Genomic DNA, 140,634 nt, shown 5'->3' with positions numbered 1-140,634 from the left:
GCCTGTACACTGAAGCCCACTGCCAATGGGCTTGCTTTTCTCAGTTTAATTTTTGCTGACCCCTTTGAAGTACCCCAAAGATCTCAAGGGACTTGTGGACTATAAGTTGACTACCTTGAATTTTGTGATTGTAACTGTTTGTTATTGGATATAATACTTTTTTATTCCATTTGCGTATGTTTCCTTGACTTTTAATTACTGTGCTGGAAGCTGTGGTGTGTTTTTTCTCGGTATGGTCCATTGTTGGCCTCTCAGGTTTTCACACGTATTTGATCAGCTCCAATCAAACAACAAACGAAGATGTAAGTTCATAGTATATTTATACATACATGTTTCTGAATAGGAGGAGGAGATGATTAATTCTAATTATATGCAGCTTTTCTCTGTTATTCTTGGAGGAGTCATACCTGCCTGCATAATTTTGTGAATGCCTCAGCAGGAAAGAAGGAAATAACCTGGTCATCCTTGATTCAAAATATCAAAAGACTTCTCTATTTGTTGTGGTTTGAAGATCTGCTGGTTACATAGTGTGTCCATTATCATTGACAGCCACAGGACCTGTATCTTGAAATAGGAAAATAAAGAAGAGAGGAAACAAAGAAACAAGTATACTTTATACAGCAGGAAATTACTAAATATTTTTCAGTATCTCTTTTTCACTCAGAGTCCTAAATATTCTTTGACTGAAAAATTGCTTACTATAAAAATTGCAAAGCATATTGAATTCCCAGAACAAAAATTTCATCCTTTTTTATTTTTTCCTTTGAAATTTCTTTGCCAGCTTGAGATTTAAAACCTCTAGGAAGGAATATATCATTAATTTAAAGGTCAACTTTCTCACTTCTACTGGTGCCCTGTTTTGCACACAGGTTTCCATTGTTTTGGTGTGAAATTATGTTTAACTGTGTGTGGAAGCTTCATGTGTCCTCCCCCAACTAAAAGCAGAAATACAAAATGAATGAAAGGAGAAAGTAAATATAGCTAGGTAGCTAATTATATAGAAAGCTCATTGGAATTTAGCAATTAATCTAAGAAATTACTGCAAGTTTAAAATTATTTTATTGTCATTTTCTGCTGTGCCTTTTTTTCATAGGTATCTAGCAAATGTAAAAGTAGCATCTTTGGGACTGTCAAACACGTTTTGTTATTGTTTAAGATCATCGTTAAAATTATAAATTTTACAATAAATACCAATCAACCAGAAAAAAACTTACCAAGCAGGCTCAGAAAGAGCTGTGCCTCAGCATCAAGTATCCAAGCAAGTAGCCTGACTTTGAATCTACCTCATTAGTAAGAAAGATGGGATACTCCGGTATTCCTTAATTATTAATTTTAGGCCAACATTGCCTCTCTAGATGGACCCAGCATGTTTCCACTCTCCCCCTTTCCATCAAATAAAGGTCTCGTCTGGATTGTTGAAAGTCAGATAGCAGGGAACTGCAGCAGCGTAACACGTCTGAATTTCAATTAAACTGTTTGGTAATTTCATTTAAAGCATACATTTACAACCCCCCGTGGCAGGGGGTTTGGAACTCGATGATCTTTAAGGTCCCTTCCAACTCTAATCATTCTATGATTCCATGATTTCCAGTTGAATACGGTAAGACATGTTACTCAGGCTCTCAAGTATCTCACAAGCAGAAAAGCAAGACTGGCTAAAACAAAATGTAATATGGGCTAAAAGGTAGTAATAACTGCTCTTGCTTCATAAGATTTTAGAGCTATTTGTGGGCATGAGGGAAGGTAACGTTGGGTGGTATGGCACAGTTTGAGAACTTACCCAAGAGCATGGAGAAGTGCTGTTCTGTTATTACCTTTATTGGTATGTTGCAATTGAACCTCCTCTGTAGAACATACCATACTATTTGCCAAATTATGCTTAGACTGTTATGTTTAGATGCTGAAATTCCTATTGTGCTTGTAAGGTTTTAGTGTTCAGCCTTTCATAACAGCCCAAAGCTCTAAACTGTTTGGAAAGTTGGGATCATAGGTTTTCTTTAGTCTGTCTCTGATGTAGCATGTTGCTTCTTTGGTAACCCTTGATTTGTCTCAGCCATTTTCTGTATTGTATTATATGTGATGCATTTTGTTCATCTCTTCAGATTAAAGGATCATGGTCAAATAAAAGAGGTAAAGAGAACTATAATCCATACAGTTATGGCAACATCTTTACTAATTGCTGTGCTGCACTCTGTGGGCCCCTCTCTCCAAGGTAAGAGTATCAAAAATATTGTTAGTATACATCAAGCCATGTGACTATTGATGAAAAAATTTTCTTTCTGATTGCTTGAGTTTACTAAACAGAAGTAAAGCTTTGTTTTACTGCCCATTACAAGCTTTAATTAAGTTTTTCTTCAGCAATAAAGAGATAAGTTGGTAAATTGTGGTTAAACTAAGTTAGTGATTGGATCCTGTAAAATATATTTAACGTTGACATCTGAAATGAAAATAGACTTTTTTATCTGTTGTTTGAAATTTTGCCACTGCAGTTAATATCTTCTAGCAATAAAAAATTCCTAGTAGTTAGCTGTTGTGTTAACTTTTACATATCTAACAGGTGTGATAAGAGCTTAGGAACCTTAATTCTACAACTAGTTTGATAATGGTTCATTTTTGTCTTTTCACTCTGAACTGTTTAATTTAAATGGACAGTATTTTTTCCTTATTTATACTGTTAACATATATACATTAAACTGAATTTGGAGGTCTTACACCAAAGCAATTCCAGAGAAAGCTTAATGGATTAATTTTTGATGCATACATTTTCACTTTTGAAATCCAAAATATTTGTATATTCAAGGTTGCAATGGCTTTTCAGCTTGAACAAAATGTAAGACAGAGCTGAGACTAGAGAAATAAAACTGGCGGCAGGAAAGACATAATTCTCTTCTTCCAGTGCTCCGTGGTTAGATAGTTCACGTACTATATCTACAATAGAGACCCTGTTCCTTTCTACAAAGTGACTGACTTCTTGCAGATTATTTTTGTGGTGTACCCATTGGTTGAAGCTGTTTTGCTTTATCTGGAATTATGTAGTTATGAATCAGAGCTGTTGAGACGAAAGAAAGTATAGTCCAGTGGGTAAGGTGTTTCATTGGAAGTGGGGTTTCTGCCTTTGCTGTTATGAATGTCCGAGGTGGTTCTATGAGCAGGCAAAGGTCAACAGGAGAGACTGACATATTTTCCTAAGGAGGAGACAACTGAGTTAAGATTTCCACATACTGGGTTAACACTGTAATCCCTGTGGTGAGAAAGAGTAACCCTGTTTCTGCTCCCTGCCTATCTGGATGGTGCCTGAAACCAACCCTTTAATTCTGCCATTTTGCTTTTCACGAAAATATGTGATATAAAAACTCAGTGCTATGCTTCAAATTCTTTTGTTTGACTCCAAATGGAAATCTTTATTAGAACTACATAATGTTTCTCAGTATTTGTAATAGCAGGTTAGGCTGATAAAAGTAGCAGCACACAATAGACCAGAATAACACTGGCTCCTGTGTTTTAACAGAGTTTGCTCATTTTTTTTCCTAAACTCCATATAACAACATAACTTATTTAGATGCCAAAGTATATGTAGAGTTTCTGCAGGGAGATATTTTGTGACCAATGGTAAAAATGTACTGATTGTAAAATGTAAACTATAACCTTACTTTTTTTTTAAACTTTTAATCCTTAATTAATCTTTTTCCTTAAATTCTGGTAAAGTCGTTTAGCAGCAATGACAGCGTAAAATTCAAAATGTTCAAGTGCCTCTGAGAGTGGAATGTAGATTAAGAGAAGATCTGTAAACAATCCAAATTTTTCTCCCTTCTGTTAAAGATGATGATTCTCATTTTTAAACCTATGCTACCAAATTCAGAATGTATTTTACATGACCTCAACGGTAACTTTCAAATCTTAATTTGATCCATAGCAGTCAGCATAGGTCTAACTAGCATTCTGATATAATAAATCGTACATGTATTTTAAAGCATCTGATTTTTGAAGGAGTGCTCTCCACATGGCAGTTTGTAATCTCAGGTGGATTTCTAAGTGTTTTGAAGGTACATAAAAACCTGCTCTGCAGAACTTCATGGGGGGAGCGTAAATTGGTCTCTGAGTGGTGGAAACCTCATTGACTTTTGAGAGGGGAAACGCCTTCATTTTTCCCAGCATCGTGTTCTTATATTTAAAAATTGAATCTTCACCCTTAGCAAAGTTAGAGGTCCCAGAAATCAGCAAATAAAACCAGTTCTGTGCTGACTTTATCTTCTCAGGTGTTTTAAGGCATTCCTGTCATTTTGTGTTAGTAACAGGAACTATGAACCCTCCAGATAAAATTTTATATCCTGTGGTAGAATTTGTAATTTTCCAGATGGGAAATAACATTACTCAGGTACACAGGAAAAAACATTTTTGGCCTATGCTTAAAAATATGTGGAACTATCGTTAAAAGCTACATATAATTTAAAAAAAACCAAACCCTTTGAATGAATTGAAGCATAAACAGTAGAAAAGCTTTTATTGGTTTGTTTTGGGGTTTTTTTTGTACGGAAGTGATATGAGCTCATACACATGTAGAATATAATATTTCAGTCTATACATTCAGCTTTTTATGAGAATTAATTACCAGAACCTAAGTGTGGTTTATAGTTCTCAAATTGAGAGTAAAATTGTATGTGGAATTCTGGCAAAATCTTTTCTTAGGTCAGATGTTTCCATTCTATTTATTATTTTTATAATCTTATGTAGATTTTTGCTTATTTTTATTAATTTCTCCATGAAACGTTGTCTTGAAATTTCTTATTTCCATCTATGAGTGCATCACTTTGGTAAGAATAGTGGAGCACTATGAGCAGTGTTAGGTAGCTGTCATGAAAAACCTGGCAGGTAAGTTGTCTAAATAAGACTTCCTCTTTCTTTCTAAGTTTTGTGATTAAGTAGCTTTAATTTTGAGGTGTGGAAACTGATAAGAAAAGAACCTTCAAAATAGGCACTGATTCAAAATGCACTAGTGAGTTTTGTAATTTGTTTTCACACCCGTCGTTTAAAATTCTTGGTTTTGTCATGTCCACTGGTCAGCTTCGAAATCTTTTGTCTATGATAAAAATAGAGAAAAGTAGCAGTACATATGACTGTGTGGCGGGTAGTACTACAAGGAAACAATTACCTTGCTGATGAGTACAAACGAAGTCTTGTACTTCAGTTGAATAAAAGGGGATATTTGAAGGAATTGGTGAGGTATTAAGGTCTGTTATATGATAGGAATTTTTTCTCTTTTTATTGAGAGGAGGTAGTTATTGATCAGAAATATCTCTAACTCTCTTTATTTTGATTATTCCCTAGCTTAATTGACAGAAGAGGATTTATACAACCAGATACACCACAATTAGCAGGACCATCAAATGGCATTACTATGTACGGGGCCACACAATCTCAGAGCAACATGGTAGGAATCATCCCATAGTGTTGTTCATCAAGATTCCTGTGAATGTTTTCCTTCTCCACTTTCATGTGAACTAATCAAGTAATAACTAACTGGATACAGCTGACACTCTGGGTGGAATGACTTGTTTATTAACAGTAAAGAAAAAAAAACCAAGGCTCTTTTTAATGTATGTTTCACGCAGTGTCATAGTTATTGCTCATGGATTCTAAAAAGAGAGAGGCTTTTCTACACTGTTGGTTTATTGAATATACTGGCATTTTGACTTGTACTGTTGACACCTGCTGTGTTTTGAACTGGAATATTCAAGTATCATGGACTTGCTCTGGTTCATCATTTTCCAGCTAATTGTTATTTTGTATGGCACTTTCTTCATACTCTGTTTCCTTCTTTGCTTGTACACTGCGGTTTTGCATAGACTAATGTGTTTTCAAAAGCAAAGATGAACAAAGAGGAGTTTTCTAGGGGAGAAGTGTGTTGAAGGAAGAGCAGGAGGACGCTGAACTTCCAATGATCAAAAAATGGCATCTGGATTGTTACAACAAAAGCTTTTAAACCTCCTTGAAACTGTGCCAATAGTTTTTACTTTGTTTTTTGCTGGTAGCATTGGCTATCATAACAGAAGATAGGATTTCCAGTGCCAAGAAGAAAAGAATAACTGGAAAGGGATCCTTTTCCAAAGGCAAGCATCTTACATATGTGCCTATTTCTGAATTGTTGTCCACATATCTTCATATTATGTGGGTTCTAAGACTTTGTCAAAGAAGCCATGAGTTATGGACGCCCTTCCTTTGCCAAAAAAGAGGCGACCACAAGGCCTTCTGACATAACTCAGCCTTTCTTTTGAACAAAAGAAGAAAAGAGACAGAAAAAATCTGTCTCTTCCCAGACAGATTAGTTTTAGTGTCACTGATAAACTTGTATAAAAATTTTGCTGTAGTTCCTAAGCTGTTGTTGCTTACTATTTTGAGAATTAAATAGAAGATTTGTTAGTCTCCTTCATGAAAAAATGTATTAGAGACACAGTATTAACTCTGAGTCTTCTGTGAGGTAGTTGTGCAGAACAAGGTAATGCTCTATGCAAATTTTACAAAAAAAAAAAAAATAATGTAACTCTGAAAAGACAAAGAAAAAAAAAAAAAACAAACCTTAGAAATAGCCTGAGGTCTTTCAGGGATTAACCAAACTTTCTGACTCTGTCAAGGCTTCTTATTTGCAAGGATCATTAACCCACAATAAGTCCCTGACAATAAATTATCTTAACATTATAAAAATTATACTTGCATTGTAAGTAGATACTGTCACTATTGCTAGATATTAATGAGAAAATCTTGTGTCAGTTTGATAGAAAATTGACTAAGTTTGTCTCTAGAAATGGAGAGATCTGCTATGGTATTACTTTTAAGTCAAACAGGTAGCTGCTATGATTTTAAAGTGTAATATCTGTAATTATGCAAGTTCTTCAAGGATTTGAACTTCTTACATCCTAGAACATCACACTACTTGATCTGGGAAAGGCTTGAGTTCTTTAACAGTTATCAGTGTCACTTGGAAATGTGCAGTTTTCATTCCTGAAAATGATCTCTCAGAAAAAGCTTGAAAAATGTAATACATCATGTTTGATATGGAGGAATATCTTTAAGACTGTGATGCTGTTTTTCTCAGGGTATTATTCTTGGTCTCTATCCAAGACCAATTGGCTTCTAGTGGCAGCTGGCTATATCAGCATTAAATTTTCTCCCTTAAGTTTTGTTGCAAACTGTTAAAGACCTGCTTTGTTTCCCAGTCTCTCTAGCACTATTTTCCCTATTTAAAAGTCTTGCATTCTTTCCTGAGTTGTTTGAAACATAAGAAATTTTAAATTCATTTCCTACTGGCAAAATGCAGTGGGACATAACTTTGCCTCTGATTTGTTCTTGTTTCACATTTCCCTCTTTCTGTATTCTAAGGTTAACATTTTTCTTCTCCTCAATAGAGTCTGTGCCTACCTTCAGGTTCCCGTCTCTCCTGTCTCATAAAGCAGCAAACAACAAAACTGATTTCCCTGTTTCACAGTTAAGATTTCAATCTCATCCACATAACAGACTTCCTTTTTTCTACCAAAATTAATTCACCTTACTGCTAGCTTAGTTGTTTTCAGCCATTCTCTTCAGTTTTCGGATTTCCTGTTCTGATTTAAATTTAGACAGAAATCAAGTAAAACTTCATCATTCTATTTAAACATTTTCCCCATGAAGTGACCCCTAGTACTTTTCCAGGCTGTTTCTTTCAACTTTTTCCCCAGTACACGATCTTAGATTCTGAAGAAGTAGTTTAGGAACGGGAGCACTGGGAACACCAGCCATTCGCTTGCTCTCCCCTGAAAAGGGCTGTGGAAGCTTCTTGAGTGAGAGGCAGTGGAGTACACTTTATGGCAGGAGTAAAACAAAGTCTGCAGCATCCCGCTATTTGATTTTTGGTTGGTTTGTTTGTTGTTTTTTTAGTGGAGGAATCTCTGCAAGATTCTCTAGAATCCCCCTTGCTAGAAATTCAGATGCAAACATCAACATTTCCTTTCCTTTTGGCTCAAAGGCTCTGGGTTCCTTTTTACCTCGTATCTTCGCTGACAAAGGTTAGGCAAAAGATGGAATGTGATTCAGTCATCCTTTCTGGAAGGTTGCATAGCTCTCGGGGAAAAAGGCAGAGGCATAAAATGAAAAATGCTTTCTTGGAGCTGAGGCAGGTGGACCACAAACGACTGGCAAGTTTGAAGGGGATGTATCTGGCACTGCAGCACGTATTATTGTGGTTTCAGATGAGGACAGGCAAAAAGAAATTCCTTGACTTAAGACCACGTGTAGATCACAGTCGTAGTTCATAAATACCTTTTAAATGGCAGACGTTTAGCCATTTAGATGTCATCAGAGATAATAACACTATTTTAGCAAGTTTAACACCTCTGAGTATGGGAAATAACTTATATAGAAATCTGAAGTGTGTTCCAGTACACCTCTATGGTGTGACTCCTTGGATTTTATTCCAGAATGCATGACATCCTCTTATCTCTAAAATGAATCTTAATGTCTTGATATTATATTACTTAATCCATGTTGCGTGCTAAAATGTCTCTCCTGCGCATTGATATTAATTGGATTTTAATGAGCATCTTCTCACACACTTGTCTTCTCTTATTCCCTCCCTCTTTCCTTTCCTTCTCTTTCATTCCTCAAACCTTTGACTCAGTGACTTGTGTCTTTCTAAAATAGAATTCCTGTGCCTCACCCAACTAGCCTTTCGTCATTCTTTAAATCTCTCTGGGTTGCTTAGTATTATATTTTGCTTTAATTTATTTTAATATATCCCTTAGCATAGCATCCTTTTTGCATTTAAGCTCAAAATAAATATCAGGTTAAGTTTAAACTTGCCAGACACTTGTTTTCAGTGCAATACATTATCTCTTATTCAGGATACCATTTCTGGGGCACTATTTTTGTAATTTAACAGCTTTTGTGGTAATTTTGCCTTTGAGACTCTGAATATTTCATATAGGAGCTACCCTACTCGTGCTAGTGACTCAGTTTGTCACAATCTCAGACAGTCAGGGTTGTTGCTATAAGCAGTGCTTCATAGATCCATACTATGATTTTAATTTTTTCCTAGATATTTATAAGAGAGCTTTTTCTCCTGTTCTCTCCTTAGTAACACCTTATATTACTAAAAGGTGAAGTTGTATTTACTTTTTTGAAGGCTGGAAGCACGTATGTGTTTTTTTTTTTCCTGGTACGTTCCCAGGGCTTTTAATCTCTTTTCCAATATAATTTGAAATTAATCTGGTAAATTCATTAGCTGTCTTCTTAATACCCTTACAAGTATGGTCACTTGGAGCTCATGATCTGTAGATCTGATATTTCCAAAGTATTTCCTTATTTCATGTTATTGCTGATTATTTTTACAAGCTCTTCATTAGTTTGATTGCCCAAGTATTTCTCTTCTCATTCTTAAGAATTTTTTTTGCATGAAACACAGTATCTGACCCATTATAAAATCATAATTTTCTCTGTATTTTATTCTTTCTTTCTTTCTCTTTTAAGGTTTACTGTCTTTTTATTCTGAAAAAAAGTTCTTATTTCACCATAAACCCATCAGCTATCATTACCTGGATCTGCACTTCTGTATTACTTAGCTTTTTTTAAAAAAGCCTGAGTTGATTTTTGGGTTTTGTTACAGGGTATTTTATTCTTTAGTAATCTATTACGGAGAAACACAGAAACTATCTCACTCCATGCACTTTTTTTAGAGGAATTAGTTTGGTTTATTTTTACTATGATGTCTCTAGAAATTTTCTGATGCCTTATAAAGTGATAGATTTTACTTCTATCTGCCTCTGTGTCAGGACAGGTTCATTTCTTTGTTTTTAAGAAATTCACTTGTACTCCAAGGCATCTCATCTTCAGTGCTTAGGTAATTCTTTGTGTGCCAAATGTCCCTATTTCCAGTTCTCCCTTTCCTTTCCTGGATGCAAATTCTTTAGTTAGAGTGTTTGTTTTCTTATACATACTACTGAAAATTGTAGGAACCCTAACAGTGCACGCGCAACATTCGTTACCAGTGAGATGTGCAGGAAAGTCCTCTCCCAAGTGCTCACATCAGTATTTCTAGCACTGATCTGGAAACAGGAATCCAGCTGATCCAGGAAACGTTGACTCTCCTCATCCTAGCATGTTTTTTCCTTTGCTTTTCATATTCTCATTATTAGGAGTAAGTATTTCTATCACGACAGTAAATGGATCAACAAGGATAGGAGCGCCACTTCACTGGGAGTTTTACAAGTGTGTTTCCTTGTATATTTTCTGTAGTACTTCAAATATAAATTTATCATTACCTGAAACAGAACTTAGGGCTCTTATCAAGTCAACATTACTACAGTCAAGGTTGATAGAGGTTTTTCATGAATGCATTTTACTTCACAGTTAAAATGGGTTAAGGGCACATGCAGTAAATAAACTCCAGCATTTTCCTTTGGTTTGAGGTATGTTTTAGAAGCAATCCTTTCAATTGTGCGTATTTACTGCATTTTTTTTTTCACATTGCAGAGCAGTATCAGAGCACATGAACTAGATTTCTTTCAGAAGACGTGCTCCCAGCGTGTACCCAACATGCTTTTACCATTCACAGACATTCAGTCCATAAGAACAAACAGTAGCTAGTCTGAAGTAAAATCCCTGGAAGAGGAATTCTAAATTTTTTAGAGGCTTCAGAAGCGTTTCTCTTCATAGATCTACTCCTGGTGCACTGTACTACTTGCTGGTGGAGCCATTGTCTTGGTGGGGTTTGTGGCTCAGTTGTTGCACGGTATCTGCAATGCCGTGATTTTGAGTGTGAAATCCCACAGCTGTTGGGAATAGTTACACAGCTCCACCCCTCCACTCTTTACCCGTCTATTGCATCCATCTAGTCTGGTATTTCACCATCCTTTCTGTTACTTCATAGCACTGTCATTCAGTGCTGTCGGTCTCCTCCAAACTTTTTAGTGTTTGTACTGTATTCAGAGATGCTGAGATAATTCAAGCTTCTTTTCTCCATCTTCTGAGAACTGTAACAATTCTTTAATATTACCAGTGTTTAGAAAATTTTTAACACAGTTAATTTAAAATTTAAAGTAAATAATCTCTGGCTTTGGCATTAGAAATGTGAACAATATATTGCCATGTACATCATCTATGTTAACATGTATATTCTGTGTAGCTTAGAAAAAAAAATCAGATTTTCATCAGGAAAAATAATGAAAAATATTGTTTCCTTAGTTGTTTGTATTTATAATTTGTGAAATAAACACAGAATTTTAGGTATTGTCTAATTTGCTTGAATTTGTGCCTTTTGATATGAAAATAAATACAGAGATGGCTAAAAAATTCTATGCACATATATAACTGAACTTCTGTACTTGTAGAACTTCTTAAACTTGTCTTACCTTCAGAATCTGCTGTTCCTCTGAAACAGTGGAAACTGTAAGTGGAAAATAAAATCAGTAGATCTGAAGAAAGAAGGTAGTGGTAGAATAATTCCTACAGTAGATTTTTAGCTATTTAGATTCTAGTGCTTGGCTTCCTTTTTGTTACAATCATAGGGTTTTTTATTTCATTTGAAATGCTGGCGTTGAATAATTCATGTGATTAACAGCTGTTAAGATTTTGGCCCTAAATTTAATTTAGTTAAGAGTGAAATACGGAATCGAGGAAAATCCTCCATATAGAGCCCTATAAACAGATCTCATTTCCTTGTTTAGTTTTGTGTTGGCTGTTTAGACTCAAGAATAGTCTACCTGTATAGTATGTGTTGTTTTTGCCAGATGTTTTGAGAGCTCCATTGAACACATCTACCTTTTCTGGTATTAACCCTATTCTAGTCACTTTTGAAAGCTGTTTACAGCCTGAATTTTCCTAAGATATTTCATGTTGATCACTGTTTAACAGAACAAAAAAGAAGAAAACTTGAAAAGCATCTGAGTAAGAGGAGAGGCTTTAGGGAAGTGACAAGTGCATGGAAAATGAAGAAGAGATACACAGCACCTGAAAAAGTTTTATAACACTCTGTTTAATGGAGCTTTATGAGGCTACTTTATCTTTTTGATATTGATTCATTGAAATGCACTAGAGTTCGGTAAGAAGAAAATGAGTTCAGACTATACAATGAGTTCAAGTAAATTACCTTCAGCTAATTTAAAACGGTGTGCTTGTAGTGCCTCGAACACATTAATGATTTCCTTTTGAAGATCAGTGCTGAAGCTTCACTAAAGCAATAAGTCAGCTGCTAACATTATTTGTTTTCAATGTACCCCAGTGGTTATAGGCATTCCTTTGTTATTTAACATGCTCTTTGGCTGTTGCTTTTCAGAGAAGATGGATTTTATTCGTCTTTTGAAGTTTGAAAATTCAGTTAACAGATTTTTAAGGTCTGCATAGTAAGGTTGGTTGAAGGGCTATAGTTTAATTGAAATAAGCAGGCGTGAATAACAGTATATTTAATCAAGAATGAGTTATTCACACTGAATTACTAATTGAAAGCTTGACTTGAAAAGATACTGACAGTTTTCTTCTTAGTAAGGTATTTATGCAAGGTTTTGGCTTTAAGCCTGTGAGTAATCCCTCCGAAATGATACGGGACCACTTCAATTGTTTGGCTGGGGCTGCTCATCATTTTGTGAGGGAAAAAATGGTTGCAATGTGTATAAACTCAGTTTATGTAACAGGGAATAATCTTTCTGAGAAGCCATAAGTGTTGGAAAATACATAACTGAGTAAGGATCCGACTTCTGCCTGTCAAAAAGTAGTTGGTCTGAGAGTCGTAAACCACTTAGGTAATATTTCAAACATGTCTATCTACTGTGACCAAGTGGTCTGCTTGCCCACTTTCTGAGTGTAATGCGTGTGCATCCATCATTCAGTGCTGGAACTGGAGAACCTGAAAATATGAGAGGAAGCATTCATAGTGAAGGTTTTCATCATACAGTAAAGGAAGCAAAAGTATTTCCATGAGTTTGCGTAGACTATATCACAGTGGCTCATTAAACTCGAATGGGCATTTTAGGGAATTGCTGTAATGTTACTAGCAGTGGTTATGACCAGGAATATCTTGAATAGATGTTGGATTTGTAATGTCTTTCAGTAATTTGATATAGATCGAAGAAATCAGTCATGAAGTCAGTACTGTTTTAACAGAACTCCTGAAATAACAGCAGTGAATAGGCCTGTCTTACCTCTGGATATATTTTTCTATTCTGCTTGCTTGCTTCCAAATTTTCTTTGCTGCATTGGATTTGTTTTCATTGACTGTAGTGTTTCTCTTGCACAGCAGAACAGTAGTATGGCAAATGAATCTAACTGGATTTTAAAAATCTGCAGATGTTATAACTGATCAGGCTATGAATTAAATATGTATTGTCCTTGGAAGCTCTCAAAAATCATGTCAGTTTGCGTTAAAGAAACTTAACTTGGCAGTAGGTGTACTGCCTGCCCACTTAGCGAGCTGGACATTATTGAGACATCTACCTGTCTTGTCATCTCAAGGAATGAATGATAATTTTGTATAAGCAGTTTTCAGGAATGAGGTAGAGCCAAAAGTGTTCCTGGTAATACTCACTGAGCTTAATTGGATTTATATAATGCTGAATTTGGCTTATTATTGTGAAAGTGCTTGCTAAAAAACTTGTGGGTTTGTACCTTGATTCTCCACATTGTCAAAATTAAATTAATTAATGAACAGCCTAAAAAATCATGAAAGTCAATATCAAATTAATGCATCTGCAGTACTGCCTAATTTCTACACTTCTCTACAGTATTGAGTACAGTCTAATATATTCTCTAGAGTGTATATATATATATATAATGTATTAAATTGGGAGGGAGGGAAGTCTTTGCTCATAGAGGCTGTATTGCCAGCTATATATTTATGAAACCACCTGCATCAAAGGAATTCTTGTTCTTGGAAAACTTCTGTAGCAGCTTAATTCTTCCATGTGGTGACCAATTAGAATAAGACACTTGCCTGGTGTTTTTGATCTTGGAAAGATCCTTGGATTGTGCCTTTGGGCCTCTCTCTGAACTGCTAGCCACTCTAGGGTAGAATGAGTGGTGTGGCAGTGATTCACCTCACGGGGAATCGGGAAGGTTTTGAGGTGCCCGCTGCAGTTAGTTACACATGGACTGTGCAGCTAGGCTTTCCGAATGGTTTTGGACAAGAATAAAGCATTTGAATTACAGTACTCACAAAATACTATTTTAGAGGTTTCCAAAGCCTTTAAGTGAACACTGTAAATGTCTATCTTAATTTACTTTGATAGTAAACCAAAGCAATGGCTCAGTTATGCATGCTTTTTTCTACCTTATTTTTTTTTTCTGGGCAGCATGCAGTGGGATTTTTGGGTGGCTAACCATGGAATGATACTAATGGCTTTCTTTTTTTTCTCTTCACATCCCATTCTTTTCCATACCTTTTTGTCCGTATTCTCCCCTTTTTTTTTTCCTCTGTTTTGTTTGCCTTATATGATTTTGACACCCTTCCATTCTGCAGTGTGACCAAGATCAGTGCATTCAGAGCACTAAATTCGTTTTGCAGGCTGCTGCCACCCCCCTACTACAGAGTGAGCCAAGCATAACTAGTGAAGAGCTACCTTTACCAGGAAAGACTACTATCAGTGGGCCTTGTGCAACTCTAACGCTAGGGCAACCAACACCACCATCTTCTATGCCAAATCTCACATCAGATACAGGTTTGACAGACATGATACCATTAAAAGAGGAACACGAAGGCCATCAGTTTCTCACTCCTGAAGAAGCTCCGTCACCCCCTGGGATGCTGCCAAGTGGAAGTCCTATTACACACAGCCATACAATGCACGTCCTGAGTCTAGCCAGCCAGGATTCATTGCATGAAGACTCAGTACGTGGTCTTGTGAAGCTTAGCTCAGTTTGAACAGCTTTTTTTTTTGAACGCTGCACCGTTTCTTGGTGTCTATTCAAATCTCTTCTTAACAGGAATGACGCTGCAGTACCACTGTAAGACTTCGTTAACATGCCTATAATGGAAACTTTGTCGCGTAATGGAGTCTACTAAAAAGACAAGTTATTTTTTCCATGGAGCCATGGCATTTTTTTGACCAGGTTGTTAATGGTTGTGCTTTGATGGTGACTGCGTTTTATTTTTAAGCAAAACCAGAAATGGTCAGTAACCTTGTTTCCTGAAGCTTGGGTACAGCAAGTTGGAAGTCAGCCTGTAACAAACACCATGTACAGTACAAAAGAGAGAGATTCTCGGATGTAAGTGTCATGCTCTGTGTTCTATGCTCTTGTAATACACACTTGTTAAGGCTTACCACACTTGTGGCCAGAATGATCTGCACTTACATGTTATGCTACTAATATTTGAGATAGAAAACTACCATTCCATTTGTTAATACAAAAAAAAAAAAAAAAAAAAGACTGCAGATATGGATTTGCATGCCACGCTACAGTATGTGTTACAGTGGTGTTGGTATTAAGAGAAAGTGCTGCTTTTTTATTTGTGACTTTCAAAGTGCTGTTTCATTTAAAGACAGTGCAACAGACAAATTAATGGACTATATTATTTTTTCAATTTATTAAAGTTTATTTTAAATTAATCAGTGGTGCCTAGAAGATGGAGAGTTACTGATTTGATCATGTTGCATATCATTTAACCTTCTGTTTAAGTGTTTAGAGTGAGGTATTGTGTTGTGCCATACCACGAGATTCTTCCACTCCCTAATGTGATACAATTACCTGTGGACCTCCAATAAAATGACATCCTCTATTTCTTGGACACGTGTACAGTTATCCTTGCACAGCTTTCCAGGGGAAAGAGGGGGAAATCATGACTTGTTGACATAGTTTGTAAAGATTTGACCGGAATATGTTTACGTAATTAAAGCAGAGCTATGGAGGAAGAGCTGGTTACAATTAGGATTGCTTCCGCATCATTTGTGGTTTTGTTTCAGATGTGTATTTGTTCCCATAAGAAGTATTTATTTGGAAACAGTAGAGTTCACCTCTGCTTGGACTGTAATTCTGTGTTCCTTATCATATGGATTAAGGGTGAGGGGCTTAAGATTCAAGGCAGACGCAGGCATCTTGGTGAAGTAATCTGAAATGGTTAGCAGTAGACTGTAGCTGCCCCCAGCCATCATCCTTCATTTGTATTTGTCCTTTAATATTTTAAATGGAAATCTTGATTTCATGTAATTCCTCTGGGCTTTTTTTTTTTTAAGTAAAGCACAATTAAAAGGTTAAAGAGAGATAATTATTTTTCATGATAGCTGAAGAGAACCTTAAGATGATGAAGTTTAATAGCTTTAATACTGTATTTACTATGCTTTTCAGGATGTGGAACCTGAATTCTTCTTTTCTCAGGACAAACTAAGTGCAGAATGTGCTTTATCTGGTGCTTCTATGGCATGAAAGAGTTCACCAGTTAAGAAATTTAACAGTTCTGTATTGTTCACCATGGTTGTTCACCGACACCAAGCTAAAAATCTTTTTGGTTTTACTTTCGTTGTTGAAATTGAGGACAATCAGTCACCCATGCTATTGAAGCCTCAGACAAGATACTGCTAAACCCCTACTCCTCTAACATTTCATAAGCAATCCATTTCTATAATTGATGATGTTGGCTTTGACCTAATTCTGTGTGTAGAACATAGCAACACTTTCTGTCTGTAAGTGCCGTAATGGATCCACCAAAGAACCTCTGGCAGACAAGTCTGTCCCAGTTACTGGAGCCACCCTCCCAGCATTTTCCTGAAGCTGGGACAGTCTCGAGTTCTTTCCACCAGCCGAACCATAGTGACTGACATGTCCCAGTTGGCTGGTCTCCCAATAAGCCGCAAGTATCGGCACTTGTTTCTGTGTCTGCTTTTGAAGAAGAGTTGGTGATGCTCGTTTTCTTGATTTCATCTTTCCCTGATGTGGCTTCTCGTGTATGAATCCATGAATGTCTGTGTTAAAGCAGGTAATGGATTGAGAGGTGGAGATACTGGTCTCATAGACCTGGGTAAAGAAATCCCAGCTTTGAGTTTGTAGACCAGTACTTGACAGAATCGTTATCTCCTAAGTGTTTGTGGATAGTTAACTATGAATGTGTTACTCAGTACATAGAAGGACATGGTATCAGAGCTTTTTACTTGTAGCAGCAATGATGAGAATCACTATTTTAAGGAAATTGTTATTTTAAGTCTCCCTGAAATACCGGAGGGATTTTATGCTTCCGAGAATACCAACTTTGTGACAACGTTTGTATGTCATTGCCACTGGGGAGTAGTGCAGAAAGCTGCACTTCAGCTCTGCACACAATAAAATTAGTGTCAGTTTTGACATGAAACGAAGGGAGAAGGACAGGATTAGAGTCTTTATGCTGTTTTCCTTGTGCTCGTGCTTTTCACCATCATTTTTTGAACCTTCTGTTTTGCTTATAAGTGAGGTGTAAGAGTTACCTAACAATTTGGAAACACATGTGCTAGTTATGGACTTGTTCGGTTGACTTTTTTTTTTTCTTTCAGTTTTTAAGATGACAGCCTGTCCTGTTTTTTTTTTAATGTGCTGCCTATGTTTTTAAGTTTGGCACTTGAGAATAAATTACATACTTTGAATTTGTGTACCTATATATTTTTATCATGCTTATTTTAAGTCTATTTTCCTCCCCATCTCGGTTATAAATTTTAAGTGGTGACATCTCTAACCTCCTTGACACGACTGCCCTGTGAGGACATCTGCTGGAAGACTTCGGAACTAAGTCTATTAACCCATGTAGTGTGGTAATTGCAGTCTTTGATTGGCAGCAGGCACTGATTTAGCACCAGGTTGATCGAAGAGATGCCTCTGAAAGGGTTTACGGTCTGTTCCCCTCACCTTCATCACCGCTGACTTCAACCGTGGGTGCTCCCTTCGTTGGCACTGGAATACAGCTGGAATGAGTCAGCAAAGTAACTATTCATCACCTGCTCAACAGATTTGATTTGTTTCTTTATTTTACTTTGGTTTTTTGAACTATGATTACAGACCATGCACACTAGGGATTCAAATTTATAATCCCAGTCTCAATACCGCACAGGGTTTTTCCTATTTTTTTCTTTGACAATTCAAACACTAATATTAAATAGTTCTTTCCGTGTTCATCTGATTTATAAATGTACAATTGAAGTGAAACGATATTTTCAGAAATGCAAATATTTTTTTCTTAAAAATCTAAAATCTTTGTATAAAAACTGGTTAGATTATCTGATAAATATATTTATCCTGCTTTGTTTTTTTTAAAATAACATTTTTCCCTTCTAGGTGTTTATATAACATTCTATGCAGAGTGAAATACAGTGCTACATAAAATGTTTTTAAAGGCTCTTTGTTCTTGTGTTTTCTCAAAGATTTCTATTTTTAAAGGGGGTTTTATGTTCATGTCGGTTAACAGTAATGTAATAAATGTCAAAATATTTTTGTACTTTTGTATAACACTGCATCCTTTATCAACTTTTCGTCTGTTCATGTTAATTGATGATGCAGGTAGATGTATTTCTGCATAAAGTGGTTAATGCATTCATTAAAAATAATCTTATAGATAGAAGATTAGCTGTTTTGCAGTTGATCCTGGTGAATGATCCTAGAAGCAGCAACCTGATCTCATAAACCCAAAAACCTGTGGCTTAGCAGCGTGTGTTGCAAAGGAGATGACTAACTTGTGCTATTGCAGAGATTTTTGTGTCTGTTTAGATTTAAACAGTGAGTATAATAGTTCACGGTAAGTAAATGATTGCCTAATGTTCAAAGTACTAAACAAAGGAGAATCTCTGCAGGACTAACAAAATTGAGCTTCTCTTTGCCTTCTAGTTCCCAAATTTAATGCAGCTTGAAGAACAACTCAGAAATGTTAGAGGGATTTCCTCCTTACTTTAGTTCTCTTCTGGTTTAAATTATACATGGGAACTGTCATCATGTATTTGTTGATTTTATTTTTTGGGGTTTTTTCTGCTTTCCCCTTCTTATCAGCAGTGGTCCCCTGAAGATGAGTGTGGTGTGTTAGTCCTCAGACCAGCCTGACTGTTTCAACAATCAGTTGCTGCCTGAGTAATTTTGTTTTAAGGGCTGAAGTGAAAGGAGGTAGCATACTCCAACACGCTTCCAAATATTCTTAGGCCAAAAATATGAGTGAAATATGTTTTAGACATAGTTGCATATGGATTTAGTTCATTTAAACAAGAACTGGCCTAGTTTTCAGGATGCAGATTAATGTAGGTTAATTTGAGTTGATGCAGCAATTCAGTTCCGTCACCAGAAGACAACTGTCTGTTAACATTCAACTATAGAGTCTGAAAGTTCACCAGAAACAAGGCAGGGCGGGAGGGAGAACAGCTTTTGGATGTTATGAAGAGATAAAATAGGAGTTTGTTTCTACAGTAGGTCAGAGAGGACAAGAATAAGAAGATGAAAAGGAGAAGTTTGAGTGAAAGCGGAACAGAGAAGATTAGCAGGTGACACGGAGGGAAAGGAATTACCTATAAGCTGTGGAAGGAGGAGGGGGGTATAAACAAAAAAGCCACATTGGGGGAGGGGGAAGGAAGAGGATAGCTGTCAATCAAAATTTTTTTAAAAATCAATTGTTCACTGGTATTCAAATATTTTTGTGAGAATTTCTTAAAAATCATTCTGGAAAAAAAATTCAGAGAAGTAATGTCAGACTTTTTAGAGAACTGTAGGAAGATAACAAGAAAAATGTGAGGAACTGATGTGCCCTCAAGCTCCTCTCCCCTAATATCTTTTCCTACTTCTGTTTTGAAAATACAGCTGTAATTAGAAAAACAGGTGAAATCTTGGTCCCTTTGATGTTGATGGAAAGCTTAAGACACTGACCTTGTCTAAAAATGGTAATTGCTTTAGCATTTTGCATTTCCATACTGATAATTGTTTTAGCATTCTATATGTCCATACCAGAAGTGCCATTGCACTGGGAGAATGGATGGTGTAGTATGGTTCTGTGTTTCTTGGGGATGCCTTCATTAAATTTGCTCAGCTTTAAGTAAAAGTGTTTTCCTAAGCAGTGGTCTCGCCAGTTGGACATGAAACCTGGAATTCAGTCAGAGTTTCTGTGACTAGAGTGCAAATAGGGATTAAGACTACAGGCTGGATCAACTTTGTGGTTCTCAAACCAAAAAGATCTGTCCCACAGATAGATTTACTTTGCAGTATATACTGAAGTCGGTTCCACTGGCAACAAAACATTGCTGCTAGTATTACCTTGATGCATTTTATGCCCTTCCCAACTTCAGTTACATTGACTCTTCTGAAAACTTGGAAAAACCAAAGTTTAACCCCATTATAATTTAAGTTTTCCTAAACTTCAAGCTAATAACAGCTGCTGGAACTTACCTGTGTGCATTTAGGTGTAGTTACACAAAGGACATGAAAGGACCACCTGAAAGCAACTTGGCTGAGTGATCTGTGATGTGAGGAGAACTCCTGGAGCCTTTGTTGAGCTCCTCTCAAAAGCACCATATACGATTGAGAAAGGGATGTGACTTTAGCAGGCTCAAAAGCACCTGACTTTGGTGTTACGCTCTGTAGTCTGTCCATAGCAATCTGCAGGGACCTGACCCCTCTGGGGAATGCCAGTGGTGAGGTGGAAGATGAGGTGGACCATTTAGGTGTCGCACTTGTTAGGGAATGAACTTCAAAGAATGGTGGAAAGTTTGCTCAAGGTGGTGACACTGCAGTTAAAGCAGCGTGTGTGTGAAGGGTACAAGTGATTCCTGGTGTGTGTGTGTTCGCTAAGCAGGAGGGGTTTGGTAGCAAAGGTGTTAAAAGTCCTGTGACCTGTTTCCCGAGTCTCCTAAAGTGTCAGGAAAGAGAGGGCTAGTGCACAGTGGGTTCACACGGTTTGTTACCAGGAAAGTTCATTTCTCTGTTTAAAAAAAAATAAAATAAAAAAAAAAAAGCTACTTATAGGTGAGAGTATTAACTTAGTTCAGTGTAAGCATGTGTAGTTATTGCATGGGTTTTGGTTAAATTGGTTGTTGGTTTTCTAATTTGTCTGCCCTGCTACGTGCCTTGTCGTAGCGCAGCAGCTGATTGTGGTTATTGGCTGAAGTAAGAAGGGAGGAGTTCCTGGCAGAAGCCACAGCTAGACGAGCTTTCTTTTCTTTTCTTTTCTTTTTTTTAACAAAGTGTTGAGTTTCCTTGTAGGTAGGTCACAGAAAATTAAAAGGATGCTCAGTAGTGCTGAATAACCAGCTAAGTTTCCTGCATGCAGAAAATACCTAATACTTTTGTGTACTTGGTTTTCTTTCTTAATGGAAAGGAAAAACAAGGTTCTGAAGTTTCCACAGAATCTGAAAATTTCCAACTGGAAAACCTTTTGGAACACAAATGGTGTTTAAATAAATAGTAGTTTTATGTATTTAGTATTTAACTTACTGCCTATATGACCTTTCGTCTCTATTGAAATATAAAAAGAACATAGAATCATAGAATGGTTGGAGTTGGAAGGGACCTTAAAGATCATCTAGTTACTACTGTTGTTTTTATATTCACAGTGTCTGTCTTCTATTATAGTTATGTTTGAAGAGGAAAACAGGGTGAAATGCTGTATTCCATAATTACATGAGTAGCAGCTGTTCCTAATATTCCTGTCTTACTCCTGGATATTTTTTCTCTCATATCAAAGGTTAAAATCCTCCTCCTAAATCAATATTCTGTAACGCATTCTACCTTTTTTTTCCTAATTATTTAATAATCAAACTTCTGATAGGGTAAGTCAGGCATACTAAAAAGAATTTACACAAATCAGAAAAAAGAAAACGAAACAAAACCAAACCCACACTATTTTTTAGTACTTGTGTCACAAGGCTTTACTTCACAATAGTAAGTGAATTAGCACAGTTGATATGAGATGACTTGCTCTAGATTCTAGATTCTAACATCAAAGAGAGGCAGAGAATCACAGAAATCTACTTGGTTGGAAGGGACCTTTGAGATCATCAAGTCCAACCAACAAAATAAAACCAAAACAAAACACAAAAAAAAAAAAAACCCCAAACCAAAAAAACCCCAAACACCACACACCACCAAAACCAAACCAAACACCCACAACCACACACCACACCCACCTACAAACAGACACAAACCAACAATCCCAGGCACTAGAGCATGCCCTGAAGTACGATGTCTACACGTTCCTTAAATACCTCCAGGGATGGCGACTCCACCACCTCCCTGGACAGGCTGTTCCAGTGCCTGACCACCCTCTCAGTAAAGTAATTCTTCCTAATATCTAACCTAAACCTCCCCTGCCCCAACTTCAGACCATTTCCTCTGGTCCTGTCATTGTTCCCTTGGGGGAAGAGGCCAACACCCACCTCTCTACACCCTCCTTTCAGGGAGTTGTAGAGGGCAATGAGGTCTCCCCTCAGCCTCCTCTTCTCCAAACTAAATATGCCCAGTTCCCTCAGCCTCTCCTCATATGACTTGTTCTCTAGACCCCTCACCAGCTTGGTGGCTCTCCTCTGGACACGCTCCAGCAGCTCAATGTCCTTCCTGTAGTGAGGGGCCCAGAACTGAACACAGCACTCGAGGTGAGGCCTCACCAGGGCCCAGTACAGAGGCACCATCACTTCCCTACTCCTGCTGGCCACGCTATTCCTGATACAGGCCAGGATGCCGGTGGCCTTCTTGGCCACCTGGGCACACTGCTGGCTCATGTTAGGCCAGCTGTCCACCAACACCCCCAGGTCCTTTTCTGCTGGGCAGCTTTCCAGCCACTCTGCCCCAAGCCTGTAGCGTTGCCTGGGGTTGTTGTGACCAAAATGCAGGACCCAGCACTTGGCCTTATTAAACCTCATCCCATTGGCCTTGGCCCCTTGATCCAACCTGTCCAGATCCCTCTGTAGAGCCTGCCGACCCTCAAGCAGATCAACCCACCTAGTTTGGTGTCATCTGCAAACTTACTGAGGGTGCACTCAATCCCCTTATCTAGATCATCAATAAAGATATTGAACAAGACTGGCCCCAAAACTGAGCCCTGAGGGACACCACTGGTGACCGGCCGCCAACTGGATTTCACCCCAGAAAATCCCCGTCTTCCATTTTAGGGTCTCTTTTCCCTTCCATCGTCCTGCTTCCCCACCTCCTCAGGAAGTCCTGGGGAGATGAGCTCAGGATCTGCCAGTCTGGCAGACAGATGCATCTGACTGTCTTCACCCCCTTAATCACACCACCACATCGACAACCTGTTGTCTAGAAATCTTAGGGCCTGATTTCTTATATCATTAGTTGGTGAGCCTTAACGTGACTTATTATAAAGAGATGCTTTCTACTGAGAAGGCTTTAATTTATGCAAATCTAAACTATGTATTATTTTAACTATTTATGTTTCTGAATTATGGCAAATTTTGTTCCTCTCCTATCTGCTCAATAGTCGGTTGCTCTGATCTTACGTTCCCAACATAATAATTAGTGATCCTGATGCCTGAGGAACGGATTCATGTTTTGAGACTGATGGTTGCTTTTCTTCTTCCTACATGTTTCCACTGGCTGTAATGACAATAGCATCTTACAGAATTTTACTAACACATATTTCAAGGGTAATTAAGGAGCACAGTGATGATTAGAATACATATATAAAATGTCTTAAAGGTACAAGTTTCTCTGACAGTAAGGAGAACATCAGATTACATTAGAGAAAATAGAAACATGGTGTAGTGCGTTGGATTTTATCTAGTCTCATATAAGCAGTATCACATTCATACAAACTGATACTTGCCTGTGGTCATTAGTGTTAGCAGGAATGTAAAGCAACGTAAGTTTAACGAGGTGGCCTCAAAGTCTTTAACTTAGTGTCTTTCCACTGAGATACACAGCAACAAGGTGTTAATAGCACCAGTACAGTGACAGATGCGTTGTATGTATGTTATCAGGAAAATAAGAGTGGGGATGCTGCATGGAGCCCAGTATATGATTTGTGATGACTGTGCAAACTAAGCACATGTATGGGCCTAAAAATTACTATTTGTTAGTACTTCGTCTTATTCTACATATTGGCTGTTGACCCAGCATACTATTCATATTATCAGTGCTTGAACATCTGCATTACAAACATTTATATAAACATTTAGGAAGAAATTCTTTCCTGTGAGGGTGGTGAGACACTGGAACTGATTGCCCAGAGAAGTTGTGGATGCCCCATCCCTGGAGGTGTTCAAGGCCAGGCTGGATGGGGCTTTGAGCAACCTGATCTAGTGGAGGTGTCCCTGCCCATGGCAGGGGGGTTGGAACTCGACGATCTTTAAGGTCCCTTCCAACTCTAACCATTCTATGATTTATTTGTCCTGAGAATTCTGTACCAAGCACAGTGCAAGTAATCAGTCTCAAAACACACAGAAATTTCTCTCTTGCTTTTTCTGAAGTTGGCTTTTGCTTATTTCCCATAGAAAAGAAAATAAATAAATTTAAAAAAAAAAATAAAGAAAAGAGAAAAAAGAAAGGGCTTCTCTTTGATACCAAAAGCTATTTTCTCCCTTTCCCCACCCGGAGACCCAACCATACCTGAGACTAATGACTCTTTGTTTCCCTGCTCTGTGGTTTGGTAGCCCGCAGGACTCGCGAGCCCGCTCCCACAGTAACCCACAGGTTCTCCGTTCCCAGCCACGGTCTGGCAGGCTGCTCCTCCGCACCGTTCCTGGTGATGGCAACTGGGTCTGACCATTGCCCTCAAGTGGACTGGTAAGTATGAGCTAGATACTGGTTCTCACTCGCTTACCTGTTTCCTTCTACAGAATCTATATGGTTTAAAGGCTAGTAGCACTCAAAAAAAAGAGAAAGAGCTTTACAAATCATTCTCTGTGGTTATAATTATGCAGTTTTATATGTTTGAGTACCAACATGCAGTGTAAAATGATTAGTTATTAAGATAAATTTTACAACTTGCAAGTATTTTAGAAATATAACCATATGCGTGTCTGTGTGCGAAACCAGAATTTTGGATATTTTTTTGTCTTTAGAGTGCTGCTAAGTTTAGATAATACATAGAATTTCCAACAGAAAAATACAGCTCAAAGGACAAAATCTCTGCCCCGCTGCAGACAGCTCCGCTTAATCAAAGGACTTGTATTTATTTTTTTTTTACCTTTTCAAGGGCACATAAATGACAAATACTATGTTGGTGTAGTATTATTCTTGACATGTGTAGACTTTTGTAATTCAATGAGCCATATTTTCTGCTCATGGAACAGGGTACTATTCTTGAGTGTGGGAAGTCTGTTTGATTTTGTTTCTTTTTAAAGACAGTTTTTCAGCACTCTGTGTCTATTATATCAGATAATGTATAACCCAACTCAACAATAAAACAAATATCCAGGTTTGATGTCTCGCCAAGGTGCTCTGCTGACTTCACAGAGCCAAGTGCTGACCCGGGACAGTATCACGGAGTACATATGAACAGTTTTTTCTCTGTTCTCACAGATTTAGGCAGTGGTTTGCTTCATTATGTTCAATGGTAAATCTTTTTCTAAAGTTCTGCCCCAAACAAGGAGCAGAAAATGTTTCCAGGTTTCTTTTCTATCACTTAAGTTGCATAAATACTTACGTCTACAATTTCTCCTGCAGTTTCTTCTTCTAGGTGGCAGTGACTGGTTCTGGATGTTGCGCTGACCTGCTTTGTTTTTCTGATTTTGTTGTGAGGAGGATGTTCCACTAGGAAGTTTCTTCTAAAGGAACATTTAGCAGTGTTCCTCTTGATTTCTAATTGCACCTCTCTGGATGGGGGATCAACTATAAATAGTGTTTCAGATGTTCAGTTCTTAAGTTGGAAGATAATGAGGTCTGTAGCCTTTCATTGGGCCTCAAATGTCATGTCTGAGACAGGACTTCAGATGCTTTTTTTTCCCGCTTGTATAGGTTTTTATTAGTTTCTTTAGTGAGCACAGGAATTTACAGGTATAGCAAAGATATAGCATATTTATGATCAAATGAGCAGATAAATTTTAACCTTTTCTGGTGATGCATGAACTGAAAAAAAAGTTTTCCCCACAGTTGCACAGGTTTCAAAGAACAGGGGAATAACAAGATTGCATTGGTTTTGTCAACGAAATATGTTTCAAAAAACAAACAAACAAAAAAAGCCACATTCAGTTCACATTGGAAAAGACCTGCTCAACATTTCTGGGCTTTTTAAGTAGTCCTTTTTTCTGGCCACACTCTCACCTTTGTTACTTGCACTTAACCTCACTTGCCAGCACTGTTCTGGTCAGTGTTTGTAATCGCTTCCTAAATTGGAAAGACACCAATTTTGAGTCCGAGCTAGGTGATGGAAGAATATATATTGGCACCTCCTCTTCACTTGAAGGCCTTTGGCTGACAGTTTCCTGCCCAAGACTCACATTTTCTGTGATTCTCTTGCCACAGCAGCATGACCATCTCCTGCAGCCTTGTGATGCCCCTCCCCATATTGCTGCTGGGGGTTATTGTAGTCTGGCTGCCAGACTCTGCCTTGGTCCTTGCTGAGCTTGGCAGGGATCCTGTTGGTCCTCCAGCCTCCCTCGGGCTCTCAGAAGGGCAGCCCTGCCCTCAGCACATTGACTGAACCCCCACCTCCACCCCACCATACAACGGTCTGTTGTCATCGTTCTCTGGTAGCTTCAAGGTCATTAGGAGGATGCACACACACAAGCTCAGGATGATTGCCTAAGTTTATTTTTCTGTAGGAAACCCTTCTAAACAGTCCATACAATTTCGCTTTATGCTTTGATTTTGCTTACGTGCAAGTCCATAATAGCGTGGACTTTCAGCCACATACATCTAGTGCTAATACCTGACTTTGTTTTCCTGTTCAAAGAAAATATGCCTTAGAATAGAGCTTCTTTCAATGTACTTCTGCAGCTCCCCAGTGTTTCTGAGTTTTATTTAAAGTAATTCCTTCAGCTCATTTGAAAGTCTGCTGAAAGCTTCAGGATAGCAGATTACTTTGTGTAAGTGGCTTGGTGGACGACTCAACCTATAAATGATTTAGTACCTGTCTTTCCAGAAGGGATGAAGCTAGGTTATGTCTTCTATAATTCAGAAAATATTTAACACTTGAGTGAACAGGCATATACAAAAAGAAACATGATTCACCCAGTATTAGAGCAGATCTGTTGCTTGTAAATTTATTTTTTCTTACATCATTGTTCAACGTTCATCATTCCATGTTCGATAATGTCAGGGATGGAGGATTATGCACCCAGGTCTAGAAGTCAGTGGGAACAGTAACAACCCTGTGTAATTGTACTGTTACATTGGAGCATTTAAAACTTAGTGGATTATAAAAATCAATGTTGTTTGTTGTTTTTTCTTTCAGAATAACTTTATTTTAGTGTAGTTGGGTTCAGTGCTACAGAAAATTTCGCGGTTCCTTTCCTGTGAAAATATGTATCTGCAGCAGATATCAGTGCTGTAAACAAATGTGCTGTTTGTCAGACCATCTTAAGATGTATACTCTTCTATTTGTTTCAGTAAATGTTTATTTACTGAAGTATAATTCATAGCCACTGTCATCTTCCAGAGGAAAGTTTCCAGGCAATAATTGTGCTCACTTGCAACAATATGGGAAGCTTCTACTGCAGCTTTTGGTTAAACTGATGAAAAAACACCGTGAAGTGGATCCACAACACTGTGTATAATGGTAGTCTCTGTCTTTATGTTGTGAAGACCTTGCTCTTGAAATGGGAGTTTTGCTGGGAACTACTATATTTATCAATCAAAGAAAAAGAATTTTTTTTTCAGGATCTGCAATAGACAGTCATGTAGAAGATAATTCTACATAATGAAGAGTTTTTACAGCAGGAGGACATTGCAAAAGGACTATAATTCCTCTCAGAGCAGAATTCTTTTGGAAAATAGTGTCCTGTATTGGCAAGCGTTACATTTATAAAAACATGTTTTGACTAAATTGCAATAATTGAAGAATTCACGTTCTGGAGGGGAAAAAAACCACACTGAAAAAAACCCCACAAAATTAGCAAAATGGTTTTGATATAGCAAAATATAGATATTTTGCTATAGAGGATAAGATATATCCTCTTTAGTGAAGAGGATAGAGTTTTATAATCATTCCTGTCAGGGAAAGAAAAGGACCTCGCTTCCAAGAGATAAAATTTTGTCTGTAGTCAAGGTCTTCTGAAAGTCTTTCCCTTCTCACCTGTAACCCTGCGAAATTGGCTAAGCAATTGGCAGTTTTACCCATCGTATGTAGCAGTTTTTGGAAGCATGGTGTTGTACAAAACCTTGTCATCAGGGGTTTGATCAACTAAGATTTAGATAAGGTTAACAATTAGAAAAAAAATCCTTTTTCGTATGACCTCTGTATTGCTGGATGTGCCAAGCTTTGAGTCACTACTGCCTCAGGTTAATGTTTTACAAGAACACTTAAGTAAATAGGTTTACATCGATGCCAGGTTCAGTTCTTAAAACATAGAATCAGTACTCTGCAGTGATGAGAGTTAAATGTATGTGTGAGCTAGTAAACAGATTACATTTTGCTGTCCTCTCGTTTGCTGTTGTAACGTTGCCCTCAGTAAATTCTGGGATTTGGAGTTTTTATTTGTCTTTTATAATTTCCAAGAAAGTGAGAAACTTTTGTGTCTTTTGGAAAATGAGCCAGGTTTTTCTGCTTGAAGCCTCCCAGTCTCAAAACTGGGGCCATTTGTTCTAATTTAGCACGTCCTAGGCTCTGGAAAGGGAGAGTTTAGCTCTACAAAGAAGTGAAATATATTTTTTTAAGGGTGTTTTTTTTTGTTCCCCACCCCTGTTTTCACTGTGAGGAAACTAAATTAGAGGTGAGTGGCCCAGTAAAGTCATTAAACTGGTATTAGTACTGCAGTAAATTACACTTCACAGAAAGCAAAAGAAAAAATAGATGTTGAAAGCGTTAAAACCCAATTCAATTCAGGAAATAGTCACTACAGAGAATTGCTGGAAGGGACCCTGAAAGCATCTTACCCATCCTTGCGTCCCGACACATACAAATACCCATCTCTGTAGCACCTGAACAATTTTTGCTAATATTGCGTGTAACAAGGGAGACTTCACAACCTCTCCAGGCTCCTTCTGTTCCTTCAGTAGCCTCACCATTAGACACATTTTCTTAGCATTTAAATTAAACAACCCACAAGGTAACTCACTCCCATTACCCCTGTCGTTGTCGTCTGGGGCATGTTGGGCAGACGGCGCTTTTCTCAGCACTGACCAGCTGCATTCTCCTCCTTGGGCTAACACGGGGCTGGTTCTCTCTGGTGGGGCTCCAGCTCTCTGGCCACACTCATTCCTCTTCTCCTGGCTCTTGATGGCCGGGCCGGCAGCATCCTGTGAGGTGCACGGCCTGTGGGAAGCCAAATGTGAGACTCTGAGCCCTAAATCCTTCACTGAAGAACTGCTACCCAGCCAACTCTACTTGTGTGAGCCATGTTCTTCACTGTTTCCTTCGGATGCTTGGGATTGTTCTGTGAAAAAGCAATAATTGTATGTAATTGCTTAGGAAGGCTTGCCAGGCTTTGTTAATTCTGCCTGGGAAGGTCTTAAATGGACCATCTTACAGAAGATTCAGCATGTCTTACTGAATTTGATTTCCAACACTTCTAAAATGCAATAGAAGTGAAGAAAAGCTGAACAAGCAGTTAGATCCCACTGTATTACCTGACAGCATAGGGAAGATGGTGGAAATTTTAAATACCTTAGTTTCAATGGATGCATTGTGACAGTCTGTTTATACCAGCTTGTCCAAAATTCATAAGACAACTGGCATGATTCTTTGGAAAGAAGTCTTGTTTTCATCACGCAGTTGTGATAAAGTTTCAGTACAACAGAGATCCACGTTCCTTGCTATGGAAAGTGTGGAGAACTTCATTTTCCAGACACCCATGAGAGTGTTGGCGATGATCATGTAAGTCTCACATTAGGCAACACTGCAGAGTGACAGAAGAGGCATTGCTTTGGTACGTCTCCGTCGGATACTCCCCGCTGAAGTGCTCTCAGAAAGGCTGCAAAGCTGGATGGTGTATGTGGTCCTGGTCATTCTTGTGCTCTGGTAAAGGGATGCTTCTGTGAGGTATTTTTGTGGTGGTCTGACCACCCACTGAGTGGCTCATTCTGTGTGTACCAAAAATGGCACATCTTCGTCTCATTTGGAAATGGAGGTCTGTTGTCAGACTGATGGGGGAGGAAAAGGAAAGGAAGGGAGAAAAGGAGGAACATGTCTTATATTTCTATGGGAATGAATTAATACCTGTTTTAAGTCTAAATAAGGAGGTTATTTGTACGCAGTTCTGTGCTTTAGGACGTTTTGTGCTGAAATCGTTTGGATATATGGAGTTTGCTTCACTTCTACGTGTGAGTTCTGCTTGCTCAGCACAGAGAGTAAACGGAGTTTACCCTGCAGCAGCTGCCTCCTGATAGCTCCAGGGAAGGGACCTTAAAAGCAGCACTTCCCATGCTATCATAGAATGGTTAGAGTTGGAAGGGACCTTAAAGATCATCTAGTTCCAACCCATCATCTAGTTTCACCCCAGATAAAACCACAGCAATAGCAAATACCTAACCAAATGCAACATAATATGGAATTTCAAGCCACCTACCAGTTACAAAGCATTTGTGGATTTAAAGTGTTCAGTTAGTCACTCGGGCATCCTTCACAGTAGTGGGTAGCTCCAGTGCTCCCCAGTAACACTCCAGCAAGTGCTGGTGTGCAGTATCCCAGGGCTCAGCTCTCCCAGCAGCGGTCATTCTCCCTCTGAGCACAAAACAAACCATCCAGGTCAGGGCTCCTTAGCTCCCTCCCATCCTGGAAATGCAGCCCATTTCTATGAGAGATTTATTACTCCATTTATTTATTTATCAAAGAACTTGAATTAAGCGGCGTTACTCATGTTTTCTGACCAGAAGAGAACTTATCTCTGGCAGGTATTATGTCCCTTATAGTGTGGTTCATACAGTGCTATAAGGGTGTTTAAAGGATTTCAAAGAGAGCTCTTGGGAGCAGATGAAAGGTGTGTAGGCAAGAAACTTTGGGTACATGTACCTCCTGTCCTAAACAGGCAACTGCATCTCCAACAGTTCAGTCTTTTCCATGGTAATTTCAATTATTACTCACAAATGGCTTGATGGGGTAAAAGCAGATAGTTGCAGAGGAAGAGATGAGTGTGAAAGACAAAAAGAGCCTGGAGTGCAAGTCGGGCTCTGGTTCAGCTCAGCGCTTGGCAGAAAAGTGCTTCTGATAAGATTGGTGTCTCAGCGAGCAGAGGTAAAAGTCCTCAGAAATCCTGTAAAAATGTCATTGACCTGGAAAGACCAGAGCTTTGAACCGGCCACTTGACTGAAGCTACGGATTACAGAGGGAATAAATTTAAAAAAAAAAAAAAAAAAAGTAGGAAACACAAAAGAAAAATTATAATAGACATTGCTATGGAAATTTAATGCTTCACAGACACTGAAACCTTATGATCTTTTAGGTTGTGTTTCTTGTTGTAATTGGAAAGAGGTGAAAGCCCTATTCTGACTACAAGACAGTAGTACTGAGGGGGTTTTGTAAGAACCATTTAAGGCACATCTGCACAGTAATCATAGGCTAATTAATCTTGGTGTTCAGTCAGTAGAGCCAGTCATCTGGAGTAAGTGTGCCGTGTAAGATCTACCCTTAGCGACTAAGTGGTAGGACGCAGTCAGGAAGCTGGATCCCTGACTTGCTGTGTGATCTCAAGCAAGTTGTTTATTGTCATCATGTTTACTGTACCAAATGTTCTGCAAACTGGTTAGCTTCATTTTGGAAACTAATGTTGTGTTACAATACAAAGATGCGGTTCCCAGGCAGAACAGCAATTTTGCTTAATCTTCTGTTTCCTCATATGTAAAATGTGGCTTTTTTGCTCCCTCCCTTCCCCCCAGAGAAGAGTTGTGTTTAGTTAAACTTACTGCAATGAAAACACATGCCAGTGATTCTGAATTTGAGAATTCTGGGGGTTCAGGTTTATCATGTTCTGCAGTCCCCAGGTGCTCCAGATTGATGGAGTAATATATGCTGTACCGTGATGTGGTTTAAGCATACACTGCATTATAGAATTGACATGGATCAAGTATTTTTCATGCAGATATCTACCATATATATTTAGTGTACGCATATGTACACACATACCTACGCCTACACACATTGTAATAACTATATTTGTGTGTAGATAAACACGTGTTCTGACGTTAATAGTCATGGCAGGTTACAGGCAACAAAGAGAGGAAAATTGCTGCCCTGACTATCTGAATTATCATCAGGCATTAAACTGCCTCCATTCGGGGATGCTTTCTTTATTCTTCCGCCATCCCGTAAGGAGAGGAAATGTGACAATGTTGCACTTAAATTGATATTTACTTTATTAATGCAAAGTGGCATTTTATTTCTTAAGTGGAATGCATTTCCTATGGTTCACTGCTGAAAGAGAGTTTGTGGTAACTTGGGCCGTATGTTAGATGCTATGCAGGGATCTAATGATAGCTAAAATATCAAGAGAATAAGGTCTAATGGTCTCCAAATTCTATTTCTCAGACTACCTGCAACTTTTGAACTTCATGTTGCTAGTCCATAAAAAAACCCAAGCTGTTCTTGTTTGCTGCTGCTGTTGCTGCTGCACTGGACTTAAAAGCAGCCCAAATTTTAATTTATTATTTATTACCTTGGTAAGAAACGAATGGCTGTCATTGTCACAAAGATGGTGTCAGTCACTAGCAGAAGGGAGAGTAGTCATTTTCATGGTCTAGAAACAGAACTGAGAACCTCTGGCTCTGCCAGACATTTCCAGGCAATGTTTCTCCAGAGTCTTTGGTGTAGGCAGCTGCCAAGCCACATGATTTTTATACTGAGCTGAAGCCTACTCCTGCTCTTCCAGAATCTGTGGGGAGGGACAGATTGCAGTCCAGGTTCAGATGATCTTGGTGCAGCTCTGTTGACTTCATTGTAAATCTGTCTTTCAGATTGCTGAGAGTTGCACAGGGGTTCAAACATACCAAGACGCTGAAATGCTAAATCATGTCTCTTCTCCCCTAGCTGCCTCTCCAAGGCATCAGGGAAGTACTTTTCTGAGGCATGATGCTGCTGCCTTCCAGATCCTAAAACATTTTTATGCTTCTAGCACAGTGCAAAAGAGATGGATCCTATAATATGACCATAGGCTAGATGGTACAGCTCTGGGGGAGATCGTACAAAAGAGACTTCAATCTCTGTGCTGCCCCTACCAGCGAGAGCTGCGTGCTCTGCTGCTCTGTGAGTAACAGGTTGGTGCTCTATAAAGTGCTGCAGCCCAGGCTTAGCTGATAATATCTTCAGGAATCCAGTGTAGAAGAGAAGACCTGGCAGAGTGCAAGGATCCAGGCTTCCTCATCCACGAGGAATGCGGTGCAGATGCTTACACAGTCATGGTGCCGCTGGGGATTTACTCTCCAGTGTGGAGACCTTGCAATGTTGTTAGCCTTAGAGCCTTTCAGTGCTGCCAGTAGTTCAAAGCACTGGCTATGTGAGCCAGAATCCAGGCCAGTCCCTTTTAAAACACATAGAGTTGGAAAAGAGGAGATATTCTGACTTTTCATATTTGGGCTGTGGCCTGACTCAGTGTATCTCATTGTTGGCATAGATCAGCTACATTCACTAATGTCTGGCAAACTTGTGTGCTGAGAGAGTTGAGAAGCAGTGATAAAATGGGATGCCCTAACAATAGTACTGTCCTTAGTGGATGTGAAATAGGAAAGGGAAGACAAATGTCCTTCCAACTTCCTTCCCTTGGAGTCTAGGTCTAACCATCCCAACACGGACAGCGAGTTTTCTAATCACTCTTCCCACAACTTCATGGTTATCCAGAACTGAACATGTACCAGTGTTGTAGCTATCCTTGTTATCAGCCTTCTACATCCTCGTTATTATCTCCTAAGAGTGTGCAAACCAGTGTTTTCTGTGATCTGCATTTCTGCATGGTACATACATCTATATCCTTAACAGGGTCTTAGTTCTGCACTGCACGTCATCTATTGTCCTTTCAACCCACATTTCAAGATGATTCAGGTATCTTCATGTTGGCTAAAATTACTAACCTGTGAAGCGAAGATATATGTTATTTTCAGCCCATCATTAAATGACATGAAAACTGAATGCTGATTTTCCAGGATGTAGCTTTTTTAATTTTTTTTTTCTCTTTTTGATTGATTGCGTTATTTTGATAAGAAAATAGATTGCAGAGAAAGGAGGGGTTGTGACTTCAGTCAACCGATGGTAGTGATTATATGCCACAGGGGAATGAGGACCAGCTGTAGCTGCTTGGCTTCCAACTGCTCTCCTAATGTCCAAATGAGCAAGAAAAGATGCCAATGGGTCAGTGAATTTCATTCCATTCTGAAAGATTTCCTCTATACAAATTAGCTTACTAAAATAAATATTAATAATTTTTTTCCTACTGAAAAGGCAAGAAAACAGGAAAGAACTTTTCTAAATTAAGTTCATCACAGCAAACTTCAGGAAAAATTAGATTTTATCTCTTTCAGTAGCACTAGTGTAAAAGGAAAAAGCTGTTATGTAGAAAAGTTTTGATGAATAGCATGGTTTTCTTCCCTAAAAATCAAGTAGTAGATCAAATCTGTTCAAAAGAAAGTTAATTTAAATATTTGTTTCTTTTGATTTAATTCGCTGAGAGCAGGAGGTGTGGCAGCTGTAGTGTCTTAATAAATCATTTAGACTAACTCAATCAAGGCTGGTTTCACATTAAAAGCTTCCTGGAACCGGTTAATTTCTTTATTTACTTATTTATCAGGATACTTTTAATCAGCTTGAGATGTCTTTGTACAATGAACAAAATAGGAAGTCAGTGCAATTTTCAGAAGTAGAACTATGTTACAAATTTAAACTTTGTCTCTTCTTTAGTCTTAATTACAAATACAACATAGAACTGGAGCAATTATCGGGTCATTGATCTGTTTAGTCCAGTCGCATTTGTTTGCAATGGCCAGAAGGAAGATGCATGATATCCTGCCATGAGCAGTGAGGAAATAATCTCTTCCAGGAAGTGCAGGCCTGAGATATGAAGCGTGATGATTTTTAGCCATTTCATAACATCCAGGATGATGGTGTTCAGTTTTTGGTGTTTTGTTGTTTGTTTGTTGATTTTTTAAAAAAAAAACACAAAGTCTTTTTGTGTTTCCCTAGAAATTTCCAGTGCTTCCTACTAAGATCTTAGCATTTGTGATACACGTGGTAGTGGGTTTCCCTAATTATTCAATACATGTTGCTGCCTCAGAAATATTTTTTAAAGTTTTTTTAGTTCCTCAATTTTATCTCCATATTAATTTTTTTTTCTTCCCCCCCTGCCTCCTGAGGCAAAGCAAATAGGTGCATTACTTGTCCAAGGTTTGTTCATGGTACTAGTTCAACACTGAATTTATGCTTACTGTAATTTCCTTACTTATAGAGACACACGTGGGGCCAGTTCTTGAGAGCAGCAGTCCTTGCAGATCATATACAGGTTCCTCGGCTCTTCCCCTTCCAGAAGCAAAGCTCAGGACCCCCTGGGTTCTCTCCAGAAACAGCTTTCTCCAGGACTTGTAACCAGTTAGGTGACTTAGAGAAACAAGTTTCCGGCATCAATCTTCGTTTTGGAGATTTGCCCCCAGGTAAACCCCATCAAAATTCCTTTTAGGCTACCTGGGCTTCAGAGGTGAACCAGGGGTACAAAACCTTTTGTGTGGCTGCCTGGCAGTACAAGTAACGGTGGAACTTTAACAGTCAAAGCGTGTGGTTAAACGTACATAACTTTCTTCAGCAGAGTCTGAGAGAACATACAACATACCTTAAGCTCTCCACAGAATGTCTCTCACCATAACGTGGACGGATGACTTCTTACGTGACGCTTTCACAGTGTCTGCAGAGGAAGCTGCAGTGTTAACTGGGATCTACAAATGCTGCGTGTGTCATTTTGGCTACTGGCCCCCTAATATTTGTGCGGTGGTGGCAGAAGCCGGTATCTGTCACCCAAGCCCTGTGCTCAGCCTCTGATGTGTCATTTACTCTTAGGGTCCTCTTCTGTAAACCCACAGGGGTTCCAGCTGATGCAGTTGTATTCCAGGGAGCTTTAATTATGCCCATGCTTTTCCTTCTCCCCTTGTCCTTTCTTTTAGTGAAATAAGACCTTCTGATCAGAAGCACAGGAAAGGTTGGCCACCGAGATTGGTCACAGCAGGCTCTGGGTGAAATGCTCAGGCTTCCCTCCCAGGGCAGCGAGAGACCAGGACGAGAGGTGTTTGGCTGCCTTGCAGTTGCTTGTGTTGTTGATCTCTCAGAGCAGTTCTGAGAAGGCAGAGATAGGTTGTCTGAAGTCAGCATTTTCAGAGCTGTCGTGCGTGGTGCTTGTCACCTTTTTTTTGGTATAGCATTTTTTAACGAAAAGAGGTGCGTTCTGCTGCCTGCTGCACAGATTTCCAGCTGGAATAACTCCATCACTAGTCCAGTGCACCAGGTAGCTTTGTTTGAACAAGTAATTTTCTTGGTGAATATAAGCAGAAATGAGTGCTCCCAATGCAGAAGTTATTGGTTGTGTACTGCACTAATGGCGCCGCACAACCTTTTTTGCCCTAGTTAGGTAATTTGAGGCCAAATCAAGCATCTGTACAGGAGATGTTCCCTAAACAAAGTACCCAAAGAACCCCTGTGCTCTGAAACAACTTTTACCAAGATCAGCTTGTGACTTTTTCTTTATCACTTTGCCACGCTCAGTAAGGTGTGCCTGAGGTGTCATTCATCTTTTAGTAATTGTCCCAAACTCCTGATAGGTTCTTATAAAAGACAGTATAGAAAACCATGCTTGCTTATCTAGTGGTGAACGTCTTTTGGATTTCATCTTATCTAGGTGACAAGCTGCAGATGCTAAAAAGGGTTTGATCATGCTATATATTCTGTCTTCCCGAGGTGCAGTTGGTGTATGTTGTCTCTCTTCAGGGTGTTTTTGCAACAGAGAACCTTAGATTAACGAGATGGGGTCATAGTATATCCCATTTTTACTTTACCTTTGAGCCTGGAGTTTCAGTTTTCTCCCTGCCACACTTTTTGCTGTCCTCTCCTGCTTCATCCTGACCATGTGCAATTACTGCCTTCCCAAATGTTAAACTCTATTAAGTAACTACTGCTTCAGAGCCAACCTGAGCTCTAACAGATTGGAAACCCACTGTGAAGCAGAATGTCCTTCCGCATGAGGCTGGACAACATTCATATTCCAGATTGCAGGGTTTTTTCACATAATTATCCATGTGTTTGAGACAAGTATATGAATTTATAGGGCAGTATATAGTATGATTTGTCATGTAAAATTCATAGGATTTAATGCACATAGCCCATTACTGCAGACATAGTATTAATTAAATCCCTTCAGTGCAGTATAGCCTCCGTGAAGAACAGCTTGCCCAAACCCTTACTTCTGAACCAGGCAGTGAGTTATCTCTCCATGTGACATATTAGTCATTGAGATATCTTTTAATCAGGTTTTTAATCAGCATGCTTTGGCTTTTCTTCTCTAAAATGTGAGACTTGAAATGTTACCTAAGACTAGATCATTCCTTCTGCAAAAAGAGGCCTGCGGGAAGTTGAGGGACAAAACCTCAACCAGCAGACTGTACCACAGTCCCTCACTGGGGCACAAACTGACTTACAAGAGTAACCTCCCCAGGCAAAACCTGGGACTTTACAAGACCTAGTAGAGGACTCTATGCTCCTGTGTAGGAGCTTTCTCCCATTTCTGGAGCTGCTAGCTGCCTTGGGATATTTAGCCATCAGGGTAGGGATGTTACTTTTGTCTGAGGTGCTGGTAGAGTACCTGTCACTGTCATGTCTGAACTGTTTGCCATTTGTTCTTGCAACTGGCCCAGGATATGCACTGGCAGACTGGTTGGTAACACACTTCACCTTACCCGTGCTCAGTCTGTCTGTGGCCCCATGCTAAGTATGGTTGGGCTCTTCCATCACGTCCCTTCTAGTCTTGAAGATGGACTTCTGCCTTTGCTTCTCTGCCAGCGTAGTAAAGACCAGCTCTGCAAAGATGGTAGGCACCTTCTACCTGCTTTGGTGATTCTGGGAGGAGTGCAGGCACAGGTATAAGTGGTTGGTGCTTGAATTCCTTTGTGCACTTCCTGTGAGGCATCTAACTAAGGCCATGATGGAGCAGGGAGTTGAAATATGCCTTCCAAGGCCAACTGGTTTGACTAATTTACTGGATTGAGTTTCTTCTTCTCACCTCTGTTTGACTTCTTTTGGGAATGAAAAAAGAAGTCAAGTCTTCTGTTCCTGGCCCACCCTAACTGTACTTCCTCCCCAGAGCACAGCCCCTTGTCTCATGGATGGGAGCATACCATTGTACCTGCCTACAGACGATGCCCTGCGAGGGTGGGATGTGGGGGGGGCACACATGCCCATGTTCTGATTTCCACCCTTGCTGTGTCCCTGCAAGAGCGATAGGAACCATAAAGCAGCCGGCCTGCTGGTGCCCTGGCAGGTATTCAAGCGGCCAGAACTGCATAGCTCCCTCTTCTACCTTCATCCCAGCTGAACTGATGTAGAAAGACACCCCTCAGTTAAAAAGCATTTCAGCTTCTTCACTAGTGCTTTGAAATATTTTCCCATCTCTTCTGTTAATATTGGCAAGTGCCTCTGTTGGCAGGTTCTTGTGTTGGCAGTTATCATGCTTTTGTCAAAAGCCATTGGGTTGCTGTTCTAAGCTTCAGCTTCTGCAGCCAAATGATAAATGACAACCTCAAGCCTTGTTTTTTATGGCTGAGGAAGAAATGCCACCATATCAGAATTAAAAAATCTAGAAACTAAAAAAAAGGAAAAAAAAAGAACTGAATCTTAACTGTTGTTAATAATAAAACCATGATGTTGTACTGCTGGTAAGATAACATGTGGGAGATGTAGCAGTGAAGAACCCTTAGCAAAGGTCACAGACAACAAATTTTACTGTGAAATTTTGCTAGGAGGAGATTCTCCAGGCTACAATGCACTGACCCAAATTTTCATTCTTTATTGGTTTGGCCATTTGGGCTGCACCACTTCTCGTCTCTCGTGCAGTAGGTTTGTTGGTGTGATGGTGTGATGATGTGATCTACAAGGTCCCTCGTTGTTAGCAAGGACATTCCGGTATTTTCTGAGGCAGAGCAGTTCCCTTCCTTCAAATGCCTCTCAGTGCCCAAAGCTTGGCCTATTGGTCCTACCTGCAGCCTTTTCTGTGACTTCTCTTTCCAAGGGGAAGGTGGAAACCAACCACCCACTCCGAACTGGAGGGCTCACACTGCTGATAAGCAGAGTTAAGCCATGATTTCCTTTGTTGCAATGGGGAGAGAGATAATAGTTTGCTGTCTACATTATACCAGCTACCCGGAGCTGCTCTAACGGAGCTCGGGAAAATCATTTTCAGAAGTTAAAGATTAGTGGTATACTACAGGTCACAGTCCAACTCCGTCCCTTGCACTTTGCTCTGTCTCCATTGAGGACCTTGGGAGAGAGCTGCCTCTGCTCTCCAGAGCAGCCCCCCAGGTTTTTTCCTGGGTAGAGCAGTCTTGCACAGTCACATCCAGCTTTTTTATCCTTTTCCAGTGAGGGAACTGAAAACAGAGAGGTTAAATGACTAAGTAAGGCCAAACAATGAGTCAATACCAGCAGTCAAACTGAAACTCAGGAGTCCTTGGCTTCTGCTCCTGTGTTTTCTCTCCTGCTGGAGGAGACGGGAAGCTGAGAGGCGGGCGCCTGCGAGAGAGCCAGTCTGCAGAGGGCCGAATAAATGCTCGCTTGTGTGCGAGCGAACACAACCTCGTCTGTCTGCGCCTGGTGCTGTGAGGAGTTCAGTGTGCGGTCCTGCCATTAATTGCAGAGCCAGATCCTCTCCTGCACTGCGGCTGCTTTGTGCTGCACGGGGGAGTGTGACCTCAGGGCTGGCGGGGCTGGGCAGGAGAGGACCAAGGACCACCTTGGGCTTACAGTGCCGTGCTGTGACAGCCTTCCCGGGACCAACCGAGGGCTCATACCTGGGGGAGAGAAAGGGAGGATTTGTGTGCACCCGCAGAAGGCTGGCAAGGGAGCACGCTGTGGCATTCCTCCAACCTCCATAATTTGGAGAGGTCTGAGGACGGGGGAACTCAGGAGACACTGATACCCACTTTGCTTCCGAGTTCTGAGCGCTCTCCTTGGCTGCTCCTTGTGACGGGACACGGAGAGGAAAATGTTATGGTGTTAACTCGATAGATGAAAATAGCTCTTCTGAAAGCATTGCATACTTTTGATTAATATTATTAGTGTTAGGAATCCAGATGGTTTGATGCCAGATTTCAGGCCAGATTGGAGCTTGTACAGCTGAAATCCATCCTCTCAGTGAGGGAGTTGCTCATGGAAAGAGCAATAGACCTTAAAATGAGGTGAATGGCAATATTGGAAATAATTTTATTACAGTGTCATTTGATGTGCAGATAAACTTAAAAAAACCTGATTGTTTTATATTTTTAATGTATGACATTTAAATCTAGTGAACTTTTCAGAGGATAGAATGACGCTTGAATTAAATAAAGCCAGGTTGCTTGTATTCTTGGCCCTGATGATAAGAGGTGACTGAAAGGTTACTTTGCTCTCCTGCCTTTTTCTTCCAAGATACTTTTGACTGTTTCCTGGCTTTGTTTAGCAGAAGCATCCAGTTCTGTCACTGAGCTGACAGTCACGGAGGGTGTCGTGCTATATTTACACTTTACGCAGCCTCTGTCTAAACAGACCCAACGTCAGTAAAAGACGACCCTGGAACAAATGGTCTGAAGTCCCAGAAAGCTGGTCTTTCCCAAAAGTGACTAATGACGTGAGGCAAATGGAAAAAGTTGATCTGAAACAAGTCAGATCCAGCTGCGTGCATCTGATTAAAAGCATCAATTGCTGGACATCTAGAAACATTTTGATTAAGCAAACCCAAATTTTTTTTAGGATGTGTTTAAATATGTCAGTATCTATTATCTGATATACTGATACCTGATACTTTCAGTACCTATTTAAATGGAATCCAGTGTTCAGACAATATATGCTGTAACTTCTATCCAAAATTACTTTTGTTTCCTTGCATCCAAGATGGAAATTCCTGTCCATCCATCTCAAGATCAAATGCAGCTGGTTTTCCCGTAACTCAGCGGCTTCTTTCCAGTTGGCCTTCTCTGCAACTGATCTTTTTCAGACATTGTATAGGTGTCTCTGTAGTGTTTTCACTATAGTCTGCACTCTGCATAATCACAGGAAAATGGCTCTCCAAAACTTTTTAAGTGCATAACAGTATAAAATCTGAGGAAATCTGAGAATGCAGCTAGAAGAGAAAAAGCCAAGACGAGGAATATTATGTCTTTTCAAACACAGAATGTGGTCGCTGGTGTACCTTAATTCAAAGAAATTCATGTCAGCATCAGTATGGGCATACAATTTTGGAAAGAGCTGAAAATTCTTCCAGTATATAGGGTACTATCTTCTTAGGATACCATTATTCTGGTATCTTAAGTATTTTTGTGCCTTCTGTCAAACAAAAACCATGTTCAGTTCTTCAGCTGAAAAGGAAATCTAATTCTTAAGGTATATGTCTCAATTACTTAACATATCAATAATCATAATCATCTGCTTCTAAAAATGAATTTAGTAATTACAGCCAAACTGGCAGGTACAGTGAGTGGTGACAGTTATGGCAAGAATTATTTCAGAAAAGGTATGGCACTTCTTCACAAATAACACAAAGTAAAATATTAATAGCCCAGTTTGAGGGTGCTTGGCTGCTTAAACTACTCTGATCTACTGAGATTTGGGCAGGTGGCCTGACAGGGGATTCTGCATAGCGTGCAAGGGGGCTGATACTCCTTCTAGTTGTGATGCATTGTGGCAAGATAAAAATTTGGATTTAGGAACTAGTTTTCAGCAAATTCAGTCTCCAGTGAGCAGCGGAGTACAGCAAATCAAAGCTGTATGAAATGTTGCATGTTAATGCCCATGTGTGGTTTTTAATCATAGAATCATCTGGGTTGGAAGGGACCTCCAAAGGTCATCTAGTCCGACCCCCCCGCAGTCAGCAGGGACACCCCCAACTAGACCAGGTTGCCCAGGGCCTCATCGAGCTTCACCTTGAACGTCTCCAGTGAAGGGGCCTCAACCACCTCCCTGGGCAACCTGTTCCAGTGTTCCACCACCCTCATGGTAAAGAACTTATTCCTAATGTCTAATCTAAATCTGCTTTTTTCCAGTTTAAAGCCATTACCCCTTGTTCTGTCATTGCCGGCCTTTGTAAACAGACTGTCTCCAGCCTTCCTGTAGGCCCCCCTCAGGTACTGGAAGGCCGCTATGAGGTCTCCCCGGAGCCTCCTCTTCTCCAGGCTGAATTAATAATAATTTATGTTAGACAGAAGCACTAGCAAAGAGGATTGCTCTTTCAAAGATCTCCTAAAAAACAAGAGGAGCTACTTCAGTACAATAGCCCTTACTTCTGCCCAATTCATTTTTGGGGAAAGGGTGAGATGGTCCATGGCACACAGTGCAGGGGAACGTCCTCAGCTGTTTCAGAGGATGGCAAAAAAAAAAAAAAAAAAAAGGGTTGCCTGAGACTGAATCCATCTGTCTCCACAGTATGTTTGTATGTTTTGCCATCTCTGTAACAATGCGGTGATAACAGTTAGTTCCTGATCCCTCTGGCGTATCACCCTAAGGCACACAAGGACATTAACCTAAGTTTAGCATGATATTGTTCAAAAAATAACCCCATCCCTCCATTCTTTCTTTTTCCCCAAGTAAGTGATACTGTTCTGGTGAATGGAGAAGGTCGGAAAGGGAAACGCCTTTTTTTGTAGAATAGAGGCCTCTTAATTGCAGGATACCATCCATCTTCTCAGGATGTGTCTGACACTGAATTTCCTTCACTGGCTTGTGAAAAAAAAAATAAAAATCATCAAACATCCTGAATTTTGCTCCTATTTGGATCTAATTACGTAATTTGCTAGTCAGGGTGATTCTGAGATACTTAAATATGCAAAGGCAATTGTGACGCTCTTCTGAAGGTCTTTTTGAAAATTAGTTTGTAATTATGCATAAAACCAGCCTGAAACAGATGCATACAGATACAACGGTGAAGGTTGATTGAAGGTATGTAGGTCATTAGGGTGAAATTTCAGACTTGTTAGAGATTGTAAGGTTGTGGTGTTTATGTTCTCACTGCCTCTACGGGGTACAACCTTCCTAGTTGCTGTAGGATTTAGGGGGAAAAAAAAAGATGTTGACTCTTGCCCAAAAAGCTGTGTTGAATCTATTCCTCCTGAGGTAAATCTAATTATAACCTAAATGATATAAATTCCTAGTGTGTATAATAATTGCTGCTTCCTCCAAAGTATTTGTGACAGGCATCACAGCAGCTATCAAGGGCTACCTTCTGCAAGGTTTCTGTGCACCGAGTGCGAAATCCTTTTGAAAACTTTTTCATTTAATGTCTACGTATAAGATGAACTTATTTGAAAATGTAACTTTGAGTGTATTTGGAGATTTTATACTACATTGGAAAAAGTAGTCAGATATTCCACATGGGCAATTTAAATGGAGTCAGTTCTGTTTTTACTCGTTTATTGGGTTGTTTTCTTCAGCAGGGATGGGAGTACAAGGATCTTAGAGCAAAACTAGGGGATAGCTGATGTTGTTTTGCAGATGAAGATCAGTGCTAGAAACCATAGGGACACCAGACCTCTACATTTGCATTGCTCCAGTATAGATCGCCTCTCAGAGACGTGATCTTTCACTGTGCTTTTCAGGCTTTTCCTGACTTTCTAATCAGACCGTCCTCATTTGTGGCTATCACATCTGAATATTGCGAACAGGCGCTATTGGCTGACAGTGGTGGAGGAGTTTGGCAGAAGTGTGTGATTAACTCCATGAAGAAATTTGGCCAACAAGCCATTAAAACACACACACACACACACACGTGTGATGCACCCATATCTGAAGAGGATATATAAATCATGACTAGTAGAGAGTCAGTTAAATGACTGCTGGCCCGTCAGAGTTAAAGACTTGAGAAAAGGAAGTTGCCTGCAATCCAGAGCAAAGCACGTGATGAAATAGCAACAAACTCATGACTTAGGAATCCCTGAGTGGGTCATTCAGCCTTTCCAGGCTACAGTGATGAATCACTGAGTGTTTTTCTGGGTGTGAGCCAGGTGATGGGGACGATGTCGGCTGGAGTGGAAGTGACCTCGACAACAAGCTCCCTGGCACAGATCAGGGGCCTTTCTAAAGCAGAAAGGCAGGGGGTCAGCCACGCAGAGCACACAGCTAGGGTTTAATTGCAAGGTCAGGATTAAATAACAGTTTTTCAAGACTTAAGAGCGCAGCTGTATTACATGTCTGAGACCAGATAGATGCTGTTAGCATCTAGCTCAACAATTGTTAATTATATATGCTACCTGGAATAGAAAAGTAATTCAAACAGCAGTGAAACAAAGTTGTAAAGGCAGCACTGACTGGACAAAAAACATGAGGGTTTTTTCTCTTCTTTGCCATTCAAAAACCCAGATGGTAAGACATTCAGGTTTTTTGTTTTGAAGACTTCTGATCAAATAAAACTTTGTGGTAGCACCATCAAAATGAATGCAATTATATTAAGGGTGGATTCAGTCATCTTTCCATGATCACAGAATGGTGCATCCCTCTTAAAACTGTAATATTTGAACAAAATGCCTAAGAAAACCTCAGTATGCTCCAGAGTTTTTAAAGTGCATATGAATTTTTGACCAAAGTAAGTATGGGTAGCTGTGTATACTTATACAATAGCTCTCCATGATATTCTGTAAAATAGATTATCTTGTAATACTGTAACTACCTTCAAAAATAAGATATTGAAAAAGCAAAGGAATAGAGACAAGCTAGCATAGCAAGCAACAACTAGCTGTCCCTACATAAACAGGGGAGAAGAGGCATACAGACATCACTGTAATTGTAGTGGTGGCCAGCACCTTGTAGGCTTCAGTGCTGTACATGAAGGTTTGGCTCTCACATGTTTCCATGACCTTGTTGCTCACAGAACTTTCTGTTGTCTGGGCAGAACTGCTATTGGTGGGGCACGCCAGATCGCCCCCAACAGAGGATTTAGGGGGAGGGCAATGAGGGGAAACTGCATTAAAACTTGGCAAATCACTGCTCCCACTCACTGTTATAGGAATTGTAGGAAGTCAGAAAATACAGGACTTATCCCTCTATACCTCCCAGACTGCCATGTAGGAGAGGGTCCACAAACAGCAACAACCAAACTCTGCAGCCTTCTGCAAAACTAATGGTTTTAAAGGGCAGTCAATTTAAATTTTGTAAAAAAGACAGCTCTGCCTGTTGGCAGGCAGCAACTCCCTGCTCGTTGTACTGAGACGTGTTCCCATCAACGAAAAAAGGTTAATCTGTCTGCCCAACAACAGTTCTCACTTGTGGCTCATGTAAGGCTTGATCCAAAACTTGTCCATGGTCAGTAAAGGGGTGTGTGTCAGGAGCATGATAATTTTTTTTAATGATGAAATATTAGGATTAGATAGTACATTATCCTCCACTTTATGAAGTCCTTCTAAAATTTTCTTCTTGTGCCCAAGAAAAATGTACCATTTCCATGCATTAGCCTGTTTCTGATTGTAAAACTACACAATGAGTGTAACTTCTCTATGTGAATCAAGCTTTTTTTTGAGACTCAAACTATGTGAGAGTTCCCAGTGTCAGGATAAATCTGGCTACAAAAAGGACCACATAATGGCTAGTTTTAAGAATCAATATGAAGAGTGTAGACTTGAGCAGAGCGTGGTTTAAAAGTATTTGAGCAGTGTCAGCGCAGGTATACTGCTGAATGGAGTTAATTCAAGAACTCCTTTGCTCACCAGGCTCTAAAGTCTCCGTAAATAATAATTTAGTATTTCAGCTCTATTTTTGAAATTATGAAAAGTGAGACAAGAAAAAAAAAAAAAAAGGCAGCTTAAAATTTCCTGAAGTTTGAGAGAGTGTATGAAGTTTTATTTTGTCTTGAACTGCTTTTTAAGTGCAAAAATAAATTTCCTGTAGTCAACAATTCTCTCTGCTTTTATAAATCTGAATGTACATGTTCCATCAGCTCAGGCAAAGTCAAAAGGGTTTGGAACTTGGCAGAAAGTTTTTCTAATGAACGATTAGCATTTCTCTCACAAACAATATTGCTTTGTTTAGGTCTTGCATAGGACAAAAATGCACCTGAGTTTTAAAAGCCTCCTCAAGAAATCATTACCATAAACTTCGAAACAACCTTAGCGCTTGCGAACACGGAAAATGGAAACTAGCATGCGGTGTGCTGACTGTGCCCTCCTGTAAGTCTCCCTCTTGGAGATGACCCTGGATAAGAAGCTGCTGCCTCCCACGCCGGCACCTGCTCTAGCACTTTCAGTGGCAAGAAAGGAGCAGATCCGGTCGGAGAGCATCATCTTTTGTGGGGATGAGTTATCTGCCACAAGTCAAAAGAAGTGGCTCGAAGGGTGGAGCTGACACAGGGCACTTTGTGAGGTAGCTACAACTCCTTGGCTAAACCACTCTCAATCTATTAGCACTTTGAATTTAAATATGGTTGCTTTTATAATACTTTTCTCCCACTTAAAAGTTCTGCAGTCTCTGGGAATATGAAGTCCCATAGAAACTTTTTGTTTGGGAAATACATCAATCCAGTATTATCATTAAATATTACATGATTCATACCGTGTATTAGGCTATGTTTACTTCATAGACCTGGTCTTTCCTAGGTCAGAACCAAGAACTTTTATTCAGAGGTAGACTCCATCCACCTGTGTTTCAACTCATTAAGTCCAGGCAGACATCTGTCTTCTCTTCCTCCACTCCATTGACATGTGCACCAAAAAGTCTTGCTTTGACTATTGGGTAGCACAGAATGGTTTGTGGGACCAGCTCCTTCACCAAAAAAAAAACATTAACGTCAGAGAGAACTTTGCGGAACAAATGTTGATTCCCTGCATGGGGTCTACAATTGTGGGTGATGTTTGTCCATGGGTCCCTTTTTCCTAGTCTTTTTATCCGTGTGTTATCTCTTGCAATTAGATTTTACTGCAGTAGATGACTAGATATTTTAATACTATTGAACTTTCACCTATTTGGTCAGTAGAGGTGCTGGAATCAGGACACTACTGCCAGTTCTTCCACATGCTTCCTGTATAACCTCGCGTACCAGGCATCTGGGCTGGGTAGTATCATCCTTACTCATGTTGATGAGCGATTAAAACACATGAGCAGTCCCACTGACTGCTATGGGTAAGGCATGTCAGTGAGCAACCACCAACCTGAGCAAAGATTACAAAATCTTGTGCAGAACTTCTCTGCACCTGGGTTAACCAGTAGGAAACAGTATTATTTAATTTCCTTGCTAAGTGATGTAAGCCAAAATACCTCAGCAGCTGAGAAGAAAGGTACCACAGAAGGGTAGTGGACTGCCAGTATAAAGATAGCATGCTCCCCATTCTCTGCTGTGATGTTCGGTAGCCCCAGTAAAGCTCCCTCCAGAGCCCCAAAGAGGAGACTTCCTCTCAGATGTGAAATATTCTGGGTCAAGGCCCAATTACTGTCTCTGAGCTGTGCTCCCACCTGGCTCCTGCAGAACTTCTCACTCAGATCGAGCATCCTGACCATGTTTTTAAAGATTTAATCTTTAATTAATCTTCAATGAAATACATTACTAAAAAGCTTGACTGAGTGCCATTCAGAACACATCTGTTTCCCACATAAATTACCAGTTTGCCTGATAGGGGTTTTGTGCGTTTCTTTGCTTGTTTCCTTTTGAAAGAAAAAAACAAAATCTGGTTTGTCTCTGCCCAGATTAGGAAAACAGGTCATGTTTAAAAAGATGTGGGCTAACATGTTCTTAACACCCCCACCCCCAAACAAACCAATGGTAAATGCTACTTAAAACAGGTTTAACATAGCTAAGAGATTAGGATCAGTCTTTGTCTCTACCCTAGATAGCTTGCTTTTAAATGTGACCTCCTTTCCTTGCCTAGACAGATGCTCTTTGTCTGCTGGGACCACTGGCTGTAAAGCCATCCTGACAGCTACCTCGCTTCCCAGTCTCTCCCAAAGGGCCAGGGCTCTTCCAAGTCGTTTCCTCCTACTGAAAAGGCTATAATTAGCTGCTTCCCCTTTTTTCCTCTGTTTAAAATTGGCACTATACAGCCTTTCTTCCTATCTTCTGAGACCTCATCCCCCATCCTGTCCTGCTTTCAAACATATGTAAAAGGAAACGCTATGCTATGGGAGTATAAACACATTGGTTAACAAAGTCAAAATGCCAGGTTTTTATAGTAAAGTATCAAAATTTTCTTCCTTTCCCGTTAGGCTGTGACTTATCCTTCTGTTACTCAAAATACATATTGCCTGCTTGTTTCTGAACCATGACTTACCATTTTACTAAACCAACCGTTTTATTATTAACCTGGTTATTTCAGTATCCTGAATATTAGGATTTCCTTTATTACTCTAGTATATTACTCTCCCCTATAGCTGAATGATTGCATGGTAAGTTTACCTCTCTATTTCTGTTGGTGGAATAGCTTTTGGAACTGTTAATCCCGCAGCAGTACTCACAGATTCAGAGATTTCAGCTAATAATGTGTTCTGAAAGAGCGTTAGGGACGATTCCTTGGTTTATAAGGTATTTGAAGCTCTGAAGTCTTCAAAATCTGATCAGCAGAGACATTTTCTTACAAAAATACCATGTCGATGTCAGAGATACCATTGTTCATTTAGCAGAATTTAGTGTCAGTATTTTTAATCTTCTCCAAATAAAGATACAGCATCTTCTAAAAACTGGCTCTGCAAATTTGTGAAACTTGTCTTAGTTAAAACAAATTATGCATCAACTTTTCAAAAATTTCCTACTCAATTATGCAGGTCTCACATCTCAATTCGCCAAAGAAATGACTGAAAAGCTATTTTAAGTTATTTCATGTGTTAGTTGATTCAAGTCAAGCTTTGTAATCAAAATGTGACAATTAGCATTCCTTTGTAATTTAATACAAATGTATTCCTTTGTAATTTAATACAAATGTATTCCTTTTTAATTTAATACTAATTTATTCTTTTGTAATTTATTACAAAGGAAGATATCTTTACAAAATAATTTTCCAGCTTTTTGCATAATCTTTGGCAAGTACACTGTTATCTACTGCACTATATGTGTTTGAAAATAAATGTACAGCAGTTCAATTAGCAATTCTGAATTATTATGGAATCAGAGCTGCTAGTATATATTTCGTTTCAATTTTCTAGCCTAGGACATTTTGTAGGACACATACTCACTTTGCCAATTAAAGTCCTGTGTCAGTCTTGGTCTTGAGAAACCCTAAATCATGTTTTTCATATCCACACTTTGTTCCTGTAAGCTGTATCTATCAATCCATAAATCTGAAGTATTTCATTTGTTGAATCCAGCATCTCCACACAGTCCAAAAGGATTCTGCGTGTTTATACACACTAATTTCCAAGTTAATTACTCTGTCAGACCCATAGAATAAGCACCCATTTAAGTTTTCTCTTTCAAACACCACAGATTATATGCTAGAGAAATCTCACTTACTCCCTCTCTAAGGGAGAGGGAAAGCATAAGGAATATAGTGGTGAATAATCAATTACTATTACAACCTTAGATAACTCAGGGAAGGCTTAATCTGTTGGTTGACTACATTCACCATCTTCTAGGCAGCAGAGTATAAAGCTGGGAGGAGCACAGAGAAGGGCAATAAAGCAATCGAGGACTTGGTGAAAAACTGTCAGATGAAGAGACTGAAATGGCTATGAATGTCCTCCTGAGAAAATGAGGTAAGTGGGGAGCTGATGGAAGGATGGCCATCGGAGAATGTATATGGCAAAATAGAAGCTCCCAGTATCATAATCCCAAAAGCAAAGTGGAGATCTGATGAAATTCAGAGTCAGTAGCTTCAACACTGATGAAATAAAATGTATTCTGAAATTCTACTTTTAAAGGATTTGAAGACAATTCACCCTTGAGAAGAATTAGATTTGCCCAGCAGTAAAGAACTGCCACCTTCCTGGTGAAAGAAAGCAGGCATTGCAGAATATGCTATATGGCTTTCCAAATAAAAATAGTCATGGAGGAAGATAAGGAGTAAATATTTATTAAATAGCACTATTTGGAAGAATTTCTGTTAGTCAAAACACAGCTAGTTGACACATCTCAGACGTGAGCAGTTCCACCTCTAGTCTTGAGAAACTCAAGGATTATTCAAGTTCTTTATTCTATGCCTCGTCTAAACCCAAGTTTATTGCTGGGTTTTCAGACTCGGGATCTCTGGTATTACAGGCTGTATACACTAATAAACTAAGTGTATGCTGTAGGAAATCAAGTGTGCATAGGAACATTCCCAACACCGAGACCGATTGGCATGGCACAGCTCACGTCTGTGCTGGTAAATGTTCTCACCCTCCACAGCAGCCTGGCTGCCTCAAACCGCCTATTGGGAACAGTCTCTGTAATGTTATCGCTCTCAAACTATCCCCATGAGCAGTTTAGGAGATCACGAGTTAGCTTGGGCCGACATGGAGCCAGGGAACAATCTGATGGTTTATCAATGTAAATGATGGCATTTAGCCCACCGGTACGGGCAGTCGCAGAAGACTGGCAAACCTCTGGGCTCTCTGGTGACAAAAGGAGTACTACAGAAGCTTGGTTCTGTTTTGTTGGTATTAGCGTAGGTGTATTCCGTATGGATTGATGCTCAGAGCAATGGCAATGTGCCAGTTCCACAGGTTTTGCGATGATGTAGAATACGGAGAATTAGTAACCGTCACTGGGAGCACTTATGTTGAAGTTACGGAGAACCCCATGAGCTGTTCTGTCATAAGGATTACACAGTAAAATAAATGGTTCTCTTCTTGTTTGACCAATAAGACACCAGCTTGATTTAAATAGGAATACACTTGCACTGTGACGTCCTTTATCAGTGGAGACAATGGCCGAATAGTGGTACAAGAACGCAAAGCTGACACCAACATACAGAGACGATATTACACTTTCAACTTCTATTTTAACATGACTTTCAGCCCTTAATGCAGCCGGGGCACTTCCCCGCACACTTCTGTCGCTGGCAGTAGAGAATAAGCCTTCGAGAGCAAAGTGCAGCAGCGGCAGCAGCATCATCCCTGCCAGGCCCCAGCCCTTTGCTGGCCGAGGTTGTCACTGAGCCAACAGAGACGTCCATTGCGTAGCAATTCATCTACCCGTGCCTCAAAACAAGACTGCGCCCCTCTCCTCGCCTGCCTGGCGTACTGAAAGCCCGCAGCGGAATCTGCTGGTTTAACTTTTCCACAGGACCGTAACATTCAAATTATTTTGACATTGTGACCCCTGGACTCTGCTAAGCAGGTAGGAAAAATACTAAATGCTGTTAGGTTACTCTGAACTGTCTGTTGGCATTCGTATCCCAGAAGCCAACTGGTAAGAATACCAACTATCAGGGTCAGTTATTTTGGAAAGACACTTGAAACAAAACCTGATGGTTAATGGGAACACCTGAAGGAGGTATTTTGTCAGAGGAACGCTGTTGAAAACAGCCTGAAATGTCCTTTCTCGCATCCAGTGTAATTAAACGTTATAGAAGTCAAGGTTTCTCTCCAGACAAAACACCAGTATGGGGGACTTTACGGCTTACAAAAAAAGAAATGAGAGGAAATTACTCCAGAATACAAACCCCAAGGCTGTCACACAGCCAGGGGCGTTTGACCGGGGACGGCAAGCCAGTGGCAATTGCTGCAGGAGAAACTGCTGCAGGTTTGGCTGCAGAGACATTTCCAGGCAATCAGCTGGTGCGAAGGGAATAATGGCATCCGCATGGACAGGAGACATCCCTGCTGGGTCAGATCAGGGTATTCCGATGGCTGACTTAAAGGAGCAGTCCTCTTTGCTTAAAGGAAACACATCTGTCTATCATATTGGCTGTAGGCTAAGTGTGAACGGATTTGTCTGGGTCAGGGAACAACCCTTAGCTCCAGGTGAACAACCTTTTTGCAGAAGTTCCTCTCTGCCTTTTCTCCATCCTCTCCCAGATCACACGTCTGAGAGGCTGGAGAGTTTAAATCTCTAAATCATCTGTCCTTGAGGAAAAGTCTGCAATTATAACTGCTTTTGTGCAAGGAAGCTTCTCAACAGCTGTAGCCAGAGGAAAAAAAAAAACCAACAAATGGTTGCGGCCAGCTGGGGTCAAAGCTGAAGCTCGTCGGGGTTTGGTTGGGGAGCGGTGAAGAGGTGGAAGAGCAGTGGAAGAAGTGGCCTGGAGTATGCGATCACAGGTGGCTTTCTGTGTGCTGGGGAAAACAGCTCGGCAGGTTAGAAACCCACCGTAAGGGCCAGGATGAAGGAAGGCCCTGATTTCTTTTCTGTGTTGCAACTGCCTCACCGACTCGGTGTGGTCCGCGGTGCCAGGGGCTTGCCTCTCTGCGGAGACACCGCGGGCTTGAAAAAGCGCTAGGAAACTCTTCTCTTCAATTTTACTGTCATAAACATTCAAGGGAAAAGAAAACTCTGGGTCTGATGTGGAATTAAAGCTTTGAACTTGCTCCAAAGCAGGAGCTGGTTAGGAAGCACGACAGATGCGCTGGCTTTTGGAAAGGTGGGCAAAACGTTCAGAGGGGGTACAGTCCTTCACACAGAGGGGCATGACCATGATTAGGATGGCCGAGGACTGCCACCATACCATGATAAAGCTATAAAGGTACGGTATAGCCCCATACCTTACCTATATATCTTACGGCCCCTCGGCAGCAGCAGGGCATGGCGGGGCAGTCAGGCCGCCTGGGAGAGCCTCACCCACAAGGAGCAAGAAGGCAGCTGCCAGCACAGATGTTCAGGGGACTTAGAAATATTTCTGGTAGGATATCCAGAATTAAATTCACATGCTGGAAAAATCAATCAGGGTGCTTGGAGGGAGAAAAATCATGCACAGTAACGATCACATTTGCAACCAACCCTGTTACTGAAGTAACATTATGGGGAAAACTTCTCGTGCTACCTGGGAAATAAATTAACAGATAAATTCCTTCAGCCTGAAGCCCCCAAAAAGGCCTTGGTAAAAACACAGACAAATAAATGTAGTGAAGTGATAAATTGAGAATTGGAAGGGGTGCAGGCAGGTAGAAACTGCAGTCATACTGCTCTAAAACATCTGTTGGAACCATGAGGGAAAAAAGGGTGGATGCTTATGGTGGCAAACAAATCTTGGAAATTGAATATTCACAAAACAAAATTAGAAATATTAGTAGTTTTTGTGGCTCACTGCAATGCTTAAGGGTTTTTGTCAGCTGTTTTTTTTGTTGGGTTTTTTTTTTGGTTTTTTTGAACGCCGGTCACATTTTATTCCAGTCACATTTCCTCTTCCATTTGTTATCATAACTTTAAAGAGGTATCCTTTCAATTTAACTCTTCTGTGACAGCATTGTCTGTAGCAGCAGTATTTTACTTTTGTAAAAACCTTGGACTGATGTAGCAAAGACAGGCAAATGCCAGCAAGCTCCTGACAAAGAACACCTTTTGCGTAAACACATTGCTAGAAAAAAAACTGAATTATGTGATATGCTGAAAAAATGCACAGACGCGGTTCAAGCAAATGAGAAAAGGTACTTTGTGGTACAGCTGGTCCTGTTTTGTCCTCAGCATTTCTTAGGTAAATTCACTGTGATTGACTCTAAATGTCAGCTGTTAGTTGGATAGCATAGTGCTTTTTTATTTCTTCAGTGACTGTTTTTGATGTCAAGAGCAGCTGTGTTCCGTCTTTCTTCTTAAAAATAATAATTAAAAAAAAAAAAGAGTAGAGCTTAGCATCCAAAAAAATTGGCTTTGTGTGGCTAACCACAAGCAGAGCACATGACTGAGTGCTGCATCTGTTATGTCCCCCTTCAGTTCAAATAGTTTGGACAAAAATATTCTGTAAATTTAAAGGGGAAGTCTCAATTTACAAGATGCATTTAGAGCTCCTCATCAAAGCAAGCTTCAAATTTTACCCACTACCAGAAAAGTAAGAAAATTTGTTACTCTGGAAAAGAGAGCTGCAGAGTTTACTCCCCTCAGTCTACTCTCTTTAACCTCAGTGTAAGGGTCAGATTTCCAGCAAATATTTGTAGGTTTTTGGACATCTGCCTTTCCAGGGTAGCTAGAGCTACCCCTAGGGCTGGTAATTTGAAGAAAAGAACTGCCAGCTAGTTCGAACATCTTAATACTTACATGCAGAAAGATATGAAGCACTTCACTCCCTAAAGTATCATTTTTATTTTACCACTGGTAATAAATTAAATGCTTGAGTAGACAAATTGGTATTATTAGTTATAGTGGATTTTCAAAAAGATTTGGATACCTACTCCTATGAGGTATCTTGGAACTATTTAATACTCCTGCTAATGAATGGTTCTGTGCCCTGCAACTAAAGAGATATGCTTTTTTGCAAGCCCTAATCTGAGACAGTGATTTTAAACAATTTCATAGATACTTGAAATTTTCTGACCTGCCCACAGTCACATAATTTCCTCAGCAGCAATGCAAGGTATGCAGCCTACAAAGCCTCTTTTGTAGCCCATCATCTAGTCACAGGCTTTGCTTTTTCTTCTGTTGTACATTATTTTCTCTTTACTGGATAACATAGGCTTTATTGGCTATAATGTGCAAGAACAAATCACAAAAAGTAGGGTAAAAAGGGACCTCAAGATTCCAAGCTCCTTCCTCAAGACAAGAAAAACTATATGAAAGGAATACATCTAGTGATTGTATAATGAAATTCATGAAAGCTTTTACTTCCTCCTTTTTCTTTATCCCCTTTTGGGCTTGTCTGGGCTAGAAGACAGTTTATGCACTGGAGATCTAACATGGCCTGGCAGAAGAGAGAAATATATGTGCACTAGAAAGAGGCTTCATAACTCTTCCTCTAGCTGCAGAACACCTTAACCCTAAAAGAGAAACTGCAGATGAACAATAACTCCTGGAAATTAATATTGCTTTGCATTTGTTTTGGAGCAGTTCTCATCACCTTGGCACGCATTCATTAAAGATGGGCTCGTGAATGCTGGGGGGCTGCTCATCAGCAGCTTCTTTCTATGAAGTAATTTCATTGTCAATTGTTTCTAAAGGAAACAGTGCCTCAAAAGAAGATTTAAGTGGCAAAGGACACTAAGGCCTGGTTTAGCCTTTTGGTGATCTCACCACAGAACTGAATTTCTTGTGTATGGAAACTCAGTTAGCTAGAGACCCTGAAATCCCCCAAATTTCCATGGTGAAAACACAAAAAAAAAGTAACGAAAAGTAATAAATCTGTTAGAATTGGAAAAACACAAACAGATTGAAAACTCGGAATCACATTAGTCCAAAACATCTCTCTGTGTCATGGGGAAAAAAGTGTGAGTGAATGCTGTGTGCTGGAGTACCGGAGAGCAAGCATTAAACCAGGGAGAAACCAGACATCCGTGTTGGGCAGGTCAGTAAAACAGTAATTCTTACTTTTATAAAGGAGATCACCTAAATTAGTTTATTTACAGTAAAAAGCATACACTCGTGACAAACAGCATTTATCCACAGAATCTGCAGCTTTGCGTGATCACTCTCACAACGCAGAGCAAAGTGTACCCTACGACGGTTTCATACTGACCGTGCTGCTAGTTTGGATGTAAATGCAATATGTGCCAAGTGCCCATGGATTTGCTCCTACTTTCATTAAGCTGTCTTGAAAAGTGCAGCCTGGTGCTACGCTGGCAGACTCATGGAGTGCCACCACTCCCCTCCATAGAAGCTTGGAGACCAGAACAAGAGGGCTCAAATCTCACGGGTTAGTCCTGCAGCCTTCTGTAGCTTTCTCCTCAAGCACTGGAACGGCCTGTCCAGGGAGGTGGTGGAGTCACCATCCCTGGAGGTATTTAAGAAACGTGTAGACATGGCTCTTCAGGGCATGCTCTAGTGCCCGGGATTGTTGGTTTGTGGTGGGGTGTTGTGTGTGAGATTATGGGTGTGGGGTTTAGTTGGTGGGTGCTTTTTTTTTTTTTTTTTTTTCTGGTGTGGGTTTTTTTTTGTTGTTGTTGTTGGGGTTTTTTTTTGTTTTGTTTTTGTGTGGGTTTGTGTGTGTGGTTTTTTTTCTTTTTTTTTTTTTTTTTTTTTTTTTAATGTGGTTGGACTCGATGATCTCAAAGGTCCCTTCCAACCACTAAGATTCTGTGATTCTGTGATTCTGTGAATCAGTTACTCAGTGGCGGTGAATAACCGGACCATCACCTAGACCTGACTGCAAAGAACAATTAATTCCATCTTTAGTATGATTAGTGATTTGTGTGTTGGAAGACAATTTGGGTGCAATACTTGGTTTCTTAATGTTGACAGGACCTCATCGTAGATGTACCTCTACATCTAATGGAAGTACATAGCAGAACACACTCGTCTTGTGGTGCTTTGCTTGTCGAGACTGCAGTCCCCTGAGATGGCAGAGTACAGCAGCTGGTAGAGCCCTACCACCATGACAGGGAAAAAATGGAAATAAGCCACAGGCAGTCAGCACTCCGGGTGGAATGGGTCAGTAACGGTAAGAATCAATAGTGCTAACGGTATGTCACTTTTGCTAAAGCTAGCCAACAGCAAAATGGAAATAGTTACGCTTTTTAAAATATTCTTTTTACTAAGCTGTATTCTATTTATCAGGAAAGCTGGGTTTATAACCTAGTGACCTCAGCAGTCACTGCATTGAAACCCAAATGAATATTATGAACAAAAAATTCAAATACAAACCAACTAAAATTCATGATACATAGGCATGCACAAATATCCTAGGTCAGATATAAGCATATATACTATACTAACAATCAGAGTACAGGGCAGAAGGGAATGCAAGAAGTAAGAATGACATTAGTGTTAGGTGTTTCAGGAAATCTTTTTTATTCCTTACACAAGAAAGCATTTGTTGTACCATTTCTTTCAAAGTTTATACTGCTAAAAAAACCCCAACCCATACATCTATCACGGATTATTCTGCTGTAAAGGCAGAAAAAGAATAACAGAATTGGTCAAAAGATTTGTTACACTTAAAGGAAAAAAGGGAAAACGTTTTTTTCACACACTATTATCTAAAGAAAGAACAGGTCATCACGACCAAGCCACTTCCTAACTGTTGCAGTCATGGAGCTCAGCCATAAAGATCTGTACATCCCCCTCTCCCTCGAGGGAGATGATCAAATTTACACCAACACAGGACCTTTGCAATCAGCTTCACAAACAAAAAAAAAAAAAAGAAAAAAAGTGCTCTGAGAAAACTGACACTGTTCAAAAGCATATTGCAACAACGCTTTGTCACTGGAACACCCACACTTCTTTTCTGTGTAGCTTTTTCAGATCTTCAATGCTCAGCAGTTGTTTTTATGGGATTTTAAAGAGAAGGGAGTCCACCAAGACTTAAAACCAGTGGCTTCACAAAGATGTGTTAAAAAAAACCCCACCCTCAGAGCACAGAATTTAGCATGGCAGAGCATTGAACTTTTCCCCAGTGTAAAGACAGCAGCATATTCATACACAACACAAAACCAATCTTAGCTATACATTTATTAAAAATGTAACTATGTCAGATCAGAACTTACCTTGAAAAAGGTCCACATAGTATGCCAGAGTTCAGATAATAATGGCATTTATTTACTGTCTCTAAGGAGACAAAACCTTTAAGTCAAAAGCAAATGCACGAATCACGTTTTTTTTCAGAAATGCCTATTCAGAGACAAATTCTAAGACTGAAAAACTCAGAGGAATTTGGGAACAATTTTCTAAATCAGCTTTTATGAACCAGGGAAGTCTTGACCTAACATCCTATAGTATTTCAAGATTGGCTTATTGTTTTGATAGTGATGTCCCAGCACTAGGTGCAGAATCAGATTGAAAACTGTGTCTATAATCTCTTGAGCACCTTTTTAAACTGCCACATAAAGTTCTGGGTAAACAAGAGGCTATCGTGCTTTGGCGCAAATACCATATGATTCAAGAGTTCATGACCTTTCACAACTCCCAACAGACAAGAAAGGAAAATAATCTTATTTTTTCCTCAGAACGTGTTTAATTAAATTCATTTTTTTTCAGATAGGATTTGCAAACGATGCCACAATGTACAGAGCAATGCACAAATGGGATTCAGCAGCTGCTCCCCTGTTGCTCTGCGCAGATAACATTAGGTCTCATGGATGTGGCAACTCCTGTCGTTTTCTGTCCAATTTTGGGGGAGGGGAGGAGAGGGGAGATAGGAGGAAGCAATATTTTCTCTGTTATCACTCTCTTGCAAACTTCTCAGAAGCATCAAAGAAATGGTGTTAACCCAACTCTGAAACAGAAATGCTGGTCAGCCGAGAGGAAACACAACGGCACCCAAAGAACCTCTTGGGCAGAGGTAGGTGAAGCTGTGTGGATGTGACTTCTGAAGATGAAGAATACAATACTATTATTTCTGTTTCATAAACCGAATCATTGCTTAAACAGTCCATTTTAAGGCTTTGGAAATGTGAAATTTCTACCTCTTCTTATCAGGTAATTAAGGTAAACATAATTAAAAGGAGTAAGAAAAGTTTGAAATGTTTTTGTAATCAGTCCCTAGTCATTGTTAGGCTTCCCTGATTAATGTAGTTAGAAACCTTGAGCTAAAAGCATGTAGCGTGGAACTGATGTTATCATACACACCACGCTGATAGCCTCTCAACCAAGAAAAAAAAATCTATCACTTCTTACTTTATAAAACACCTTCAAAAATAACGACCAAGGACAATATACTCTCAGGATGCCTCCTGCAAAGACTTTGGAAACACATGTATTTGACAGGCTGCTCCATTTGCAAAGGTGTTGTTGCTGAAGATAATAATTATTCCTCAAAGTTCCTCCCCAGATGTGGTTAAGTGCCTCAGGGCCACCTCAGTCACCCCTGTGCATCACCTAAGGGCACAGCCTGCTAGCAGGGAGAAATCCAAGGCGTACCACCTCAAGGAGCTCCTGAGGCCAGTAGCTTAGAAACACAAACCATGGTTCCTTCTCCAGATGGTTTTCAGCTTGAAGGTTATCTGAATAACCTTATTTCTTTCCTTATCATTCCCCACCAAGCTTGCATAAGTCAGAACGTACAAGGTCACTGACTTTTCGTGATCTTGAAGCTACTGGCAGGCGTTGCCGAGCAGACAACAGTATTCGGCAAATGTTCTCCATGTCCTTTCTCAGAGTCCATCTTTAATTAAAAAATTTGCATATCGCTGTTGGCAGAAGCTTTTCATTTGATGAGGCTCTGCAACAGATCGCTTCTCACTGAACCCTGCTGCAGCAGTTCTTCCTGGGAACTACTGCAGACAAGTTTACTGCAAAAATACATTCTTAGTAGAAATCTGTAGAGACAACATTGAAAAAAAAAAAGTCATTTATGAGCTGGGTAAGGGATTTTCTTCTGTTATTGATTGTTTTTTTCTGAGGTGGAGATACTTAACTATTATAGCATACATTGGGGCTTTAGTACAAAGTGAATAATGAGCCGACTGTGTTTGAAAGCTGATAAGCTCCAAGCGGAGCCCTCGACTTCCAACCTACCAAATGTTAAAAGTATGTAAACAACCCCGCTGAAGCCACTGAGGTTTCTTATATGTCTAGTGCTAAGCAAACATCTAGTCTTTAATGAACTAGGGCTCAGCTTCCTAGCAGAAAATTAACTAATTGAGAAAGCTTTGGAAAATTTAGGTGATTTCATTAGCGATTTGTTGGTATTTGGCCCTTTGTGTTAAGCGATAATAAAGCTTGCAGCTAAGAAAAGATATGTTTATTTGTAATCCAAAGGGATTCCTAAGAATGTCTTTTTTTTTAAGGCAGGAAATAATAGCCATTAATTGCAAATAGTATTGGAAAGATCCCATCAAAAATTATTTCCCAGAACATTCTCTCACCCTGAAAGAATTGTTAACGTTTCCTTCATCCCTCAAACTTGTCAAGCAAGATTTATTTTTAGGAGTACCTCGCAGTGGAAAACTGCAAACTGGAGATTTGAAGCATATAGAGAGGCTGAATAAATCATGACTTTGTTCTTCGTTCCCCAGATGGCAAGCGGCGCTCTGTTAAAGCAGACTGGTTAGCAGCTGTAGACTAAGCTTTCCTGGCAGTCGTTCCGACCGCAGGTAAAGAATGACACAGACTCGAGCTTATGCACAAGCCACAGGTTTATTATAAATCGCAGAGCAAAACATAGCATCTGGCGAGGGGACAGAGGGTGCTTCACGTCCCACTTGGGGATCCCTAAACAAGACAACGCTGGGTCTCTTGATTTCACACCTTTATCCTTTTTATAAGATCCTCACTAGATGACCAGAGGAAAATGTACAATGTTGGAAAGATTGTTAGCCAGAAGGTGGAAGAAAAGAGTCTTTTAGTACAGAGATGAAGCCAGCTTCAGAGAGTTTTGCTACTACAGTGGGTGAAATACCAGTCTGGGAGGGACCATATGGCAAAACTAAGCCTTAATAGAATATCTCAACTTAAAGGTGGTATCACGAAGGGTCATTTGTGGTTCAGACACAAAGGTTTCACTTTAGATACTGCTGTTATAAGGAATAAAAAGTCGGAATTGTTGTATTTAATTGAATTCTGAAAAAGTTTAAAATTGCAGTGAAGGAGTTTGAAAACTTCTCAAGTCCATCAGTTCTATCATTCGAAAAGTGGTGGCGACTGAACAGCCAGCGTCCTCTTAATTCCTCATCCTCGCTCTCCATAGAAACTATTTCACTGGTCCTACGTGGAAATTTTTTTTCCAACTTGAAACATCTGTGAACATATTTTTCTCGTTTAATAAAGCTGTCTCACTGAGAAACTATACCAACAGCAGAACGCTTGTAATTTCTATGGAGAAGGAAACGCAGATGTGAAGATTTACGCGGCTTCCCAACAGCCCACCTGCCTCTTGGCATTCTCCATGGTCATCCTGACAATTACACCACGTATTTCCTTCAACAGAAAGGAAACGTCTCCTGATTCTAGGCTAACCACTATACTTACACAGATGAAAAGTTGCGCTTTTCGGGCGGTGCACGATGACTGCCACTAGATTTTCCCATCCCCTTTGTTTCAGGCTCCCGTCACATCCCATCCGCAGAGTGGAAAGCAAGTGGGGTCACACTTAGTTTTTTCTGAGATGGTTGCAGAGGGCCGGACAGGAACGGTGCCGACCCCCACCAGCTCCTGGATGTTATTTTCTGCTGTTGACAACTGTGGTACCCCCAGGCCCGGCTGAAAACTGGAGGTCGCACATCCCGCCAACAGCTGCAGAGGGAGCCTGGCCGAGGGAAAAGTGCTCTCCTTGCTCTAAGAGTTGCTTCGAAATTTCTGTTCGAAAGCAACCGAGGGACAGGCAACGCCTTCCTGCGGGCCCTCTCCCCGCCGTGCCGGGGCGGCCCCGCTCCAGACACGGCAATTTCGAAGGCAAACGAGAGCTGACTTAGGAAGCGAAGCCGCTGAAGGCACCGGGGGTGGGGGGGTGCCGGTCCAAACCCGGCGGCGCGGCCACCCCCGGGGGACCGACCGGGGCGGCTCCCCCGGGGCTCCCCGCCGCACCGCCGGTCCCTCCCTCCGGCCCTGACGGAGAGGCTGGGGACGAACAGCCCCGCCACCGCCCCCGGGTGCCGAGCCGAGCCGAGCCGTGCCGTGCCGTGCCGGGGGAAAGGGCGGCCGGGGCGGGGGCGTGCAGTGGGTGTGGGAAGGGGGGGGACACCGCCGTGCGGCTACATCAGCCCCCGCCTGCCCAGCGCCGGGGCTTGCTGCTGAGCCGCCCAACAGCCCCCAGGCGGCGGCGACAGGGGGAGGCTGAGGAGGAGCCGCCTGCGCGGCCCAGCGGCGGCGGCGGGCGGGCCGGACGCACCGACCGAGCAGCCGCGGCCCGCGGCGGGGAGGGGAGACCGGCAGCCCGGCCCGCACCGGCAGCGCCATGGCCACCAAGGTGAGCAAACCCCACGGCGCGGCCCCGGGGGGCCGTGAGGCGGCTCCGGGGCGCCCCCTGCCCCGAGACCCCGGCAGCCGAGTAAGGCCCCGCGGAGGGGCTAAGCGGGCGGGAGGGGGGGGGGGGCCGGGGAGGACAGGCTGCCTTTCGGGGGCCGGGAGTCCCCTCCTCGGGGCCTGCCTCTGGCCGCCGGCCGCGGGAGGGAGAGAGGGAAGGAGGAGGGGGCCGCCCGCTGCCGCCGCGCCGCGCTCGGGCCTCGCCGCCGCTGCCCGGCCACTCCGAGCGGCGCGGAGGGTTCGGCGGGGCAGCGCCAACTCCGGGGCAGGGGAAAGTTGTTTTTGGCTTTATTTCGACCCTCTCCGGCCCAGCGGCTGGAGGGATGAAATGCCGCCGAGGGCTGCTGCTCCTGCAGCCCGGGAGCCCCTGCCCCGCGTCCCCCGTGCCCTGGCCGGCAGAGCGCGGTGGTGGGGAAAGGCCTCGGCCGGCGGCGGGCCCGGCCGCCCAGCCCCGGGACGGGACGGGGTGTCCCGGCAGGCTGCCCCGCGGGGCTGGGGACGGGGACACCCCCCCCGAGACGTCCCGCCGCCCGGGGCGGCTGATGCGGACCCCCCTTGAGCGGCATCCAGGGGGTGGGTGGGCTGTGGGAGCCCCGAGTCTGTACCGTGCGACCCGCTAACAGCAGGGTCTGATTTTACCAAACAAACAAAAAAAAAAAAAAAGGAAGTTAAATTTATTTTTTTTTCAGTTCTTCAACAGTACCTGCTATTAATGCAACAGTCAAAACTAGCCCATCCTATCTGAAACCCGTCTCTTTCTAATTTAGCAATATTTATTTGCTATAATGGTTGATGAAAGCCTCTCTGCTTGTGTAGGTGCAGGGTTAATACCCACTAGGGAATGTCATCTGCAAGTTGTCTAAATAGTGCGGAAGGCTTTTTGGTATTTGAACTAATACTTTGAGTCACCTGATTCCATAAACTTGGCCAGCAGCTTGAAAACTTCCTTTTGCTGAGGCAGTTCTCATACAGTCCACTGTTTGCGTCGTGCTTCTCAGTACTGGAGAAATTCTGCATCTTGAATGTGTCGAATTACGTATGAGTATGTTATTTGTAAGTATAACCGAATAATGTATAAGTAGCTGCCTCTGTAACCATATAAGTTAATGGGGACTTGTGTTTTAGTAGACTTTTTCAGAAGCACAGAGAAGTTAGCTTTAGGCTTCAAAACCACTTAGGTAAAGAAGTATTAATATAGTGAAATTTATGTTCCGTTGAGGTTTTAAAATATTGTCGGTGGACTCTGTTTTAATATTGGTGGTTTCCACTGATTTGTGGGATGTGAGCATGAATAATATGTAATCAACCTTACCTATGGTAGGTAGCAAGAAAAGGAAGAATACTTCTGTGTATGCAATACTGCATAACACAGTATGTTAAGCAGATACTGTAGTAGAACAGTTTACTGCTTCCTCACATTGATGTGCAGTATCCTCACGGGATCCTGTGTTCTGTGCTGAACACATGAAGCCGTGTTATTCGTAAGTTTGGAAACTTTCATTTTGCTTTTCTTGAAATAATTTTTTGAAGTCATTATGGCCTCAGACTGAAGGCTGTGTAATTTCTAACTTCCTAACCAGGACTGGCTTGAAATCAGGTGGTGCAAGTTTTTCCATTCTACACATGGCAAGTTATGGTAATTTACTTTAACTTGAAGGTTAAAATTGGGAAGTGAATCAGTAAAGACTCTATTTTATTGTTATTATTTTTATACGCTGGTAAGTGAGAGTAGTACTGAAGAGAACCTTACTTTATTTCTGTGGGCTTTACCCGGGAGGTAAGTCCCTCTCTGCAAATTGCCCTGTTCTGAATTTTAATTTGTTAAACTTGTGCAAATGTCAACTATAGTAAAGGATAGATTATTTTTTTTTTTAACAGTGTAAGGGAGTAACTAGCTCAAAACCCAATTTTTAAGACCTCAGCCAATTAACCAGTCAGCATTTCACTTGGAAAGTAAATTTTGTTTTTTAAATTATAAACAAACTTCTCACCTTCTGCTTGTGCTCCTTCCAAAATAGCCTGTTTTTAAAAGAAAGATGCAGAGTGTATTTGTATTGTACGTGAAGACATTAAGAAAACTAAACTATAATTAGTCATCTGGAGTGTGAATTTCTCAAACTTTAATGGTGTCAAATCCTATATAGGTGGCAGGGCCAACTGACAGGCAGGCTGGCCTGTGTAGCACAGGCTGTTAGTGCTTCCTGAGTTAATTCCTGTTTAAACTAGAATATGCTGTCCAAGGAGGGCTGGGAGGAAATTCAGTCTTGATTTGACTGCTTTCAGTAATGGATAAGCCAGTTTGTCTCTTTTTTTTTTTTTTTTTACCATCAACTCTCCTCCTTTTGATGCCTCTTTATTTTTGCCCAGCTTCTGTTTCCAGTGTTATCCATTTGTCTGAAAGACTTACAAACGCTTGTATCAAAACATTACATTTCCTGGGGGGTGGAGACGGAAATAGGGATTTCTTCCACAGCTAGCTTGTAAAACCTGGCCAGTTTTCCTGCTTTCCCACTTTGATAAACCACATTAATTAAGTTCCTAGAGTTTCCCATATGAAGACATGGTCTAGAGTCGTGTAATCTGCTGGCTCTTCCCCGTACCATTCAAACTCACTGGATTTCTTACTGAAATAATAAAAGCTTTTCAAGGGAAGGACTACTGTTTTCGTGCAAAAAGGCCTTTGCTGATGCTTTCCTAGCGCATTTGTTAACTGGCAGCTTAGTAGGGAGTCTGTTGTGAAATGGGTCTGGGGTGGCCGTGGGCCCTACGTGCTCTGAAGGCTGTGGCGGCTCTGTCTGATGCCGTGAGCTGTGCTAGCGGTCACCATTGCTCCTTCTCCTTCCTGTCTGCGTGTCCCAGGAGCTGACTCCAACACTTGTCAGGCCTGTCTTTGAGCCACTGTAAATTGCTGAAATAGCAAAAGATGAACTGAACGGAACCAGTGGGGCTGTTCTCTACAGTTCTGGGAATGTACAGTAGCTGAAGGTTTGCTCAGAGCTGGTGGCAAAGTGGAGAGGGGGAGACTTTCATGGTGAAGGGTGGAAATATAAATGAGAAATGGAGGATCTGAGACTTCTGCTGGCAGTTCTTTGGTTGGCTGGATCCTTACTGTAACTTGGCAGTGGATTTTATGATTCCCTAAATGCTTGCTCAAGGTCACATGCTCTAAAAACTGAAGCAAGTGGAAAAAACAAATCAAATCAAAACAAAACAAAAGGATTGTTTAGGAGATGTTAACTTCTGAAGTTCTACAGTAATTTAACTGAACCTGACTTCAGAGGTCAGCAATTTCATAGCCACGTTTAAGAATTGATTTATTAAGAGATACTTTATTTTGGGTGCTTCCTTCAGAAGGAGAGTTGAGCTTTCTTGTTTCTCACTGTGCATTACAAAAGAATGCAAAAAGTGCCTGAGCCTAAAAGAATAAAACTTAAAAAAACCCTTCAGAGTTGGTCACGAAGAAAGTGCAATATTGTAAAGGTGTTTCTGTGATAGTTGCTTGCAAAAGCCGCAGATGAGATTCTCATTCTTCTATTTGTTCTTTCTTGACTTCCTTGGCCTTTCCTCAGCCTTTCCTCTTCTTTCCCCACGAGAGTTTGCTGTGTCCCACCTTTACTTGTGCCCTTTCTTTTGTTTTTGAGTTTCATTGAACAGGGAGAGCTAGAAATGTCAGGAAGTGATGTGCTGGCTTGTAAATAATTTCCTCCCTACCTCAGTCTGATTTTAGAGTTATTTATTTTTTTTTAAATGTAGGCAAGGGTTTTTCTTGAAAAGGCTGATATTTTGCCATTTGTGAAGTCCTAATTTCAGAAGGAGGTAATGATACTAAGTGAAGTTGATAGGTGACATGCATGCTGATCATCAAGACAGTTCTTCTGGAACCTGTGCTGCTCATGTGTGGTGAGGGTTTTAATTTAAAAGTTGAAGGTTGAACAAGAGGCCGATAAACTCTAATTTATAGGAGTAACACTGTTGAAGTTGGTAACATTACTTTCACAAACTAGGTATTTCACAAGGCAGATATTGATAAACTTTGAGTTTAAGCCCCTCTTAGTGTCAATAGCAACAAATTTTTCTTTGTAACCTTAGGGGCACCTGTACCCCCACCATTATATTTTTGATTGTTCAATAGTTTGTCTGCTTTAAGAACTCATTTACCTGGTTCTATTTGTACGTAGAAAGTAGGCTCTTTTTTGTGGGAAGAAGTCCCTTCAGATGAAAGCTTAGACTGACTATTCTGTTCTTAGAAGTATTGCTAAGCTATACCTTCTTTTAAAACATGGAAATCTAATCATGTTGTATTATTTCTTGTGAATGTCACTAACCAGGTGTTGTTGAATTTAACATGGTTCCTGTGAGGGAAGACCATAATTTGTATATGAAAATTTCATATAGAAAAAAATAACAACACATTAGACTTTGAGTAAAGATTACTTTTCTCGAGTGTGTACCCTTCCTTTCATCTTTCTTTTTGATTCTCTATTGCTTTACTAGTATAAGGCTCCCCCAAAGAAGTCTCACATTTTCATTTGTACCATCACGAAGCTGTTTGTTTGCATTATGAGTCAGGCAGAAGCAATTCTTTGTTCTGATTTGCAGCTGGGAAGTGAAGCATCTCTATGTGCTAAACCCTCCAAAACACCCAAACTCCATTCTGCAAGTCTGTCTTCAGTATTGTCATAACTTTGGTAGGAGACTTTTCTAGGAAATCACGTCTTGAGGGAATATTCAGTTAATAAATCTTAATACATCTGCGAGTTGTGATGAACTTTTATGATGCAGATCACTTCATAATCCATTCCACTACATAGATTCAGCCAAGCAGGATGGAATATGCAGGATGAGCTCACGGTTGATTTATATACGTAGGATGTGGTAGAACAAAACTAATTAGGTGAAGTAATAATTTTGATTTTATGTCTTAATCATGTGACAAGTTTTGGTTTTTTTTTTAAGCTACAATTAAGTGGATGTGAAAATATTTCCTGGGACTTTGTGCATTATTTTGGTTTGGTGGTTTGTTTTTGTTTTTGTTTTTTAAAGGGGCAACGAGATGACTAGAGAAGGTGAAAATGGTAATGCAAATTTACGACAGATTCATGACCTGTTGGTGGAGTGAGATGTTCGGATGAACACAAGAACTGATACAGTTTTATTTTATTAAAATACAGGTTTTCTGTTCTTTCGTCTTTCTGTCTGACCTTATGGTCTTTTAGAAGTCCAGTGATAAGTGTGTTATGGCTTCTTGTTTGCCAGCCAGTTTCTGTGCTGGGAAGCTGGAGAGATTCTATATGATGTTTTGCTTGTGCAATGATTCCTCTGACTCAGTTTTTCAAAGTTATTTTAAGTACTTGGGCATTGAGTCATCAGAGACTCATTACCAGAGGTCATCATTTAAAAACATGATTACAGTAGCTGAAGAGAAGGAAGTCTGGTATCAGATGCCGTAAGCTTCGTCGGGTTTATAGAGTCAGCGATTCAGATTTTCACTCTGGTAGAATTTCTCCATATATCAGTATTATTTCAGCAAGAAGTCTTTAGAGTTAACTGTGGCTTTGTAAAAGAGTTTATTTTATTCCATTCTTTCAAGGTTTTCCTCTGAATTGTCTTCCTCTTTTAGAACCTCTGATTTTTCAGGTCTTGAGAAAGCTCCTGAAATACTGAATATCCATGTTCTTCTGTTTATAAAAACCTCCTTATTTGATTTGGATATCTGGCAAATTTCAGAGTTTACAGAGATCACAAAGGGAAAATGATATGAGAACTTTGCTGTTTTAAATATATGAGTTCTCTCCTGTATTAAATTTACAAGCAATTGCAACATTGATGGTGTTGGAAGCAGTCTTGCAAAACACTACAAAAGCAGGTAATAGAGACTGTAAAATGGTGGGGGTGATTTGTTTCAACCAGCCCTGCCGTAGGACGGATCAACATTTAGATATCTGGAATTATTTAAAATAAATAGCTATTGCAATGTTCAGCATTCAAAGCTAAACCTCTTCTATTTCAAAAGATGTTTCACGATTACAGGGTCATTCAAATTCACTTTAAACTTTTCTGAGGGGGCAAAAATCAGCGCTTGTGCTTTTCCTTTCTTTAGTTGTATTCCTGCTTTCTCAGCGATTTATGGCTGGAAAAGAGCTTCCCAAGTAACACAAAGTTCAAAAAACAAAGCAGTCTTGTGGTAGTCCAAGAAGCAACATTTAAATGCTAGTGAAGAGAAAAATATATGCATATTGCTTACTGAAAAATCTAAGCTCTGAGCCTTATCATTTTTTTTCCGAAGCAGTCTTTCTCTTTGAGCTTCATGTGAGTAAGAAACCTCTGTCAAAAAAACCCTAAAAAAGCCAATTAAGATCAGAATTATTTAACTTTGATAGATAGTCCTCTGTGAGAGCTATAGTACGAGGAGAAGGACGTCAGGGACAACTCTTCTTGCAGGGAGCTGCCTTTACGCAGGCCCATCCAGCCGTTGTGTAGTTGCGAGGGGACATTGAGGACATGGCATGGTGTGAAGGGCACGTGAGCCGTCCTGGGCACTGCTCGTAGGAGGGTGTGTGCTCGTAGTAAGCGTGCTGGGTAAAGTCAAAGTGGTGACTCTGTGTGTGAACAGTTATTTTTCTGTTGGTAAAAACTCTAATTTCCTCCTGTATTTTAAGGCAGCTCTTCCCCCCGGGCCCTGCCCCTTAAAGGAAACCACTGTACAGCAGGGGTTTCCAATGTGCAAAATAGGTGGCTGGAAGGAGGAGGAGGTGGTAGGAAGGTGGGCAGCGCTGCTTGAGGGACGTCCCTTGGGAGTCCAAGCAAAACAGCTGCTTCTGGGCATGGGCAGCCGTGCCTGACCTGGGGTTTCTGCAAGGGGGACTTGCCCAGGTGAAATCATTCCGTCCTCTCACTTTTTGCAAAAGTGGGACTGAAGTACAACACGTTGACGGATGTTTTCTTATGACTTATCGTTGTGTTATTGACTTCTGCTCTGACTTGCCATCTGCTCCTCCTTGGCAAGAGAACTGTTGTGCTTTTATTTTGCGTATTCATATGGTATCTCTGTTTATACACAGTAGGTTTTGGACTTGCTTTGCTTTTCCCAGCCTTCTGAGACTGCAGTTCTCAATGTTCAAAGCAAAAATAAGTTATCCTCTCAATTCTAGTTGAATTCAAGTGTTTGTTTTTCTGTCTGATACAACAAAACGGCTAATTTTCAACTACAAAAATTCTCTTAGGATAGCCTTTAACTGGTTCTATTTTCTGTTTGAGGAACTTTTTTCATTGCCATGATTAGATGGGCAGTTTCCAACAGATAGATGATTGATATAAGGTTATTACATTTTTTGTTCCTGCTAGTTCTGATTTAAATCCTAGGATTCCCTGGAGAGCCTATACAATTCATCTTTCTGCAGCAGTAAGTCCATGACTGATGAGGCACTTCATTTTGTCCTGCAACTTCATCAGATTTGAGAATGAAGCTTAAATGTTTCATTTCCTTCACTGTGTTAATTCTTTTCTTGGGGGTTAAGATTTAATTGAGTAATTGAATATTGCAATAACATATGATAATATAATGTAATTAGTGCTTACGTAATTATAGCACGGTTCTTTCAACAGTACTGTAATTTCTTCCCTTAATAGCCCTGTATTTGTCTTCTGAAAATGGTTGCTTATAGAACATGAAATTAAGCATCTTCCTTGCTGCAAATAACTAGACCATATTCTTGGAAGCTTGTATATCGTTATTGAATTGTAACTTTCATATCAACAGCTCTGTCACATTCTGTCAAGCTGCCAAATTTTCTAGTAATTTGTAATGAAGCAGCAGTTCAAACTTCTTCTGACTTCTTTGGTGCTTTCCGTCCCTATGAAGGTTGCTGGCACAAGAAAAGTTTGTGTGGTGTCCAATTTAAATAAGTTCATAGGTAGTGGAAGATGGAGATTTGTGAAGGAGAAGCTTCAAATACTTTGTGGCCTAATCCAGCTCTGTCATTCATTATCTCTCTCTGGTTGTTTTTTTTTTTTAAATGCTTCTGTCCAGACATTCTTTTCCTTTTTTCTTTTTTTTTTTTTTTTGACTTAAAGTGGGATAGGGCAATACTGCTAGTGTATATGTAACGTTAAATTGTAGGTGAGTAATGTCCAGTTCAAGTGCTGGGTGATCTCTGGCCAGGTCTAATGACTGAGCTTTGTTTATTTGAGCTGCTGTTTAACATGCCCAGTTTGTAACTTTACAGGGTCTTGTACTTTTCTACACTGTCAACAGAAAAGCCTGAAATAGCTGTAGGCTTGGGTACATTAGAACCCATAAAAACTGAACTTTGTCCATTTCTAGAGTAAAGAAGCTTCATCTGATAAAATGGTAATACATTTATGTTGGTATAATAGTTCCCTCATTTCATATAATAAAAGTAAACATAGAAATGGTTCAATTATTGGGCTTTCATAAAGTAGTGTTTCTGAAAAGGACTAAAAGATCTGGTACATTGAAGTGCACAACCTGTAATAGTGTGGTGAGTCTGAAAAGGCTTGAAGTTCATTAGATAACCTTACTGAACCTTTGTGCCTCTCCAATTATTGGGGTAATTACCGTTTTTTCTAATCTCTGCTCTCATAGAGGCAGCACTGTTGTGTGACTACAAACTGCCTTAATGAGTAGGTCACAATGCTGCAATTTTTCTGGTGAACACTGAAGGTTTTTTCTGGAAACTCCTCTTACCAGCTTTGTTCTTTGGGGACAGGACTGTGAGGGTACAACACTGCGCACCCTAAAGTTTCAGGGAACACTGCACAGCAGACTTCTGAAAGACACAGTTAAATATTGGTTCAGCAAACAGTTGCAAGTGTTGCAGTTTGATTTTTGGAGACACACTAATGATTAATCTAGTCAGAGATTAATTTGATCACCCTTGAGATAAATGCATCCTACCTAACATCCGTAAATACAAAGCCCTGCTGTACTTGCTTCAGTTTTATGTCCTGGTGTAACTGGAATTAATCTTCCTAGATTTGAAATTGTTTAGTACCCAGTCTTTTGGAGACCTGGAATAGGTTGGTGTCAAGAAACAAAATGTGGGAAACTCTGGGTGCTTGGAGCGGTGTAGTAAATAGAATAAGGTCTTCTGATATCATTGGAGCTCCTCATTCACGGTTAGAAGTTGTGCGGGACATTGTTAGTAACTGATAACTGGTTTACAGGTAATGTTTTAAACAAGAAAAAGGTGCTTAACCCAACTGAAAGCTCGGATGTGATTCACAGGACTATCTGAGTCAGTATTTGGAAACATCTCTAAATCACATGGGTGTCTTGCACGTATTTCTGCCACTGAATTCCCCTTGCTTCCGTGCTACTTGGGTGCATGGGGATTCTGTTATTTGTTTCAATGGTGCCCCATAAGTAAGTGTGTGAACACCACAAAAGGTAACCAAGCACCTCTTTTAATAGTGCGTGATGGTTCTTTTGAAAGTACCACAATTTGAATGTTGCTTTTTAAAAGTAGTGAGCTGCTTATAGATAATGCACAGACTTTAAAATTCTTAAGCCCTGTGGTAAACCTGGAAAATATTGCAGTTTCTCTCTGCTTTTTTCATGCTCTGAGGCATTGATTATCGACCCACCTGGCTTGTAACTGCATGGAAAGAAGCTACAATTTGTTTTAATACCTTAAGATTTTAAGATCTGTAACATTCTAACACTTTCAAGAGATCTTAGTCTTATAACCATTTTCTAACCTTTATTCTAGTTCTAAAAGCGCCAGTGGTTTAAGCCACAGGTATGTTTGGTAGTAATTGAGTATTTCATTACCATCCCTTACCCTATAAATGCTTCAAACTTTGTGTTTTGTGCATTTTGGAAACTACTCATGCTTTGTTACCCATTTTCTTGCAATATGGGGTAGGCCTTTTAATCCAGTGTGAATACTTAATTAAATACCTGCCTGAAGTATCGTAGGCATGTGCAGCTTCTGAGGCTGAAGAGGAGCTCCCTGTTCTGTATCCTCTGTCTGCAAGTATGTTTTATTAGCAGGAAGAAATGATGCGAGTCTTTGTTTCTTAGCTTTTTATCTGTATTTCATCTGCTTCTATATTGGAAGTCAGTGGTGTTGTGCTTACAGTGCTTATAGTCAGTGGTGTTGACTTCAAATGACTAGCTGCAGGCTATTGAACTTATTTTAGAGTTGAAAAATTGCTCAGGATAAAGTGCGCCAGCAGGTCAAGAGACAAGTTTTTAGTGTGAATTTGTAGAGTGTGAATTTGTAGAGTAACGTGAGGATCCAGCAGTTACAGCTGGTGAGAGAACTTGGAGTAACAATATCTGAATATTGTGACCTCTCTTTGTCCAGACATGGAGGTCTGGACTGGACTTAGTTTTACTTTTTGGATGAGTTTGTTTTAATTCTGATGTTGCAGAAAGCAAAAACCAATTGTGTTAGACAAGAAATTTAATACTAACGGGAGGTTTTTATTAAAGAAGTGAATTTTAATTTTTACTATTTCTTTAATAAAATGGTGGTATAAAACAAATGTGAAGGGATGGTTCGGTTTCTTCAGGGCTAGTAAGTTGGGGTTTTTTTTTCTAGGCAGATGTTGTTGAGCACGTACACAAGAAGTGATGCCTAGCACTATACAAGCAATATATAGTTTCTTCATTTGCTCTGTATTAGTTAAAAAGATAAGCATTGGATCTTTTTCTCCTTTGTACTAAATCTTTACCAATTTAACTGGCAGTTTCTAGAATAAGGTATGATCTCTTGAATTCCTAAGGTAAGGCTTCTGTAGGAGTCTTTCTGAGGAAACAGTGTCCCTAGTGTCCTCTTAGGCTTCCATCTTCAGTTTTTTATTTGCTTCTTGTCTCTTAGGAGCGCCAGTGAGAGGAAGGTGTTTAGAGACGTCTTTACTGTAGGCAAGACAGAAGGTGGCTGCCTTTCCAGGCTGAGAGGCACAGGCGCTTGAAGAGGCACTTGATATTTCTGCATAGACACTCCAAATACATACTTAGCCTCGGGGTCTGATACAGTTTTGAGAGAGGGGCTAAAATGAAGAGGTGCTTCTTTTTTGGTCAAATCATAGCCCCGGATGTTGCAGCTGCTGCAGTGAAAATCTCTTCCGTCTTGGAGTACTTAATGGCTTTTTGTGAGCTTGGGTTTCAGGATAAAGGGTGGAAGAAAGGTTAAACCTATCTAAACGATAGCCGCCATTGGAGAAAAGGTAGTGTCTTCAGTGCTCTAGAGTGGGAAAGATGTGGGGGCCTCCTGCCTATTTTTCTGAAACATTTTTCTTCCTGTTTTTCTGAGCTCTCTGGACACCAGTTGTTTTTTAAACTTCTCGCAGTACCCTTAGTAATATCAACAGGGGGACTTAGTTTTGCGTTTTGGCTTGCTGAGAGTTTTTTCAAAGATGCAGTGATGAAAACATGGTGACTTTAGTCTGTTTATGAATGGTGAAATGAAACAGTGGTTAAACTGTCATTCAGAGCCTCGCCTACTCTACGTCCTGTAGCTTCGCTGGTGCAATGAGGACAGGTAGGGGTTCAACGCTGACTCTTCAGCTGATAACAAGTCAGATGTCTTGCAGTTGTTCTAAGCAGTAAACTACCTCAAAACCAATATTAGACAGTAATCACAGGGCAAATTGCTGTGAAAGATCAAACAGTACAGAACAGAAAATGGAAAAATCATCTCAAGTTAATTGCCTTTTGTTTGCAGAGTATTGCCACTTTTTAGATTAAATGCTTCATTTTGAACCGTTCTTTTGTATGTAATTGAAAGGTACTGCCCATTTCTGAACTGATTTATTTGCAGTCGTGGTTTAACCCCAGCTAGCAACTAAGCGGCTCACAGCCATTTGCTCGCTCCCCACGGCTGGGATGGGGGAGAGAATCGGAAGAGTAAAAGGGGAGTACCTGCTGTGGCATAGACTTACCCACAGCCACAGTGGCTTGAGGTGCAGCTGGTTCCAGCGAGGCTTTATCCATGGACCATAATGGCTTCAGAGATATATTTGCTCCAGCATGGCCTTACCCACAGCCACGGTTCCTTCAGGAGCGACCTTGCTCCAGCATGGCTTACCCATGGCTGCAGTCCCTCCAGGGGTGAACCTGCTCTGTCATAGGCTTATCTATGGCCACACGCTTTGAGATGCTCCAGCATGGCCTCCTGCTGGTGCTTCAAGGTGTATCTTCTCCAAGTGTGAACTTATCCTTGGGCCACAATCCCTTCAGAGGTATACCTGCTATGGCACAGACATATCCATGGCCACGTGGACTCATCCATGGCCACAGATGCTTTGGGGTGTCCTGCTTCCGTGTGGGCTCATCCACAGGTCACAGTCCCTTCCACTGGAGTTCCAGCCTGTCCAGTACAGCAGCACAGAAACAGCAGCGATGCAATGGCCACCTGCCAGCCCAGACACATGGCCACTGCTATTATCAAAAAGTTCCCAGGCATAGTAGAGTAAGATGATAAGTAGCAAAAGCAAAAAGCAGCCACTAAAGAGCATTAGACTCTAATATACAGTGAGACAAGCAAGCCCCACGGCAAGCATGGAAGCCTGTCTAATAGCTAAACAGTAATAACAGCTATAAATTTGATCTAGCACATTCCAATCAAATCTGTCATTATCTTGAGCCCTTTGAGCCCCACACTGGGTGCCAAAAATGACTGTTGTGGTTTGACCTCAGCTGGCAACTAAACACCATGCATTTAGTCCCCCTGGTTGCGATGGGGGAGAGAATCAGAAAAGTGAGAAAACTCATGGGTTGAGATGGAGACAGTTTAATAGGTAAAGCAAAAGCCACGCGCACAAGCAAAGCAAAAAAGGGAATTCATTCACTACTTCCCATGGGCAGGCAGGTGTTCAGCCATCTCCAGGAAAGCAGGGCTCCATAACACATAATGGTTGCTTGGGAAGATAGACGCTGTAACTCCAAATGTCCCCCCTCTTCCTTCTTCTTTCCCCAGCTTTATATGCTGAGCATGATGTCATATGGCATGGAATAGCCTTTTGGTCGGTTGGGGTCAGCTGTCCTGGACGTGTCCACTCCCAACTTCTTGTGTACCCCCAGCCTACTCGCTGGTGGGGTAGTGTGAGGAGCAGCAAAGCCTTGACTCTGTATAAGCATTGCTCAGCAATAATGAAAACATCTCAGTATTATCAACACTGTTGTGGTCACAAGTCCAAAACATAGTCCCACACCAGCTACGGGGAAGAAAATCAACTCTATCCCAGCCAAAACAAGCATGTGCAGCTATTTTTTGTCTTTATTAGTTTCTGCTGTCTCTGTTTCAATCCTGTATCCCAGGTATACTATTTCTATTTTGTTGTCTTAGAACTGCCCTTTGGAATTAATATTTTGTTTCTAAAAACAATGTTGGTGGGAAAGCAATTCTGAAAAAAAAAAAAAAAACCCAACCAAAAAAAAAACCTCCCCCAAAAATACAACCAAACAAAATAACCCAAACATCTAAAAAACTTGTACTAGAGAATGAATAAAAGTCAGAGAAGACAGAAATGCATTTTAGTGTTCTGTGCTGTGCTTCCAGGTGTGATCAACATATTGCTTATCAGTGTTTCACAGGCAGCTGGTTTCAAAGGCTTGTGCTCACTAGACCTACTGAAGGATATTTGTACTGACTGATGCAGTTTTTGTAGCAAACCTTTCTGAAGTTTATTCAAAACAAAAACGTTACTGGAGTTATTTGAGGTTACTAAAAGCCCTTTGTTGTTCATTCCAGCTAAAAGTTTAAACTGCTGTCCTAGAAGAAAAGTTCAAATCTGCTCACTGTCAAGGCTGTTTAAAATTTAAGGGCTTGACTTGGGAAGAACAATCCTAGCTAAAAAAAAAAAAAAAAGCTGATGCTGAGGATTAGCTTTTTTTTTTTTTAAGACATTTTACCAGACTTACCAAATCATGGTTTCTGTTTCTGTAGTGAGGTGCAGATTTCTTTGAAAAGATTTTATTTGCCCCCTTTACTTTCCAAAACAGAAATGTAGAATTTGATCCTCTTCCTGTGAATCTGGGCACTGCTGCCCCCAACGGTAGGGCAGGAAACTGGAGGCAAAGCTGGAAAGTTGTCATCCTTGCTGGTGTGATACAACAGTTGTCTTTCTGAGACAGTGGCACCAAGCGAATTAAACCTGTGAATCCCTGTCCCTTGAAAAGAGCGCTGCTGGATGGCTGAAGTATTGAACTGCTGAAGCGCTAACTAATGAAAGGAAGGCGTGCATTTATTGTGGGAATTTCATGCTATGAACCTTTTATGGGTATTTCCTTTGTACTGTCTGCCACTGCCAGCTGTCCAAGAGAAGCAGTTGTGGTACAAGTTCCCTAAACTTTAACACATGGCTGAAACAGATGAATCTATGGCATAACACAAGAGCTCTTTCTAATACAATGACGTTCTGTCCTTAGGGAAAGTGTATTCAAAGGTGTGTCCAGTTTTTGAGTGGCTTCTCTGATTTTAGTGCTCTAAAGCATACTTCCATTGTAACGTAGCAGTTCGCATTAGGAAATCCAGCATTACCATGACATTGTGCTTCAGAAGCGTGAGCTTAGAGTGATTACTGGCTTTTGTTTGTGTGGGTCGTTAATCATTCTTATCAACAGAGGCTTAGACAGGGAAGCTATTGTAAAAGCTGATGTGAGCACTTTGTGCTGGTAGCCCGTATGCTCATGGCTAGAAGTCCTACTTCTCCGTGAAAGATGTAGCCCGCTACAGGCGAACTGTAATGCAGGCAAGTGTGTGCCTGCGCACATCAGGGTCACCAGAATTGGGGCTATGTTGCTGTTCCATCTGAGCCTAGCATCTCTTGAGTAAAACATCTTAGAAAAGGCAGAAAGATTCTTCTTATGAGAAATAGATGCTTCTGTTGCTTTATCACCTCTTCCAAGATTGTGGGGGAAATACAGAAGAACCAGTCCATCAGACTGTGGAGATCTTGGATACTCTTCTAGCAACTTAATGTAGTGATAATGGAATTTTATTGGAATTCTTCATTGGAATTTTATTTTAATGACTTCTGCTAGCCAACTTCCTTCCCATTTGATTTATGCTAAGAGTCTTCACACACTGATAGGTATAGTTGCATAGTCTTAAGTCTGTTTGCAGAAATATGTTGGCAAATGCTCTTGGTTATTTTTTTTTTCTCTTGCTTTTTAATATTTTGGGAAGAGGGAGGTGGTATTCAGCTCAAACAGAAATAAGCAATGGAGAAAAGCTAAGTCTGCTCTAGATCTGCAGAGGAATAATAGTTTTGCTAATCTAGGTACTGCTTTTCAATGTGAGGAATCTTTTATGTTTTAATATGCTTAGGCACAATGACTATTATAATTCTAAAAAAAATAGCAATAGTGGTTGATTGCAGTGCTTAGAATTTCTAGAAGTTGAGAGGCTTCACACTATAAGAAGTCAGTAAATCTCTAAATTGGGAAACCTGAATCCAGGTGGATAACTAGAACCAGCTCCAAAGAATGCTGATGTAACACTGAGAATTACTGCTTTACTTCCTATTTTCTTCTCCTTATTGCAACCTAAATTACTATGCCCATCCTGCTGATAAGCTCATTTTCCTTTAATAAGGAGGAATACTTAATGGTTTCCCCTGTCCTCAGCTTGTAGAGAAAACTGCTGCCTCCCTCTCATTCCAGAGAAACTGCAATATGCACCAGTTACAGACTCCCAGTGGAGGTGTGGGAAGCTCTGCTGCCACCCAAGCAAAGGGACGCGGTAGGTGCCCAGTACAATGGCCAGGTCTGCTTTCTGGTCTATGAAACCTGTCTAAGCTTTTTGGGTTATTGGTCCTTTTAATCAAAGGATCTGACAAAACAATTTCAGAATCCAGAACCAGTTGTATCTTGGGGGCAGGGGAGAGGGGAGAAATACGTGCAGCCAGTAAAAGAAACTAATTTTCTTACAGCTAATAGATTAACAATTCTTACTTGTTTTGCGTATTTGCAGTATTCTGTAAATGAAGCAATGACTTTTATTCTACTAACAAAATGTTTGAATCTCTGAAGTTCCTGTAGTTCTTGGATTGTTTGATCCTTTTAGAGTCATAAAATTGCCTGGGTTGGAATGGACCTTTAAGATCATCTAGTCCAACCATCAACCTAACTCTGGTAAAAAACCAAAAACCATCGCTATACCATGTCTCTAAGCACTATGTCTATGGATCTCTTAAATACCTCCAGGGATGGTGCCTCAACCACTTCCCTGGGCAGCCCCTTCCAATGCTTAATAACCCTTTCAGTGTAAACGTTTTTCCTAATATCTGATCTGAACCTCCCCGGTGCAACTTGAGGCTGTTTCCTCTTGTTCTATCGCCTGTGACTTGGGAGAAGAGACCGACCCCCACCTTTCTACACCTTCCTTTCAGATAGTTGTAGAGAGCAGTAAGGTCTCCCCTCAGCCTCCTTTTCTCCAGGCTGAACAACCCCAGCTCCCTCAGCTGCTCCTCATAAGACTGGCTCTCCAGACCCCTCACCAGCTTTGTTGCCCTTCTCTAGACCAGCTCCAGCACCTCAATTTCTTTTTTGTGGTAAGGGGCCCCAAACTGGACATATGATCAGAAGTAAATATGAAGCACAACAGTTACTGTAACAAGTCTGGGGTTGGTTTTGTTTTGGGTTTTGGGGTTTGTTTTTTTTTGTTTTTGTTTTTTTGAAACCTGTATTTTGTGGTTTTTGTGGTGTTCATTCTGTGATATTTGGAATTTCTCAGTGACAAATTCAGTGACTCCCATTTTATAAATATTCAAAATGTCCATAAGCTTAGACCTAATATTTGATGCACGTATTGCAGTGCCCAGGAGCTAAAAATCCTCTTCTAGCTAAATGCTTTCTTCTCTCAATGCCCATCTGCTATTTTGCATAGTGGCAAAGGTCTAACTCTAAGCCGTAACTGCTTCTTGGATGTAATATTTGTGGCCAGTAAGTAGGAAAAAGTTTATTGCAAAACCAAACCACTTTTTTTTTTTTTTAAATATTTTTGGAATTGATTCTCAAAAATTTAAATAGGGCTGGGGCTGATGCTTCTACCTAAGGAAAGGCTGGAGGGTTTTCCATTGTTAACAATGCACTTATTAAATTGAGGGAAAACATTTAGTCACTTAGTTTCACTTCCTGTGGAAATGGTTTATACTATTTTTTCCATTAAATCTCAATAGTGGGAGGGTAGTGTTAAAGCTTACTTGCCAGGAACTCTTAGAGGCTTCATTCCCAAACTAGGCAAATGAGCCCGGAAATGCAAGTGAAATGGAGAGTACCAACAACAAAATCTGGGCAATGTATTTGAGACATCAATATATGGATCAGGTTACAGATGTACATCAAATGCTTAGTGCTTTGTAATAATCCATTTCTGCAGTAATGTGACTTTCTTTTTTTTTAATTTATTTTCAATTTCTTAACCTGCAGTAAAGCAAAAATTGAGCGGATTTGTGATAATTTTTTTTTATTCCCCTCTCTCCTACTTTTTCCACAACTTTTGAAACAGGCACCCAGAGCAGGTGAATAGATAGACTTTGGCACAATGACTTTATTAAAAGTCAATGTATCTTTCTTGGTCTTTCCTTCCCTACAAACTGAATACTTCCAGATTTTTCCGAGTAACTTTATTTCCTGGCTACATCTGGGAAACCTAGTCTTTGCATCTATTGCCTCATTATACACAAATATGTCTTACATTTCCAGTTTGGTCATTACTGTGGGATGTTTTGCCGGGTTTCCTAAAGGCTGGTAAAATCCGCCCTTGTGTTGCTGAACTCTCATCATTCCTGTGAATAAGAGCAAGAACTTAATACTATAGTGTACTACTTAAAAGAAGGTTTAGAAGGCTCTCAGGTTAAGAAAGCTGCTTTCCCCACGGTTCAGATGCCTCGCATCTGAGCACTGTTAAATTGACTTGCAGGAACTGGGTAAGTATTGGTAACCTGCTGTAAAAAGGACATGGTCAACACCTTCATCTGATACTGCTGAGGGCAGAGACCTGGAGGGTGGTGTTTACACACCCCTAATTAAAATGCTCTTTAATTTCAAAAGGTATGCTGCTTCTCCTCAGTTTGCTTTTTAAGGAATGTAAGGCAGCTTATTCTTATATTTGCATGGAGGCTTGGCTTTCTGCTGGAAGGAAAGCGGTCAGGGTTATTATTGGAAACAGTTTTCTTCATCTTGGTTTTGCACGGCATAATCTGGAAGTGCTGAAAGCCTCAGTTCTCAGGGAAAAGCTTTCATGCAAGGAAGCATTCAGAATGCTTTGGGACACATGGTTTTCAGCAATGTTGTGCTTCTCTAGTGGAGAAGACCAAGTGTTTGATTTGTTGTGCACTTGGTTGAGGATTAGCTTCTTCAGCTGAACTACAACATATGTGTTTTTTTCTCGGCTCCGTTTTTATTTATGCTGAAGTAAAGTGTCTCCTGACCAGCCAAAAGTATTTCCACATGATACTCAAGAAATTTAAAATGTGGGGGAGGGAAGCTGTGTTTTTTTCCAGTTTTATGTAGGAAGAAGGTATGTCTAGGTGGGGATCATAACAACCTGCAATTTTGAGACAGGCAAGGCTTGTTGGCGAATGTCTGTCTTCTGGTGTTTTTCTTTCTTATCACATAACTTGCTTTTAACAGAAATTGTGACTTTACTGTCGTCTTTATGGCAGAAACAATTAGGGCTTTTTTGTTTGGTTGGGGCTTTTTTTTCTGCCCCTTGACCTCTAAGTGCAAGGACTTCATTGCTGGTCCCTGACGTTATTAGTAACACAAAGATAAACTTTGTTTCCTTGGATTTACTTTTTAACCTGCAGGAACAAAGCCCACTTCTGTATGAGCTGAGGTAACTAAGGCATGTGTCTTACTGGTGAAGATGGGACCACAGCCTGACCTGTTGTCTAGCTTTTCCTTTTGCTGGCACTTCAGCATTGGCATCAATCAGATAATATAATGTATTAGTTATTTCTGGGGCACTTGGCTAAGGTAAAGAGTTGAGGTGTAAATAGTAAGACTTTTATAAGTTCTAGTAGTGTGATTGAGTTTTCTTTCAGGGGACAAGAAGCTTAGACATGGGTTTTGTTGTGGTCAGGTTTAAAGTTTATCTAATATGCCACTTGAAAAAGTGCTTTAGAAAGCTAAAAATTTGATTCTAGATCTTCCTTTGAGTCAAGGGGAGAATACATGTGGCTTCTCTCTGCATCCATTTCATCAGTTTGTGATTCCTGAGAGCTTTCTCTACTTTGAGATCAGAAAGGAATTTAGTAGAAGAAAATGAAAAGATGCTTGGGAATATAATCTTAGGCCATGTCACGATTCTTTGTGTAAAGAAGCAGAACAGGTCTTTAAATGTTAGACATCTTTGTCAGTGTTTCAAACATAACATTTCTTTATGTAGTGTAGCAGCAGAGTCAGTACACAGCAAAGCCTTAGTGTGTCTAAGCACTTAAAAATTAGGTTGGTTTTGGTTCTGCTTCCCCCCTTGTGCCAATATGTAACAGGCCTACTCTCACTGTTTGTGCATTTGCATAGTTCATCCTGTGTACAAAGAGCCTCGAAACATAATTTTATATACTACTTTTTATGTGCAGCAGTGGTTATTTACATCTGCGGTTAGTTGTTCTTCTGAATTGCTTGCTTTATGAAACAGTGCCCTTTACCCGAACTGGAGTTGGAATATGTCTTGTAGAAAAAAAATAAAAATATATTAATTGGATTGTTTGCTAAAGTTAGAAGCCTTTCCTTCTTCCCCTGGAAAAAGTTGTACAGATAGTTCTGGTCATGGCAGAGAACAGCCAGTCTTAAACTGTGAATCCTCCTGGAAAATAATGATCATCTTTAACAAGCTCTACAGGAGATTTTAATCTTGTAAAGTTTGCATTAGTGTTCTGTTTGGAGTGTTGAAATTCAGGAGTTGTTCACTTCCCACATGCTGAGCTGCTCTTTTCTTTGTACATTCAGCCTTATCCCACTTACTATTTCTGCTACTTAAGAGTAAGTTGTGCTGATACAACCTTCATGAAATCTTCTAAATAAGCTGGAAGGCTCACTGCTATATTCTTTTTCACATACAGGCCCGTGTTATGTATGATTTTGCTGCTGAGCCTGGAAACAATGAGCTGACCGTCAGTGAAGGAGAGATCATTGTAATTACCAACCCGGTAAGAAAACTGACATGGAATCAAGGCTTCAGTGCATTTTTCCTGACCTACTTCTAGCTGATGGAAGAAAAAAAAGGTGCTAGGTGACACCTGAGAGCCCTGGCTGCCCTCCCTTGAAGAATTAGTGAATAAAATATATACAAAAAATTTTCTAATAGCTTTGTGGAAATAAATGCAATGAGCAGTTTTGGAGGACAGGGGCCCTCTCAGGTTGTGCCTACACACTTAAGAATTTGCTCAGCTTTGTTCCCCTCTAAACAGAGCTAAGTGACAAGGCAGAGGAAGGAGCTAATGATGGTGATACCCTTTACATCTGAATGCATTATCTTATTTTGTGTGCCCGATGTTCCACATTCTGTGAGTATGTAATCATTTAGGTGCTTGCCACTTGCATTTAAATCTGACATGCCAGCTCCCTTCTTGATTTTGTTTCTTAATGACTTCAGCATTCCAAGTTTGTTCAAAGAACTTGTGACAAAATTTGTTACTAAATTGTGTGTCCTTTCATAATTAAAGCAATATGGACAAGGTACAGGGAAGGAGTAGTGAAAATACTATGGAAGTGCTGTCAGGAAGTTCTTAAATTAATACATTTAATTTTGTGTGCATTGACATTTGATTTGTGTGTACAACTTGATTTTGAGTGTGCTTTTTTGTCCTTTTTAATTCTTACCCTTGGTAACAAGGTAAATGTTAGTTGATTCTGCTTTTGATTTTTGTGTAGTGATATGGCTGAGTGAACAGACTTTCCTTTTAAAACACATGCAAACTAAAACTGCCTGATCTTGATGCCAGGTTTTATTTATCTGGTTGTGTAGGAAACATGGGTTCTGCAGAATAAACTGATTCTTTGAAGAGCCAAGTCATGTATAATCCTGATAATTTTTAGTTCCATTGATCTTAAGTATTTGAAGCAGATATTTAATAGAGCCAGTATCCTCTTGGATAGTATGTGATGGTGTGGCAGAGGTGACGTTTTAAAGGAGTTCAGGAGTTTAATGCTGTTTAACAGAAGTAGGACTAAATGAATAGCTTACCACTTTTAAGCTAGTTCTTGCTGAGCTCAAGCTTAATTCATCTGTGTCTTAAGGCAATATACTTAAAACCTAGTAAAACTTTTTTATGCTGTCCATGATTAAACTGTGGAATAGATTGCCACAAAGGCTCTTGATCTTTTTTTGACATAAGTTTAGACAGCAATAGCATAAGTCATGGAAGTCCATTGATGATTGCTCTTAAGTGCAGTGGTGTAAATGTGACTTCTGGCTCAAGATGTCATTGCCCTTGCGATTTAACCAAACTAGTTGAAGCTAGAACCTGAGATGTCTTGTTGTTTCTGTGTTCTTGAGAGTAAGCTTTTAGGAACATAAGAAAAAGCAAATGAATGTTTGTCACTTCGATAACTGATTGATTGATCTTTACTGTTTAAAATCTTGAATACATAAGCAGACTTTTATGTGCAGGATTATGTAAAATTTCCAAGTGAAAGAACAAAATTTTCAATAAACAAATACATCCGTTAAAAGGCAAATTACGAAAACCTGAAATTCACTAATTGCTGGCTAGCATATGTCGTTCCAAATTTCAGCTGTGAGATAGCTTGACATGTAACTGTGTTCAAAGAACAGCTTGATTTAAAACAAAACTGGCTTATTCCACATAATGTCCTGGAATTGACTTTGCTTAACTGCAAAGGTTTCTTAGTGTATGTAGAGTATATCTTTGAAAAAAACACAAAAAATAACAGGATGTCCCACTGAGATCAGAGGTGAACTGTGTTAGTTCTTTCCAAACTAATAGCATGAGACCTGCCTCTGAAATAAAAATATTAGGGATAATCTAAGATTAAGAGAGACACATGCCATGCATGATCTGGGGACACCCTTTCTAGTTTACATTTTATGTTATACTTCCCACTCACCACACACCTCTGCACCTTCAACAAGCAAAGCAGAAATTGTACAGATATTACCAATAGCTTAATTCCTTGAGTCTTGTTTCTTTATAATGTGTTGATTAAAATTAGCTCTTTGGAATTGGCATACTAGGAGCTGTGTTTTGATGCGGTCTGTGTCCAGACAATTGACTGTTGTTTCATAAATGATCACAAGGGCTGGAAGTCAACCTCTTTCCACCTCACGCGTGTTAAATCTAAAGTCCACAATAGCTGTGTGAAACAAGCACAGTCTGTTCTGTTTAAATTAGTATCTGCTGCTTCAGCAGATTTAAACAAGTTGTTCGTGGTCTTAGTCATAGCTGTATTTCGAATGTTGCATTTGACAGCAAGACAGTGCTTCCTCCTGAGCTGTTTAAAGCATGCTGTGGGATTTATCTAGCAAAACTATTTCCATGTTATTACTTCTTTTAGGATGTCGGTGGAGGCTGGTTAGAAGGAAAAAACAGCCAAGGCGAGAGGGGACTTGTTCCAACAGATTACGTTGAGGTAAGTGACTACACTGCTCTGCACTGAGAAAGCAGAACTACTGAAAAGGTCATCCTCTGGTTTGCTGATCAAGCTGCAGTGCTCAGACATAAAACTTCCAATGTTAAAGCCTGGAATATATAATCTTATTGTAGCAACTGTAGCTGGCTTTGGAGACCAGTGCAAACACGCCATCCAAAGTCTACCCTGCTTCTTAGTAGTTTCCAAAGAAATGCAACAGGAGGTTATCTATAGTAAATGCTGGTGATCTGCAGAACGTGAGCTATTTTGAGTCTGCTCCTGGTTTTGGGGGTCCCATGATCCAATAATTGTTTTGTTTTCTTGTTGAAGGTACAGATACAGAAGTGAAATGAGTAATGCAAGTTTACACAGGTGTTGCTATGGCTGATTTGCCACAAGCTCACAAATCTCTGGAATGGAACCCCATTTCTGGGGCTCAGGACATGGGACCCTAAATCCAGGGATTACTCTTTTTTTTTTTCCTGAGGGCCTTTGCTGTCTTTTCAGTGTGTGTTGTTCTGCTCTTTGCTTAAAGACTGGTGGTATGGGGGTGGGGATGGAATGGGGGTCTCAATGCAAAGACTAGAATCCAGTTCACCCCTGGAGGGTCCAGTGTCTGTATGTTTGCAGGTTGCCAGTTAGGTGAAGATCCTGGGTGTAATTTCTGCACCTTCCTCTTAAGGCATGTGCCTCCCTTCCTTCACCAGTGCTGTGTTTATTAAATAAAATATAAAAAAAAAGGGGGACACATTTGATGCTGGCTCACATGAGCTTTTTTTCTGTCTTCAGTTGGCTTGCTCATGGTCTAGTAGCTTTTGGCTCTCCAAACTTGCTGTCCCAAACTGATACTCTGAGTATTGAATTCCCAGTCTCCAAGCAGTAATGTTAACAACCTTGTTAATCCTTGAGTAATTTATAGATAGGTGTCCACTGCCACAACAGTCTTACTTGTTACACTGTTATAATGCAAACCAAATTCCTTCTATTGTGGAAGGAAATTCTCCAGATTATCACATCAGTTTCTTGTAAAAGGTTCTATTGAATCTGAATTCAAAAAGGGTATGTGTAACCATTTTAAAGTCTAGTGATGTGAATGTTAGGATTATTATATATGATAAACAGCATAATTTGATTATTGGAAGCATGAAAATTCCTTTGCAACTCTTTCCATTCCAGATTATAACCGAAGGTGCAAAAGATGGAATTAGCTGTGGTAACTCATTAGCTGACCAAGCCTTTTTTGATTCCCTTTCTTCAAATACAGCTCAGACCAACTCTGCTGCAAAAAGCAGTAATCAGGTATGTCTCACGGTTTTTCAGGCACAGTGGGCATGGCAAGTTTTGTTGACATAAGTGCTTGCACTCTTCAGTTGTGCTGCGCCATATTTGTGAACCTTCACAAAAATACTAATTAAAATAATTGTGTTTTCATTAGGGAACACTTTTGTTGAATATTAATGATGTGTGACTGTTCAGATACTGTGTTCTAACAGTCAGAACACTGTTCATCCCTGCATACTGGATTCTCTTTTAGAGCCACTGCTTGTAAGAGTATGATCTTCTGCTTTGTGTGTGTATGACCCTTCTTCCTAGATGTATCACTGTGCATTTGGTTACGATAACATGAGTTTGCTGAGGCACTTTGGATTGATCAGTGTTCAGATGCACAGTTGCAAGCAATTGATTTACTCTTCAAGTGCCTTAATGAGTGACTAGGTTAATATACAAAGCACTTCATCTTAAATGAAACTTGTGTGTTCAGGCTCTGGAGAGTGCAAAAAAAAGAAAAAAAAAAGTCCAGTTAAGGGTCAATGTAAAAAGAGTTGATGCTGGAGGTGGCACAGTAGTGAGAACTAAAATATTCATAGATGTAGCCTGGTGGACTGAATAAGAAATAGTAGCTTTCCTAAATACTGATATTTTATGCCACCTGTTATATTTTATAGTAACATGGGGGGGGTACAAGTTTATTACAAGAAGACTTTATAAAAGCACTTCTAAATAAATAAGATGGTTTGGGATTTCTCTTACTACTATTGTATTGAAGAAATTACTTTCTGTAAACATTAAGTCACTTTTAACATACATGTAATGACACAACATCCCCCCCAATTTCAGTAAGTTAAGGGGTTTTAATTCTTAGACAAACAAGGAATTCATTCACTACCTCCCATCGTCAGGCAGGTGCTCAGCCACCTCCAGGAAAGCAGTGCTCCATCACATGTAATGGTTTAATTGGGAAGATGAAATGCCATCACTCTAAATGTCCCCACATTCCTTTTTCCCCCAGCTTTATATACTGAGCATGACATCATATGGTATGGAGTAGCCCTTTGGTCAGTTGGGGTCAGCTGTCCTGGATGTGTCCCCTCCCAACTTCTTGTGCAGCCCCAGCCTACTCGCTGGTGGGGTGGGGTGAGAAGCAGAGAAGGCCTTGACTTGCTGCTCAGCCATAACTAAAACATGTCTGTGTTGTCAATACTGGTCACAAATCCAAAACACAGCACTATACCAATACTTCAGAGTATCGAAGAAAATCAACTCTATCCTAGCCAAAATGAGTACAACCAGTTACTTTGTCTATAACTTTTTTTCTGTCTTAGTTTTATTTTTAAAGTTCTGAACTGGTTAGCCTGTCAGTTTAGAAGTGTCTCTCAAGTGGCAACATGCTTCTGACAGAGCTTTAAAAAATTCCAACAAATTTATTTTTTAGCTTTATACATTGTATTTTTGCTGGCATATATTCATATGCCATTATAGGTCTGGGGGGACGACTGCTTTTCTCAATTAGCATTGCTGCATGAAATACAGAACCCTAAATCATTACAGTTTTCCCAGACTGGTTTCCATGCGTGCGTATCTCTCTCTCAAAATAAAACTTACTTCCTCCCTCTATCTATACCCATCCCTTCTTGCTTTCCAGGCAAAAAACAGGCTTCTGGTTTCTTGCTCTGGAATCCGTATCTTTTTTTGTCTTAAGAAAACTTCATCAGCTCAAACACTGCCCTACTCCCTGTCTGTCCTTTTCTAAGAAGGCTTTATTGTTCTTCAGTAAATCTCCTGAAAAGTGATTCATAAGCAATATTTAGAAGCAGCTGCTTTTACTTGCTTTTCTCCACTTGGAAAGAGACAATGATTACAGCAGTACTTTGGTGTTGTACCTTACCTGGGTTTGCCACAGATGTAAAGTGACAGAAGAAAAGGGGCACAGACAGAGGCACTTCCGAAGGAGAAGAGAATTCCGCATGACCCTTGGCAGCTCACTCTTTCCCCAGGTCATTCATCAGTAGTCTCAGCAATAGCTGCCTCGGTAAAGCCTGTAGCTGCTCTTTTAAAGAGCTGCCTGTAGAAGATATTGGGGAGATGAAAGCAATCAGGAAGCAATGAAGCTAATTATATACAAATAAGAGGAAAAAATGACTCAAGGCGACTATTTTTACACTCAGAAGAGGAAAAGCAGATAGGAGTATTTAATGTTACATTCTGCCCATGATATTTGTGGCTTAATGTCTGAAAAGCCTTTAAAAATTATTCAACAAAATACAATTTAAGTAACCCTTAGTTGCTGAAGATGGAGGCTGTTGCATAGCTTTTGTGTGGGTCTCGTGCTGTTTTGATGTTGTAGCCCTTGGTCAGAGGAAGCACAGGGAATGAGAAATCTTTCTTCTCTGTCAATCCACTGTTCTGCTGAGAAGCAATGCAGGTTGCTAATTTTAGGCTGTCATTTGGAACAACCAGTAGAGTTAAGTATATCAGCACTTTCTTTTTCTGTTTGCTATATATTTTTCTGTTTTCCATATATGTATATATTAAATTAAGTTACCAGTAAACTCTTCGGGTATTAGAATAACACTGGCAATAATGGCCCTGAAATGAATATAAATTATGGCAGGTAAAACCAAATAAACATCTTGAAATACACTGAACACAAAATTTCTTGTTTCTGATGAAAAAGGAGTGGTATATTTTTCTCCTGTAGTATTTGCTGCAGAGTTGCTTCCAGGGGCTGTAGCAACAACTGATATCCCGCTTCACAGTTTTAAACAGTGTTTCTCATTGCGGTTGACCAAGAGGTTGTTAGCTTGGTGGCATTTGGAGTCTTCATAATTAAAGTATGTATGGAAATACAAGCATTAATGTGAAATTCATTCTGAGTAGTCTCCTCCAACTGGGTTTGGGGTTTTTTTGGTGATCAAGACTACTTCTTCTCAAGTCACAGAGGTACTTACATTTATTTTGCATGTGTTCCAGGTTCAGAAACTGCTGTTTTAACAGCAATTATCTCTCTCCATTCTAAACCACAGCTTGTGGTGGTTTTTCATTTCTCTAGCTTAAAATGTTTTAAAAGCTGTGAACAAATATCAGCTTTCTGTTTTAACAATAGGGTTTGTCTGAGTTTTGTAGATTTCATCTAAATTACAATTATATTGGCCCAAGCTAGTTTTCCTTATTAAGAAGCTAAAACTTTATCTGTGCAGTAGTTTCATTAGTGATCTGTAAACAAAATATATGTAAGATTAGCCATAATGTAGTCCAGCTATTTACAGCCTGTGTAAAATGCATGTTGAAACATAGGATAGAAATGCTGTAAATTTCAGTATATTACATATTTTAGTCTGTATGGTTTTTTTCTTCCCTTCCTTCTAGAGCTTAAAGTCTAGCTTTTTTTTTTTTCTCCCCTCTGGAGAATAGAAAACTAGCATTAAAAATGTATAAATGAAATTAAAGTGGGCTACTGCCTGCCTGTTTCAGGGTGGAAGTGGATCACCAGTTATGTTGACGTAGGAGCTGTAGATGTGGCTTCACAGAATTTAAGATATAAAAATAGTTCTTGTAGTTAACCATAAGTTGCATTTGTAGAGGAGTTTGTTCCCTTTTCTTGATGCTGATTCTCTAATCGCTGCCAAGCCTGCTTCTGTATGAAGATGACTCTACAGCTCTTAGTTCTGGATTAGATAAGTATCCTGAGAACTCACATTTCTGTGAATTGCAGATCTGTCAGTTAATTGCAGTGTGACCTTAGTGAATCCATATGTTTCGTGTCTTCAGTTAGTTGTGGGCAGAGCAGCAAGGCCCCATGAGTAAGTAAAGGAAGCAACTAACAGAAACCTGTCCTGTCTGTATTGTTTTATCCAGTGGTAAGTGTGAAATCACTGGGGATAGTTCCTCTCCCAGTGGAAGAAAAGAGAAGCTGCTACACAGTTGTTGAATGATGAGAATAAATGGACTGTCTCATGTGTAGAAAACCCTTTCCCTTCAGAAAACTGTGGGACTTTGGTATAGGCAGGATGAATAAATAGTAGTGAAAACACCTAGATTAGCGTGCAGGAGCTGAGGCACCTCTTAGGTTACCTTTTGTGTAGACATAAGTTGTTGAACGTGCATAAGGAAGACACTAAAGAAGCTATTCCCAGAGCTTTACTTCCCGTCTTTTCTACTCTTTGCAACTCAGTGCTGGAAAGGGAAATAGTCATGGTTAAATTTGCATACCATAACTACCCTTTCCCCCCTAAACTGCTCTGAGCACCAATAAATGTGAATATTCAAGAAAACAAATATAGTGCTCTTTATAAGAGTGCACTATTCTACTTACGTGGAAATTTTGGCATGCATGTTATTGCATTCCTGTGACAGTGTTTCCATTCTCCGAGTCGCTGTGTGTGCAGTAAAGTAGAAGTATTGTCATGGGAAATGTGACTCATTCATGTTTGTCTGAGTCCAGTTTGTCTTGTTAAACCGGTATGCTAAATTACCTTAGAAAATACGCGGGTGGCTTCACCGTGGAAGTTACAATTGTTTATGGACTTTGGAAATTATTGCTTCCTTGACTAATAAATCTTAACTCTGCATAAATGTATATGTTTGTAAGATTAAGTGTGAAGTTGCCTTTATGTGTGCGTAAGTAATGTCTAGAAGAGCATAGTGCAAAAGATGTCTAAAAAGAAGTACAAGCAAAACCGGTGGTTTAGAACTGTTCAGAAGTGAAAAACAAACAAAAAAAACCACAACACCAAAAAAACCCACTAAAAACCCAAACCCAACCCAGAGTGTTTTTATGCTAGCTTGGCTTTCATGATTAGTAACTTCTAGTTCCTGTTACAGATAATGACACTATAACATTCTCCATTGCCATGTGTAATTTGAAAGCAACTCTTTCCCCCCCCGCCCCCCGATCTCAGTCGCAATATTGCATTCAGACCTGTAAGAGGAATTTGTGACTAATTCTTGTTTAACCAAAGTATGGGCAGTGACTCCCATACAGTACTGGAAACAGTGGCTTGCTTGCTTTGAGATGAATCCTGTTCACATATTAAAAAAACAAAAAAAAAACAACTGTCCAACACATGACAGTGATTGTACCAATTCCAATTATGGAACTGTCTTGAGCTTTTTCTTTTGTGCGATGCAAAGGCTCAGGCAGCAAGCTGTTAAACTGAAGTACTTTGATAGCTCCTCACCTCTTGTCTGTACTCATACCCTCTGGCAAAATCTGACTATTGAAATAGTCATTGTTCACAGTTTGCAGTGTTTGCATCTTCTTTTTCTTGTAGTTTTGTTTTGACTTCTTGTTTCCTGAGGTAGCCTTGTGGCCTTGTAGTTTGGCATTGACTATATAAAGAATATTTTAACTTGCTAATAAAGACAATCTTATCAGCCCTCCTGTGAGTGTTTCTGCTTGCTTGCACACTTGCAGTGGCATGTATTGCACGTTCCCCTTCACCACAGCAAGAGGCTTACTGCAGTATAGAGTTTCCTCTTTGATTTAATTTATTTTTGTTAATTGTTCATTGACCGCTTCTTATTTTAAGATGGAATTGTTGGCATTTGTCACTGACAGTGGTAAGCTGAAAAGCCATAGCCAGTAATAATCTTCAAATCCTCCTCCAAAAAAAGGTGACAAGGGAAACCCCTGTCCTCTGTTCCCAAACAAAAATACAGAGTGCTTTTCCCAAAAAGGAAGGATAAAGCCTTGTTTAATCTCTTTAGCTTGGTCCTGGGATGTCTAGAGAACATCAGAGAGGAACAGGGAGTCTTTCTTCTGTTTCTGGCATTGCTGTGACTGCTACTTAGAAAACTGTCTGAAATTTCTCATCTGTGTTTCAAGAAGAAACCATTAGGGATTGAAATCAGCTCAAAAGAAGACAAGAATATAAAGAGGCAACTTGATTGCCATTTATATGTGCAGGTGTGGGTAACAAAACCCAGATACCTGAGAGCTCCATTGAATAAATGTATATAGGATCTTTAGTGTCTGAAAGTTAGAACTACGGAAACTTTAATTTTAAAAAAATAACTAATTTTCTTTAAGCAGTGAGGGTGACAACAGATCTGGTTTTTTTCCTCCCCTCATCCCATCACTGAGAATTCTTTGTTTAAGTCTAAATTATGTATCTCTCTAAAAGACCATTCTGTATATTAAACATGGCTTTTTTGAGCCAAATCAAGAGTCAAATCCTGGGAATCTTGTGCCTGCACTGTGCAGAAGCAATACAGCCTGTAGTCCACTCTGGCTGCGAATAACCTCACAGGAAAGGATATGGGATTGGAAGTGGGAAAAGAACAAAAAACTGTCTGCTCTGCTCTTCGTGATAGTAACTTGGTTCTTCCGCTGGTGGTTTGGGTTTTTTCCCCTGCTGAGAAGGACTTGGGGATACTGGTGGGTGAAAAGCCAGACATGAGCCATCAATGTGTGCTGGCAGCCCAGAAAGCCAACTGTATCCTGGGCTGCATCAAAAGAAGCATGACCAGCAGGTTGAGGGAGGTGATTCTGCCCCTCTATTTTGCTCTCCTGAGACCCCACCTGGAGTACTGTGTCCAGCTCTGGAGTCCTCAGCACATGAAGGACATGGACCTGTTGGAGCGGGTCCAGAGGAGGGCCACAAAGATGACCAGAGGGCTAGAGCACCTCTGCTATGAGGACAGGCTGAGAGAGTTGGGGTTGTTCAGCCTGGAGAAGAGAAGGCTTCAGGGAGACCTTATGGCAACCTATTCAGTACTTAAAGGGAGACTACAGGAAAGATGGAGACAAACTTTTTAGCAGGGCCTGTTATGATAGGACAAGGGGTAACAGCTTAAGAAGAGGGAAGATTTAGAGTAGATATAAGGAAGAAATTTTTTACAATGAGGGTGGTAAAACATGGGAACAGGTTGCCCAGAGAGGTGTTAGATGTCCCATCCCTGGAGATATTCAAGGTCAGGTTGAACAGGGCTCTGAGCAACCTGATCTAGTTGAAGGTGTTCCTGCTTATTGCAGGGGAGGCTGGACTAGGTGACCTGTAAAGGTCCCTTCCAACCCGAACTATTCTATGATTCTATTCTATGAAAACTAGGAGTGTCCAATGGGTGTGCCTTGGCTGTATGTGGTTTGCGAGCAGGCTTCTTTGCAGGGACTACTTTATGAAGAAGGCAGTGGGACTGGGAGTGGAGGTGTTGAATGATGATTTCCTGTGGAAGGAAGTGAGGTGACAGGAGCAGCTGGGGAACAAATGGTTTCCTTGGACAGCATTGTTACTGCCTCCTTGTCAGCTGCTTCTGAGGGTCCTCTCTACTGTTGCTTTCACGTATTTGTCTGCAGGAACATTCTAGTATGTGTGTCTGTAAGGCTGGTTATCCTTTAGAGTCTAGCCCATCTCCACTCTTGCTTTTCCTAGAGGACTTCTTTAAGGAGAATACATGGTTAAATTGTACAATAGAAAAGGGGGCCTTCTTTCAGGAGTGAAAGAAGTGCCCAGGACCACAATGCTAAGGTAATGATTTACCAGGAGGAAAGCTTGGGCATAGAGTATCATGGGCATGGCAGCTGCTTCAGTGTCTGCTAATGGGCACACTTGCTCTATGGTAAATACAGCACAGCGAAGGCAGTTCTGTGATTCCTGCAGAGTAGGCCTTTAGCCCTTCGTATTTCTTCCTGGAGGAAAAAAGCTTGATTTTTAGGGTGACTGTCTATATATTCACTTACTTTTGTTTTTCTGTATCTATTCAGAGGTTGTAATGTCCGAGTATGCCTAAGGCTTTGTCTCCGTGCAGGTGTCCCGGTTTGAAGTAAAAACCGAACCAATTTTCTGTTCTGTAACTTTACATCCTAGCTAGGCCTCCTCTAACTCTCTGAAATTAACGGCATATTGTGGAGAAAACTGCTGCTGAATTATGGCAAGATATTGCTGACCGGCTAGAGAAACTAGTCGTGAAAGTACGCCATGTAGATGCCCACGTACCTATGAGTCGAGCCACTGAGGAACATCGAAACAATCAGCAAGTGGACCGAGCAGCTAAGATTTTCCAGACAGATTTAGACTGGGAACATAAAGGTGAATTGTTCTTAGCTCGATGGGCCCATGACAGCAGGTAACTGAAAGGCAGCTCTAAAACTGGAGAGATACGTTCGTTCCTGTGAGCTATTCAGCTGAGCCACCATGACTCTTGTATTTTCTGCCATTCCTCTGTCTCTCTTCAACCCCTCTTCAGGAGTGTAACGCTTCTCATTGCAGCTTTGCCTGTCCTGGACTTCCCTCGATCTGATCAGACTTACTTTCTATACTCGCTGCTTCAGCATGGCTTCTACCTCTCAGAGTAGATTTCAAGGTGTACTTGTTATGGTTGGAGGTTGTAATTTTTGATGGCACAGTTACCTAGATTTTTATAGGTACTCAACTTAGTTTTAGCATCTGAACATCGTGTTTGTTTTGGCTTTCGTCCCCCAGGAGTAGAATGGATCTATTCATCCATCAGGAGCATCCATTAATGTGAGGAAGGAGTCTGCCAGAAACAATTTAATTGGCGAAGAGGTCAAAAAAAGATTTTTAGGCAGTGCAGAGAGATGCCTCAGTGACTTAGCTTTACTGTGTATAACTGGATTATCCAGAAAATAGCAAAGATGTCACTTCTTCCTGTTTAATTAATGAAGATGAAGATACTGACATTCCACCCCCAAGCTGAAGAATTTCCTGTGGTGGAATTTTTTCTTGTTCAACTATAATTAGTTCTTTAAAAACATATTGGACTTCTTGCCCCCTCCCCCAGGCCCCCACCAGTAATGATCTGTTTCTATAGTGGGTTTGAATCTGCCCTTAATGGAAGACTCTTAAAATATTTAGTAATGTGTTCCCTCTGTTCCCCAAAAAGGCTTTTTGTGGTGGTTTTTCTCCTAGAACAGTAGGAGCAAGCAGCTCTGTAATAATCTACAAAAGGGAAAATTGGCTGCCTTTAAGGAGTTTATTCTTGAATTTAATCTCATTGTACTTGTTTGATGTTATCTTGAGGACAAAAGAGATGCAGTGTTTCATTTGAAGGTTGATTAGTTTCTTAATTATGCATGGTGTGGCATTAATATCTATGTGTTTGCATTTGAGATTTGCTTGTATATTTGGATGTTAGGTGTGCTGTATTGAGCTACATTGACTAAATAACAGCTTCTCGCAAGGACTCTTCATCTTTTTTGTGGTGGCTAAAGAGAGATCAGAGGATTATCAGTTTCAGTTATGGAAAAGTGAAGGTGTGGGAACATATAATTTAATCACTTACAAAATACTTGCTGTCTTAATTATGGTTTATTCAAACAGAGCTAAGCCACACGAATGGCTTCTCCTATGTAATTGGTCAGCTGCTGAGATCCACAGAACTGCTGACTGCAGCTGAGATTGCCCTTTTAATGAACACTGTGTCTTTACTTGATCCTTCACAGTGCGTGGGACCTTGATGATGGCAGACCTGATTCCTGAGCCTTTCTCTGCTTTTATCGATTTTTGGCTACTACTTATAAGTGTCCACGGTGTATGTAGGCAAACATTTGAAAAAAGGTGACAGGAGACCTGTAAATGCTCTTTGAGATGTGTTGTCTATGTATATTCCTAACCGATCTCTTACCCTCTTCCTGCCTCAGAAAGAAATGTGGACCCTTTGGCTGAAAGAAGCTGAGTGGGAATAGCATATCCCACCCCAATTTTATACCTAGGGGCAAAGCTTACCCCAGAACTTTCTTGGTCACTTCAGAAGTAAAATTTTCCGATTTGAATAGTGCTTCCATGTAGGTACATAAGGACAAACCATCTGAGAGTGCAGTTCAAGTAATCCATTTCCCCTTGCTGTACAGCATTTAGTATATATTGGTACCTGTCTGCAAGTTTAGTGATGATCGCTCTTGACAGACATTCTTTAGTAGTGTATCCAGTGCTAATATTATTGTCTCCCCCTTGTTTTGCAGCAGATTTTAAGGTTTCTTTGCCACCCACTCATGTACCAGATTTCACATGAACTACAGAGGAAAACTTTACTCAGTCTTTGGCAGTCATCCCACTTCTGGGCTTTCATTTGCTAGTGATCAGCACAACATATTGCAGACGTATATGCAAATAAATATGCAAACTATTCTTTTCTAAGTGCTCTAAGTTAGGAGCAGGCACGCTTTCCCGTGTGGTTGGGCCCCGGTGTATGTGTTTTCCTTTAGCAAAGATTATAAGCTCCGATGGCGTGTATGGTGGTTTGTTTTTTTCCTCTTTACGTAAACTCATATCAGGTGAACATCATAGGAAGAGCAGTCTGGTACCTCATAAGCTACCAGCTCTTTGTAATCGCTGGGAGTAGCACTTTGTGTCAGCTATCCAGGAATTAGGTAGACCTCAGTGATACCGCTCCCTTAGGGACTAGAGTTCTTTCATCAGTTTCATCCTCAAAAACAAATCCCCCAAACTATCAGTATAGAGGCAGTCCACATAATCTCTCTCAAGCCATCAGTTCCTAGAGACCTGCTGACTCTAGTGAGTCTTCTGAATGGTGATTTCCCTCTAACTTGGGGGCTTGGTCTCAATTTCTAGATCCTGGGGATTCTGTACCTGAAGATCATGTGTTACATGTTTTTGATAGCATAGGTCCAAAACATTTTCAAGTCTTAAAGGTTTGATGGTGTCTGTGAAATCTGACTGTCAGACAACTTTATTTTAGAAAAAACTAAAGCAAGAGCTCTCATTCCCAAGTAGTATCTCAAAGCTGAAATGAGAGAAGAGAATTTTGGTGAAGAAAAACAGAGTGTGGAGTAGCTGTACCTGGTTTTGTGTATTTTGTGTAAGAAACAAACATTGAACATTTTTGAAGAGAACAATTTAGCTTTTAGTGGGAGTTTTATTGAATTTTTGGTACTGGTAAATGTTCTAAGATTCATGTAAATGTTATAGTCTAATAGCAATTAATTTATATAAGGCATACCATCTTTGATATGCTGCTTCATGATAAAAATAATGCACTGGCTTCTGTAGGTTTTGAGACTTGGTTTTACAAAACTCCATTTCTCCCTCTGCTGAACAAGACAAGCTTTGTAGGCTTTGTTTGCTTTCCTTTCCCTTCTCCTCTTCCTTCCTCCTACACTTTCAGAGTGTGGATTTTGATTCGTGTGGTTTTGGTTTCTTTTTTTTCCTTTGTTAGCTAGTGTCTGGAGGAGACTGCACTTAACTAATCAATGCTTTTTCAAAGTCTAGTGTTAAAATCAAGGAGCTGAGCAGGATGCTAAGCTATTAATCCAACTTACTGACAGATGTAACTTGACAAATTGATGCAGTAGTTAGAGACATGCCTGCTCTGTGCTCTCTCTGAGGTTTCCACCTCCACAGCAGCATCAGCAGAAGGGTATGTGTGATTACCTTCACCAGAAGCGTATGCTGAGAGAGTAGATCTACAGGGAAATGCCAGACTGTTCCCTGGCAGCTGTTTGTTTCGTTCCCTCATCTTCGACATGAATTAATTAAGATCTGACAGGGAAGTCGAGCAAGTTGCTGGCCCTAACTTCCCAACTGTCACACCAATAGTGATGGTGTGGGTGGGCAATTTATGATTTGCTTTTAGTAAGGCCATTAATCTGAGTTTGACAAAATAAACATTTGGAAAAAAACTAATCCTTGGCTTTTGAGTTCCTGTTTTAAACGTTCTAATTAGTCCATGGCTTTATGTAATTAATAGTTCACAGGCACCATACTTATGGTGTTGGTGTAAAGTAATTATCATGGGTAGGAGTGCTTCCTAACGCTGTTGGAACAAATAGTTTAATTTCCCTGAGGAGATGTAACATTCTTATTAGTATGTATTGGTGTCACATTGCTGGAAAGCTGAGCAGTTCTTCCAGGTGCTCACTGCATTTAAGAGCCATGTAGCTGGGAATGTAAGATTTGGCAGCTGCTCCTAAATCGAACAAGTGCAGTGCTGAATGCAAACTCGCAGCCTATCAGGAAGGGATCAAAGACTTCAAAATGAAAGTACGCAGCCATTACTCATTTCTTCAGCGATTTCTTCTTTACTCTTGTCTTTATACCATGTAGGCAAACAATGCCAGTGATCCTTGGTCCAGCTGGAACGTTGGGAAATCTGGGAACTGGGATAATGGAAACGCTGGTGACAGCTGGGCGACGAAACCGGAAAGTGCAGCCGGCCAGAGGAACAGTGCTTCAAATAACTGGGAGACAGCAGCAGCGTTTGGTCATCCACAGGCATATCAAGGACCAGGTGTGCTAATAATGCTCTTATTTTTTAATACATTAGAGCAGGTGGACAGTAGAGGTAAGAAGTGTTAAATCTTTCATAACTATAGAACATGGCTTATTTAAAAAAAAAAACAAAGCACATTGCTGTGTAGGTAAATTGGACCCTAAAAGAATAGCTTTTTTTAAAAATAAAATTAAAAACCCCACTAGATCAGATCCACTATAACAGACACCTCAAACTTGTATGGAAATCTGGCGAGCCAAAGTCTTGTGCATACCTGATCTGTTCTCAGGCATGTTGTTCAGCTTGCATAACTGGAACTTAAACAGCCTTGATTTTGCGCCCTCAGGCCTGTGAAGATGTAGTCTCTTAAATCTTTAATTTTAGGAAGTGGCTAGCCTTTCAGAAGGCTTCTCTATGTTTTTGTAGTAAAGGCCTAAATTAAGAGGAGGACTTATAACTTGGGAATGCTAATGTGGAGTCTATGGATATGGAGCACTATTGAATTCATCTTAACACACCAGCATCTCTTTTTTTTTTTCTTTTTTTTTTTTTCCCTCTCCCTCAATGGATTTCTAGTGTAGTGTTTTGCAGGTTGTATTTGGTGGGGATGGTGCTAATTGAGGAGGAATCATAAAACAGAAGGCTGAACTAGCTCTACCTTGTTGATTATTTGCATATGAGTGCTGAGGTAGCTGCTTCTGCTCTTAAAGAGAAAATATTTAACTTTCTCCTTTCCCTGCCTCCCTGCTTCCTCCTGTACTTCATCAGCTGCTGATGACGATGACTGGGATGATGACTGGGATGACCCAAAATCAGCTTCACCGTCTTACCTGGGTTACAAGGAGACTGAGGCATCAGAGGCTGGAGGGGTCCAGCGTGGAAATTCTCGTGCAGCTGCTATGAAGTTACCACTTAACAAGTAATGGAAAATTCGGGGGCAAATGTGTATATATTGAAGAGAATTGGAATTTTTCAAGATGTGTAAATGTGTGACCATTCAACCTTCTTGAAATATGCAATGTAAATATTACAGTTTTGGGGTAAAAGTGGAAGTGGATTTGTAGCTCAGCATTCTCCTTGCGTGATCAGAAAACACAGATCCGTGAGAGCCTGAAAATACATGAGAAGGCTTTACAATTTTTTGAGGTGTTGTACAGGCAAATGACAGTTTTGCAAGGTCTGAATTTCTTGACCTACTGGTCTTTAGAATTTAACTGTCTCTAGCACTGTGTGCTTAGTGAAAATGAAAGGCGATGGATGGTTTGTCCATACAGCAAGACTGATTGGACATGCTGCTCCAGAGTGTCTATGCATCACCCAGGTTGATTCTTGAAACACAGAAAGCTTGATTTTTTTTAAGATAAAAATCTTTCAATAGCACGAAGCTTTGCCAGGGTTATCTCATGTTACAATTTACTGTTTGTTTATTCTAAAACTACTGTTACTCTGAGAAGCTACTGTGTGGTAATCTCTGTGGTAACCAAAATTAACAACCAGTCATGCAGAGGCAGTTGATTTTGTTCGTCAGTGGAGGCTTTGTCCAGTTTTGCAACTGTACCTTTGCATCATCTTGGCATCTACTTGTTGCCAACCCATTTAGTATAACCACCATAAACACCTTATTTAAGAGAGCTATTTGTCTGTGAAGTAAGTCCTACCTGTGTTTCTGCAAGGAGGCAGTAGGTTGGCAGTACTTGAAGAGCTAAGTATCTTCCTAATTAAAAAGTGAACCACCACTTGCTTTTTGTAAGACTTTTTACACAGACTTTAAGGACATTATGGTGATTTTTATGTGGTTTTCTTTCTAATTGGTGGATAAATTATTTAACGTAACTCATGTTTAGAAGCACTTGATAAATCTGCAGTCTGTCATTCTTTCAACTGATTGAATTCTCATAGTCTGAAAGGGCAGGATGGGGGGTGTGTGTGTGTTGTTTAAGTAATGCACATAAATTCTTTTCTATACTTGAGAAATACTAGGTTTTTTTTTTCTATAGTGGCAGGTAATTCTGCATATGTTGAAGGAAGGAAAGTATGGAATAAACTTATTCCTTTGTTTTATTGTTAGATTTCCTGGATTTGCAAAACCTGGGATGGAACAGTATCTGTTGGCAAAGCAGCTAGCAAAACCCAAAGAGAAAATTCCCATAATTGTAAGTTGGGGATGTGAATGTAGTTTTTCTGTGGGGGTGGTGTGGTTTGTTTTGGGGTTGGGGCTTTTTGTTTTGGTTTTTTTTTTTTGTGGTTGGTTTGGGTTTTTTGGTTTTGTTTTTTTAATACTCCCCACCCTTCCTTTTTCCCCAACTTAATTTTTGGCCTCAAGATTGCTATATCTATTTGAGTCACAATAAACTGATGCTGAACATATAATTAGAAATAGAACTGTCATAATAAAACTGTGTATCATTTAAGTATTTTAAAGTTATGGTAGACTACATTTCAGAGTCATATATCATTGAGAGATTTTTCAGGGTCAAGTCTTAACTCCTCCTTTCTTTTAAGTGTGCTGATGTTTGGATTTTTTTCAGTACTTTTTTTTATCTCACACTGGATCTGCATTACTTATCACGAAAATAAGCCTTTTTGGGATTGGGAGGCAGAGCAAATGCATTACATTCTCTATTAGTTATCTAATACATAGGAGCAACATTCATAAAGGTTTGCAATATTCAATTGTGATAGTCAGGTCACCTTCTGATCTAAAAAACAAACTCTTGTAGATATATGCCGTTCTGGTGAAATGTGATTGAAGTAGTAATCCCACTCTTTTGCTATTTGGGAAAAAGTGTAATGTACAGAATAAGATAAACACAACTGTGGTCAATCATCTCTGGTTGTGAGAAACCCCTCTGTTTCCTGTCAAGCTCTCGCTGAAATCAATGGAAACTTTCAAGTGAAGAGAGAAAGTATTTGTCTCCTTGTTTGCAGCTGGTATGACATGATGTATTTAAAGATAATATTTGCTTTTTCTTGCAGATTGGTGATTATGGCCCAATGTGGGTTTATCCTACCTCTACATTTGACTGTGTGGTGGCAGATCCCAAAAAGGGTTCTAAAATGTACGGTCTCAAGAGCTACATTGAATATCAGCTGACCTGCACTGTAAGTGTACCTGGAACAGGATCTTCTTTCTTGCAATATGGGTCATTTGTACATATAAATAATACAGTTTGTGTGACTTGGTAACAGGGTTGGAAGAGTAAGTGGTAGTTGTCACACTTTTTTTTTCTCCAAGGAGTTACTTTGTTCTAGCATTTCAGGTTCTTTTGTAATTACAGATTCAAGGCTCTAAATCATAACTTTTATTTGCATTCCGCATAGTTACTGTTCTGGTCACGCTTGTTTCATGTCCCCGTCTGTAGATGCCTGTCAAAATTCAGAGCTGTATTTTTCTTACAGAACACTAATCGGTCTGTCAACCACAGATACAAGCACTTTGACTGGTTGTATGAGCGTCTCCTGGTTAAATTTGGATTAGCCATTCCAATCCCATCTCTTCCAGACAAGCAAGTAACAGGTAATTATTCCCAGTTGTGAATTCATGGGGTGGGAAATAAGGAGATCACTTTTTTACAAGGTTCAGTTATTTCTTGCTGTTTTGCTTTTCCCACTATTTTTGAAAAGGTATCAAAAAAACCCAACCCCAACCTTTCACCATCCAAAACTTATGAGTTGTGATGGCCTGTCAATAATAAAATATCAGCACTAAGCATCATTTCAGAACTCACATTTTCTTATCTAGTCAAGTGATTTAAAAAATAATAATAATAATTAAAACCAACCAAACAAAAAACCCCACCCTAGTTACTACAGAAGAGAATATTAATTACTGGAGAGAAGAGATAACTACTTATGTTCCATATTTGTTGATTGTCTGGAGAAATGGGTTTTGAGGGGGTTTTTGTGTGTATGTAGAGGTGGTGGTTGTTTTTTTTTCTTTAGCATTTGGTTATAAATGTGTTATGCTGTAGGAGCTTTGCTTCAAAGCTCCTGGAGGAAAGGGAGCATCCCCTGACAAAGTGGGATTTTTTTGCTCACAAATAAAATGTTGCAGTTGTTTCTCCTGTTGCTTGATTTCACACTTGATTTAGAAGGCATCTTTCACTTGTATAGCGTTCTGTGCTGGTTTGATGTCAGATCAGCTTGACCAAACTCTGAAACCTATGGTAGTCTTTTGTTCTCACTTCAAGAAAAGTGGGATTGGACCCTTTAAATGTTCATGAGTTCAGTCATTGCAATGGAATACGGCAATGCCTGTGCATTTTCAGTAGTCTCTGGCTTCCTTTCTACAAAGAGTGCACGTGAAGAAAAGAATTCGACACCTGTATAGGAGGAAAATGCGTTACTTTTGCCTATTTCCACTTGTGTGTCTTCTGGTAAGATTTTTATACAGCTTTTAAGACAACCTGCCAAAACCAAACATAGAAAAGCCGGCATGTCGCCAACCATGTGGCTGTGGGCATCAGTGAAAATGCAGCAGCTCTGCTGGGTTTGAAGAAAGCTAAGCATTGATGCAGGTGCTGGGATAAATGCTGAGGAAACTGAAAAGTGAGGAAGCGACTTCCTTCCCTCCCATCCCGTTAATGTCATGTTTAGAATTCACCAGTATTTTTGCTTAAACGTGTGCATGTGGACTAAAAGGAAACCACGAGACCTGATGGGATCTCTAGATTTTATTGTAACTGTATGTTAAAAGATTCAAGAGTTTGGCATCACAGTTAAAGCTTGCCTGTGGATTTCAGTCATCTGGAGTCTGTGGGAGAAGATAACTTGTATCATGAAAAAAGGGGAAAAAAAAAAAAACCCAAACCAAAACAAAAAAACATGCCCCTCTCTTTTTTTTTTTTTTTTTTCCCAAACATGGGAAACTGAAAAAAATGCTGTTTTTTCATTGTGTTTTGGAGGCTTCTTTCTGAAGACTGTCTAGAAAAGTATTTCTCCTTATTAGTCTTGGAAAAGCAAGACTCTTTACAAATAGACTGACTTTGCTTAGGATCATGATTTGCTGGTGACATGCCTGATGACCAGTGTGTAACTTCCAGATGTTACTGTTCCCGTTACCTTGCATTCCTTATTCTGGCAGGAATTCTGCGGAGATTTCAGTGTAGATAAGGGTAGAATAAGGTATTATTGCACGTTATATATTTTTCTCTTCCATAGTAGTTGATTATTATTTTCCTAGCTAATTAACTTATGGGAAATGTACCCATACCCAAACTTCATTTATCACTAGTTGTGTTCTTTAGCTGCTAGTCTTGCAGGTATTTGCATATTCCATATATATTCCATATTTGCAGTTAAAAAAGCTACCAAAAAAACCCCAATCAGCTTTGTGGAGCTGCTGCCATAGTAACTATACAGTAGAACGACATTGAAAGACTACATGCATTCAAGGTTTGTCATCTGCACTGTTATGGGAAGCAGAAGAGTTGGGTGCTGGAGGAATCTCTTGTTCCTTTGAAATGCATCCTATTCACTGTACCCTTTAGAAGTCTGATGTCATGCATTTTTTTTTAATTGGAAAAGATTCTCTCAAGGACACAGTTTGTGGTAAAACGGAAAGGTTCTTGTAAATACACAGTGATGATGTACTACTGGTTTAAAAAATAAATAATAAAAATTTGTTAGTAGTTTTAAATGGGTAGTGTTAAAATCTCTTAACTACCAAAAAATCGGTTGGTCTTGTGTGTATTCTAACTACTTTTATACATATGACTTATTGAGATTTTTTGAGTTTTTTCCCAACACGTTCATTTACCTTTATAGAAAGATATTTGTGGGAGGTACTGCTTTTTTAAAATCTGCTATTTGTGTCTGAGCAGTTCAGTTTCAGATGCTTTGTTAGCTAGGACATGACAACTTGGAACCTAAGTAGTTCCTTTTTCTCCAGCATTTTTGAGCCTTACATTGACCAAGGATTTACTAGGCTATCAGAAAAATGTGTGCATTCCAAGTTTGTGCCTAGCTTCTCTCTTGGGTCATCTGAATACTTAATTTTTCTATCCGAAAGTTTATTAATCCTTTTTTTTTTTTTTTTTTCCCCCAAAAAAAATTGATTTGAATGGTGGGTAGGTATTATGGTTTTTTAATATTTCCTGACTCTTTTAAAAGGAGTACTCTTGGTCAGTAACCAATATACTGTAATTAAGGTAGTTCTGATTTATCAGCGTAATGTTTCCTTTTTGTAAGTTCTGAGTCATTAAATGGTTAATAACTCACTAGCTGAATTACAGATTCTGTTTTAATTAAAAAGAAGAATAAAAAGCTGAGAGTATTAGAGTAGAACTGTAACAATTACTGTTCAATGTATAACAGGTCGCTTTGAAGAAGAATTTATCAAAATGCGTATGGAGAGACTGCAAGCTTGGATGACGAGGATGTGTCGCCATCCTGTTGTCTCAGAAAGTGAAGTTTTCCAGCAGTTTCTCAATTTCCGAGATGAGAAGGTAGGAAATACAGTTCGCACGCAGACTGAGATTGAGAAATTGCTCAGCTTTGTAGCCTTCTCGTTTGTCTGCCCCCCTGTGGGCAGTAGTGAGGAGCCCGAAAGCTGCTGGGTTTACTAACGGAATTTAGCGGATTGAGCAAAATGAGGCATCAAGTTGTTGTGTGAAATGCTATGTGCCATTCCAACAGGGGTGGGCTCTTTAGAGTAGCTTTCTTGCCAGACTTTTAAGGGCAGTTGTTTGTTCTCCAGCAGAATAGCAACATAGATAACAATTCTTTCGGCTGTTGCTCTGATCTGTCTTTGTCGGAATTACTAATTACTGTGGTCCTCTGGTGCTGCTTTGCTATCAGAAGCTACTTTGTGGCAGATGTGTCTGATCCTGTATTATATTTAAAAACAACCCCCCCCCTCCTTCAAAACCACAATTTTGTCTGAAATGGGTTATAATAGCGTTATGCTGCAGTCTTACCTGATGTAGCCCTTTTTTATTCCCACCCACCCCCCCAAGCATTTTCTTATGCTTTTAAAATAGGTTTTAATATTTTCACCTTCAGTAAATAATGGTTTCTTCATGACTGAGCTCCAGCTCTGTTACTAATTTGGATAACTCTCAATGAGGAAATAAACAGGAAAACTCTGCTGCTTTCTCCTCTAAATAGTCATACTGGTGAATACACATAGACTTTGAAAAAGTAAATGATCCTTGGAGGTTTTTAAGACCAGATTGGATAAAGCCCTGAGTAACTAAGGTCACAGCTGACCCTTTTTGAGTAGGAGGTTGGACTACAAACCTCCCAAGGTCACTTCCAACCAGAATTACTCTGGGATTCTGTAAGTAGAGGCTTGATAACATAGTAAGTAGCAGTCCTACTGAAGGGATATTTGGATGGCCAGTGGAGAATTGTAGAATTGTGCTAGCTGGTCAGCAGTTCTTAGTATCTAACCTATGGACTGGTAGAAACAGAACAGATGTTGCAATACATGTAGAATTTTTAACCTTTTTATCTGTTCCCACTAAACTCAGTATGGCAATTGTATAACAGTCTCATGATCTTCTTGAGTAGCTTCTCATACCAGCACTATCACGTGTGCAGAGACAGCTGAATATAATTGCTCTTAGACTGTATTTCAGTAATAAACAAGAAGGATCTGTTTACCCCAGAATCTGGAAAACAAAGTGCACAAGGACGAGGCGGGGGGAGGACTTTAAGAAACCTTGGCCCCACTGAAACTTTCATCTAAAAGGTTCTAATTCATGTGGTCTATTGGTTAACTGTTCTCCTGAACATTTCATGCACTGCTTAAGTACGTGCCCTTAAAGATGCATGAACAGTGGTGGTAAAACTTTTTTTTTTTTCCTTTCCTCAAGGAGTGGAAAACTGGAAAGCGGAAGGCAGAAAAAGATGAAACTGTAGGAGTCCTGATCTTTTCTACAATGGAACCAGAAGCTCCTGACTTGGACATGGTAGAAATGTAAGGTGGTTTCTTTTTGCATGGACCTTATGCATTTGGATATACAACAGATACTGAGCTAATATAAAACTAGAATATTAAGCATGCACATATATTCATGGATTTGAAGAGGTATTCATCAAGGCAGAGATGAAAAATTGTTTGAATAAGAGATTTTCATATCAACCCTTCCAAAACTTGGTGGAACTCCATGTGATGTCAGTGGCTGAATACTGATCCTAAAAAGACTTATGCAAAACCAGTTGATGAGAGAGAGTACTGGCAGTTCCTACAGAGTTATGTTTTGTATTGCTATGGAAGTAAAATTTGATCTTTAATCCTTCAATTGTGAACAGTTCCAAAGTGTACTAGGCTTAAAAATAGCTTAGGTAACAGTAGGTGGACCATCGAGGAAAACAGTGTTTCTGCAAGATACTTGTATATAATGCACACACAGTGTGATTCTAATATCTGGAATCCATGGAAAGCTGTTAAAAATATAAAGTGACCTAAATTATCAAATTTCATTTTGGTTACTACATTTTTGGAGTATCCTGGAAGCGCAAATGCATGTATTTATTTTATATATGTATATGTTTTACATTATATATATATATAATGTATATGGTTTACACACACTTTTTTATGTATAGTTCTCTGGATGGTAGACTTTTGGATTTCATAGAGTGAAAGACTGGATTTACTCTGCAACTTTTATTTCACTCCTTTAGACTTAATAATTTTTCTTAGAAGATACATAGTGTGCATGACATGCTTTGCTTGCTGTTGTAGAACACAGAAATTTGGATAATGTTTTGTGTCTGAAACTGGATAAACTAGATAGAGGTGTTTATAGTAGCAAAGCAGTAGTGTACCTATACCTGGAAATACCCCAGCATAGGCTTTATCCAGGTGATGCAGTGCTTATTAAGATGTATTTAATAGCTGTGTGGTAGCAGTTCTGTACTAGTAAAAAAGATGGATGTTTTTAGGTCACTTCCACCTCGAACATGAGGATTTCAAACTTGGACTACTTTTCTCAAGGAATGTGTTTTAAATATATCCCAGTGGTATAAAAGCTGAAGGGGTGAACCAGAGGGAGGATTTTGTACACAGGGTGCAGGAGAGAGTGAGTCTGTACTATATACAGAACCCTGGCAGGGAACGACCAGCATGTGGTTTGTCCTCAAACAGGATGAGGGCAGGCAAGCAGCGTGGGGCAACGCTCCCCAGTATTGGCTCCTGGGCTGGGGCTGGCAGCCTGAGGTGGTTCTGGGGACCTATCTCCAAGCATTGCAGGGCTGGTTGTAACACCTCAGACATCCACATCATGTTCCAGTGCCTGGGAACATCTCAAGGTGCTGTTAAAAGTGTGTATGAAAATAGTCTTCAAAGCCATTACTCCTGTAAGTGGACAAACAACCTTGTTCAGTAGTTGTTAGGCTCTTCAGTAAAGAGCGTCTTTTCACTGAAACAATTTTGCCAGGACTTTTGGCAGTTCTGTGTCATCCTGGTTTTGATCAAAAGATGATAACCCTATTCTGGTTCATGAATTTTTTCTGTGATCTTGATACCATAAAGTATGAAGTACAGAAAATTGAAAAGGATGGTTTGCTATCAGGGAAAACTGGAGTAAAACAAGGGCCTCGTGGAAAGTCGAGGTTGTGGTTCTGTGCAGGGTTGGGAAACCCAGGTAGGGTTTCCAGCTGAGGAAGGCACTGGTGGGGATGTGGGAGTCTGTGTGGTTGGTCCACAGCTGGAGCTGCTGCCCTGGCTCTGGGGAGTTGCCTCAAGTTGCCTTGCTGTAAGAGCTTTCTCATACAGGCTTTGGCTGAGAGCGTTTGTAAGATCTGATGCAGTTTTTATTCTAATTTTCAATGAGATTTATTTTATTATATTATTTTTATATAGTAATAATTTAATTTTTATATATTAATATATAATTATATTGTTATATTATTTTATTCTAATTTATTCTAATTTTCAATGAGAATTATTCAATGTATGTCTAGTTCTCTTTTGTAGAGTTCACAGAGCATTGCTGTGTAGACAGGCTATGTTAATGGAAAGCTTTAGCTGCATGAAAACATGCTTAAAGAGGGATAAAAAGGCACATACTAATTCAGAATTCTCTTTTGAGCATCACTGATTTTTTTTTTTCCTCTCCATAGCGCAAGTGAACACAATGGTATTATCAATATAATATGAAGTTACACATAGTTTTATTTCCCTAGAAGAACCGCTATATTAATTTTTATTCGCCTATTTTAGACTCTTATTAAAATATCTGGAAGAATTATTTTCTTTATATTTTTATGAATTTTGCTATTTCTGTTACTCTAGCATCTGATTTCCTGTCAATGTGGGGTCCTTCTGTTTAAGTTCTCTAGAGATGCCTTTTCCTCAAATCAGATTTTGCTGTTCTGTTATTATTTGATCTCACTGGGGAGGATATTTGACTTTTATTTTGAAGGTAACTAACTATACGAAGAATGATAGTGCAGTACCATGTGTTTAACAGGGGGGGAAAAATAGAATGAAAAATGCCTGTATCTAAAGCAGGAAGTTCAGTGAAATGACAGAGATTTCAAGGAATTCATTTATTTCTCGGATTTTTTTTTTTTAAGACCTAGTTGATGCTGCTAAACATTTCAGTATTGTGTTTAAAATTAGCGTAATGCATCTGTTGAAACTGCTTTTTGTTTTTGCTTTTTCCAAATGCCACAGAGAACAGAAATGCGATGCAGTGGGTAGGTTCACCAAAGCAATGGACGATGGAGTTAGAGAGCTGCTGACAGTGGGACAAGAGCACTGGAAGAGATGTACGGGGCGTAAGTGTCCTTTCTGAATTCAGCAGTCATTTCTGTGCTGCTTTTCTCTGCTGTTTGTATTGGGGTGGGGGTTTTTGTTGCTGTTTTTGTTGTTTATAATTCAAGGCACATCTTAAAACTCATGATAATTTAGGATTTCCTTTAGGATTGTATGGCTTTCTGACTGCTTTCAGTGTCTGGGAGTATAAATTGTGCAAGATTTTTGTTTGTGGGGTATTTTTTTGTGTGTGTTCTTTTTTCTTTATCTCATAACAGAAATATCTGGTCCCTGCCCATAGGTTTAAAAATATTAAAAGTTGAATACTTCTAGTAATCCAGCTAAAGACCTTGTTGGACCTGTTCTCATATGTTTGTCATTTATCTACATTTTAGTGACGTGGGCAAAGTAGACCTGTCTATTTGATGAAATCATAAATGATTTAATTTTATTAACCCCTTATTTAGGATTCTTGCATGCCAGGAGGAGTGATTTAAAGATGAAATGAGTTTAAAAAAGAAAAAAACTTGATTCTAACTTAATCTTTAGCCCAATTCTTTTTTCTCCTATCTTGTCTCTTCCTTCCCACAGATATTTAGGGTTGCAGAACTTCACACCAAGTCCCTATGACTCTGCCTGGGCTCTAATTTCCTAGTCCACAGCAGTGTTCAGTGTTTGTGGCCACCACAAGGCAGCTATTGAAAGGAAGCAGGTACTACAGCTGAGGATCATAATAAGAAACACTCAGGGCAGGCTGTAGTGTCTGGCAACCAAAGACCTATCACATAAATCTCCTCAAATCACCTCCATTTTTTCCTTTCCTTTTTTTTCCCCTTCCTTTTTTTAACTCTCAAAAAAACCCACATTGTTCCCAGACTTGGGAGTAAGTACATCTCCTGAGTTACCTCTTTGCTGCTTTCTAACTTAACACTGCAGCTGACCAGAGGGAATGGGAAGTATAGAAGCCCAGTCTCTTCTGGCAGTGATTACATTGGACCTTAATTATCTGTAGGATGTGAACTTTAAATTATTTGTTTCTCCACTTTGAATAAGAGGGTTTTCTTCTACCCATCACAGACCCTCCTGCTGGGCAAAAATAGTCTTAACTAACACAGGACACAGATCCAACATTGTACAGATCTTGCTTCACTAGGAAATGATACTGAGGGGGAAGCAGAGGGCAGGGGAAGGAATAAGGTCCTTAAAATGAGACTAGAAAAATAGTGTTGCTTTGCAGTTACAGAAGCAGTGATCAAAACCACCGTAGTTCAGGCCTGGCCGTGTCTTGTGCTTACAGCAGAAATTCAGTATTTTGTTCACTGCTAAAACCTCCCTAAACTTACGATACTAGAGCTTTAGATATGAAATTACTCTTCTAATACATATAGCTATTAAGTAGTTAACATAAACACAGTAAGGCAGATGTGACTGCATTGAAAACTAACTTTCCAGACTTCCATACTGAATAGAAAAAGGAGGCTGGTAAATTGGGACATACAAAACTGAAGAATTTCAGTAGTCTCTTAGGTTTTAAATTCCCTGTCAGCTTTAGTCCCAGCTTTTAGTCAGAAGTATTTTGGGCTCTTCCTGAGCAGTAGTTACATGCATTCCGTTCTGTGATATTTAAAATGACTGACAGCGGAAACTCCTTAAATGCAAGTGAAAAGAAACCAGCCGTTCTTCACTGAAGTTTCCATTGGGAATTCAGTAACAAGTTAATGGCTGATAACAGAAATCTAGTACTCTGAATGGTACCTGTTGTATAAGAAATACCAGTTGTCACAAATAATCTAACTTCTGGGCAAGAACTTGATCAAAGATAATCAGTAGAATTATGCGATTTGGGGGGGCTTGTGTTTTTTGTGGTGTCTTTTTTTTTTACCACACAAAGTGGTTCCTCTTTGGAAGTCAGATTGTGTGGGGTGCTAGAGCAACTAAAAAAACTTCTATTTACCTGGATAGTGTACCCTTTGAATACAAATGGTTGACAACAAAAAGCACATCTACTTGTTGTTTTTTTTTCCTGCTAGCATAAGTAACTTATAAAAAATTGCTTTTGCTTTTTAGGCCTCTGGGGTGGTGGTACTCAGAGTGTTAATAATGAATGCACTCATAAATCACAGCTTATTGACTTCATTGTGAGGAAGCAATTTATGCATACGTTTTCAATACAGAGATTATAAAAAGAAAAATTTATTATTCTGGTACTTGCATCAGTTTTTATCCCTAGATAACCTTGTTTTCTAGAGCCTTTAAATACAAAATCCATGATTTAGGTATTACACATCTGTATAAAAAAACCCCTCTTAAAATATTAATGAGACTTATTCTGTGTATCACTGCAGCACTTCTGCCCCCACCCTACCCCAAAGTCTGCTCATGAGGGGGAGGAAAAAAATCTTACTGTATACATAGGAGGACTGAGCTAGGAGTGCAGTAAGACTTGGGTTTTTTTCTTTAATATAGCAGTCACACACTGTTTTCTCCAACTGTTTGTGCCTTCAAGAGTCCAGATTGCAATTGCTTTATCCAGTTTTGGAACGTCTGTAGCAGGGGAGGGGGTAAAAATATGATTGTAAATGCTTCACTAGAGGAAATGTAAATGTAAAACCTAGTAGGTTTTGATATCTGCTTCTGTCAAGTTTTGGAAATGCTGCAGATTTAGTCTTACTAAGCACAGTTTTTGCTTCCGTTTCCCTCCTTTCCCCATCCTTTCTCCTCTTGCAGCACTACCCAAGGAATACCAGAAGATAGGAAAAGCGTTGCAGAGCCTGGCATTGGTCTTCAGCACTAGTGGATACCAAGGTACTTCTGTAGCTTCATTTGTACTTTACTTAACAAAAGATAATTTAATTACATCATGGTATATTTTTTGACAAAGACCTTCATGTTTTCCTCTTTGAACTTCAGATGTCAAACATGATTCTGGAAAAAATATTAAAAGCTTGTTTCCCTGTGTGTATTATGGGGTTTTTATATTCTAGTCTGCAATCCTGTTTTCTCTCACTTTATAATCATGTAGTGGGCTGGGACTGGTGGAGTTTAGCTTGATCTCATCAATATATAATCTGGTCACTGACCCGACTGACAAAACATGCTGTACCCTTTTTTGGTGATATCAAAGGAAAGGGGAGAAGATGCAGCCTTGAAAATATGTCATGGAATTATTGTGTGACTTATTTCATGAAGCAACTCGACATGGGGGTGGAAAACTTAATGCAAGATTTTTGTATACCTTTATGTTGGCTACTGTAGCCTTTTCTCGTCCTTCCCCTTTCCTTCTCCTTCAGGAGCCCTAAAATAGAGCCTGTCATGTTGGGTATGAAAGTTGTGGGAGGTAAAAGGAGGGCATCAATTGCTCAAGGTTCTCCTAAAATACAGTCTTTAGGCCAAACTTAAAATCCTGCTTTGATATGTTACGTTCTGCTGATGTTTTCCATATAACTGGAAAATATTTCCTTGTATCCCAGATGGAGCTAATGGAGTCCATTTTCTCTGGGATTCTCTTGTCAAACGTATCTTTTTTTTTGTTTTTTTTTTTTTTCCTAGACTTAATAGCAAAATTGCTCTGTTCTAAAACCTTAAACATTATAGCACAGAGGCTTCCTGAAATCTTTCCATCTTAAGAATTTTAGTTGACCAGTGCTTACTCTTGACTACTCATCGATCCCTTGCTTTGTACTCTTACAGCTTTTTGCCCCATAAACCATATATTAAAAGGCAACCATTAAAATGCAACCACTTCAGGTTCTCTGCTGCTGGAAATAGACATAGTCCCTGTAGTTTGTTCTCACCTTTGTCCTGTACTTAACAGGATGACTGCTTAGTTAGAATCGGAGCGTAACATATTACCTAAAACATTACTTTTGCATATGAGAACCGAGCAGGGGATTTGCATAGTCATTTACTCTTAGCACTGGTTAGAAAACTGTAAATCCTAGCCAGGTACAATCTGTAGCAAGAGTTCTTGAGAAAGGACTGAAAATTGCTTGAACTATAACACGCATTCTTTTGCCAGGGTAAAGGGAAAACAATCTGGCTTAAAGCTGGGATGTGAAACTGCAGATCAGCTTTACAAAGGAAAGCTTCAATTTGATTTCCACCATCTTTGAATGATGACCTATGAAAAAATAGGTCCCATGATACTTGGGAAAAAGGCAAGAACATTTATCTTGCTGTTTGCCCAGTTGTACCTGGTTGCACCCTAGTATCTTGCTGAGGAAAATGCCCTTCCCACAGGTACCTTTGTCCTGATTCCATATATTTTGCTCTTCTTAATAACTGGTATACCAGTAATATGTGGGATTCTTTGCTTTTGAATTTGAGTTCCCAGGAAGAGAGAGTAAGTGCAGTCCATGTGTTACTTTAAATACCTTTGTTGTTGCTGCCCTTGCTCTGTCCTGCCTGCTGTTCATGTACAATTTCACTTGATGGTTGCTGCTCAGTTACAGGTCTGTGGGTTAAGCAGACTCTATGCAAGAGATGTGAGCACCTGGATTTAAACTGATAGGACGTGGCTTTCCTGATCTCCGTATTTAAAAGAAGGCACTGGACCTATTCCTTCCAATGAAGAAGTACTATTGAGGCTGAGTATGGGTTATGATTTTTCTGTGCCATCAGTGACGAGGAATGGCTCCTTCAGCCATACTTAAAGGCACTCAGTTCAGTTTCTGTTTCAGGAGCTGAATCTCCTCATCCTCTTTTCTAATTTTTTTTTTAAATACTTGAGTTCTGGAAGTTAAAGCATATAGGCCACTGAAGATTGCAATGGCTGATTTGATGACATGAACATTTCTGGCTACTGGTAGCTGGCTACTGACATACTGAACACACCGTTAGTTGGTTCACTTGCATAGTTAAGACAGGATGTGTCTACTGTCCTTGCCGCTTTCATCAGTGCTGCCTGCTTCCTCTGCAGAGCCTTATTATGTGTGGTGAATGTCTGCTGCCTTCTCTCCTGATTTCCAGTCTAAAAGGTTTATGATTTCACCAGGCAAGATACACATGCTAATCTGACTCACTGAAGCTCTTTCTTATGAAGAAAGGAACTGAAGGGAGCCTACAGGAGAGCCGGAGAGGGACTCTTTGTCAGGAAATGTAGTGACAGGACAAGGGATAATGGTTTTAAATTGGAAGAGGGGAGATTTAGACTAGATATTAGGAGGAAATTCTTTACTGTAAGGGTAGTGAGACACTGGAACAGGTTGCCCAGGGAAGTTGTGGCTGCCCCATCCCTGGAGGTGTTCAAGGCCAGGCTGGATGGGGCTTTGAGCAACCTGCTCTAGTGGGAGGTGTCCCTGCCCATGGCAGGGGGGTTGGAACTCGATGATCTTTAAGGTCCCTTCCAACTCGAACCATTTTATGATTCTATGATTTATGCTGCAGAATGAGCCTTATCAATTAGTAGCCAGCCACAATGCATACGAGGAATCTTTCCCCAGTATTTGCAGAGGCAAGGATACCTTCAGAACTATTAAGGACACATTGAGAGGTTCTCATTTAACTTGGCCACGGGCCTATGCACTGTCCGATCGGTTTTAAGAACACATGCTTTGAAAGTATGATCCTGGTCCAAAAATGCATATTGGGCAGTTCCAAAATATGCCTGGAAGTATCTTGCAGCATGGCACTATGTTGCCTATCCTATTGCATCGTACGATGCTCTTAGGTTAACACAGCCTTAAATAGCATGGCTCCTCTTTTGCAGCGCCAAATCTGGGCGAGTCTTTCTCCTATATTAAGCAAATGTGAATGGCTGCGGTATGCCATTCAACTGTAGTAAGATCTCCTAATCCTACATCAGCCCTCAGGAATTTTGTTAGGCAGTTACATGCAAGCTTCCCTGTGCTGCCAGTTAGCACCGGGCACATCTTGCCTTCCAGGCTGCTGGTGTGATGAACATTATCGGTCTGAGGATGTACTTGTCAAGAAAAATCTTGCTACAGGTAGTTCCCAAGTATATCAAACTTGATCTTTTTCCTACTCCTGGATTCTGTGAAAGCATGCTTTGAAAGAAAAAAAAATAAAAACACTTCTTGACAAAAAAAAAAAAATCTGCTTCCCTAATCAAGCCTTATGGAATATTAGTTCCCTCAATATGCCTGGTGTGTTCCCTCAGTGGTGATAATTGCTGGCATTTGGCAAGCAGTTAAACTGCTAAGAGATGCTCTGCTAAACATCTCTAAATTGGACTCCTCATAGTTTTACATCTTCCTTCATCTCCCTATGACAGCATGCAGGCCTGTAAATCAATGAAGATAATCAGTTTCTTCTCACGGTTGGGTTAAAATATCTGTAGAATATTACTGGCCATTTGAACTGGTCTTTTTACAACTACATTTAGTCAATACTTTTCAGCCCTCTCTGTTTCTCAGGGGGGATATGTGTAATGCACCCTGCCCTAATTTTGTTGTGTCAGCAGCGTGTGGGGCTTTTTTGCTTTTCCATTAATTAAAGAACCCCTGACATCCTGGTATATCCTTGCACTGGGACCCAGCTCAGCCTTCACAGCTTGAGTTAAGAAGCCCATTCCCAGTTTCATATCAGTTCAGAAGCTGAGAATGCTACATAGAAACTTGGCCCTGCCCAAGTAACGAACTCTGACCAAAACCTGTGCTGACAACAGTGATTGGGAGCTATCTGCTGCTGGAATTCGGGTTATTCTGGTGGGTGAGCATGTGGGTTGTGTGTGGTATCTCTGACAGGGTGGCCTGGTGTAGGGAGTGACTGATGGAGCATGGCGTGACGCTGCTCATAACCTGTGTTAGAACTTGGAGGGTGCAGCAGATGAGAGATGAAATCTGACTCTTTAAAGCTGCCCTGGTGCTACCTGAAAAAGAGATTGTGGAAGAAAAGGATGCAGTGTGAGGAACTGCAGATACTCTTCTACCACTTGTGTACCTTGCCTGTTATCAGGATCCACTGTCTGGAATAACTGTTGAATATACTATCCCTCAGCTCTACTTCTGGAGGAGTGTGAACGCCTCTGCTAGTAGTAGAAACTCTTAATGCACCCTTTGCCGTCTACAAGCTGGCTTTCTGCCCTGCTGCCCCAAATGAAAGAGGGTCAGTGTTGGGAGGGTTTGTCTAGATTCTTTGAAGCTCTAATCTGTGAAGGTCCTTTGAGTTCTGCACAGTAGGGGAGGACTTTCTCTTTCTAGTCAAGTATACATTGTCTTCCTTTTCTTTTTGCTCAAATAGGAACATTGTCTCTTACGGCATTATGAAATGAACAGCAATATCTAGACTAACCTGGCTTCTGACTCTAATTAAAGCCACACCATGTTTTATCCCAAAATCTAAGACTCGGTTGCCTAAGCAGCAGTTACTTCAGGGTTACTTCTGAGCAGACATGGTGAATTCTGAAATAATGAAGTTATTTAATTCTACCTGAAATAATGAAATTGATCTCCCTGAAACTTTTCTGTTTTACAACAATGTGAAGATACTTTCTGAATTATGTACATCTTGGATCTCTCAATGGGGTTTCATATTGTTCTTATTTTTATTTTATCAAGACAGGTTCAAATAGGAGAAAAATAACTATTTCTTTACCAATGTTTGTGTTGCTGGACTCTTAGTTCTTAGGATCAGTAGCTTTCCCTCATAGCTTTTGACTTTATGAAACCAGTCTAATGGAAAGTAAGAATTGATCGATAGAACCGAAGGAACATTCAGTCATTACCTTGTTTCCTTTAGGATGTGCTAAAATGAAGGAATCCTATTTAATAAATCTCTAGCATAGGTTAGTCCATATGTTGTAGTAAAATAAGGTACTTATGATGTTCAAATTAATCGTTAATGAAATCAATGTTTGGTAATTTTCAATTACGTCACTGATTAATGTATATAGAATAAAACCAAAATGTTCATAAAAGACTAACGGCCACCTAATATCAAAACATGTCTGAAAGGATGAGAAAAATAATTCTTTCTTAAACTAATATTCAATATCTGTAAATTATACCTTCCCCTTTCTCTACCTCAATTTGCTCTTTGTACTGCTGATTACGTGCTTTGGACAAGCTAACAAGGATGGAAAAAAACCTGTGGTGTTTTGGGAAGGTGAAGTGGCATGAAAATCCCAAGAATGTAAGGCTTGTTTCCATCTCTGTCCTGCGTAGCCATGTCCTGTTAGTAATACAGTGCTATGAGTGCTTGTGGTGGTGTCTAGCTTAGCACTTGTGGTGGTGTCTCTATTTTTAAGTGTAGTTTGTGCAGCCTTTTGATTTATTTCATATGATAACGAATGTTAGAGACTCGCTCTCAAAAGCAGAGATTCTTACAGAGCTTGAAAATATTACCCAAGAGTTCCCTAAAGGCTCAGGAATCTTGTTGGCAAGGAAAAAAGTTAGTTGGGTCTCCTTCTGCTTCTCTGACCTTCAAACAATTACAGTCCAGGACTTTTGGAGAGCTTAGGGCTTGCATCACTGCTCCATAGGGCATCGTGGAGAATTTACTGCTTATCAGGTATGAAAATAATCAGTTAAAAATCATAACAGCAGTTGTCTCTTCAGCTCTTAGTCCGTCTTCTAGTGTCACCCTCCTGATTCACCCTTCCTTCCCGTTCTGGTAGGCTTCCTGTTGCCCCGTGGGGGGCAATACCTATGTATTTAAACTCCAAATAAGGATGAAATGTGGAAGTGAAACACTGTGCTACCATAGTACTAGCACTATTACGTGGTCCATTTAGCATTCACTTTCTACAAGATCTTCAGAATTTTTGTACTTTAATGGTATAAAAATTACTAATATTTTTCTAATGTCTTTATTACTGCTGGTTATGAAATGATGACTAGGCATTTATTATTGTAAAACGAGCTATTTTATATTGTAATCGACTTACTGTAATTTGAACGCTGCTGTTTACTTTTAGGAGAGTCTGATCTCAATGGAGCAATAACAGAGGCAGGAAAAACGTATGAAGAAATCGCCACTCTTGTAGCAGATCAGGTAGGAGTATTACAAATGCATTGACATAGTGTGTACAAACATATCACCTATTTGGATCACTTCTGATTTTTTTTCTTCTTTTCTGTTAAAATATAACTGCTAGTGCTGCAGAGCAGTTAAATGAAATTACTATTAATACTTTTAAATGCCTTTTCATCATCCTTTCTACAGGATGCAGGTTAGAGCTTAGAGGGTTGTGATAGGTCGGTATTTCTCTTGGGTCAGAAATCATAAAATCATAGAATGGTTAGAGTTGGAAGATCATTGTGTTCCAACCCCCTGCCACAGGCAGGGACACCTCCCACTAGAGCAGGTTGCTCAGAGCCCCATCCAGCCTGGTCTTGAACACCTCCAGGGATGGAGCATCCACAGCGTCTCTGAGCAACCTGTTCCAGTGTCTCGCCACCCTCACACTGAAGAATTTCTTTCTAGTATCTAATCTAAATCTCCCCTCTTTCAGTTTAAAACCATTACCCCTCGTCCTATCGCTCTGCTCCCTGATAGAGAGTCCCTCCCCATCTCTCCTGTAGCCCTTTAGGTACTGGAAGGCCGTTATAAGGTCTCCCTGGAGCCTTCTCTTCTCCAGGCTAAACAACCCCAACTCTAAAATGATTACTTACTTCCTCTTTAAACGTGTTTGTTTTCTGATGTCAGTGACCTGTCTTCATTACTGATACCAAAGAATGAGATTTAATTAAGGACAGGGTTTCTCCTTCCCCCTGCATTCCCCAAATGTCTACAGGATCCAGATCTTGCTGCATCTTCTTGTCTCTATGTGCATTTTCATGGTTCAGCAACAATCTAGCTTAAATAAATTGGTGTCAGTATTCAAGTCATTAATTGATGTTTAGTATATTAAACTTCAAGAGGATCTGCATTTTGGAGACTTTATCTCAAGGTTGAGTCTGGAAGTTCTTAAAACAGCTTTCCAAGTCAGTGACCAAGGAGATGCACTTGTGCTTGTACGTATCTGGGTATGTAATGAGGTGGTGGCTTAATAGTGCTATTGCTAGGACTGGTAATGCCTCTTCAGTGAAAAATTGAGGCAGAACCCCTCACTTCATAAGCTGGTGTTGAGTAAAACAAAGAACAAGGCATCTGCTCACTGGTGCTCAGTGCCTTACTCCAAGGAGCTTATATTTTAATAACAACCTTTCTAAATATTAAAAACTTGCAACAAACAATTAAGATTTTGGGTTGGGTTTCTTCTATTCTTTCCTTCTCTTTTTTTCCCCTCACACTTTTTTGGCATCATAGTTTTTCTGTGATGTTAATATGCCACAAATACTCTTACTAATGCTTACACTTTTGTTTATTAGCCAAAGAAAGATCTTCACTTTTTGATGGAAACAAATCACGAATACAAGGGATTTCTTGGTTGCTTCCCTGACATCATTGCAGCTCATAAGGTATGTGAGGGGCCTTTCCTTCCCAGGGTTGGGAAGAACTACAGCAACAAAAGTGGAGAACAACTGCCTTGTTCTCTGTAATATGAAAGCCGACAAATAATAAAACAATAAATGTAGCCATTGTGTTTAGTTTTGGATATTCTGCTGGATATTCTGGATATTATTTTTTTGGTCCTAGAGTTTTCCTTATGCTCATGTGGCTGCTGTAACATATTTCAGGAAATTAAAGATTTCGAAGTACTAAACAAGTACACAAGTACTTTTTTTTTTACCACTTGAAGTGTTAAATGTGTAAAACAAGAACATACTTCTGAGAGCAGTGAAGATAAAAGCATATCAGATTTGTGGGTTTTTTTCTTCAGGACACTTATGGTGCCTCATCCCACATATACCATGGGAAAAAATGCCATAAAAAGAGAAGAAATGTTTTTTAAGGCTTGAAACATAAGCCTACTGCCAAGAGATGTGTAAATAGATTTTCTTCAATGTTGTTTGGCACAAACACATTGTGAAGGGGGAGGCATTTCTTTTTATGCTTGTTGTTTGTGACACAAGGATTTTCCTGAATCGAAAGTTACAAATTACAATGGGTTTTAGTCTCTTGAAAGATAGTTTATGTTTATCTCACCTTGTATAATGTGCAAATAAGGTTCTACAGGGATTTGATAGTTTGAGGGTTTGGGACGTTTGTTGTGTTGGTCAGCTGTATTTTGAAACTTGGTCCTTTTGTCCTTTCTGTGTATATCTTGCGTATTACTGCCTTTACCAAACTCGGATTCCTAGTGACTGTGTTCTAGGAATGCCTGTGTTTGAAGTTACCTTTTGCAAGCCGTTAGGAGTCTTGAAAGCAACAGAGTGAAATAACAAGCTTTGGGTGAAAATGTGGGAAAGCAGAATCCATCATTGTGTGTGTATATATGGATATAGCATGCAAGCTCGAAACGTGGCCAGTGGCATTTTAGATGACTAAAGACCTTTAAGTTGACTGCTCTTTTAATCTGCTCTTCTAATCTTTCTGCTTTTGGTTTCTACAGGGAGCAATAGAAAGAGTGAAGGAAAGTGATAAATTAGTTGCAACCAGTAAAATAACGCCACAAGACAAACAGAACATGGTGAAACGTGTGAGCACCATGGCTTATGCACTACAAGGTAAACCAAATTCTGGGCTAAATGACAATGTTGTAGACCTCTGAAGGATATCTCTTAAGTAACAAACTTCAAAAGAGAATCTTTGTTCTACCAGAAATGATAATAAGAGCATAGGGTTTTACGTTTTTTGTGACCTGCTTAGATTTTCCTAAAATTGCAGTTATTTTGCCCATTGTTTTGTTTCAAATCTCATATTGCTATTGCAAAAGATACATGTTTTGGAAACACAATTAAAAAGCAAAAAGAAAAAAACCTACTCAAAAAACCCAAACAAAACCCAACCACCCCAGAATGATTCTTTCATTTTGAAATGACAGTGTCTCAAACAAAAAGCCTTGAGCCCTGGTGCAGGAAGCAGTTTGGCACATGCAGAAGTGTTTTTCTGACTCATGGTTTAGTCAGACATGATCCAGTTGAGATTAATGTTGTTGTGGATAAGATTTTATTTCCTGGATGTTCTTTGAATGAACTTTTCCCCTCAGGTTAGGGGTGTTGTTAATAGGAGTTGTAGTAGCCTGCATTTGAAAAACCGGAGAAGTGAGGAATCGGGGCTCAGTCCTGCAGGATACCAAGCCTTGATGTGCATCCTGTTACTGACTTCACTGGGACTGCTCATTGCTGAGGGAGTTGCATCTTTTTCAGCTGACTTAAAGCCAAAAGTATACAGTATTTTCCAGGACAGTCAGACCAGCAAATAAAGTCGATTTTAAAAACAAAGAAGAATACACACACATGCACCCACCTTCTGGTCACAATGATGCAAGAGGACTGTGCTGTATAAGTGGTAACCACGGAAAAGACCTCTGCAATAACTTTTACTAGCTAGAATATTTCTTTTCCCTCTAATTGGTATCTCAAATATATTTAACCCTTTATTTTAGCTGTAAGCTGTGTTCTGACAAAAGATGCAGAAAGTGTTGAAAGGTGTTACGGATTCAGTAATGCTGTTTCTCAGTTTCATAGAATCACAGAATACTTTGGGTTGGAAGGGACCATTAAAGGTCACCCAGTCCAACTTCCCGTGCAATGAGCAGGAACATCTTCAACTAGATCAGGTTGCCCAGAGCCCCATCCAGCCTGACCTAGAATGTTTCCAGGGATGGGGCATCTGCCACCTCTCTGGGCAACCTGTTTCCATGTTTTACCACCCTCATTATAAGTTTCTTCCTTGTGTCTAGTCTAAATCTTCACTCTTTTAGTTTAAAGTCATTCCCCCTTGTCCTATCGCAACAGGCCCTGACAAAAAGTTTGTCCCCATCTCTCTTGTAGGCCCCCTTTAAGTACTGGAAAACTGCAATAAGGTCCCCCCAGAGCCTTCTTTTCTCCAGGCTGAACAACCCCAACTCTCAGCCTGTCCTCATAGCAGAGGTGCTCCAGCCCTCTGATCATCTTTGTGGCCCTCCTCTGGACCCGCTCCAACAGGTCCATGTCCTTCATGTGCTGAGGACTACAAAGCTGGTCGCAGTACTCCAGGAGAGGTCTCATGGGAGTGGAGTAGAGGGGCAGAATCACCTCCCTTGCCCTGCTGGCCACACTTCTTTTGATGCAGCCCAGGATGCAGTTGACTTTCTGGGCTGCCAGCACACATTGATGGCTCATGTCTGGCTTTTCACCCACCAGTATTCCCAAGTTCTTCTCAGCAGGGCTACTGTCACTATTGCCCCCCTTTCCCCTCTAGCCTAGTTTAAAGCTGAGCAAAGACCCTCTTGCCCCTTTCGGAAAGGTGAACCCTATCTGACACCAGCAGATCCTACTGAAACAGCCTCTGTCAAGAATGGGTTAAACACTCCTGGCTGTATCTTTTTTTGTGAGCTAAATATTTGTAGCTGTGGCTTACAACTTGATACCCTTGGAAATCTCAATGTCCTAGCCAATTTCTGTTGGAAACACTTCAGGAAAGGGCAGTTATCCCAGTAGGAGAAAATCCTGCTTGTATTCTCTATCAAATCTTCATACACCTGAGTATTGTAACAAGAACCTGTCCATATTTTAGCAGTGAGTAATTGACTCTTTACCAGTTTTACTAATGGTTCCATCATAACTGGAGTGCTGCAGGCAAAGCAGATTGGAGAAGTACAAGAAGAGTAACTCTGCTGGCAGGGCTGGACACCGTGCGTGTTGCACACTAACTAATCTCAACAGAGTGAAACTGTTCCTAATTACGAAAGCTTCTCTTAAATAATTTGCCTCCTGGGTCTAATTGCAGCTGAGATGAATCACTTCCACAGTAACCGGATTTATGACTACAACAGTGTCATTCGTCTGTATCTGGAGCAGCAGGCACAGTTTTATGAAACGGTACGTGTAGTATTTCAGTGCCATTTTCCTGGCACATACTGTGCTGCTACTTTTTGTAAGAAATACTTGCAGTACTTAATCATCTTTTTATATGAGCCCCTCCCAGAGAGCAGATATTTGAAGAATCGCATGTATAAAAAAAAAATAAAAGAACAAGGAATGAGTTAAAATAAGATTTTCCTGTAGATACTATTCCTATGTACATGACTCTCATATTCAGCCTATTAGACCTAAAAAACAGTGTTGAGAAGCGTTGTTGTTGACGACTTGATTTATTTATTTTTTTTCAATGCCAGTACTAAGGTTACGAAGAATTTCAGTTCTGTGATATGCAGTAAGACCTGCTGCACTGAATACAACAATAAACAATTTCAACAAAACTTCCTCCCTTAGGATGGGAGGATGAAGGGAAGCGTCTGTGATTTTAAAGCCTGAGGTCTAGAATTGTATAAAAACACAAAATGAACAAGGCAGAAAATGTACGTACGAGAAGAAAAGTCTTTATAATGGAATGCTTTGAGAGTCCGACATACACAAAATCTGCAGTAAAAAATGCAGCTTTTCAGAAAACGAGGGGGAAAATTTGTTTAATTTCTTAGCCTGCAGTCTTACTTCTGCATAGTGTGAAGTGACTACATATTTCATATGCTCTGTTTCTTTGTTTCAGATTGCGCAGAAGCTGAGGCAGGCACTCAGCCGCTTTCCTGTGATGTAGAGAACAAGGAGTAGCCAGCAATAAAGAACAACTCCGAAGTGCTTTTCTGATTTGGGGGCAATGCCAATAAAAACTTGTTAGCCTTCGCCAGCCAAAAATACCCAACAACAACAAAAATCAGTTGTAGGAAAAAAAAAAAAAAAAATTATTTAAAATTTTACTTTATCAGCCTAAATCATAAGATAAGGTTCTCTTGAGTGCTCTCCCATTTGTATCATTATTTAAATAAAAACAGCTAGATAATGCTGTGAGTTAATAGGGATGTAAATTATCAGACTGCTATGTTGCCATGGACTTTATGCAAACTTGTGTCTGTCAGATGTTCTTCCAAAAACCCTTAATCAACATCAGAGTTACAAATTCGTATCTTTTTTTTTTTTAAGTGGGAAAGCAGACAAGCTTGAGACTTTAATAGTCATTGTATTCAATTCAGCTCTCTCGCCATTCAGTAGCCAGGGGGAATTATATTCCTGTATGCTTCTGGGACATGTTCTTGATAATCTCCTGAATGAACACTTTGTTCTAAGTTCTGCCTCCCGTACGCAGCCACGGCGTTCTGTTCCCATTCTGACTTCTGGCAAATATCATTCGTTCTTCCCTTTTCTTTATTTTTATTTTTTCCCTTCTAAGTAAATCTTGTACTTGTGGTGCAACACCTCAGAGCTTGTGTCAGGCTCTTTCTTTCTCGCTATGCACTGTGTAAAAAGACAAAGTACAAACAAGGAAAGAGCCATTCAGGAAGGTGTGAAAAACAGTTTTCCGTACCGGCACTTTGACGCCCTCCGCCCCGATGTTCTGCCATAAGGCACTGGTGTTCTCAGTGCCGTACTGGGGCAGCTTCCCTTTGACCCCTCTGAGAGTTCTAGGTGTTTCAGCAGAGGGGACACTGCCACATCTAACCCAAACTAGTTCAAGTCCCCAAATTGCAACTCAGCTCAGGTCTTCACGCAGTAGTATGGTATGCTCTTGGCTTGGGTTTACTTTTTGTTACCTTCTAATGCAAACTAAAAGGTGACAAAAGTGCTGAATAACATCATTAATTATCACACAAAGTCTGTGCTTTGATCATCATCTCTTATTAAGTGGCCCCGTGGCCTCTTTCCTACTGAAGTATCGTTTGAGGCCAGGGCTTTTCAGAACAAAAAAGCTACCACCACCCCTGTTTACAGTGGGCACCAACTACAGTAATTCATTTCACGCCATAAGCAAGCAGGAAAGCCAAAATGCGGTTTTTGCTAAAACGTGCCTAGAAAATAAACATTTTGGCAAAAAAATAAATTTTTTTTTAAAAAGGCGTTTTACCAGTAAGCCATTCTAAGTGACGGGTACAGTCTGCTGGTTGAATCGCTGCCTTATTCTGTTCTGCATCGGTGTTACTTTTGTGTGCTAGAAGGAAAATCTGGGTCTGCCTGAATAACCCAAAACCAAACCAGACCAGACTAAGCCTAAGTCTAGATGCTTTTCAGTGTCACGGGTTTTGTTCACATTTTATAAACCTTGTCTTTTTCTCCTCCCAATTTTAGTTGTTTGCTTCCAAAATTCCCTAGCGCAGTGTTGTTTGATACAGCCATTTAAATATGTACAAATTGTAAAGAATGTGTATAAATGTTTTACACCAAATGTAAGATCTGCTTGCATGTAGAGGCAGCTTATATAATAAATTGTTACAATGTGTACAGTAAATTCTGAAATCACTTTTTCAAGCCAGCATTTATTTTTTTTTTTTTTTTTAGCATTTGTATATTCACTTTTTGGTAATGAAATCTCTTTGTAACAGACTCTTAATTTGGGAGGGGGAAAAGGGGGGAGTGTTCTTTATACCAATCTTTAAATAGCTCCGTATGCACTAAAGTTGAAGGTTCTTTATCTTGAATAGATTGTTTTGGAATCCAAGCGTAAGCTGTGCATTCCCAGTGCAGGGAAGCTATGACAGTAGCAACTGTGTCAGATGCAACATTTGGCAAAAAAAAAAAAAAAAAAAAAAAAGAAACTGTTTAAAGACTTCTAGTAAAATGAAGTTAAACTGATAATAAATATTTATGTATATCCACCAGGCTATTTTATTTTATTTTTCTTTGAAATCATCACGTTGCTTTTTAAACAGGGTAATGCAGTATGGGGCAAACCCTCCTTCTAGCTTTTCATCAGCGTACAGACACCGGCCAGCTGAGGAAGGAGAGAGCATCCATGTGTCCTCCGTAAAGCAGGCATGGCAACGGAAGGCTACAATAGCGCCTAGTGACTGCGAACCGGCAAAGGCTACGCGTATGTTGTGAGCTTTCATTATTCAGGTCAGTCCAGCTCGTGGCTGATGGAACCCTCCTGACTGCAAATAAGTAGTAGAGCACAGTGCTACTGTGTATTCCCGGCTTTGTGTCGGCGCGGTGTTGACCCAGAATAAAAATCAGATTGTCTTCGGTATTTGTATTTTAAATTAGACATGAATAGTGGCATAGTTAGGTTGGGTGAGTTGGGAGCAACAGAAAATCTTCACAGTGAAGATGCAGTCATAAAACAAGAATAACAGGTTAGAGTTGAGCAGTGCCCTCCTGAATTTTGTTGGTCATAGCTGAGTCTCTGGAGCATCCAAAAGCCTTAATACTGTTTCCTGGCTTATACTTTTCTTCGAGGGCAAGCCGAACGCTGGCATTATCCCAGTGACTTTGGAAAAGACATCACATGCCCTAGCTGTTGGGTTTAACTTGGTATTTTAATTGCTTATTCCATGACAGGTAAAAGACTAAATTCATTTTTTAACAATAAAAACAAAGGGGAATGTACCTGTATTTCTTGTCTGCAGTTAATCCCACATGGGATCAGAGTGCAGCAGCAGACACTGTTGTTGCAACGTATGGTGTGTTTTTGGAAGAGTACTGTCTCCTGCAATTAGACAGAATATTCTTTAATTCTATAATGCACGAGTACTGAAATTTTTACATTACTGAGCAATTTCTGTTTTCTGTGACAAAGCAGTTGAGAAAGTATTACTATAACATACACTTTATTCTGTATATACTGATTAAATAATATACATCATTTTCACTGCTACCAGAATCAGGCTTGTTCAGTGCTGCAGAACAATTCAGACTAACAGCCTTGTAAAAAAGGAGAAGCATCTCTTGTGCTGTGGCTTAGTTTGACGTACACCGTACCCTCAGCCAGCCTGCACTGGCTAAAAGTGCTCCACGGCCTCATGGGGTGCAGCCGTCCGCAGCCAGCAAAGCTGCTGTCAGGGCTGAAGCAGGAAGGTGTATCACGTTATTTCTGTTAGCAGGAGCCTTCTGCTTCCCTTAGTTTTCCTCTTAGATGTAGCATCTTTAAAGACTATTCACTTTTTTAAAAATATTTGCTAATAAGCTTATTTTGTCTTAGCACACGTTTATCAATTCAAGGTCACTTTGAATTTGCATTGCCTTCTGTTGCAATTAAATCTTAGTAGATCCGAATCTAAAATTGTTACTCTTTGCTGGTGTCTCTTCTCTTCTGGCCTGTCCTTCCCCAAACAACTAACTAAATTGATGAACTGTTACTGAGCAACCTGCTCTAGGGGAGGTGTCCCTGCCCGTGGCAGGGGGATTGGAACTAGGTCATCCTTAAGGTCCCTTCCAACCCAAACCATTCTGTGATTATTCTAAGAGATGGTTTGCCTAAAAATATATAATGGAGTAGAATTGTAAAGATGCAATTAAGTTGCTAACTCCAAGAGGTTTGTTAGGGATAATCCCAGCAGAATGATGACAAATGGAAAGAGTATAAAAATCACAGAAAATACAGAAAGATTGTGGAGACTTTAAAAAAAAAAAAACCACTATGCAGTAGTTTGGTTTCTTTGGAATTGTATGTTAATTATTTGATCTTAATTATGAGCCTGCCCCCAAAGACACTTGCCAAGAGCGAGGAATAGGGAATGAGTGATATATGTGTATGCATGTATATAGAATTTGCAGTGTTTGTGCTAGTTATGGTTGCTGAGCCAGACCCTGTGGGCGGACAGGTCTGCAAAGAAAGGTGTTGAACTGAGAAAACTGATGTGCCGGGTGGGCTGGTAGCCAGGCAGGCTCGTTAACCATCTGAGAGGGGAAGGGAGAAGCGAGGGCTACAGAAAGAGAGCATTTGTGGTGACCCAGCTCAGAAGAGGCTCGGCTGGGGCAGTGGAGGAGCATGGCCTGAAGAGGTTAGAAAGGCAGAGAAAGTCTGTGACTCTGGAGGGGGGCAAAACAAACCAGGTAAAGGCCTCCTTTAGGGTTTTGAATTCTTTTTTAGGGCTTCCTGAAAAGATTTGCCCAAGGGTTAGAAGCAATGAGAGAAGGGACAGGCGGCCAAGTGAGTTTCGTTTAGCTGTTGGGTCCCTGCCAGAAATAGCTACGCTTTGGAGCCCTTAACACACTTTCAACCATAACACATCTCTTAGGAAGACGCCTCCGTGCTGGAACGGATGAGCTTAAGCTGTTAGGGTCAGTGAAGGGTTGGTCCTGATGCCGGCAGCGGGGCTGCACAGTCCCGTTTACCTGAGGGGGTGACCGACAGAAAGGCTGTGCCTGTGAACGTGGCACTGGGCTCGGGGGAGGAAGATCACTGTGCGTTACCTAAACCAAAGCAGGTCAAGTGCCCTGGGAGTGAAGCACAGCTGCCTGGAGAGGGGTCTGGCCAAGGGACCGTGCTGCTCTCTGATGTTTCAGCGTCTCACTGGGTTTCTTCAGACCTTTTCCTGCCCACCACCAACATCTGCCTGAACTAGGAAAGACGGGAGCAGTATGAAAGCAAGCACCAGGTGAGATCTCTAGTTACTGGTTTCATTGAATTATCCTGCTCTGAATGTATGTGGTATTTTTCCTATGTGCTTCCTCACAGGGAATGTTAGTGTGGGGATGGACGGACAACTATTTTTACCTTTTGCCGTCAAACAGCTGTACCAGAACATGTGAGTATTCTCTCTGTATCTCACAGACAGGGAAACTGAGGGACAGATGAATTGTCACATGCCAAGAAGGTAGGAGGGCTGAGAATGGAACCCAATTGCTGATTCTGAGAAAGGAGTCTGATGCTGAAATTCACCTAAATTAAAAACTGTCACCCCCAACCCCTCCCCAGCTTCCTGCTCCTCCCTCGGGCCTCCCCCAGCCCCTTCAGCTCATGCCGAACTCCAGAGCTCCTGACGGCTTGCAGTGGTAAGGTTTCTGGTACGTACAAGAAGTACCTATTAAATTGTTTATTATAGCATCCACCCACACCCACCTGCAATTACATGATGCCTCAATGACTAATGAGTTTGGTCACCCACAGGAGACTCGAAAATAGTGGGGCGGCAGACTGGAGTTTACAGAATGGGGACTGTGAAGGCCGTGCTCTCATCCTTTCAGTACAAAGGGAGAGAATAAAGGGACTGAAAACAGGCCATTGATAAATTGAGAAACAAGCTTTTTTTTTGGTGACCATTTAAAAGAGTAGAATATCTGAAGAAAATCAGTCTGTTAAAAAAAAGAAGTGACAGTTGTGGATGAAACTGGATGGTAAACATAATGGTACTTCCAATGCAGAAGCTAAATAGCAGGCTTCTTTCAGATCTGTAATTACATCAAGATAACTGGTTTGATTAGTTAGGTTACTACCTGTTGTACTCTATAGCCCTTGGTATACAGGAGTGGTAGCAGTTTCTAGAACTATAAATTATCTTAGAACAATAATCATGTTAAAATAATAAGCATATAGTATTGCTGTTTCAAATGCAGCTCAACAAAATATAAACTCTTTGTAATATATGTAAATCTAGATAGAAGTTTATCTCTTAATCCTATTAAAAGAAAGGATTAAATGCATCCCTTCATGATGCTTATTTCTCTGCTTTGTATTTTGGGGGAAGAGTATCTCTCTGCTTCCATGTGATCCGTGTGTACTAGCCTGTTCATCTAGACCTTTCTGGACCTATCAAAACTTATTACACTGCCAATGTAAATTGCACTGTATGCACTTTGTTGGCATCTCTGAGGCTGTGCGTCCCCTGCTAGGGCAGGAGGACATCATCGCTAGTATGTTCTTGACATTCTGTAGGACTGTCTGGAGGGCTTTGGCTAAGATGTCATCCCCTTACGATACTACCAGCAGTCACAACTGTACTAGGAATCTGTAATATCTACTGGCATTTCTTAAAGCCCCTTAAAATGTTTGTGTAAGAATCCCTTTTTTTTTTTTTTTTTTTTTCTTAAACCTGCCACTTTAATGTCCAATGACGTGCTGGAAACACAGAACTTCAGAAGCCCAAAATAAGAGTGTGCCACTGTTTATCCAATGTGCACCTATTTATGCTTATTTTATTATTTGTAATCAAATTCTTTTCAAGCCGGACACAGGATCTTGTCAAGTTTGGTCCGTCCAATAATACAATGATCCACCAAGTTAAACTATTGCCAGAAGGGAAGGTGCCTCAAAAATGAGGACTGTACAGGGATGAGGGACAGTTTTCTAATTGTTGACTAATTCCCGACTGGTTGACTAGTATTTGTAAGCTCAGCAAAAATTTTGTTTAAAAACTCAATAGCTGGAGGATAAGTGAAAAGTTAAACATAGCATCTGTTGCAATATAACAGCAAAATATAAACCAGGCTCCTTGCTTGCTGCTAAGATGGAGCTGCTCAGCTTGACGCTGCCTCAGAAGGTTCCTGCCTGGTTGTACTCACCAAGGCTGCACCGCTTTGGACTCGTTGTGCCTGCAAGGAAAGTTGATAAGTAAGAAAACTTCTCGTTTATCTTCCCTGCTTAAGTAGTGACACCTTTCTGGCACCTACCAAACTCACGGCGAGGACTTTTTTTTTTTTTTTTCAGTTTTTCCCCCTCCCAAGAAAAAACTTTGGGAAGGAGGTAGGTATAGAACACTTCTTCCCTAGTATGAGCACGTTTATGCTTACTTGGCAATAGATAAATTTTACTGGGTTAAGAACGTGGTGCCAGTCTATCTGCTACTTATAAATACAGTCTTAATGCTTGGCAGAAAGGAAACAATAACAAAAAAAAAAAGCCCAAACAAACAAAACCACACTGCAAGTGTTTATGAAAATCTTTCAAAATTTAGCCCAAATTTGCCATCAGTAAGAGGAGGTTGCTATCCAAAGACTGCTATACTGTAAAGTAAGTCTGCAGGATGGCTGCAGGAGTTGGGATCTATTCGAACGGGGTATAAAATTAGCATGAGAAAAGGGCGACTTGCAGGGAGGGACTGCAAGTTTCAGAGGGGATTTGAGGGCCTGCTCCTAAAACAAGAATTGAGTTCAGAAAAGCTGTGTTTGTAGGGGCTGTCTGGCACGACTCCTCTCTGAGTGAGCTGCTAGCTTTATATTAAAATTATCTAGTATTAGTATCTAATAAAAATTACTTAAGTACCCTTAAGTAATTTTTTAACAGTAAAATAAAACAGCCCTTCCTGAAGGGGATTGTGTGTCACAGGGGAAAAAAAAAAAACAAACAACAAAACCCAGCCAATAAGTAAACATAGTATTGGGTGGTTGCAAAGGAACCGTCTCAGCAGGGAGAAACAGCCCTGAGAGCATGCGCTGCTGTGGAGCCGGAGAGCAGCAATCAGCTCAGGGCCCCTGCTGAACCCTGGCTGGCTCCAGGTGTACGTGTGGCACCACACAGCTCTGGTGACAAGCCCTTCTGCAACACGCAGAAAGATGAGACAGAGAAGTATCGTCACTGTCCAGTTCCCCCTCAACCCCAGGATGCGGGGACGCCTCGGCCGGCCCTGCGTGGAGCCGGCTAAGCTCCTACAAAGCATATTGGTTCTGCTGGGTGCCTTGCCAAAGAGGCTGTGCCAGACACCCGGTGGCCCTGAAGGCAGAGAGAGGGTGTGATTGTAGCTGGCTTCTGGCACAGTGAGTAAACAGCCCCAGAAATCTGTCCCAGGAGACCTCAGTTTTCTCCTGTGGGACTCCAGCCACCACTAAGTTAAACTAAACAGCCAGCGCTGGGCAACAGTTCAAGTGCATAAAAAATATATATCTTAATCTAATAATTCTAGTCCAAATGCATAGATCTGTCTCTTAATGCAGCAGGTTGCTTAAAAATAGTCATTTTGTAATGGTTTCTCTGCAATATGTTGTATCCTGGCCCATCCAAAACTTCTGTTCCTGTATCAGGGCAGCCTTCTGAGCGGCAGCTCAGTAAGTTTACTTACCGTGTCTTCTAAAAGGCGTTTTTAAGCTCAGAGAGCATCTCTGCTTTTATTCAGGCATGCTGTGATCTCTGTGCACCAGTGTTTCCATGTGGAAAAAGATCTGCACCAGTTCTGGCACTTTCCACGTAGTTTGCAATAAATCTCCAGGACCAGACAAAGTCTATTTCAAATTTCTGGAAGGAGTAAAGAGAGAATTCAGCTGAACTTCTACCAAAATATGCAGGGGATATTATTCAAGATCAGTACTCTGTAAGAAGAGCACAGGAAAGCTGTCATTACACCCATCTTTTTAAAAGACACAGGAAGCCATTGCAGGGATAACGAAGGAGTGACTCTCCCTATGTTACTAATACTAGTAACAGAAGCCAACCATCATCGGACTAATTGGGCAAAAAGCATCAGAGAACAGAGCAAAGAGAAGGGAGGGGGAGGAACAAAGAACAGGAAGAATAATGGGAGCATAAGGAAAAGAAAATAAAGTTGGTGATGAGGGCAGCAAGGAAGGCAATCCAAAGAGCTGATGAAGTAGAGGGAGTGAAGACAGCAGCAGAGACTGCATGAGAGGAAGGCGTGTGACAGAAGGAGGGCTGTTACTTTTGCTTCAGAGGGGGGAAACATGAGCACTGGTGCCATATTCCAGCTTCCCGTGCCCTCCAAAGTTAGTTTTACATGGCACTGTAATTCCCACACCCCAGGACCTGGCTTCCCCCCACATCCACAGATTTGCTGAGTTTTTCCAGCCACACCCCTGCTTTACCAAACCGCTGAGATTATTTTGGCCTGCCCACGCTCTCTTCTCACCCCTTCCCATGCACACCAGCCTCAGGTCACTGGTACTACTGGGGTACCGGAAGTGAGGAAATGTCCTAGGAATAGAGTGCAGATTACAGGGAAAGATAGTTTTCCCCCCCCATCCTTCCACCCTGAGGGTCCCACATACACATTTGGAGCAAAAAGAAAATTACAGTAGCCTGGAAATGAGTTTAGCTCTAATTCCTGCAACTTCCAATAATCAGCAGGGCCAGCGAGCCCTAGACTACCTAGTCACCTATGGGGACTAGTCATTTTTGGTATGTGTGCCATCACCAAGCCCCAGGCTGGCAGGGATTGCATGAGGGCTACAGACAGTGAAATCTAAACCACCTACACCCTGGGGCTGGAATGGATCATTCTTCATCAACCTCAAACTCCCATCCTGGTTTATATGTTAATAGTGGACGTGGCACAAGTCTCAGAAATACAGGCAATTCTTTTTGTAAGAGCAATGCAAAATCTTGTCTTTAGTGAAGCAGAACGGCACACCTAAATAAACAGGCAAATTGTCAAAAAACAAATACTGACTAGCAAGCAGAATGAAAACCTGTGTTTACTTGTACGTACACGTAGTCTGTGGATTTAATTGGTGCATTTAGAATAATGTAACATACCACAATGGTTGTTCAAATACACTTCAAACCGTGGTCTTTCCTTAGTCCTCCTCTTTTCTGGTCTGTTCTCCTCGTTCACACACTCTGTGTGCTATTTCGTCAGCTACCCCTTTACAGCAGTGCTGACAGAGAACTGAACACCTCGTTCTATAGTCCTCTCCTTTCGAGAAAAACATATGTTATTCACTCCGCGTTAACCATAAAGATTCACATAAATTATAGGGCTGTGAAATAGCTTGACTCCTCCTACGCTTTGCTCTATTTTACTGTTTTAGTTTTTCTTTACCCTTTTCCAGTTCGTGGCTGGTGTTGTACTGAGGAACTCCATCAACTATACTGATTTGAACTAGTTCATATTCACTGCTTTTTCAAACTATTCAGTCTAAGTCACCTTGTCATAAAGCTGCTGAGAAGAAGAGGAACACCTGAGATTTATCGCCCAATGCCATTTTTACAAGACTTTTCAAAATTTGCAAAAAAAAAAAAAAACAATTACCCCAAACTCCCAGTTTTCCAAGTAAATGAGTATGTTCTCCTTCCTTCCTATGAATGTGTTATTACACTGCCTCATGCTCCCCTTGGTTTTTGGTCTGAACCCCTGCCTAAATCTGAAAATTAATGGACAGGGCTTTCTAAAACATGAGGAGACACAATACCACAAAGCATCTGTTTATAAAATGAAATGAGAGGAACAGGCCTAACTTCCAATTTAAAAGCACCACATATGTTGTACTAGAAACAACTGAAATGGAAAAAATGTTGATGTGTGATAATAGCAGAGCAAAAATCTATGCTTTCAAGATGGTTTTGGATGCTTTGAGAGGGTGACTGAATACGTGGCTTTTTTCTATTGGGTTGGTATCTAGCATACAACCAGTGGCCCATTGTCAGAGGCACTAGCTAGAAAATCTGTATCGTAAGGAAGATGCAGCAAATAAATCCTGAACCTTACACCTAGGGGATGTTTCCTATGGAATTTACATATGAGAACTGGGGTTCAGGATTATTTAAGATTTGGGAGAAATTAGCCTACTCATCACAGAGATGTAAGGCTCCTTCTCTCAGGAGTTGGAGGGTGGTGGTACTGGCTGTTAGTTGTGTTCCACCAGGCTAATGGCACAGGTCACTGCTGCCACGTGCTGTGTTTAATGCAGTTTTAAAGACCTGTGAGATCTTTCTGAAGAAAAGTATGAAAAAGTAAAATGCTGATAATATATTCATCTACACAGGAGGAAATAAGAGTCAAAGAACAGCAATAGACTTTTGCCCATTGTTTTCTCCAAAGTTAGTTACTTTTTTCTTTTTGAAAGCAGTGATTTCACGTGCTTTTGTTATGAATTCATGTTTCTGAAGGTAGGCGCTTACCTTCTAAAATTCTATTGATGTCATGATTTGATTGTATTGAAGTGGTGCTCTCAAATAGAACACTTTTTTTTTTTTTAACTCCCTTTTTTGTTCAAATACTTGAGTAAATCTGAAACTTCTACATGGATGGGTTGTGCCCAACATTCGCTTCTGTTCACAAAAAACAAAAAAAAAAAACAAAAAAAAACAACTTTAGTTTTGCTTTAGTCTTGTGTTATGCATGCAAGAAAAAACAGAACTGGAATGTAAGACTACTTTAAAATATCAGTCTCCTTTACTTTTATATATGTATTTCTATGAACATAGAACATGTGCTCATCTAACTAGCAAAATCCAATTAGAAAATGCTATAATTGTAAATAGCCAGCACTGAAAATAAACTTAGTTAACACAATCTATTATCCTTATGAGTGTTCAAACAACTCCCACTAATGCTTACGTGCTGAAACTCCATTGAAGATATTCTCCCTCAAATGCCTGATCACACTGAGGGCAGATTCTAGTTCAATAAGCTTTAAATAAATTAACATTAATTGGAGTTACGTATTGAGCATGGAAAGTCCAACCTCCATGCCCTCTCTTCCCACTCCTCAACTTTAAATGCCTCATTATAGGTTTCCTCTGCTCTATATGCTTTTTTTTTCTTTTCTCTGATGCATAGTCTGTATTACCCAACAGGACAAAATAACTAAAGATTCTTGTGTTAACAGAATTCATTTAGAAATTTATTATAGTAAGAAGGATCAGAAACTAGCATTTTCCTCAAGAAATAAAGTGTACTGCACCATGAAAATTATCCAGGTATATATGAAGCCCTGCTGTGACTTGACTGACTGCGTTTTCTCCCCAACTTTTCCAATTTTTGTGTGACATGGCTAGTCTAAAAAATACAAGGTCATTTTTTATTTGTTTTAATTATTTAGCTTTCAGGTTCATCTTCTGTATCATAATCAGCTTTCTGTTGTATTCCTACATTTTCCTCCCTTGTATTCATCTGCTTGTGTCTGGCTAGCTCTAACATCTCAACAGACAATAAAACTCACAGATTCTGAACAACCAGGAAAACTCCATTGGAAGAATTCTTACAAACAGGGAGCATCAGCAGCAATAGTTTGATTCTTATTTAAAAATTAGGTTAGGACTGACTTTGCTGCACGAGGCAGTCTCTTCCAGTACCCCATCTGTGAAAATGGTAGATACTACATATTAGAGAAATGCCACAACAGGCAATCTGGGCTCGCCTCTTTCTGGAGTTTTCTTCATAGCTGACTCATGGACAAGAGGAAGGTCTCTTTCACCTCATCAAAGCCATATCCCTTGATATGGGGTAATCATGAAACTGCTTTCACTGTTGATGTTCAACAAGGGGTGCAGAATTCATCAGATGGTAAGAAAAGGCATATGTTCACTTAGAAAAACTGCCAACTTACACGCCACATCTCTCTCTCTGTAGGTATTAAGCAGTTCACTTTAAATTTGAACTTTCTATTTTGTTAAGCATTTTGGTTTTCCTATCAGGAGTTCCAGAAAAACAGGCAAGAACCAGTGGAAAACTCTGTGGCTTCCTAGTCCTTTGAATATGAGACAGCAATACCTACAACTAATCATAAGCATGTCAGTCTGGAAGAAAGAATAAAAATTTTATCTGGTCATCTGATCATTATTACTGCCTAAATAAACGCCATCTGACTAATGCTGCTCATCTGCACATAGTTTTGGGATGAAGGAAGTTAAGCTTTAAAACAGCTGCTGTTACTGAAAATAGTCTTTTAATAAGAAAAGGCTAGTATCTGTGAATGCAGTCAATCTGCCTCTCTAGACAGAGCCCTTTCATTTAGCACGCACACAGTTAAAATATAAGAGGAAGAGGAGGTGAGAAATTCCACTGACCTCCCAACAACACTTCAAACACAATTTTTCATTAACTGCATTTATAAAACAGTTAACACTTCACCAGAGCATCTCTCAGCCACTTCTGGTACACACTCAGGGCTTGGATTCCCAGCCCAGTCTCCTGCCAATCTGGAGCTATAGCCTGCAGCCAGACAGGCCCTGACTCGGCCTGAATCTAAAGCCGGGTGGCTTCCAGCCTGACCACCTTTAACAGCCGAACCTGCACTGTTTATTCTCGAGAAGTCTCACCCAAGGAAGGAGCTGTGAGAAATACACTTAAATTTAGGCACATGTTTTAGTGCTGGAAGCTCATGTCTGCTTTGTTAACCCACGCCTCTCCCTTCCAAATAATTGGTTAAAGGGTAATACTGATACAGAAATATTAGTATTAAAAAGGTTTCTTATTCCTGCTGTTCACAGAGCCTAGGGACGAGGACTAAGGGGAGCTCATCAGGAAAGGCTGTTAACAGGAGTGGAAAGTTGAAAATATTGTCACTGGCTTAAGTAAAGAAAGTGTCTCTGCATCACTCCTCTTACACTCATGGTGAGGTCAAATGTTCTTTGTCAAACTCTAAACACACAAATAAAGCATACTAATTTATCACTTGTGCTTCTCACACTCTTCAGAGTTATTTTTAAGGGAATGCTGTTGACTTTGTTGAGAAACAGTGACCTGACTCAAAGTAGCTCATAGTGTCTCTGTTACAAAGTACCAGATGTCTTTTCCACACAAAGTTCTTTACACAGTCAAGATAAAGCATAACCAACTAGAATAGAAAGTTCTTCTCTCAATTTCACTGAGAGCCTTAAGAGGTGACACCAAAGCCCCACAGCTCCTTTCAGAGCAACGTTTTGAGCACTTTAGCCTCCAAATGTTGCAAATGCTTCTCTGTGGCAAATCCAGCTTTAAACAAAAGTCATTCTAATATTAACTAAACATGCGAAAACAATAAATGGTTTTGCATGTTAGCATCAGTTCATAATTGTTTTGAATGTCATGTGCAGGAAAAGCTATGCTGAGGTATTTCCCCTATTTCTTCTTTACTTATTGAAGTCAAAAGCTTCTCATAAAAGGCAAAACCCAAACTGTTTTCAATGACACACACATTTCCTGGGGAATTTGTGACCACTGAGGCTATGTGCAAGTGGCCAGAAATCCCTAGGAAATGCCGTCATAAGTAATCTTTTATATTTAGTCTCAGACCTTTAAAAAAATTATCATTGCTTCCAGTAGCATAATATTGGACACAGACAGGTATTTTTGTTTGTTTCTACTGTGTACCACCAAAGCTTTTTCTACAAAAGTCCCAGATTGCAAAGATCACTCAATAAATAGCACATAAAGACAGGCAAGGGATACTACAGGAACATTCACCTGTTCTATGCCCCAAAGTCTAGGATATGGGAATCACACAGCCCTTCCAGACAGATAGCAGGCAGCCGTACACTCTGCCCTCCCCAGTGCTGCTAAACTCTGTTTTCTAACACCCCTGTGGTTCCTCTTCTGATGTGGCTCCAGACAAACATACAAGCCACCTGCTAAGATCAGCATGCAGGACTCTTTTTCATTAAGGTAGTTATTCAGAGCCGGTAAACATCCATTACCATAAAGACCATAGGAGCGGGAGTCGTTATGATGCATAGCATGCTTCAGAGACTGGGGAGGAAAAGGGATTGGAAATGCGAACCAAACTGGATAATGACTTGGAAGAAGATAAAAGTGTTTGGAGGTTACACTGAGGTGATTTCTACAGCAGACGTTACAGCTGAATTTCTAATGATAGCAAAAGAACTGTGCTTAAAAATATGTATAAACACAGAATGGACATTATCTTCAACACAAGATATGCCACAGGTGAGTTAACAGGAGCCAAACAGCTGAAGGCTGTATCCTCTTACCATGGAGGCTGCCCCTCTAACATACCAGGGCTGCAATTTTGTTTGAACTGTACTTCGCATAGTTCTGCAGTCAGCAAACATGAGATCTTAAGGATTCCTCCCTTTCTGATAGGGAGAGAGAAGGATCTCCCTCCCCCTGCTCTAACGACAGGAGCTGGAAAAGGAGTTGGAAGGAGAAAAGGAAAGCAAAGGGGCACTTACTGCTGACAGGAGATATTCCACCCTCCAAAAATACTCCCAATTTTCTCTGGATGCAGAATGGTAGAGAGAGCCCTCCGACCTGTTGCTTCGCTCAGCTGAAGGCAGCAGAGACATCGGAAGATCACCTCCCACTCTTTAGCTGTGGGAACATTCAGAAAGCAATGTGAAATATCTGTGACTGCTCAGGAGTAGAAAGAGTGACAAAGGACCAAAGATGGGAGCGTGAAGAGAGGCAAATAAACTGATATGATGAAACTATCAAGGCAGAAGATTAAAGGAAAGGAAAAAATCCACTGAGAAAGGAGGATGAAATGGAAAAATGCTGAGGAGCAACAGACGGCTCAACTCCAAATGTCAGCTAAAAGGTGGTCTATTGATTTCAACATTTTCCCTTAAAAATGGACTTTCATGCGTTGAATCATAATCAGTCTAGTTAGACTAAGTCAGACTAAATCTTGACTGCTATTAAATAAGGCAAGGGAAACCTTAGCATACCCCTCTAATACATCGAGCAAGGTTCCTATCTGAAAGTGAGGATAGTGAGGACTTTGGACGTCATTCTGTGTGAAGGAGGTTTGTAAATTGTATGGCTTTACTCATCACTCCTCTTCACCATGACTGACCTGTGATTCAAAGTCGAATTAACTATTTGACTGCTTTTTCAGTAATCACGACATCACACCTTTAAAAACGCATCTTTCCATGCTGTGGATGTTTTGCAACCAGAACCCTCTGAAAAGATCTCTTCATAACAGATTAAAAAAGGACTCACTCAAAGAGTCACCTATGGAAGCAGTGCTTCGTCATACACACTGCTAAAGCTTTCCAGTTTTCCACCTTCATCTGAGCTTTCCTCTCACATCTTCATCTCCTCATAGTGATTTGAGGTGCTGAAAAAAATACTATCCCACATGCATCAGTACTTTCTCTAGCACTTTGTTCAACAAATCTGACAGTAAGTTTTTTTATTAATAATCATAAATAGTGTGTTCTTGGAATTTGCAGTGAAAAGCACTGACAACAAAACTTACTAATGAGGTACAAGCACAGGCAACAGAGTGACATACCAGTGTCCTCCAAGTGGCAGTTTACTCTCATGATGGAGCTTAGAGAGGACTATGAAGAATCTTTCCTCAAAGGCAAAGACACACACAAAAGAGTGGGGGTTTTTTTTGTTGTTGTTGTTATTTTAAAATACATAAGTGCACGATCCAGGACAACTTTTAAAAATCATGTGATACAACTGTCTTAGGCAGCTCTGATTGTTTCAGTATAAGTGTTTTTATATATAAGATTGTTTCAGTATAAGTGTTTGTTTCAGTATAAGTGATAAGTATAAGTGATTGTTTCAGTGTAAGTGATAATTTCAGTATTTCATCTCAAGTAAGCACTTTTTTTTCTGTGGAAAGAGGTCATGGTGAAAGGTGACAAAGATATAAATGGATTCTTGGTCTGCCATTCCCATAGGATAGCTGTAAGAAAGGCATCCCTTTTCTGTTTAAAATGGTTAATTCACACTTTTTCTTATATCCTCTAAAGCCCCGGAACTTTGAGCTGTGTGCTCTCACTTTTCTCATCCTGCTCACTTAATTTGGTTTCTGGGTAATTCCTTTTACATTACCCAGCACTCTTTATCTCACCCTACATACTGTATCAAAGATTAGTATCAGGGGAAAAAAAACCCCCAGCCCTACGCAAACACCAATCCCACTTTCCCTACCAGATCCTTTCGAAGTGCTATCTCTTTTAAGAAGGCACTATAAACATCCCTAAAATCAAACCCCTTTTCAAATTCCTGCCGATTATAAAATAAATACAACCGAGGTATGTAGCAGGAAAACAGCACCTGTTTTTCAGTTTGTTTCCATCAAATTCAGTGGGGGCAGGGACTGTTATATTCCACCTGGCAGAGCACAGCCGTGACTGACGTCCTCAGCGTTAATGTGAGACAGTAATATCCCACGGTAGTCTGCATATTTTGAATTTTGCAGTTTTCTCTACATATAAATGTAAAGTATAATTCTGCCACGTTAACAAATCAGAATTGTGCTTGGTTCACCTGTGTGTAGACAGGACTACACTTTCTGCTAGAAATTACAGCAATTTTTCTCTCATCTGAACACATTTGTGTACCGGTGTCTACCTCCTCAATCATAGAATTGTTTTGGTTGGAAAAGACCTTTAAGTTAATCAAGTCCAACCATTAACCTAACACTGCCAAGTTACCACTAAGCCATGTCCCTAAACACCACGTCTACCCGTCTTTTAACTACCCCCAGGGATGGTGACTCCACCACTTCCCTGGGCAGCCCATTCCAATGCTCGACAACCCTTTTGGTGAAGAAATTTTTCCTAATATC

At 40.2% G+C, this 140,634-nt stretch overlaps 2 protein-coding genes across 5 annotated transcripts in view; both read left to right on the top strand.

Moving 5' to 3' along the window:
- The window catches only part of ZDHHC14 (zDHHC palmitoyltransferase 14), a 110,978-nt gene extending 95,240 nt beyond the window's left edge, over positions 1–15,738 (top strand). For 2 of the 4 annotated variants that reach the window (XM_074166498.1, XM_074166506.1), the window contains exons 6-9: positions 200–302; positions 2,103–2,212; positions 5,326–5,428; positions 14,519–15,738. In XM_074166498.1, the coding sequence (XP_074022599.1) occupies positions 200–302; positions 2,103–2,212; positions 5,326–5,428; positions 14,519–14,875 (673 nt within the window). In that variant the 3' untranslated portion in view covers positions 14,876–15,738. Of the gene's footprint in view, positions 1–199; positions 303–2,102; positions 2,213–5,325; positions 5,429–14,473 lie in introns of all 4 variants that reach the window. The other 2 variants (XM_074166488.1, XM_074166479.1) reach the window with 1 other exon arrangement.
- Positions 15,739–61,900: 46,162 nt separating this feature from the next.
- SNX9 (sorting nexin 9) lies at positions 61,901–125,284 on the top strand. Its single transcript, XM_074162601.1, has 18 exons — positions 61,901–61,998; positions 82,095–82,181; positions 84,550–84,624; positions 85,801–85,923; positions 97,926–98,109; positions 98,860–99,010; positions 100,160–100,244; positions 101,068–101,193; positions 101,491–101,608; positions 104,407–104,537; positions 105,909–106,012; positions 108,719–108,822; positions 111,527–111,604; positions 117,675–117,751; positions 119,071–119,160; positions 120,195–120,309; positions 122,516–122,607; positions 123,275–125,284. The coding sequence occupies exons 1-18, from the start codon at positions 61,987–61,989 to the stop codon at positions 123,320–123,322; spliced, it is 1,800 nt and encodes a 599-aa protein (XP_074018702.1). The 5' UTR covers positions 61,901–61,986; the 3' UTR covers positions 123,323–125,284.
- The last annotated feature ends 15,350 nt before the right edge of the window (positions 125,285–140,634 follow it).

Source organism: Numenius arquata, chromosome 2 (assembly GCF_964106895.1).
Source record: "Numenius arquata chromosome 2, bNumArq3.hap1.1, whole genome shotgun sequence".
Taxonomy (NCBI): Eukaryota; Metazoa; Chordata; class Aves; order Charadriiformes; family Scolopacidae; genus Numenius; species Numenius arquata.
Note: the sequence above shows the minus strand (reverse complement) of the source record. Positions and strands in the feature narration are given on the sequence as shown.

Bases quoted from the DNA above. Each gene is read 5' to 3' on its own strand.
- SNX9 (XM_074162601.1), top strand. The intron at 84,625-85,800 runs GTAAGTGACTAC...TTTCCATTCCAG, and splicing joins TTCCAACAGATTACGTTGAG to ATTATAACCGAAGGTGCAAA. The intron at 122,608-123,274 runs GTACGTGTAGTA...TCTTTGTTTCAG, and splicing joins AGGCACAGTTTTATGAAACG to ATTGCGCAGAAGCTGAGGCA.